The sequence below is a fragment of the Triticum aestivum genome, chromosome 3D (genome assembly GCF_018294505.1).
Source record: "Triticum aestivum cultivar Chinese Spring chromosome 3D, IWGSC CS RefSeq v2.1, whole genome shotgun sequence".
NCBI classification, from domain to species: Eukaryota; Viridiplantae; Streptophyta; class Magnoliopsida; order Poales; family Poaceae; genus Triticum; species Triticum aestivum.
In genome coordinates this window covers 263,763,648-263,907,826 of record NC_057802.1, presented here as the reverse complement: position 1 = coordinate 263,907,826, position 144,179 = coordinate 263,763,648, and positions in this window count along the sequence as shown.

Here is a 144,179-nt window from a genome sequence, read left to right as displayed (position 1 = left end):
CGTATGTCGTTTCGCACACGGAGGTGACACATTCCCTCTCGGAACCACGAGCCTTCTTCAGGGAAGCTTCGGTTTGCAAGAAGCTTACACCAAAGATTGTCCCAATTCGGCCAAAAAAATTACCGCCGCATCTTTGTGCCATGTCAGGACACCATGCCAAGTTTTGATGATTTTCAGGCGTGTTTTGGATTTACACGAATTCAAAAACCAAGTTTCTCAATCTTACCGGCCGAGCCACGATGCCCAGATGTTTGAATTTCATTCCCATTTGTTTCAAGGGACCTAGAAATTCACCCAAGGACACACATGTGATTTTTCAACCAACTTTGGTGCACTTGAGCAAGTGCTTGTTGTTCAAATTTGAATTATGCAAATTAAATTCCTAGAAAACCAGTTAATGTATAAAAAAGGCCAAACGAACCTGGAATAATTCCAAAATTTAGCACTATACTTCTATTTGGTCTAATATGCCTGTGTAAAAAAATTAAAGCGGGAGAAGGCAGTGTACGTATGTCGTTTCGCACACGGAGGTGCCACGTTCCCTCTCGGAACTATGAGCCTTCCTTAGGGAAGCTCCGGTTTTGCAAGAAGCTTACACCAAAGCTTGTCCCAATTCGGCCAAAAAAATTATCGCAGCATCTTGGTGCCATGTCTAACACCATGCCAAGTTTCATGATTTTCAGGCGTCTTTTGGATTTACAGGAATTAAAAAACCAAGTTTCTCAATCTTTCCGGCCGAGCCACGACGCCCAGATGTTTGAATTTCATTCCCATTTCTTGCATGGGACGTAGAACTTCACCCAAGGACACACATGTGATTTTCGAACCAACTTTGGTGCACTGGAGTATGTGCTTGTAGTTCAAATTTGAATTATGCACATAAAATGCCCATAAACTAAATTAATGTAGAAAAAAGGCCAAAGGAACGCGGAATAATTCCAAAATTTAGCACTATACTTCTATTTGGTCTAATCTACCTGTGTAAAAAATTAAGGCGGGAGAAGGTAGTGTACGTATGTCGTTTCGCACATGGAGGTGACACATTCCCTCTCGGAACCACGAGCCTTCTTCAGGGAAGCTTCGGTTTGCAAAAAGCTTACACCAAAGCTTGTCCCAATTCGGCCAAAAAAATTACCGCCGCATGTTGGTGCCATGTCATGACACCATGCCAAGTTTTGATGATTTTCAGGCGTGTTTTGGGTTTACAGGAATTTAAAAACCAAGTTTCTCAATCTTTCCGGCCGAGCCACGACGCCCAGATGTTTGAATTTCATTCCCATTTGTTTCATGGGACCTATAAATTCACCCAAGGACACACATGTGATTTTTCAACCAACTTTGGTGCACTTGAGCATGTGCTTGTTGTTCAAATTTGAATTATGCAAATTAAATTCCTAGAAAACCAATTAATGTATAAAAAAGGCCAAACGAACCCGGAATAATTCCAAAATTTAGCACGAAACTTCAATTTGGTCTAATATGCCTGTGTAAAAAAATTAAAGCGGGAGAAGGCAGTGTACGTATGTCGTTTCGCACACGGAGGTGAGACGTTTCCTCTCGGAACCACGAGTCTTCTTGAGGGAAGCTCCGATTTGCAAGAAGTTTACACCAAACCTTGTCCCAATTCGGCCAAACAATTACCGCAGCATGTTGGTGCCATGTCATGAAACCATGCCGAGTTTCATGATTTTCAGGCAACTTTTGGATTTACAGGAATTAAAAAACCATGTTTCTCAATCTTTCTGGCCGAGCCACGACGCCCAGATGTTCGAATTTCATTCTCATTTCTTGCATGGGAGCTAGAAATTCATGCAAGGACACACATGTGATTATTCAACCAACTGTGGTGCACTGGAGCATTTGCTTGTAGTTGAAATTCTAATTATGTACATTAAATGCCCAGAAAATCAATTAATGTATAAAAAAACCAAACGAACCCGAAAAAATTCCAAAATTTAGCACGATACTTCTATTTGGTCTAATCTACCTGTGTAAAAATTAAGGCGGGAGAAGGCAGAGTACGTATGTCGTTTCACACACGGAGGTGACTCGTTCCTTCTCGGAACCACGAGCCTTCTTGAAGGAAGCTCCGGTTTGCAAGAAGCTTACACCAAAGCTTGTCCCAATTCGGCAAAAAAATTACCGCAGCATGTTGGTGCCATGTCATGACACCATGCCAAGTTTCATGATTTTCAGGCAACTTTTGGATTTACAGGAATTAAAAAACCAAGTTTCTCAATCTTTGCGGCCGAGCCATGACGCCCAAATGTTTGAATTTCATTCTCATTTCTTGCATGGGACGTAGAAATTCACCCAAGGACACACATGTGATTTTTCAACCAACTTTGGTGCACTGGAGCAAGTGCTTGTAGTTCAAATTTGAATTATGCACATTAAATGCCCAGAAACTCAATTAATGCAGAAAGAAGGCAAACAAAGCCGGAATAATTCCAGAATTTAGCACTATACTTCTATTTGGTCTATTCTGCCCGTGTAATAAAATTAAGGCGGGAGAAGGCAGCGTACGTATGTCGTTTCACACACGGAGGTGCCACGTTCCCTCTCGGAACCACGAGCCTTCTTTAGGGAAGCTTCGGTTTGCAAGAAGCTTACACCAAAGTTTGTCCCAATTCGGCCAAAAAAATTACCGCAACATGTTGGTGCCATGTCTGACACCATGCCAAGTTTCATGATTTTCAGGCGTCTTTTGGATTTACAGGATTAAAAAACAAGTTTCTCAATCTTTCCGGCCGAGCCACGACGCCCAGATGTTTGAATTTCATTCCCATTTCTTGCATGGGACGTAGAAATTCACCCAAGGACACACATGTGATTTTTGAACCAACTTTGGTGCACTGGAGTATGTGCTTGTAGTTCAGATTTGAATTATGCACATTAAATGCCCACAAACTAAATTAATGTAGAAAAAAGGCCAAAGGAAACCGGAATAATTCCAAAATTTAGCACTATACTTCTATTTGGTCTAATCTACCTGTGTAAAAAATTAAGGCTGGAGAAGGCAGTGTACGTATGTCGTTTCGCACACGGAGGTGACACATTCCCTTTCGGAACCACGAGCCTTCTTCAGGGAAGCTTCGGTTTGCAAGAAGCTTACACCAAAGCTTGTCCCAATTCGACCAAAAAAATTATCGCCGCATCTTGGTGCCATGTCATGACACCATGCCAAGTTTTGATGATTTTCAGGCGTGTTTTGGATTTACACGAATTCAAAAACCAAGTTTCTCAATCTTACCGGCCGAGCCACGATGCCCAGATGTTTGAATTTCATTCCCATTTGTTTCATGGGACCTAGAAATTCACCCAAGGACACACATGTGATTTTTGAACCAACTTTGGTGCACTGGAGTATGTGCTTGTAGTTCAGATTTGAATTAAGCACATTAATTGCCCACAAACTAAATTAATGTAGAAAAAGGCCAAAGGAAACCGGAATAATTCCAAAATTTATCACTATACTTCTATTTGGTCTAATATGCCTGTGTAAAAAACCAAGTTTCTCAATCTTTTCGGCCGAGCCACGACGCCCGGATGTTCGAATTTCATTCCGATTTCTTGCATGGGACCTATAAATTCACCCAAAGACACACATGTGATTTTTCAACCAACTTGGGTGCATTAGAGCATGTGCTTGTAGTTCAAATTTGTATTATGCATATTAAATTAACAGAAACTTGATTAATGCATAAAAAGGCCAAATGAACCCGGAATAATTCCAAGTTTCGCACAAGGAGTTGAAACGTTCCCACTCGGAACCACGAGGCTTCTTGACGGAAGTTCCGGGTTGCAAGAGGCTTACACCAAAGCTTGTCCCAATTCGGCCAAAAAATTACCGTAACATGTTGGTTTCATGTCATGACACCATGCCAAGTTTCATGATTTTCAGGCGTCTTTTGGATTTACAGGAATTAAAAAACCTAGTTTCTCAATCTTTTCGGCCGAGCCACGATGCCCAGATGTTTGAATTTCATTCCCATTTATTGCATGTGACGTAGAAATTCACCCAAGGACACACATGTGATTTTCGAACCAACTTTGGTGCACTGGAGTATGTGCTTGTAGCTCAAATTTGATTTATGCATGTTAAATGCCCATAAACTAAATTAATGTAGAAAAAAGGCCAAAGGAACCCGCAATAATTCCAAAATTTAGCACTATACTTCTATTTGGTCTAATCTACCTGTGTAAAAAATTAGGGTGGGAGAAGGCTATGTACGTATGTCGTTTCACACATGGAGGTGACACGTTCCCTCTCGGAACCACGAGCCTTCTTCAGGGAAGCTTCGGTTTGCAAGAAGCTTACACCAAAACTTGTCCCAATTCGGCCAAAAAAATTACCGCAACATGTTGGTGCCATGTCATGGCACCATGCCAAGTTTCATGATTTTCAGGCGTCTTTTGGATTTACAGGAATTAAAAAACCAAGTTTCTCAATCTTTGCGGCCGAGCCATGACGCCCAAATGTTTGAATTTCATTCTCATTTCTTGCATGGGACGTAGAAATTCACCCAAGGACACACATGTGATTTTTCGACCAACTTTGGTGCACTGGAGCAAGTGCTTGTAGTTCAAATTTGAATTATGCACATTAAATGCCCAGAAACTCAATTAATGCAGAAAGAAGGCAAACGAAGCCGGAATAATTCCAGAATTTAGCACTATACTTCTATTTTGTCTATTCTGCCCGTGTAATAAAATTAAGGCGGGAGAAGGCAGTGTACGTATGTCGTTTCACACACGGAGGTGCCACGTTCCCTCTCGGAACCACGAGCCTTCTTTAGGAAAGCTTCGGTTTGCAAGAAGCTTACACCAAAGTTTGTCCCAATTCGGCCAAAAAAATTACCGCAACATGTTGGTGCCATGTCTGACACCATGCCAAGTTTCATGATTTTCAGGCGTCTTTTGGATTTACAGGAATTAAAAAACCAAGTTTCTCAATCTTTCCGGCCGAGCCACGACGCCCAGATGTTTGAATTTCATTCCCATTTCTTGCATGGGACGTAGAAATTCACCCAAGGACACACATGTGATTTTTGAACCAACTTTGGTGCACTGGAGTATGTGCTTGTAGTTCAGATTTGAATTATGCACATTAAATGCCCACAAACTAAATTAATGTAGAAAAAAGGCCAAAGGAAACCGGAATAATTCCAAAATTTAGCACTATACTTCTATTTGGTCTAATCTACCTGTGTAAAAAATTAAGGCTGGAGAAGGCAGTGTACGTATGTCGTTTCGCACACGGAGGTGACACATTCCCTCTCGGAACCACGAGCCTTCTTCAGGGAAGCTTCGGTTTGCAAGAAGCTTACACCAAAGATTGTCCCAATTCGGCCAAAAAAATTACCGCCGCATCTTTGTGCCATGTCAGGACACCATGCCAAGTTTTGATGATTTTCAGGCGTGTTTTGGATTTACACGAATTCAAAAACCAAGTTTCTCAATCTTACCGGCCGAGCCACGATGCCCAGATGTTTGAATTTCATTCCCATTTGTTTCATGGGACCTAGAAATTCACCCAAGGACACACATGTGATTTTTCAACCAACTTTGGTGCACTTGAGCAAGTGCTTGTTGTTCAAATTTGAATTATGCAAATTAAATTCCTAGAAACCAGTTAATGTATAAAAAAGGCCAAACGAACCTGGAATAATTCCAAAATTTAGCACTATACTTCTATTTGGTCTAATATGCCTGTGTAAAAAAATTAAAGCGGGAGAAGGCATTGTACGTATGTCGTTCCGCACACGGAGGTGCCACGTTCCCTATCGGAACTATGAGCCTTCCTTAGGGAAGCTCCGGTTTTGCAAGAAGCTTACACCAAAGCTTGTCCCAATTCGGCCAAAAAAATTATCGCAGCATCCTGGTGCCATGTCTAACACCATGCCAAGTTTCATGATTTTCAGGCGTCTTTTGGATTTACAGGAATTAAAAAACCAAGTTTCTCAATCTTTCCGGCCGAGCCACGACGCCCAGATGTTTGAATTTCATTCCCATTTCTTGCATGGGACGTAGAAGTTCACCCAAGGACACACATGTGATTTTCGAACCAACTTTGGTGCACTGGAGTATGTGCTTGTAGTTCAAATTTGAATTATGCACATAAAATGCCCATAAACTAAATTAATGTAGAAAAAAGGCCAAAGGAACGCGGAATAATTCCAAAATTTAGCACTATACTTCTATTTGGTCTAATCTACCTGTGTAAAAAATTAAGGCGGGAGAAGGTAGTGTACGTATGTCGTTTCGCACATGGAGGTGACACATTCCCTCTCGGAACCACGAGCCTTCTTCAGGGAAGCTTCGGTTTGCAAGAAGCTTACACCAAAGCTTGTCCCAATTCGGCCAAAAAAATTACCGCCGCATGTTGGTGCCATGTCATGACACCATGCCAAGTTTTGATGATTTTCAGGCGTGTTTTGGGTTTACAGGAATTTAAAAACCAAGTTTCTCAATCTTTCCGGCCGAGCCACGACGCCCAGATGTTTGAATTTCATTCCCATTTGTTTCATGGGACCTATAAATTCACCCAAGGACACACATGTGATTTTTCAACCAACTTTGGTGCACTTGAGCATGTGCTTGTTGTTCAAATTTGAATTATGCAAATTAAATTCCTAGAAAACCAATTAATGTATAAAAAAGGCCAAACGAACCCGGAATAATTCCAAAATTTAGCACGAAACTTCAATTTGGTCTAATATGCCTGTGTAAAAAAATTAAAGCGGGAGAAGGCAGTGTACGTATGTCGTTTCGCACACGGAGGTGAGACGTTTCCTCTCGGAACCACGAGTCTTCTTGAGGGAAGCTCCGATTTGCAAGAAGTTTACACCAAACCTTGTCCCAATTCGGCCAAACAATTACCGCAGCATGTTGGTGCCATGTCATGAAACCATGCCGAGTTTCATGATTTTCAGGCAACTTTTGGATTTACAGGAATTAAAAAACCATGTTTCTCAATCTTTCTGGCCGAGCCACGACGCCCAGATGTTCGAATTTCATTCTCATTTCTTGCATGGGAGCTAGAAATTCATGCAAGGACACACATGTGATTATTCAACCAACTGTGGTGCACTGGAGCATTTGCTTGTAGTTGAAATTCTAATTATGTACATTAAATGCCCAGAAAATCAATTAATGTATAAAAAAACCAAACGAACCCGAAAAAATTCCAAAATTTAGCACGATACTTCTATTTGGTCTAATCTACCTGTGTAAAAATTAAGGCGGGAGAAGGCAGAGTACGTATGTCGTTTCACACACGGAGGTGACTCGTTCCTTCTCGGAACCACGAGCCTTCTTGAAGGAAGCTCCGGTTTGCAAGAAGCTTACACCAAAGCTTGTCCCAATTCGGCAAAAAAATTACCACAGCATGTTGGTGCCATGTCATGACACCATGCCAAGTTTCATGATTTTCAGGCAACTTTTGGATTTACAGGAATTAAAAAACCAAGTTTCTCAATCTTTGCGGCCGAGCCATGACGCCCAAATGTTTGAATTTCATTCTCATTTCTTGCATGGGACGTAGAAATTCACCCAAGGACACACATGTGATTTTTCAACCAACTTTGGTGCACTGGAGCAAGTGCTTGTAGTTCAAATTTGAATTATGCACATTAAATGCCCAGAAACTCAATTAATGCAGAAAGAAGGCAAACGAAGCCGGAATAATTCCAGAATTTAGCACTATACTTCTATTTGGTCTATTCTGCCCGTGTAATAAAATTAAGGCGGGAGAAGGCAGCGTACGTATGTCGTTTCACACACGGAGGTGCCACGTTCCCTCTCGGAACCACGAGCCTTCTTTAGGGAAGCTTCGGTTTGCAAGAAGCTTACACCAAAGTTTGTCCCAATTCGGCCAAAAAAATTACCGCAACATGTTGGTGCCATGTCTGACACCATGCCAAGTTTCATGATTTTCAGGCGTCTTTTGGATTTACAGGAATTAAAAAACCAAGTTTCTCAATCTTTCCGGCCGAGCCACGACGCCCAGATGTTTGAATTTCATTCCCATTTCTTGCATGGGACGTAGAAATTCACCCAAGGACACACATGTGATTTTTGAACCAACTTTGGTGCACTGGAGTATGTGCTTGTAGTTCAGATTTGAATTATGCACATTAAATGCCCACAAACTAAATTAATGTAGAAAAAAGGCCAAAGGAAACCGGAATAATTCCAAAATTTAGCACTATACTTCTATTTGGTCTAATCTACCTGTGTAAAAAATTAAGGCTGGAGAAGGCAGTGTACGTATGTCATTTCGCACACGGAGGTGACACATTCCCTTTCGGAACCACGAGCCTTCTTCAGGGAAGCTTCGGTTTGTAAGAAGCTTACACCAAAGCTTGTCCCAATTCGGCCAAAAAAATTACCGCCGCATGTTGGTGCCATGTCATGACACCATGCCAAGTTTTGATGATTTTCAGGCGTGTTTTGGATTTACACGAATTCAAAAACCAAGTTTCTCAATCTTACCGGCCGAGCCACGATGCCCAGATGTTTGAATTTCATTCCCATTTGTTTCATGGGACCTAGAAATTCACCCAAGGACACACATGTGATTTTTGAACCAACTTTGGTGCACTGGAGTATGTGCTTGTAGTTCAGATTTGAATTATGCACATTAAATGCCAACAAACTAAATTAATGTAGAAAAAAGGCCAAAGGAAACCGGAATAATTCCAAAATTTAGCACTATACTTCTATTTGGTCTAATATGCCTGTGTAAAAAAATTAAAGCGGGAGAAGGCAGTGTACGTATGTCGTTTCGCACACGGAGGTGCCACGTTCCCTCTCGGAACTATGAGCCTTCTTTAGGGAAGCTCCGGTTTTGCAAAAGCTTACACCAAAGCTTGTCCCAATTCGGCCAAAAAAATTATCGCAGCATCTTGGTGCCATGTCTAACACCATGCCAAGTTTCATGATTTTCAGGCGTCTTTTGGATTTACAGGAATTAAAAAACCAAGTTTCTCAATCTTTCCGGCCGAGCCACGACGCCCAGATGTTTGAATTTCATTCCCATTTCTTGCATGGGACGTAGAAGTTCACCCAAGGACACACATGTGATTTTTCAACCAACTTTGGTGCACTGGAGTATGTGCTTGTAGTTCAGATTTGAATTATGCACATTAAATGCCCACAAACTAAATTAATGTAGAAAAAAGGCCAAAGGAAACCGGAATAATTCCAAAATTTAGCTCTATACTTCTATTTGGTCTAATCTACCTGTGTAAAAAATTAAGGCTGGAGAAGGCAGTGTACGTATGTCGTTTCGCACACGGAGGTGACACATTCCCTCTCGGAACCACGAGCCTTCTTCAGGGAAGCTTCGGTTTGCAAGAAGCTTACACCAATGCTTGTCCCAATTCGGCCAAAAAAAATTACCGCCGCATGTTGGTGCCATGTCATGACACCATGCCAAGTTTTGATGATTTTCAGGCGTGTTTTGGATTTACAGGAATTTAAAAACCAAGTTTCTCAATCTTTCCGGCCGAGCCACGACGCCCAGATGTTTGAATTTCATTCCCATTTGTTTCATGGGACCTATAAATTCACCCAAGGACACATGTGATTTTTCAACCAACTTTGGTGCACTTGAGCATGTGCTTGTTGTTCAAATTTGAATTATGCAAATTAAATTCCTAGAAAACCAATTAATGTATAAAAAAGGCCAAACGAACCCGGAATAATTCCAAAATTTAGCACGAAACTTCAATTTGGTCTAATATGCCTGTGTAAAAAAATTAAAGTGGGAGAAGGCAGTGTACGTATGTCGTCTCGCACACGGAGGTGAGACGTTTCCTCTCGGAACCACGAGTCTTCTTGAGGGAAGCTCCGATTTGCAAGAAGTTTACACCAAACCTTGTTCCAATTCAGCCAAAAAATTACCGCAGCATGTTGGTGCCATGTCATGAAACCATGCCGAGTTTCATGATTTTCAGGCAACTTTTGGATTTACAGGAATTAAAAAACCATGTTTCTCAATCTTTCTGGCCGAGCCACGACGCCCAGATGTTCGAATTTCATTCTCATTTCTTGCATGGGAGCTAGAAATTCATGCAAGGACACACATGTGATTATTCAACCAACTGTGGTGCACTGGAGCATTTGCTTGTAGTTGAAATTCTAATTATGTACATTAAATGCCCAGAAAATCAATTAATGTATAAAAAAACCAAACGAACCCGGAAAAATTCCAAAGTTTAGCACGATACTTCTATTTGGTCTAATCTACCTGTGTAAAAATTAAGGCGGGAGAAGGCAGAGTACGTATGTCATTTCACACACGGAGGTGACTCGTTCCTTCTCGGAACCACGAGCCTTCTTGAAGGAAGCTCCGGTTTGCAAGAAGCTTACACCAAATCTTGTCCCAATTCGGCAAAAAAAAATTACCGCAGCATGTTGGTGCCATGTCATGACACCATGCCAAGTTTCATGATTTTCAGGCAACTTTTGGATTTACAGGAATTAAAAAACCAAGTTTCTCAATCTTTGCGGCCGAGCCATGACGCCCAAATGTTTGAATTTCATTCTCATTTCTTGCATGGGACGTAGAAATTCACTCAAGGACACACATGTGATTTTTCAACCAACTTTGGTGCACTGGAGCAAGTGCTTGTAGTTCAAATTTGAATTATGCACATTAAATGCCCAGAAACACAATTAATGCAGAAAGAAGGCAAACGAAGCCGGAATAATTCCAGAATTTAGCACTATACTTCTATTTGGTCTATTCTGCTCGTGTATTAAAATTAAGGCGGGAGAAGGCAGTGTACGTATGTCGTTTCACACACGGAGGTGCCACGTTCCCTCTCGGAACCACGAGCCTTCTTTAGGGAAGCTTCGGTTTGTAAGAAGCTTACACCAAAGTTTGTCCCAATTCGGCCAAAAACATTACCGGAACATGTTGGTGCCATGTCTGACACCATGCCAAGTTTCATGATTTTCAGGCGTCTTTTGGATTTACAGGAATTAAAAAACCAAGTTTCTCAATCTTTCCGGCCGAGCCACGACGCCCAGATGTTTGAATTTCATTCCCATTTCTTGCATGGGACGTAGAAATTCACCCAAGGACACACATGTGATTTTTGAACCAACTTTGGTGCACTGGAGTATGTGCTTGTAGTTCAGATTTGAATTATGCACATTAAATGCCCACAAACTAAATTAATGTAGAAAAAAGGCCAAAGGAAACCGGAATAATTCCAAAATTTAGCACTATACTTCTATTTGGTCTAATCTACCTGTGTAAAAAATTAAGGCTGGAGAAGGCAGTGTACGTATGTCGTTTCGCACACGGAGGTGACACATTCCCTCTCGGAACCACGAGCCTTCTTCAGGGAAGCTTCGGTTTGCAAAAAGCTTACACCAAAGCTTGTCCCAATTCGGCCAAAAAAATTACCGCCGCATGTTGGTGCCATGTCATGACACCATGCCATGTTTTGATGATTTTCAGGCGTGTTTTGGGTTTACAGGAATTTAAAAACCAAGTTTCTCAATCTTTCCGGCCGAGCCACGACGCCCAGATGTTTGAATTTCATTCCCATTTGTTTCATGGGACCTATAAATTCACCCAAGGACACACATGTGATTTTTCAACCAACTTTGGTGCACTTGAGCATGTGCTTGTTGTTCAAATTTGAATTATGCAAATTAAATTCCTAGAAAACAAATTAATGTATAAAAAATGCCAAACGAACCCGGAATAATTCCAAAATTTAGCACGAAACTTCAATTTGGTCTAATATGCCTGTGTAAAAAAATAAAGCGGGAGAAGGCAGTGTACGTATGTCGTTTCGCACACGGAGGTGAGACGTTTCCTCTCGGAACCACGAGTCTTCTTGAGGGAAGCTCCGATTTGCAAGAAGTTTACACCAAACCTTGTCCCAATTCGGCCAAAAAATTACCGCAGCATGTTGGTGCCATGTCATGAAACCATGCCGAGTTTCATGATTTTCAGGCAACTTTTGGATTTACAGGAATTAAAAAACCATGTTTCTCAATCTTTCTGGCCGAGCCACGACGCCCAGATGTTCGAATTTCATTCTCATTTCTTGCATGGGAGCTAGAAATTCATGCAAGGACACACATGTGATTATTCAACCAACTGTGGTGCACTGGAGCATTTGCTTGTAGTTGAAATTCTAATTATGTATATTAAATGCCCAGAAAATCAATTAATGTATAAAAAAACCAAACGAACCCGGAAAAATTCCAAAATTTAGCACGATACTTCTATTTGGTCTAATCTACCTGTGTAAAAATTAAGGCGGGAGAAGGCAGAGTACGTATGTCGTTTCACACACGGAGGTGACTCGTTCCTTCTCGGAACCACGAGCCTTCTTGAAGGAAGCTCCGGTTTGCAAGAAGCTTACACCAAAGCTTGTCCCAATTCGGCAAAAAAAATTACCGCAGCATGTTGGTGCCATGTCATGACACCATGCCAAGTTTCATGATTTTCAGGCAACTTTTGGATTTACAGGAATTAAAAAACCAACTTTCTCAATCTTTGCGGCCGAGCCATGACGCCCAAATGTTTGAATTTCATTCTCATTTCTTGCATGGGACGTAGAAATTCACCCAAGGACACACATGTGATTTTTCAACCAACTTTGGTGCACTGGAGCAAGTGCTTGTAGTTCAAATTTGAATTATGCACATTAAATGCCCAGAAACTCAATTAATGCAGAAAGAAGGCAAACGAAGCCGGAATAATTCCAGAATTTAGCACTATACTTCTATTTGGTCTATTCTGCCCGTGTAATAAAATTAAGGCGGGAGAAGGCAGTGTACGTATGTCGTTTCACACACGGAGGTGCCACGTTCCCTCTCGGAACCACGAGCCTTCTTTAGGGAAGCTTCGGTTTGCAAGAAGCTTACACCAAAGTTTGTCCCAATTCGGCCAAAAAAATTACCGCAACATGTTGGTGCCATGTCTGACACCATGCCAAGTTTCATGATTTTCAGGCGTCTTTTGGATTTACAGGAATTAAAAAACCAAGTTTCTCAATCTTTCCGGCCGAGCCACGACGCCCAGATGTTTGAATTTCATTCCCATTTCTTGCATGGGACGTAGAAATTCACCCAAGGACACACATGTGATTTTTGAACCAACTTTGGTGCACTGGAGTATGTGCTTGTAGTTCAGATTTGAATTATGCACATTAAATGCCCACAAACTAAATTAATGTTGAAAAAAGGCCAAAGGAAACCGGAATAATTCCAAAATTTAGCACTATACTTCTATTTGGTCTAATCTACCTGTGTAAAAAATTAAGGCTGGAGAAGGCAGTGTACGTATGTCGTTTCGCACACGGAGATGACACATTCCCTCTCGGAACCACGAGCCTTCTTCAGGGAAGCTTCGGTTTGCAAGAAGCTTACACCAAAGCTTGTGCCAATTCGGCCAAAAAAATTACCGCCGCATGTTGGTGCCATGTCATGACACCATGCCAAGTTTTGATGATTTTCAGGCGTGTTTTGGATTTACACGAATTCAAAAACCAAGTTTCTCAATCTTACCGGCCGAGCCACGATGCCCAGATGTTTGAATTTCATTCCCATTTGTTTCATGGGACCTAGAAATTCACCCAAGGACACACATGTGATTTTTCAACCAACTTTGGTGCACTTGAGCAAGTCCTTGTTGTCAAATTTGAATTATGCAAATTAAATTCCTAGAAAACCAGTTAATGTATAAAAAAGGCCAAACGAACCTGGAATAATTCCAAAATTTAGCACGAAACTTCAATTTGGTCTAATATGCCTGTGTAAAAAAATTAAAGCGGGAGAAGGCAGTGTACGTATGTCGTTTCGCACACGGAGGTGCCACGTTCCCTCTCGGAACTATGAGCCTTCTTTAGGGAAGCTCCTGTTTTGCAAGAAGCTTACACCAAAGATTGTCCCAATTCGGCCAAAAAAATTACCGCAACATGTTGGTTTCATGTCATGACACCATGCCAAGTTTCATGATTTTCAGGCGTCTTTTGGATTTACAGGATATTTAAAAACCTAGTTTCTCAATCTTTTCGGCCGAGCCACGACGCCCAGATGTTTGAATTTCATTCCCATTGATTGCATGGATCGTAGAAATTCACCCAAGGACACACATGTGATTTTCGAACCAACTTTGGTGCGCTGGAGTATGTGCTTGTAGTTCAGATTTGAATTATGCACATTAAATGCCCATAAACTAAATTAATGTAGAAAAAGGCCAAAGGAAACCGGAATAATTCCAAAATTTAGCACTATACTTCTATTTGGTCTAATCTACCTGTGTAAAAAATTAAGGCGGGAGAATGCAGTGTACGTATGTCGTTTCACACACGGAGGTGGCACATTCCCTCTCGGAACCACGAGCCTTCTTCAGGGAAGATTCGGTTTGCAAGAAGCTTACACCAAAGCTTGTCCCAATTCGGCCAAAAAAATTACCGCCGCATGTTGGTGCCATGTCATGACACCATGCCGAGTTTTGATGATTTTCAGGCGTGTTTTGGATTTACAGGAATTAAAAAACCAAGTTTCTCAATCTTTCCGGCCGAGCCACGACGCCCAGATGTTTGAATTTCATTCCCATTTGTTTCATGGGACCTATAAATTCACCCAAGGACACACATGTGATTTTTCAACCAACTTTGGTGCACTTGAGCATGTGCTTGTTGTTCAAATTTGAATTATGCAAATTAAATTCCTAGAAAACAAATTAATGTATAAAAAAGGCCAAACGAACCCGGAATAATTCCAAAATTTAGCACGAAACTTCAATTTGGTCTAATATGCCTGTGTAAAAAAATTAAAGCGGGAGAAGGCAGTGTACGTATGTCGTTTCGCACACGGAGGTGAGACGTTTCCTCTCGGACCCACGAGTCTTCTTGAGGGAAGCTCCGATTTGCAAGAAGTTTACACCAAACCTTGTCCCAATTCGGCCAAAAAATTACCGCAGCATGTTGGTGCCATGTCATGAAACCATGCCGAGTTTCATGATTTTCAGGCAACTTTTGGATTTACAGGAATTAAAAAACCATGTTTCTCAATCTTTCTGGCCGAGCCACGACGCCCAGATGTTCGAATTTCATTCTCATTTCTTGCATGGGAGCTAGAAATTCATGCAAGGACACACATGTGATTATTCAACCAACTGTGGTGCACTGGAGCATTTGCTTGTAGTTGAAATTCTAATTATGTACATTAAATGCCCAGAAAATCAATTAATGTATAAAAAACCAAACGAACCCGGAAAAATTCCAAAATTTAGCACGATACTTCTATTTGGTCTAATCTACCTGGGTAAAAATTAAGGCGGGAGAAGGCAGAGTACGTATGTCGTTTCACACACGGAGGTGACTCGTTCCTTCTCGGAACCACGAGCCTTCTTGAAGGAAGCTCCGGTTTGCAAGAAGCTTACACCAAATCTTGTCCCAATTCGGCAAAAAAAATTACCGCAGCATGTTGGTGCCATGTCATGACACCATGCCAAGTTTCATGATTTTCAGGCAACTTTTGGATTTACAGGAATTAAAAAACAATGTTTCTCAATCTTTTCGGCCGAGCCACGACGCCCGGATGTTCGAATTTCATTCCCATTTCTTGCATGGGACCTAGAAACTCATGCAAGGACACACACATGTGATTATTCAACCAACTGTGGTGCACTGGAGCTTGTGCTTGTAGTTCAATTTCGAATTATGTACATTAAATGCCCAGAAAATCAATTAATGTATAAAAAAGCCAAACGAACCTGGAATAATTCCAAAATTTAGCACGATACTTTTATTTGGTCCAATCTACCTGTGTAAAAATTAAGGCGGGAGAAGGCAGAGTACGAATGTCGTTTCGCACACGGAGGTGACACATTCCCTCTCGGAACCACGAGCCTTCTTTAGGGAAGCTTCGGTTTGCAAGAAGCTTACATCAAAGCTTGTCCCAATTCGGCCAAAAAATTACCGCAGCATCTTGGTGCCATGTCTGACACCATGCCAAGTTTCATGATTTTCAGGCATCTTTTGGATTTACAGGAATTAAAAACCAAGTTTCTCAATCTATTCGGCCGAGCCACGACGCCCGGATGTTCGAATTTCATTCCGATTTCTTGCATGGGACCTATAAATTCACCCAAAGACACACATGTGATTTTTCAACCAACTTGGGTGCACTAGAGCATGTGCTTGTAGTTCAAATTTGTATTATGAATATTAAATTACCAGAAACTCGATTAATGCATAAAAAGGCCAAATGAACCCGGAATAATTCCAAGTTTCGCACACGGAGTTGAAACGTTCCCACTCGGAACCACGAGGCTTCTTGACTTTAGTTCTGGTTTGCAAGAGGCTTACACCAAAGATTGTCCCAATTCGGCCAAAAAAATTACCGCAACATGTTGGTTTCATGTCATGACACCATGCCAAGTTCCATGATTTTCAGGCGTCTTTTGGATTTACAGGATATTTAAAAACCTAGTTTCTCAATCTTTTCGGCCGAGCCACGACGCCCAGATGTTTGAATTTCATTCCCATTGATTGCATGGATCGTAGAAATTCACCCAAGGACACACATGTGATTTTCGAACCAACTTTGGTGCGCTGGAGTATGTGCTTGTAGTTCAGATTTGAATTATGCACATTAAATGCCCATAAACTAAATTAATGTAGAAAAAGGCCAAAGGAAACCGGAATAATTCCAAAATTTAGCACTATACTTCTATTTGGTCTAATCTACCTGTGTAAAAAATTAAGGCGGGAGAAGGCAGTGTACGTATGTCGTTTCACACACGGAGGTGACACATTCCCTCTCGGAACCACGAGCCTTCTTCAGGGAAGATTCGGTTTGCAAGAAGCTTACACCAAAGCTTGTCCCAATTCGGCCAAAAAAATTACCGCCGCATGTTGGTGCCATGTCATGACACCATGCCAAGTTTTGATGATTTTCAGGCGTGTTTTGGATTTACAGGAATTAAAAAACCAAGTTTCTCAATCTTTCCGGCCGAGCCACGACGCCCAGATGTTTGAATTTCATTCCCATTTCTTGCATGGGACGTAGAAATTCACCCAAGGACACACATGTGATTTTTGAACCAAGTTTGGTGCACTGGAGTATGTGCTTGTAGTTCAGATTGGAATTATGCACATTAAATGCCCATAAACTAAATTAATGTAGAAAAAAGGCCAAAGGAAACCGGAATAATTCCAAAATTTAGCACTATACTTCTATTTGGTCTAATCTACCTGTGTAAAAAATTAAGGCTGGAGAAGGCAGTGTACGTATGTCGTTTCGCACACGGAGGTGACACATTCCCTCTCGGAACCACGAGCCTTCTTTAGGGAAGCTTCGGTTTGCAAGAAGCTTACACCAAAGCTTGTCCCAATTCGGCCAAAAAAATTACCGCAACATGTTGGTTTCATGTCATGACACCATGCCAAGTTTCATGATTTTCAGGCGTCTTTTGGATTTACAGGAATTAAAAAACCAAGTTTCTCAATCTTTGCGGCCGAGCCACGACGCCCGGATGTTTGAATTTCATTCCCATTTCTTGCATGGGACGTAGAAATTCACCCAAGGACACACATGTGATTTTTGAACCAACTTTGGTGAACTGGAGTATGTGCTTGTAGTTCAGATTTGAATTATGCCCATTAAATGTCCACAAACTAAATTAATGTAGAAAAAAGGCCAAAGGAAACCGGAATAATTCCAAAATTTAGCACTATACTTCTATTTGGTCTAATCTACCTTTGTAAAAAGAAGGCAGTGTACGTATGTCATTTCGCACACGGAGGTGACACATTCCCTCTCGGAACCACGAGCCTTCTTTAGGGAAGCTTCGGTTTGCAAGAAGCTTACACCAAAGCTTGTCCCAATTCGGCCAAAAAAATTACCGCAACATGTTGGTTTCATGTCATGACACCATGCCAAGTTTCATCATTTTCAGGTGTCTTTTCGATTTACGGGAATTAAAAAACCAAGTTTCTCAATCTTTCCGGCCGAGCCACGACGCCCAGATGTTTGTATTTCATTCCCATTTCTTGAATGGGACGTAGAAATTCACCCAAGGACACACATGTGATTTTTCAACCAACTTTGGTGCACTGGAGTATGTGTTTGTAGTTCAGATTTGAATTATGCATATTAAATGCCCACAAACTAAATTAATGTAGAAAAAAGGCCAAAGGAAACCGGAATAATTCCAAAATTTAGCACTATACTTCTATTTGTTCTAATCTACCTGTGTAAAAAATTAAGACTGGAGAAGGCAGTGTACGTATGTCGTTTCGCACACGGAGGTGACACATTCCCTCTCGGAACCACGAGCCTTCTTCAGGGAATCTTCGGTTTGCAAGAAGCTTACACCAAAGCTTGTCCCAATTCGGCCAAAAAAATTACCGCAACATGTTGGTTTCATGTCATGACACCATGCCAAGTTTCATCATTTTCAGGCGTCTTTTGGATTTACGGGAATTAAAAAACCAAGTTTCTCAATCTTTCCGGCCGAGCCACGACGCCCAGATGTTTGAATTTCATTCCCATTTGTTTCTTGGGACGTAGAAATTCACCCAAGGACACACATGTGATTTTTCAACCAACTTTGGTGCACTTGAGCAACTGCTTGTTGTTCAAATTTGAATTATGCAAATTAAATTCCTAGAAAACCAGTTAATGTATAAAAAAGGCCAAACGAACCTGGAATAATTCTAAAATTTAGCACTATACTTCTATTTGGTCTAATATGCCTGTGTAAAAAAATTAAAGCGGGAGAAGGCATTGTACGTATGTCGTTTCGCACACGGAGGTGCCACGTTCCCTCTCGGAACCATGAGCCTTCTTTAGGGAAGCTCCGGTTTGCAAGAAGCTTACACCAAAGCTTGTCACAATTCGGCCAAAAAAATTACCGCAGCATCTTAGTGCCATTTCTGACACCATGCCAAGTTTCATGATTTTCAGGCGTCTTTTGGATTTACAGGAATTAAAAAACCAAGTTTCTCAATCTTTCCGGCCGAGCCACGACGCCCAGATGTTTGAATTTCATTCCCATTTCTTGCATGGGACGTAGAAATTCACCCAAGGACACACATGTGATTTTCGAACCAACTTTGGTGCACTAGAGTATGTGCTTGTAGTTCAAATTTGAATTATGCACATTAAATGCCCATAAACTAAATTAATGTAGAAAAAGGCCAAAGGAAACCGGAATAATTCCAAAATTTAGCACTATACTTCTATTTGGTCTAATCTACCTGTGTAAAAAATTAAGGCGGGCGAAGGCAGTGTACGTATGTCGTTCCACACACGGAGGTGACACATTCCCTCTCGGAACCACGAGCCTTCTTCAGGGAAGCTACGGTTTGCAAGAAGCTTACACCAAAGCTTGTCCCAATTCGGCCAAAAAAATTAACGCCGCATGTTGGTGCCATGTCATGACACCATGCCAAGTTTTGATGATTTTCAGGCGTGTTTTGGATTTACAGGAATTCAAAAACCAAGTTTCTCCATCTTTCTAGCCGAGCCACGACGTCCAGATGTTTCAATTTCATTCCCATTTGTTTCATGGGACCTAGAAATTCACCCAACGACACACATGTGATTTTTCAACCAACATTGGTGCACTTGAGCATGTGCTTGTTGTTCAAATTTGAATTACGCAAATTAAATTCCTAGAAAACCAATTAATGTATAAAAAAGGCCAAACGAACCCGGAATAATTCCAAAATTTAGCACGATACTACAATTTGGTCTAATATGCCTGTGTAAAAAAATTAAAGCGGGAGAAGGCAGTGTACGTATGTCGTTTCACACACGGAGGTGACACGTTTCGTCTCGGAACCACGAGTCTTCTTGAGGGAAGCTCCGATTTGCAAGAAGTTTACACCAAAGCTTGTTGGTGCCATGTCATGACACCATGCCAAGTTTCATGATTTTCAGGCGACTTTTGGATTTACAGGAATTAAGAAACCAAGTTTCTCAGCCTTTCTGGCCGAGCCACGACGCCCAGATGTTCGAATTTCATTCCCATTTCTTGCATGGGACCTAGAAATTCACGCGAGGACGCACATGTGATTTTTCAACCAAGTTTGATGCACTGGAGCATGTGTTTGTAGTTCAAATTTGAATTATGCACATTAAATTCCCATAAACTCAATTAATGTATGAAAAAGGCTAAACGAACCCGGTATAATTCCAAAATTTAGCACGATACTTTTATTTGGTCTAATCTACCTATGTAAAAAATTAAGGCTGGAGAAGGCAGTGTACGTATGTCGTTTCGCACACGGAGGTGACACATTCCCTCTCGGAACTATGAGCCTTCTTTAGGGAAGCTTCGGTTTGCAAGAAGCTTACACCAAAGGTTGTCCCAATTCGGCCAAAAAAATTACCGCAACGTGTTAGTGCCATATCATGACACCATGCCAAGTTTCATGATTTTCAGGCGTCTTTTGGATTTACAGGAATTAAAAAACCAAGTTTCTCAATCTTTGCGGCCGAGCCACGACGCCCAGATGTTTGAATTTCGTTCCCATTTCTTGCATGGGACGTAGAAATTCACCCAAGGACACACATTTGATTTTTCAACCAACTTTGGTGCACTGGAGCAAGTGCTTGTAGTTCAAATTTGAATTATGCACATTAAATGCCCAGAAACTCAATTAATGCAGAAAGAAGGCAAACGAAGCCGGAATAATTCTAAAATTGAGCACTATACTTCTATTTGGTCTATTCTACCCGTGTAAAAAAATTAAGGCGGGAGAAGGCAATGTACGTATGTCGTTTCGCACACGGAGGTACCATGTTCCCTCTCGGAACCATGAGCCTTCTTTAGGGAAGCTCCGGTTTGCAAGAAGATTACACCAAAGCTTGTCCCAATTCGGCCAAAAAAATTACCGCAGCATCTTGGTGCCATGTCTGACACCATGCCAAGTTTAATGATTTTCAGGCGTCTTTTGGATTTACAGGAATTAAAAAACCAAGTTTCTCAATCTTTGCGGCCGAGCGAGGACGCCCAGATGTTTGAATTTCATTCCCATTTCTTGCATGGGACGTAGAAATTCACCCAAGGACACACATGTGATTTTTCAACCAACTTTGGTGCACTGGAGCAAGTGCTTGTAGTTCAAATTTGAATTATGCACATTAAATGCCCATAAACTCAATTAATGCAGATAGAAGGCCAAAGGAAGCCGGAATAATTCCAAAATTTAGCACTATACTTCTATTTGGTCTATTCTACCCGTGTAAAAAAATTAAGGCGGGAGAAGGCAATGTACGTATGTCGTTTCGCACACGGAGGTGCCACGTTCCCACTTGGAACCACGAGCCTTCTTTAGGGAAGCTCCGGTTTGCAAGAAGCTTACACCAAAGCTTCTCCCAATTCGGCCAAAAAATTTACCGCAGCATCTTGTTGTCATGTCTGACACCATGCCAAGTTTCATGATTTTCAGGCATCTTTTGGATTTACAGGAATTAAAAAACCAAGTTTCTCAATCTTTCCGGCCGAGCCACGACGCCCAGATGTTTGAATTTCATTCCCATTTCTTGCATGGGACGTAGAAATTCACCCAAGGACACACATGTGATTTTCGAACCAACTTTGGTGCACTAGAGTATGTGCTTGTAGTTCAGATTTGAATTATGCACATTAAATTACCAGAAACTCGATTAATGCAGAAAGAAGGCAAACAAAGCTGGAATAATTCCAAAATTTAGCACTATACTTCTATTTGGTCTATACTGCCCGTGTAATAAAATTAAGGCGGGAGAAGGCAATGTACGTATGTCGTTTCGCACACGGAGGTGCCACGTTCCCACTCGGAACGATGAGCCTTCTTCAGGGAAGCTTCGGTTTGCAAGAAGCTTAAAACAAAGCTTGTCCCAATTCGGCCAAAAAAATTACCGCCGCATGTTGGTGCCATGTCATGACACCATGCCAAGTTTTGATGATTTGCAGGCGTGTTTTGGATTTACAAGAATTCAAAAACCAGGTTTCTCAATCTTTCTGGCCGAGGCACGACGCCCAGATGTTTGAATTTCATTCCCATTTCTTGCATGGGACGTAGAAATTCACCCAAGGACACAAATGTGATTTTTGAACCAACTTTGGTGCACTCGAGTATGTGCTTGTAGTTCAAATTTGAATTATGCACATTAAATGCCCACAAACTAAATTAATGTAGAAAAAAGGCCAAAGGAAACCGGAATAATTCCAAAATTTAGCACTATACTTCTATTTGGTCTAATCTACCTGTGTAAAAAATCGAGGCTGGAGAAGGCAGTGTACGTATGTCGTTTCGCACACGGAGGTGACACATTCCCTCTCGGAACCACGAGCCTTCTTCAGGGAAGCTTCGGTTTGCAAGAAGCTTACACCAATGCTTGTCCCAATTCGGCCAAAAAATTTACCGCAACATGTTGGTGCCATGTCATGGCACCATGCCAACTTTCATGATTTTCAGGCGTCTTTTGGATTTACAGGAATTAAATAACCAAGTTTCTCAATCTTTGCGGCCGAGCCATGACGCCCAGATGTTTCAATTTCATTCCCATTTCTTGCATGGGACGTAGAAATTCACCCAAGGACACACATGTGATTTTTCAACCAACTTTGGTGCACTGGAGCAAATGCTTGTAGTTCAAATTTTAATTATGCACATTAAATGCCCAGAAACTCAATTAATGCAGAAAGAAGGCAAACGAAGCCGAAATAATTCCAAAATTTAGCACTATAGTTCTATTTGGTCTATTTTGCCCGTGTAAAAAAATTAAGGCGGGAGAAGGCAATTTACGTAGGTCGTTTCGCACACGGAGGTGCCACATTCCCTCTGGGAACCATGAGCCTTCTTTAGGGAAGCTCCGGTTTGCAAGAAGCTTACACCAAAGCTTTTCCCAATTCGGCCAAAAAAATTACCGCAGCACCTTGGTGCCATGTCTGACACCATGCCAAGTTTAATGATTTTCAGGCGTCTTTTTGATTTACAGGAATTAAAAAACCAAGTTTCTCAATCTTTCCGGCCAAGCCACGACGCCCAGCTGTTTGAATTTCATTCCCATTTCTTGCATGGGACGTAGAAATTCACCCAAGGACACACATGTGATTTTCGAACCAACTTTGGTGCACTGGAGTATGTGCTTATAGTTCAAATTTGAATTATGCACATTAAATGCCCACAAACTAAATTAATGTAGAAAAAAGGCCAAAGGAAACCGGAATAATTCCAAAATTTAGCACTATACTTCTATTTGGTCTAATCTACCTGTGTAAAAAATTAAGGCTGGAGAAGGCAGTGTACGTATTTCGTTTCGCACACGGAGGTGACACATTCCCTCTCGGAACCACGAGCCTTCTTCAGGGAAGCTTCGGTTTGCAAGAAGCTTACACCAAAGCTTGTCCCAATTCGGCCAAAAAAATTACGGCAACATGTTGGTGCCATGTCATGACACCATGCCAAGTTTCATGATTTTCAGGCGTCTTTTGGATTTACAGGAATTAAAAAACCAAGTTTCTCAATCTTTGCAGCCGAGCCACGATGCCCAGATGTTTGAATTTCGTTCCCATTTCTTGCATGGGATGTAGAAATTCATCCAAGGACACACATGTGATTTTTGAACCAACTTTGGTGCACTGGAGCAAGTGCTTGTAGTTCAAATTTGAAGTATGCACATTAAATGCCCAAAGACTCAATTAATGCAGAAAGAAGGCAAACGAAGCCGGAATAATTCCAAAATTTAGCACTATACTTCTATTTGGTCTATTCTACCCGTGTAAAAAAATTAAGGCGGGAGAAGGCAATGTACGTATGTCGTTTCGCACACTGAGGTACCATGTTCAATCTCGGAAGCATGAGCCTTCTTTAGGGAAGCTCCGGTTTGCAAGAAGATTACACCAAAGCATATCCCAATTCGGCCAAAAAAATTACCGCAGCATCTTGGTGCAATGTCTGACACCATGCCAAGTTTAATGATTTTCAGGCGTCTTTTGGATTTACAGGAATTAAAAAAACCAAGTTTCTCAATCTTTGCGGCCGAGCCATGACGCCCAGATGTTTCAATTTCATTCCCATTTCTTGCATGGGACGTAGAAATTCACCCAAGGACACACATGTGATTTTTCAACCAACTTTAGTGCACTGGAGCAAGTGCTTGTAGTTCAAATTTGAATTATGCACATTAAATGCCCAGAAAATCAATTAATGCAGAAAGAAGGCAAACAAAGCCGGAATAATTCCAAAATTTAGCACTATACTTCTATTTGGTATATTCTGCCCGTGTAATAAAATTAAGGTGGGAGAAGGCAATGTACGTATGTCGTTTCGCACACGGAGGTGCCACGTTCCCACTTGGAACTATGAGCCTTCTTTAGGGAAGCTCCGGTTTGCAAGAAGCTTTCACAAAAGCTTGTCCCAATTCGGCCAAAAAAATTACCGCAGCATCTTGCTGCCATGTCTGACACCATGCCAAGTTTCATGATTTTCAGGCGTTTTTTTGGATTTACAGGAATTAAAAAACCAAGTTTCTCAATCTTTCCGGCCGACCCACGACGCCCAGATGTTTGAATTTCATTCCCATTTCTTGCATGGGACTTAGAAATTCACCCAACGACACACATGTGATTTTCGAACCAACTTTGGTGCACTGGAGTATGTGCTTGTAGTTCAGATTTGAATTATGCACATTAAATGCCCACAAACTAAATGAATGTAGAAAAAAGGCCAAAGGAAACCGGAATAATTCCAAAATTTAGCACTATACTTCTATTTGGTCCAATCTACCTGTGTAAAAAATTAAGGCTGGAGAAGGCAGTGTATGTATGTCGTTTCGCACACGGAGGTGACACCTTCCCTCTCGGAACCACGAGCCTTCTTCAGGGAAGCTTCGGTTTGCAAGAAGCTTACACCAAAGCTAGTCCCAATTCGGCAAAAAAAATTACCGCCGCATGTTGGTGCCATGTCATGACACCATGCCAAGTTTTGATGATTTTCAGGCGTGTTTTGGATTTACAGGAATTCAAAAACCAGGTTTCTCAATCTTTCTGGCCGAGCCACGACGCCCGGATATTTGAATTTCATTCCCATTTCTTGCATGGGACGTAGAAATTCACCCAAGGACACAAATGTGATTTTTGAACCAACTTTGGTGCACTCGAGTATGTGCTTGTAGTTCAAATTTGAATTATGCACATTAAATGCCCACAAACTAAATTAATGTAGAAAAAAGGCCAAAGGAAACCGGAATAATTCCAAATTTTAGCACTATACTTCTATTTGGTCTAATCTACCTGTGTAAAAAATTGAGGCTGGAGAAGGCAGTGTACGTATGTCGTTTCGCACACGGAGGTGACACATTCCCTCTCGGAACCACGAGCCTTCTTCAGGGAAGCTTCGGTTTGCAAGAAGCTTACACCAAAGCTTGTCCCAATTCGGCCAAAAAAATTACCGCAACATGTTGGTGCCATGTCATGGCACCATGCCAAGTTTCATGATTTTCAGGCAACTTTTGGATTTACAGGAATTAAAAAACCAAGTTTCTCAATCTTTGTGGCCGAGCCATGACGCCCAGATGTTTGAATCTCATTCCCATTTCTTGCATGGGACGTAGAAATTCACCCAAGGACACACATGTGATTTTTCAACCAACTTTGGTGCACTGGAGCAAATGCTTGTAGTTCAAATTTGAATTATGCACATTAAATGCCTAGAAACTCAATTAATGCAGAAAGAAGGCAAACGAAGCCGGAATAATTCCAAAATTTAGCACTATACTTCTATTTGGTCTATTCTGCCTGTGTAATAAAATTAAGGCGGGAGAAGGCAATGTACGTATGTTGTTTCGCACACGGAGGTGCCACGTTCCCTCTCGAAACAAGGAGCTTTCTTTAGGGAAGCTCCGGTTTGCAAGAAGCTTACACCAAAGCTTGTCCCAATTCGGCCAAAAAAATTACCGCAACATCTTGGTGCCATGTCTGACACCATGCCAAGTTTCATGATTTTCACGCGTCTTTTGGATTTACAGGAATTAAAAAACCAAGTTTCTCAATCTTTCCGGCCAAGCCACGACGCCCAGATGTTTGAATATCATTCCCATTTGTTGCATGGCACGTAGAAATTCACCCAAGGACACACATGTGATTTTCGAACCAACTTTGGTGCACTGGAGTATGTGCTTGTAGTTCAGATTTGAATTATGCACATTAAATGCCCACAAACTAAATTAATGTAGAAAAAAGGCCAAAGGAAACCGGAATAATTCCAAAATTTAGCACTATACTTCTATTTGGTCTAATCTACCTGTGTAAAAAATTAAGGCTGGAGAAAACAGTGTACGTATGTCGTTTCGCACACGGAGGTGACACATTCCCTCTCGGAACCACGAGCCTTCTTCAGGGAAGCTTCGGTTTGCAAGAATCTTACAGCAAAGCTTGTCCCAATTCGGCCAAAAAAAATTACCGACACATGTTGGTGCCATATCATGACACCATGCCAAGTTTTGATGATTTTCAGGCGTGTTTTGGATTTACAGGAATTCAAAAACCAAGTTTCTCAATCTTTCCGGCCGAGCCACGATGCACAGATGTTTGAATTTCATTCCCATTTGTTTCATGGGACCTAGAAATTCACCCAAGGACACACATGTGATTTTTCAACTAAGTTTGGTGCACTTGAACAAGTGCTTGTTGTTCAAATTTGAATTATGCAAATTAAATTCCTAGAAAACCAGTAAATGTATAAAAAAGGCCAAACGAACCCGGAATAATTCCAAAATTTAGCACTATACTTCTATTTGGTCTAATATGCCTGTGTAAAAAAATTAAAGCGGGAGAAGGCAGTGTACGTATGTCGTTTCGCACACGGAGGTGCCACGTTCCCTCTCGGAACCACGAGGCTTCTTCAGGGAAGCTTCGGTTTGCAAGAAGCTTACACCAAAGCTTGTCCCAATTGGGCCAAAAAATTACCGCAGCATCTTGGTGCCATGTCTAACACCATGCCAAGTTTCATGATTTTCAGGCGTGTTTTGGATTTACAGGAATTCAAAAACCAAGTTTCTCAATCTTTCCGGCCAAGCCACGACGCCTAGATGTTTGAATTTCATTCCCATTTCTTGCATGGGACGTAGAAATTCACTCAAGGAGACAGATGTGATTTTCGAACCAACTTTTGTGCACTGGAGTATGTGCTTGTAGTTCAAATTTGAATTATGCACATTAAATGCCCATAAATTAAATTAATGTAGAAAAAAGGCCAAAGGAACGCGGAATAATTCCAAAATTTAGCACTATACTTCTATTTGGTCTAATCTACCTGTGTAAAAAATTAAGGCGGGAGAAGGCAGTGTACGTATGTCGTTTCGCACACGGGGGTGACACATTCCCTCTCGGAACCACGAGCCTTCTTTAGGGAAGCTTCGGTTTGCAAGAAGCTTACACCAAAGCTTGTCCCAATTCGGCCAAAAAATTACCGCAACATGTTGGTTTCACGTCATGACACCATGCCAAGTTTCATCATTTTCAGGCGTCTTTTGGATTTACGGGAATTAAAAAACCAAGTTTCTCAATCTTTTCGGCCGAGCCACGACGCCCAGATGTTTGAATTTCATTCCCATTTCTTGCATGGGACGTAGAAATTCACCCAAGGACACACATGTGTTTTTGAACCAACTTTGGTGCACTCGAGTATGTGCTTGTAGTTCAGATTTGAATTATGCACATTAAATGCCCACAAACTAAATTAATGTAGAAAAAAGGCCAAAGCAAACCGGAATAATTCCAAAATTTAGCACTATACTTCTATTTGGTCTATCTACCTGTGTAAAAAATTAAGGCTGGAGAAGGCAGTGTACGTATGTCGTTTCGCACACGGAGGTGACACATTTCCTCTCGGAACCACGAGCCTTCTTTAGGGAAGCATCGGTTTGCAAGAAGCTTACACCAGAGCTTGTCCCAATTCGGCCAAAAAAATTACCGCAACATGTTGGTTTCATGTCATGACACCATGCCAAGTTTCATGATTTTCAGGCGACTTTTGGATTTACAGGAATTAAAAAACCAAGTTTCTCAATCTTTGCGGCCGAGCCACGACGCCCGGATGTTTGAATTTCATTCCCATTTCTTGCATGGGACGTAGAAATTCACCCAAGGACACACATGTGATTTTTGAACCAACTTTGGTGCACTGGAGTATATGCTTGTAGTTCAGATTTGAATTATGCACATTAACTGCCCACAACCTAATTAATGTAGAAAAAAGGCCAAAGGAAACCGGAATAATTCCAAAATTTAGCACTATACTTCTATTTGGTCTAATCTACCTTTGTAAAAAATTAAGGCTGGAGAAGGCAGTGTACGTATGTCGTTTCGCACACGGAGGTGACACATTCCCTCTCGGAACCACGAAGCTTCTTTAGGGAAGCTTCGGTTTGCAAGAAGCTTACACCAAAGCTTGTCCCAATTCGGCCATAAAAATTACCGCAACATGTTGGTTTCATGTCATGACACCATGCCAAGTTTCATCATTTTCAGGCGCCTTTTGGATTTACGGGAATTAAAAAACCAAGTTTCTCAATCTTTCCGGCCGAGCCATGACGCCCAGATGTTTGAATTTCATTCCCATTTCTTGCATAGGACGTAGAAATTCACCCAAGGACACACATGTGATTTTCGAACCAACTTTGGTGCACTGGAGTATGTGCTTGTAGGTCAAATTTGAATTATGCACATTAAATGCCCATAAACTAAATTAATGTAGAAAAAAGGCCAAAGGAACCCGGAATAATTCCAAAATTTAGCACTATACTTCTATTTGGTCTAATCTACCTGTGTAAAAAATTAAGGCGGGAGAAGGCAGTGTACGTATGTCGTTTCGCACACGGAGGTGACACATTCCCTCTCGGAACCACGAGCCTTTTTCAGGGAAACTTCGGTTTGCAAGAAGCTTACACCAAAGCTTGTCCCAATTCGGCCAAAAAAAATTACCGACACATGTTGGTGCCATATCATGACACCATGCCAAGTTTTGATGACTTTCAGGCGTGTTTTGGATTTACAGGAATTCAAAAACCAAGTTTCTCAATCTTTCCGGCCGAGCCACGATGCACAGATGTTTGAATTTCATTCCCATTTGTTTCATGGAACCTAGAAATTCACCCAAGGACACACATGTGATTTTTCAACCAACTTTGGTGCACTTGAGCATGTGCTTGTTGTTCAAATTTGAATTATGCAAATTAAATTCCTAGAAAACCAATTAATGTTTAAAAAAGGCCAAACGAAAACGGAATAATTCCAAAATTTAGCACGATACTACAATTTGGTCTAATACGCCTGTGTAAAAAAATTAAAGCGGGAGAAGGCAGTGTACGTATGTCGTTTCGCACACGGAGGTGACACGTTTCCTCTCGGAACCACGAGTCTTCTTGAGGGAAGCTCCGATTTGCAAGAAGTTTAAACCAAAGCTTGTTGGTGCCATGTCATGACACCATGCCAAGTTTCATGATTTTCAAGCGACTTTTCGATTTAAAGGAATTAAGAAACAAAGTTTCTCAGTCTTTCCGGCTGAGCCACGACGCCCAGATGTTCGAATTTCATTCCCATTTCTTGCATGGGACCTAAAAATTCACGCGAGGACGCACATGTGATTTTTCAACCAAGTTTGATGCACTGGAGCATTTGCTTGTAGTTCAAATTTGAATTATGCACATTAAATGCCCATAAACTCAATTAATGTATGAAAAAGGCTAAACGAACCCGGTATAATTCCAAAATTTAGCACGATACTTTTATTTGGTCTAATCTACCTGTGTAAAAATTAAGGCGGGAGAAGGCAGAGTATGTATGTCATTTCGCACATGGAGGTGACACGTTCCCTCTCGGAACCACGAGCCTTCTTTAGGGAAGCTTCGGTTTGCAAGAAGCTTACACCAAAGCTTGTCCCAATTCGGCCAAAAAAATTACCGCAACATGTTGGTGCCATGTCATGACACCATGCCAAGTTTCATGATTTTCAGGCGTCTTTTGGATTTACAGGAATTAAAAAACCAAGTTTCTCAATCTTTGTGGCCGAGCCATGACGCCCAGATGTTTGAATCTCATTCCCATTTCTTGCATGGGACGTAGAAATTCACCCAAGGACACACATGTGATTTTTCAACCAACTTTGTGCACTGGAGCAAGTGCTTGTAGTTCAAATTTGAATTATGCACATTAAATGCCTAGAAACTTAATTAATGCAGAAAGAAGGCAAACGAAGCCGGAATAATTCCAAAATTTAGCACTATACTTCTATTTGGTCTATTCTGCCCGTGTAATAAAATTAAGGCGGGAGAAGGCAATGTACGTATGTTGTTTCGCACACGGAGGTGCCACGTTCCCTCTCGAAACAAGGAGCTTTCTTTAGGGAAGCTCCGGTTTGCAAGAAGCTTACACCAAAGCTTGTCCCAATTCGGCCAAAAAAATTACCGCAACATCTTGGTGCCATGTCTGACACCATGCCAAGTTTCATGATTTTCAGGCGTCTTTTGGATTTACAGGAATTAAAAAACCAAGTTTCTCAATCTTTCCGGCCAAGCCACGACGCCCAGATGTTTGAATATCATTCCCATTTCTTGCATGGGACGTAGAAATTCACCCAAGGACACACATGTGATTTTCGAACCAACTTTGGTGCACTGGAGTATGTGCTTGTAGTTCAGATTTGAATTATGCACATTAAATGCCCACAAACAAAATTAATGTAGAAAAAAGGCCAAAGGAAACCGGAATAATTCCAAAATTTAGCACTATACTTCTATTTGGTCTAATCTACCTGTGTAAAAAATTAAGGCTGGAGAAGGCAGTGTATGTATGTCGTTTCGCACACAGAGGTGACACCTTCCCTCTCGGAACCACGAGCCTTCTTCAGGGAAGCTTCGGTTTGCAAGAAGCTTACACCAAAGCTTGTCCCAATTCGGCCAAAAAAATTACCGCCGCATGTTGGTGCCATGTCATGACACCATGCCAAGTTTTGATGATTTTCAGGCGTGTTTTGGATTTACAGGAATTCAAAAACCAGGTATCTCAATCTTTCTGGCCGAGCCACGATGCCCGGATATTTGAATTTAATTCCCATTTCTTGCATGGGACGTAGAAATTCACCCAAGGATTTTTGAACCAACTTTGGTGCACTCGAGTATGTGCTTGTAGTTCAAATTTGAATTATGCACATTAAATGCCCACAAACTAAATTAATGTAGAAAAAAGGCCAAAGGAAACCGGAATAATTCCAAATTTTAGCACTATATTTCTATTTGGTCTAATCTACCTGTGTAAAAATTGAGGCTGGAGAAGGCAGTGTACGTATGTCGTTTCGCACACGGAGGTGACACATTCCCTCTCGGAACCACGAGCCTTTTTCAGGGAAGCTTCGGTTTGCAAGAAGCTTACACCAAAGCTTGTCCCAATTCGGCCAAAAAAATTACCGCAACATGTTGGTGCCATGTCATGGCACCATGCCAAGTTTCATGATTTTCAGGCGTCTTTTGGATTTACAGGAATTAAAAAACCAAGTTTCTCAATCTTTGTGGCCGAGCCATGACGCCCAGATGTTTGAATCTCATTCCCATTTCTTGCATGGGACGTAGAAATTCACCCAAGGACACACATGTGATTTTTCAATCAACTTTGGTGCACTGGAGCAAGTGCTTGTAGTTCAAATTTGAATTATGCACATTAAATCCCCAGAAACTCACTTAATGCAGAAAGAAGGCAAACGAAGCCGGAATAATTCCAAAATTTAGCACTATAGTTCTATTTGGTCTATTCTGCCCGTGTAAAAAAATTAAGGCGGGAGAAGGCAATGTACGTATCTCGTTTCACACACGGAGGTGCCACGTTCCCTCTCGGAACCATGAGCCTTCTTTAGGGAAGCTCCGGTTTGCAAGAAGCTTACACCAAAGCTTGTCCCAATTCGGCAAAAAAAATTACCGCAGCACCTTGGTGCCATGTCTGACACCATGCCAAGTTTAATGATTTTCAGGCGTCTTTTGGATTTACAGGAATTAAAAAACCAAGTTTTTCAATCTTTCCGGCCAAGCCACGACGCCCAGTTGTTTGAATTTAATTCCCATTTCTTGCATGGGACGTAGAAATTCACCCAAGGACACACATGTGATTTTCGAACCAACTATGGTGCACTAGAGTATGTGCTTGTAGTTCAAATTTGAATTATGCACATTAAATGCCCACAAACTAAATTAATGTAGAGAAAAGGCCAAAGGAACCCGGAATAATTCCAAATTTTAGCACTATACTTCTATTTGGTCTAATCTACCTATGTAAAAAATTAAGGCTGGAGAAAGCAGTGTACGTATGTCGTTTCGCACACGGAGGTGACACATTCCCTCTCGGAACTATGAGCCTTCTTTAGGGAAGCTTCGGTTTGAAAGAAGCTTACACCAAAGGTTGTCCCAATTCGGCCAAAAAAATTACCGCAACGTGTTGGTGCCATGTCATGACACCATGCCAAGTTTCATGATTTTCAGGCGTCTTTTGGATTTACAGGAATTAAAAAACCAAGTTTCTCAATCTTTGCGGCCGAGCCACGACGCCCAGATGTTTGAATTTCGTTCCCATTTCTTGCATGGGACGTAGAAATTCACCCAAGGACACACATTTGATTTTTCAACCAACTTTGGTGCACTGGAGCAAGTGCTTGTAGTTCCAATTTGAATTATGCACATTAAATGCCCAGAAACTCAATTAATGCAGAAAGAAGGCAAACGAAGCCGGAATAATTCCAAAATTTAGCACTATACTTCTATTTGGTCTATTCTACCCATGTAAAAAAATTAAGGCGGGAGAAGGCAATGTACGTATGTCATTTCGCACATGGAGGTACCATGTTACCTCTCGGAACCATGAGCCTTCTTTAGGGAAGCTCCGGTTTGCAAGAAGATTACACCGAAGCTTGTCCCAATTCGGCCAAAAAAATTACCGCAGCATCTTGGTGCCATGTCTGACACCATGCCAAGTTTAATGATTTTCAGGCGTCTTTCGGATTTACAGGAAATAAAAAACCAAGTTTCTCAATCTTTGCGGCCGAGCCATGACGCCCAGATGTTTGAATTTCATTCCCATTTCTTGCATGGGACGTAGAAATTCACCCAAGGACACACATGTGATTTTTCAACCAACTTTAGTGCACTGCAGCAAGTGCTTGTAGTTCAAATTTGAATTATGCACATTAAATGCCCAGAAACTCAATTAATGCAGAAAGAAGGCAAACAAAGCCGGAATAATTCCAAAATTTAGCACTATACTTCTATTTGGTCTATTTTGCCCGTGTAATAAAATTAAGGCGGGAGAAGGCAATGTACGTATGTCGTTTCGCACACGGAGGTGCCACGTTCCCACTTGGAACTATGAGCCTTCTTTAGGGAAGCTCCGGTTTGCAAGAAGCTTACACAAAAGCTTGTCCCAATTCGGCCAAAAAAATTACCGCAGCATCTTGGTGCCATGTCTGACACCATGCCAAGTTTCATGATTTTCAGGCATTTTTTGGATTTACAGAATTAAAAAACCAAGTTTCTCAATCTTTCCGGCCGAGCCACGACGCCCAGATGTTGGAATTTCATTCCCATTTCTTGCATGGGACGTAGAAATTCACCCAATGACACACATGTGATTTTCGAACTAACTTTGGTGCACTGGAGTATGTGCTTGTAGTTCAGATTTGAATTATGCACATTAAATGCCCACAAACTAAATTAATGTAGAAAAAAGGCCAAAGGAAACCGGAATAATTCCAAAATTTAGCACTATACTTCTATTTGGTCTAATCTACCTGTGTAAAAAATTAAGGCTGGAGAAGGCAGTGTATGTATGTCGTTTCGCACACGGAGGTGACACCTTCCCTCTCGGAACCACGAGCCTTTTAAGGGAAGCTTCGGTTTGCAAGAAGCTTACACCAAAGCTTGTCCCAATTCGGCCAAAAAAATTACAGCAACATGTTGGTGCCATGTCATGACTCCATGCCAAGTTTCATGATTTTCAGGCGTCTTTTGGTTTTACAGGAATTAAAAAACCAAGTTTCTCAATCTTTGCGGCCGAGCCATGACGCCCAGATGTTTCAATTTCATTCCCATTTCTTGCATGGGACGTAGAAATTCACCCAAGGACACACATGTGATTTTTCAACCAACTTTGGTGCACTGGAGCAAGTCCTTGTAGTTCAAATTTGAATTGTGCACATTAAATGCCCAGAATCTCAATTAATGCAGAAAGAAGGCAAACGAAGCCGGAATAATTCCAAAATTTGGCACTATAGTTCTATTTGGTCTATTCTGCCCGTGTAAAAAAATTAAGGCGGGAGAAGGCAATGTACGTAGGTCGTTTCGCACACGGAGGTGCCACATTCCCTCTCGGAACCTTGAAGCTTCTTTAGGGAAGCTCCGGTTTGCAAGAAGCTTACACCAAAGCTTGTCCCAATTCGGCCAAAAAAATTACCGCAGCACCTTCGTGCCATGTCTGACACCATGCCAAGTTTAATGATTTTCAGGCGTCTTTTGGATTTACAGGAATTAAAAAACCAAGTTTCTCAATCTTTCTGGCCAAGCCACGACGCCCAGCTGTTTGAATTTCATTCCCATTTCTTGCATGGGACGTAGAAATTCACCCAAGGACACACATGTGATTTTCGAACCAACTTTGGTGCACTGGAGCAAGTGCGTGTAGTTCAAATTTGAATTATGCACATTAAATGCCTAGAAACTCAATAAATGCAGAAAGAAGGCAAACGAAGCCGGAATAATTCCAAAATTTAGCACTATACTTCTATTTGGTCTATTCTGGCCGTGTAATAAAATTAAGGCGGGAGAAGGCAATGTACGTATGGCGTTTCGCACACGGAGGTGCCACGTTCCCTCTCGAAACTATGAGCTTTCTTTAGGTAAGCTCCGGTTTGCAAGAAGCTTGCACCAAAGCTTGTCCCAATTCGGCCAAAAAAATTACCGCAACATCTTGGTGCCATGTCTGACACCATGCCAAGTTTCATGATTTTCAGGCGTCTTTTGGATTTACAGGAATTAAAAAACCAAGTTTCTCAATCTTTCCGGCCAAGCCACGACGCCCAGATGTTTGAATTTCATTCCCATTTGTTGCATGGCACGTAGAAATTCACCCAAGGACACACATGTGATTTTCGAACCAACTTTGGTGCACTGGAGTATGTGCTTGTAGTTCAGATTTGAATTATGCACATTAAATGCCCACAAACTAAATTAATGTAGAAAAAAGGCCAAAGGAAACCGGAATAATTCCAAAATTTAGCACTATACTTCTATTTGGTCTAATCTACCTGTGTAAAAAATTAAGGCTGGAGAAGGCAGTGTACGTATGTCGTTTCGCACACGGAGGTGACACATTCCCTCTCGGAACCACGAGCCTTCTTCAGGTAAGCTTCGGTTTGCAAGAAGCTTACGCCAAAGCTTGTCCCAATTCGGCCAAAAAAATTACCAACACATGTTGGTGCCATATCATGACACCATGCCAAGTTTTGATGATTTTCAGGTGTGTTTTGGATTTACAGGAATTCAAAAACCAAGTTTCTCAATCTTTCCGGCCGAGCCACGATGCACAGATGTTTGAATTTCATTCTCATTTGTTTCATGGGACCTAGAAATTCACCCAAAGACACACATGTGATTTTTCAACCAAGTTTGGTGCACTTGAGCAAGTGCTTGTTGTTCAAATTTGAATTATGCAAATTAAATTCCTAGAAAACCAGTTAATGTATAAAAAAGACCAAATGAACCCGGAATAATTCCAAAATTTAGCACTATACTTCTATTTGGTCTAATATGCATGTGTAAAAAAATTAAAGCGGGAGAAGGCAGTGTACGTATGTCGTTTCGCACACGGAGGTGCCACAATCCCTCTCGGAACCACGAGCCTTCTTCTGGGAAGCTTTGGTTTGCAAGAAGCTTACACCAAAGCTTGTCCCAATTGGGCCAAAAAATTACCGCAGCATCTTGGTGCCATGTCTAACACCATGCCAAGTTTCATGATTTTCAGGCGTGTTTTGGATTTACAGGAATTCAAAAACCAAGTTTCTCAATCTTTCCGGCCGAGCCACGACGCCTAGATGTTTGAATTTCATTCCCATTTCTTGCATGGGACGTAGAAATTCACCCAAGGAGACACATGTGATTTTCGAACCAACTTTGGTGCACTGGAGTATGTGCTTGTAGTTCAAATTTGAATTATGCACATTAAATTCCCATAAAATAAATTAATGTAGAAAAAAGGGCAAAGGAACGCGGAATAATTCCAAAATTTAGCACTACACTTCTATTTGGTCTAATCTACCTGTGTAAAAAATTAAGGCGGGAGAAGACAGAGTACGTATGTCGTTTCGCACACGAAGGTGACACATTCCCTCTCGGAACCACGAGCCTTCTTCAGGGAAGCTTCGATTTGCAAGAAGCTTACACCAAAGCTTGTCCCAATTCGGCGAAAAAAATTACCGCCGCATGTTCGTGCCATGTCATGACACCATGCCAAGTTTTGATGATTTTCAGGCGTGTTTTGAATTTACAGGAATTCAAAAACCAAGTTTCTCAATCTTTCCAGCCGAGCCACGACGCCCAGATGTTTGAATTTCATTCCCATTTGTTTCATGGGACCTAGAAATTCACCCAAGGACACATATGTGATTTTTCAACCAACTTTGGTGCACTTGAGCGTGTGCTTGTTGTTCAAATTTGAATTATGCAAATTAAATTCCTAGAAAACCAATTAATGTATAAAAAAGGCCAAACGAACCCGGAATAATTCCAAAATTTAGCACGATACTTCAATTTGGTCTAATATGCTTGTGTAAAAAAATTAAAGCGGGAGAAGGCAGTGTACGTATGTCGTTTCGCACACGGAGGTGACACGTTCCCTCTCGGAACCACGAGTCTTCTTGAGGGAAGCTCCGATTTGCAAGAGGTTTACACCAAAGCTTGTCCCAATTCGGCCAAAAAATTACCGCAGCAAGTTGGTGCCATGTCATGAAACCATGCCAAGTTTCATGATTTTCAGGCGACTTTTGGATTTACAGGAATTAGAAAACCATGTTTCTCAGTCTTTCCGGCCGAGCCACGACGCCCAGATGTTCGAATTTCATTCCCATTTCTTGCATGGGACCTAGAAATTCACACGAGGACGCACATGTGATTTTTCAACCAAGTTTGATGCACTGGAGCATGTGCTTGTAGTTCAAATTTGAATTATGCACATTAAATGCCGAGAAAATTAATTAATGTATAAAAAAGGCTAAACGAACCCGGTATAATTCAAATTTAGCACGATACTTTTATTTGGTCTAATCTACCTGTGTAAAAATTAAGGCGGGAGAAGGCAGAGTATGTATGTCATTTCGCACACGGAGGTGACACGTTCCCTCTCGGAACCACGAGCCTTCTTTAGGGAAGCTTCGGTTTGCAAGAAGCTTACACCAAAGCTTGTCCCAATTCGGCCAAAAAAATTACCGCAACATGTTGGTGCCATGTCATGACACCATGCCAAGTTTCATGATTTTCAGGCGTCTTTTGGATTTACAGGAATTAAAAAACCAAGTTTCTCAATCTTTGCGGCCGAGCCATGATGCCCAGATGTTTGAATTTCATTCCCATTCCTTGCATGGGACGTAGAAATTCACCCAAGGACACACATGTGATTTTTCAACCAACTTTGGTGCACTGGAGCAAGTGCTTGTAGTTCAAATTTGAATTATGCACATTAAATGCCCAGAAACTCAATTAATGCAGAAAGAAGGCAAACGAAGCCGGAATAATTCCAAAATTTAGCACTATACTTCTATTTGGTCTATTCTACCCATGTAAAAAAATTAAGGCGGGAGAAGGCAATGTACGTATGTCATTTCGCACACGGAGGTACCATGTTACCTCTCGGAACCATGAGCCTTCTTTAGGGAAGCTCCGGTTTGCAAGAAGATTACACCGAAGCTTGTCCCAATTCGGCCAAAAAAATTACCGCAGCATCTTGGTGCCATGTCTGACACCATGCCAAGTTTAATGATTTTCAGGCGTCTTTCGGATTTACAGGAAATAAAAAACCAAGTTTCTCAATCTTTGCGGCCGAGCCATGACGCCCAGATGTTTGAATTTCATTCCCATTTCTTGCATGGGACGTAGAAATTCACCCAAGGACACACATGTGATTTTTCAACCAACTTTAGTGCACTGCAGCAAGTGCTTGTAGTTCAAATTTGAATTATGCACATTAAATGCCCAGAAACTCAATTAATGCAGAAAGAAGGCAAACAAAGCCGGAATAATTCCAAAATTTAGCACTATACTTCTATTTGGTCTATTTTGCCCGTGTAATAAAATTAAGGCGGGAGAAGGCAATGTACGTATGTCGTTTCGCACACGGAGGTGCCACGTTCCCACTTGGAACTATGAGCCTTCTTTAGGGAAGCTCCGGTTTGCAAGAAGCTTACACAAAAGCTTGTCCCAATTCGGCCAAAAAAATTACCGCAGCATCTTGGTGCCATGTCTGACACCATGCCAAGTTTCATGATTTTCAGGCATTTTTTGGATTTACAGAATTAAAAAACCAAGTTTCTCAATCTTTCCGGCCGAGCCACGACGCCCAGATGTTTGAATTTCATTCCCATTTCTTGCATGGGACGTAGAAATTCACCCAATGACACACATGTGATTTTCGAACTAACTTTGGTGCACTGGAGTATGTGCTTGTAGTTCAGATTTGAATTATGCACATTAAATGCCCACAAACTAAATTAATGTAGAAAAAAGGCCAAAGGAAACCGGAATAATTCCAAAATTTAGCACTATACTTCTATTTGGTCTAATCTACCTGTGTAAAAAATTAAGGCTGGAGAAGGCAGTGTATGTATGTCGTTTCGCACACGGAGGTGACACCTTCCCTCTCGGAACCACCAGCCTTTTAAGGGAAGCTTCGGTTTGCAAGAAGCTTACACCAAAGCTTGTCCCAATTCGGCCAAAAAAATTACAGCAACATGTTGGTGCCATGTCATGACTCCATGCCAAGTTTCATGATTTTCAGGCGTCTTTTGGATTTACAGGAATTAAAAAACCAAGTTTCTCAATCTTTGCGGCCGAGCCATGACGCCCAGATGTTTCAATTTCATTCCCATTTCTTGCATGGGACGTAGAAATTCACCCAAGGACACACATGTGATTTTTCAACCAACTTTGGTGCACTGGAGCAAGTCCTTGTAGTTCAAATTTGAATTGTGCACATTAAATGCCCAGAAACTCAATTAATGCAGAAAGAAGGCAAACGAAGCCGGAATAATTCCAAAATTTGGCACTATAGTTCTATTTGGTCTATTCTGCCCGTGTAAAAAAATTAAGGCGGGAGAAGGCAATGTACGTAGGTCGTTTCGCACACGGAGGTGCCACATTCCCTCTCGAAACCTTGAAGCTTCTTTAGGGAAGCTCCGGTTTGCAAGAAGCTTACACCAAAGCTTGTCCCAATTCGGCCAAAAAAATTACCGCAGCACCTTCGTGCCATGTCTGACACCATGCCAAGTTTAATGATTTTCAGGCGTCTTTTGGATTTACAGGAATTAAAAAACCAAGTTTCTCAATCTTTCTGGCCAAGCCACGACGCCCAGCTGTTTGAATTTCATTCCCATTTCTTGCATGGGACGTAGAAATTCACCCAAGGACACACATGTGATTTTCGAACCAACTTTGGTGCACTGGAGCAAGTGCGTGTAGTTCAAATTTGAATTATGCACATTAAATGCCTAGAAACTCAATAAATGCAGAAAGAAGGCAAACGAAGCCGGAATAATTCCAAAATTTAGCACTATACTTCTATTTGGTCTATTCTGCCCGTGTAATAAAATTAAGGCGGGAGAAGGCAATGTACGTATGGCGTTTCGCACACGGAGGTGCCACGTTCCCTCTCGAAACTATGAGCTTTCTTTAGGTAAGCTCCGGTTTGCAAGAAGCTTGCACCAAAGCTTGTCCCAATTCGGCCAAAAAAATTACCGCAACATCTTGGTGCCATGTCTGACACCATGCCAAGTTTCATGATTTTCAGGCGTCTTTTGGATTTACAGGAATTAAAAAACCAAGTTTCTCAATCTTTCCGGCCAAGCCACGACGCCCAGATGTTTGAATTTCATTCCCATTTCTTGCATGGGACGTAGAAATTCACCCAAGGACACACATGTGATTTTCGAACCAACTTTGGTGCACTGGAGTATGTGCTTGTAGTTCAGATTTGAATTATGCACATTAAATGCCCACAAACAAAATTAATGTAGAAAAAAGGCCAAAGGAAACCGGAATAATTCCAAAATTTAGCACTATACTTCTATTTGGTCTAATCTACCTGTGTAAAAAATTAAGGCTGGAGAAGGCAGTGTACGTATGTCGTTTCGCACACGGAGGTGACACATTCCCTCTCGGAACCACGAGCCTTCTTCAGGGAAGCTTCGGTTTGCAAGAAGCTTACGCCAAAGCTTGTCCCAACTCGGCCAAAAAAATTACCAACACATGTTGGTGCCATATCATGACACCATGCCAAGTTTTGATGATTTTCAGGTGTGTTTTGGATTTACAGGAATTCAAAAACCAAGTTTCTCAATCTTTCCGGCCGAGCCACGATGCACAGATGTTTGAATTTCATTCCCATTTGTTTCATGGGACCTAGAAATTCACCCAAGGACACACATGTGATTTTTCAACCAAGTTTGGTGCACTTGAGCAAGTGCTTGTTGTTCAAATTTGAATTATGCAAATTAAATTCCTAGAAAACCAGTTAATGTATAAAAAAGGCCAAATGAACCCGGAATAATTCCAAAATTTAGCACTATACTTCTATTTGGTCTAATATGCATGTGTAAAAAAATTAAAGCGGGAGAAGGCAGTGTACGTATGTCGTTTCGCACACGGAGGTGCCACAATCCCTCTCGGAACCACGAGCCTTCTTCTGGGAAGCTTTGGTTTGCAAGAAGCTTACACCAAAGCTTGTCCCAATTGGGCCAAAAAATTACCGCAGCATCTTCGTGCCATGTCTAACACCATGCCAAGTTTCATGATTTTCAGGCGTGTTTTGGATTTACAGGAATTCAAAAACCAAGTTTCTCAATCTTTCCGGCCGAGCCACGACGCCTAGATGTTTGAATTTCATTCCCATTTCTTGCATGGGACGTAGAAATTCACCCAAGGAGACACATGTGATTTTCGAACCAACTTTGGTGCACTGGAGTATGTGCTTGTAGTTCAAATTTGAATTATGCACATTAAATTCCCATAAAATAAATTAATGTAGAAAAAAGGGCAAAGGAAAGCGGAATAATTCCAAAATTTAGCACTACACTTCTATTTGGTCTAATCTACCTGTGTAAAAAATTAAGGCGGGAGAAGACAGTGTACGTATGTCGTTTCGCACACGAAGGTGACACATTCCCTCTCGGAACCACGAGCCTTCTTAAGGGAAGCTTCGATTTGCAAGAAGCTTACACCAAAGCTTGTCCCAATTCGGCGAAAAAAATTACCGCCGCATGTTCGTGCCATGTCATGACACCATGCCAAGTTTTGATGATTTTCAGGCGTGTTTTGGATTTACAGGAATTCAAAAACCAAGTTTCTCAATCTTTCCAGCCGAGCCACGACGCCCAGATGTTTGAATTTCATTCCCATTTGTTTCATGGGACCTAGAAATTCACCCAAGGACACATATGTGATTTTTCAACCAACTTTGGTGCACTTGAGCGTGTGCTTGTTGTTCAAATTTGAATTATGCAAATTAAATTCCTAGAAAACCAATTAATGTATAAAAAAGGCCAAACGAACCCGGAATAATTCCAAAATTTAGCACGATACTTCAATTTGGTCTAATATGCCTGTGTAAAAAAATTAAAGCGGGAGAAGGCAGTGTACGTATGTCGTTTCGCACACGGAGGTGACACGTTCCCTCTCGGAACCACGAGTCTTCTTGAGGGAAGCTCCGATTTGCAAGAGGTTTACACCAAAGCTTGTCCCAATTCGGCCAAAAAATTACCGCAGCAAGTTGGTGCCATGTCATGAAACCATGCCAAGTTTCATGATTTTCAGGCGACTTTTGGATTTACAGGAATTAGAAAACCATGTTTCTCAATCTTTCCGGCCGAGCCACGACACCCAGATGTTCGAATTTCATTCCCATTTCTTGCATTGGACCTAGAAATTCATGCAAGGACACACATGTGATTATTCAACCAACTGTGGTGCACTGGAGCATGTGCTTGTAGTTGAAATTGTAATTATGTACATTAAATGCCCAGAAAATCAATTAATGTATAAAAAAACCAAACGAACCCAGAAAAATTCCAAAATTTAGCACGATACTTCTATTTGGTCTAATCTACCTGTGTAAAAATTAAGGCGGGAGAAGGCAGAGTACGTATGTCGTTTCGCACACGGAGGTGACTCGTTCCTTCTCGGAACCACGAGCCTTCTTGAGGGAAGCTCCGGTTTGCAAGAAAAGCTTACACCAAAGCTTGTCCCAATTCGGCCAAAAAAATTACCGCAGCATGTTGGTGCCATGTCATGACACCATGCCAAGTTTCATGATTTTCAGGCAACTTTTGGATTTACAGGAATTAAAAAACCATGTTTCTCAATCTTTCCGGCCGAGCCACGACGCCCGGATGTTCGAATTTCATTCCCATTTCTTGCATGGGACCTAGAAACTCATGCAAGGACATACATGTGATTATTCAACCAACTATGGTGCACTGGAGCTTGTGCTTGTAGTTCAAATTCGAATTATGTACATTAAATGCCCAGAAAACCAATTAATGTATAAAAAAGCCAAACGAACCCGGAATAATTCCAAAATTTAGCACGATTCTTCTATTTGGTCTAATCTACCTGTGTAAGAATTAAGGCGGGAGAAGGCAGAGTACGTATGTCGTTTCGCACACGGAGGTGACACATTCCCTCTCGGAACCACGAGCCTTCTTTAGGGAAGCTTCGGTTTGCAAGAAGCTTACACCAAAGCTTGTCCCAATTCGGCCAAAATATTACCACAGCATCTTGGTGGCATGTCTGACACCATGCCAAGTTTCATGATTTTCAGGCGTCTTTTGGATTTACAGGAATTAAAAAAACCAAGTTTCTCAATCTTTTCGGCCGAGCCACGACGCCCGGATGTTCGAATTTCATTCCGATTTCTTGCATGGGACCTATAAATTCACCCAAAGACACACATGTGATTTTTCAACCAACTTGGGTGCACTAGAGCATGTGCTTGTAGTTCAAATTTGTATTATGCATATTAAATTACCAGAACCTCGATTAATGCACAAAAAGGCCAAATGAACCCGGAATAATTCCAAGTTTTGCACACGGAGTTGAAACGTTCCCACTCGGAACCACGAGGCTTCTTGACGGAAGTTCCGGTTTGCAAGAGGCTTACAGCAAAGCTTGTCCCAATTCGGCCAAAAAAATTACCGCAACATGTTGGTTTCATGTCATGACACCATGCCAAGTTTCATGATTTTCAGGCGTCTTTTGGATTTACAGGAATTGAAAAACCTAGTTTCTCAATCTTTTCGGCCGAGCCACGACGCCCAGATGTTTGAATTTCATTCCCATTTATTGCATGGGACGTAGAAATTCACCCAAGGACACACATGTGATTTTCAAACCAACTTTGATGCACTGGAGTATGTGCTTGTAGCTCAAATTTGATTTATGCACATTAAAAGCCCATAAACTAAATTAATGTAGAAAAAAGGCCAAAGGAACCCGGAATAATTCCAAAATTTAGCACTATACTTCTATTTGGCCTAATCTACCTGTGTAAAAAATTAGGGCGGGAGAAGGCTATGTACGTATGTCGTTTCACACACGGAGGTGACACGTTCCCTCTCGGAACCACGAGCCTTCTTCAGGGAAGCTTCGGTTTGCAAGAAGCTTACACCAAATCTTGTCCCAATTCGGCCAAAAAAATACCGCAACATGTTGGTGCCATGTCATGGCACCATGCCAAGTTTCATGATTTTCAGGCGTCTTTTGGATTTACAGGAATTAAAAAACCAAGTTTCTCAATCTTTGCGGCCGAGACAGGACGCCCAGATGTTTGAATTTCATTCTCATTTCTTGCATGGGACGTAGAAATTCACCCAAGGACACACATGTGATTTTTCAACCAACTTTGGTGCACTGGAGCAATTGCTTGTAGTTCAAATTTGAATTATGCACATTAAATGCCCAGAAACTCAATTAATGCAGAAAGAAGGCAAACGAAGCCGGAATAATTCCAAAATTTAGCACTATACTTCTATTTGGTCTATTCTGCCCGTGTAATAAAATTAAGGCGGGAGAAGGCAATGTACGTATGTCGTTTCGCACACGGAGGTGCCACGTTCCCTCTCGGAACTATGAGCCTTCTTTAGGGAAGCTCCGGTTTGCAAGAAGCTTACACCAAAGCTTGTCCTAATTCGGCTAAAAAAATTACCGCAGCATCTTGGTGCCATGTCTGACACCATGCCAAGTTTCATGATTTTCAGGCGTCTTTTGGATTTACAGGAATTAAAAAACCAAGTTTCTCAATCTTTCCGGCCAAGCCACGACGCCCAGATGTTTGAATTTCATTCCCATTTCTTGCATGGGACGTAGAAATTCACCCAAGGACACACATGTGATTTTCGAACCAACTTTGGTGCACTGGAGTATGTGCTTGTAGTTCAGATTTGAATTATGCACATTAAATGCCCACAAACTAAATTAATGTAGAAAAAAGGCCAAAGGAAACCGTAATAATTCCAAAATTTAGCACTATACTTCTATTTGGTTTAATCTACCTGTGAAAAAAATTAAGGCTCGAGAAGGCAGTGTACGTATGTCGTTTCGCACACGAAGGTGACACATTCCCTCTCGGAACCACGAGCCTTCTTCAGGGTAGCTTCGGTTTGCAAGAAGCTTACACCAAAGCTTGTCCCAATTCGGCCAAAAAATTTACCGCCGCATGTTGGTGCCATGTCATGACACCATGCCAAGTTTTGATGATTTTCAGGCGTGTTTTGGATTTACAGGAATTCAAAAACCAAGTTTCTCAATCTTTCCGGCCGAGCCACGACGCCCAGATGTTTGAATTTCATTCCCATTTGATTCATGGGACCTAGAAATTCACCCAAGGACACACATGTGATTTTTCAACCAACTTTGGTGCACTTGAGCAAGTGCTTGTTGTTCAAATTTGAATTATGCAAATTAAATTCCTAGAAAACCAGTTAATGTATAAAAAAGGCCAAACGAACCTGGAATAATTCCAAAATTTAGCACTATACTTCTATTTGGTCTAATATGCCTGTGTAAAAAAATTAAAGCGGGAGAAGGCGGTGTACGTATGTCGTTTCGCACACGGAGGTGCCACGTTCCCTCTCGGAACTATGAGCCTTCTTTAGGGAAGCTCCGGTTTGCAAGAAGCTTACACCAAAGCTTGTCCCAATTCGGCCAAAAAAATTACCGCAGCATCTTGGTGCCATGTCTAACACCATGCCAAGTTTCATGAATTTCAGGCGTCTTTTGGATTTACAGGAATTAAAAAACCAAGTTTCTCAATCTTTCCGGCCGAGCCACGACGCCCAGATGTTTGAATTTCATTCCCATTTCTTGCATGGGACGTAGAAATTCACCCAAGGACACACATGTGATTTTCGAACCAACTTTGGTGCACTGGAGTATGTGCTTGTAGTTCAAATTTGAATTATGCACATTAAATGCCCATAAACAAAATTAATGTAGAAAAAAGGCCAAAGGAACGCGGAATAATTCCAAAATTTAGCACTATACTTCTATTTGGTCTAATCTACCTGTGTAAAAAATTAAGGCGGGAGAAGGCAGTGTACGTATGTCGTTTCGCACACGGATGTGACACGTTCCCTCTCGGAACCACGAGTCTTCTTGAGGAAGCTCCGATTTGCAAGAAGTTTACACCAAAGCTTGTCCCAATTCGGCCAAAAAATTACCGCAGCATGTTGGTTCCTTGTCATGAAACCATGCCGAGTTTCATGATTTTCAAGCGCCTTTTGGATTTACAAGAATTAAAAAACCAAGTTTCTCAATCTTTTCGGCCGAGCCACGACGCCCGGATGTTCGAATTTCATTCCGATTTCTTGCATGGGACCTATAAATTCACCCAAAGACACACATGTGATTTTTCAACCAACTTGGATGCACTAGAGCATGTGCTTGTAGTTCAAATTTGTATTATGCATATTAAATTACCAGAAACTCGATTAATGCATAAAAAGGCCAAATGAACCCGGAATAATTCTAAGTTTTGCACACGGAGTTGAAACATTCCCACTCGGAACCACGAGGCTTCTTGACGGAAGTTCTGGTTTGCAAGAGGCTTACAGCAAAGCTTGTCCCAATTCGGCCAAAAAAATTACCGCAACATGTTGGTTTCATGTCATGACACCATGCCAAGTTTCATGATTTTCAGGCGTCTTTTGGATTTACAGGAATTAAAAAACCTAGTTTCTCAATCTTTTCGGCCGAGCCACGACGCCCAGATGTTTGAATTTCATTCCCATTTATTGCATGGGACGTAGAAATTCACCCAAGGACACACATGTGATTTTTCAACCAACTTTGGTGCACTTGAGCAAGTGCTTGTTGTTCAAATTTGAATTATGCAAATTAAATTCCTAGAAAACCAGTTAATGTATAAAAAAGGCCAAACGAACCTGGAATAATTCCAAAATTTAGCACTATACTTCTATTTGGTCTAATATGCCTGTGTAAAAAAATTAAAGCGGGAGAAGGCGGTGTACGTATGTCGTTTCGCACACGGAGGTGCCACGTTCCCTCTCGGAACTATGAGCCTTCTTTAGGGAAGCTCCGGTTTGCAAGAAGCTTACACCAAAGCTTGTCCCAATTCGGCCAAAAAAATTACCGCAGCATCTTGGTGCCATGTCTAACACCATGCCAAGTTTCATGAATTTCAGGCGTCTTTTGGATTTACAGGAATTAAAAAACCAAGTTTCTCAATCTTTCCGGCCGAGCCACGACGCCCAGATGTTTGAATTTCATTCCCATTTCTTGCATGGGACGTAGAAATTCACCCAAGGACACACATGTGATTTTCGAACCAACTTTGGTGCACTGGAGTATGTGCTTGTAGTTCAAATTTGAATTATGCACATTAAATGCCCATAAACAAAATTAATGTAGAAAAAAGGCCAAAGGAACGCGGAATAATTCCAAAATTTAGCACTATACTTCTATTTGGTCTAATCTACCTGTGTAAAAAATTAAGGCGGGAGAAGGCAGTGTACGTATGTCGTTTCGCACACGGATGTGACACGTTCCCTCTCGGAACCACGAGTCTTCTTGAGGAAGCTCCGATTTGCAAGAAGTTTACACCAAAGCTTGTCCCAATTCGGCCAAAAAATTACCGCAGCATGTTGGTTCCTTGTCATGAAACCATGCCGAGTTTCATGATTTTCAAGCGCCTTTTGGATTTACAAGAATTAAAAAACCAAGTTTCTCAATCTTTTCGGCCGAGCCACGACGCCCGGATGTTCGAATTTCATTCCGATTTCTTGCGTGGGACCTATAAATTCACCCAAAGACACACATGTGATTTTTCAACCAACTTGGATGCACTAGAGCATGTGCTTGTAGTTCAAATTTGTATTATGCATATTAAATTACCAGAAACTCGATTAATGCATAAAAAGGCCAAATGAACCCGGAATAATTCTAAGTTTTGCACACGGAGTTGAAACATTCCCACTCGGAACCACGAGGCTTCTTGACGGAAGTTCCGGTTTGCAAGAGGCTTACAGCAAAGCTTGTCCCAATTCGGCCAAAAAAATTACCGCAACATGTTGGTTTCATGTCATGACACCATGCCATGTTTCATGATTTTCAGGCGTCTTTTGGATTTACAGGAATTAAAAAACCTAGTTTCTCAATCTTTTCGGCCGAGCCACGACGCCCAGATGTTTGAATTTCATTCCCATTTATTGCATGGGACGTAGAAATTCACCCAAGGACACACATGTGATTTTCGAACCAACTTTGGTGCACTGGAGTATGTGCTTGTAGCTCAAATTTGATTTATGCACATTAAATGCCCATAAACTAAATTAATGTAGAAAAAAGGCCAAAGGAACCCGGAATAATTCCAAAATTTAGCACTATACTTCTATTTGGTCTAATCTACCTGTGTGAAAAATTAGGGCGGGAGAAGGCTATGTACGTATGTCGTTTCACACACGGAGGTGACACGTTCCCTCTCGGAACCACGAGCCTTCTTCAGGGAAGCTTCGGTTTGCAAGAAGCTTACACCAAATCTTGTCCCAATTCGGCCAAAAAAAATACCGCAACATGTTGGTGCCATGTCATGGCACCATGCCAAGTTTCATGATTTTCAGGCGTCTTTTGGATTCACAGGAATTAAAAAACCAAGTTTCTCAATCTTTGCGGCCGAGCCATGACGCCCAGATGTTTGAATTTCATTCTCATTTCTTGCATGGGACGTAGAAATTCACCCAAGGACACACATGTGATTTTTCAACCAACTTTGGTGCACTAGAGCAAGTGCTTGTAGTTCAAATTTGAATTATGCACATTAAATGCCCAGAAACTCAATTAATGCAGACAGAAGGCAAACGAAGCCGGAATACTTCCAAAATTTAGCACTATACTTCTATTTGGTCTATTATGCCCGTGTAATAAAATTAAGGCGGGAGAAGGCAATGTACGTATGTCGTTTCGCACACGGCGGTGCCACGTTCACTCTCGGAACTATGAGCCTTCTTTAGGGAAGCTCCGGTTTGCAAGAAGCTTACACCAAAGCTTGTCCTAATTCGGCCTAAAAAATTACCACAGCATCTTGGTGCCATGTCTGACAACATGCCAAGTTTCATGATTTTCAGGCGTCTTTTGGATTTACAGGAATTAAAAAACGAATTTTCTCAATCTTTCCGGCCGAGCCACGACGCCCAGATGTTTGAATTTCATTCCCATTTCTTGCATGGGACGTAGAAATTCACCCAAGCACACACATGTGATTTTCGAACCAACTTTGGTGCACTGGAGTATGTGCTTGTAGTTCAGATTTGAATTATGCACATTAAATGCCCATAAACTAAATTAATGTAGAAAAAAGGCCAAAGGAACCAGGAATAATTCCAAAATTTAGCACTATACTTCTATTTGGTCTAATCTACCTGTGTAAAAAATTAAGGCGGGAGAAGGCAGTGTACGTATGTCGTTTCGCACATGGAGGTGACACATTCCCTCTCGGAACCACGAGCCTTCTTCAGGGAAGCTTCGGTTTGCAAGATGCTTACACCAAAGCTTGTCCCAATTCAGGCCAAAAATTTACCGCCGCATGTTGGTGCCATGTCATGACACCATGCCAAGTTTTGATGATTTTCAGGCGTGTTTTGGATTTACAGGAATTCAAAAACCAAGTTTCTCAATCTTTCCGGCCGAGCCACGACGCCCAGATGTTTGAATTTCATTCCCATTTGTTTCATGGGACCTAGAAATTCACCCAAGGACACACATGTGATTTTTCAACCAACTTTGGTGCACTTGAGCATGTGCTTGTTGTTCAAATTTGAATTTTTCAAATTAAATTCCTAGAAAACCAGTTAATGTATAAAAAAGGCCAAACGAACCCGGAATAATTCCAAAATTTAGCACGATACTTCAATTTGGTCTAATATGCCTGTGTAAAAAAATTAAAGCGGGAGAAGGCAGTGTACGTATGTCGTTTCGCACACGGAGGTGACACGTTCCCTCTCGGAACCACGAGTCTTCTTGAGGAAGCTCCGATTTGCAAGAAGTTTACACCAAAGCTTGTCCCAATTCGGCCAAAAAATTACCGCAACATGTTGGTGCCTTGTCATGAAACCATGCCGAGTTTCATGATTTTCAGGCAACTTTTGGATTTACAGGAATTAAAAAACCATGTTTCTCAATCTTTCCGGCCGAGCCACGACGCCCAGATGTTCGAATTTCATTCCCATTTCTTGCATGGGAGCTAGAAATTCATGCAAGGACACACATGTGATTATTCAACCAACTGTGGTGCACTGGAGCATGTGCTTGTAGTTGAAATTCTAATTATGTACATTAAATTCCCAGAAAATCAATTAATGTATAAAAAACCAAACGAACCCGGAAAAATTTCAAAATTTAGTACGATACTTCTATTTGGTCTAATTTACCTGTGTAAAAATTAAGGCGGGAGAAGGCAGAGTACGTATGTCGTTTCGCACACGGATATGACACGTTCCTTCTCGGAACCACGAGCCTTCTTGAAGGAAGCTCCGGTTTGAAAGAAGCTTACACCAAAGCTTGTCCCAATTCGGCCAAAAAAATTACCGCAGCATGTTGGTGCCATGTCATGACACCATGCCAAGTTTCATGATTTTCAGGCAACTTTTGGATTTACAGGAATTAAAAAACCATGTTTCTCAATCTTTCCGGCCGAGCGACGACGCCCGGATGTTCGAATTTCATTCCCATTTCTTGCATGGGACCTAGAAACTCATGCAAGGACACACATGTGATTATTCAACCAACTGTGGTGCACTGGAGCTTGTGCTTGTAGTTCAATTTCGAATTATGTACATTAAATGCCCAGAACATTAATTAATGTATAAAAAAAGCCAAACGAACCTGGAATAATTCCAAAATTTAGCACGATACTTTTATTTGGTCTAATCTACCTGTGTAAAAATTAAGGCAGGAGAAGGCAGAGTACGTATGTCGTTTCGCACACGGAGGTGACACATTCCCTCTCGAAACCACGAGCCTTCTTTAGGGAAGCTTCGGTTTGCAAGAAGCTTACCCCAAAGCTTGTCCCCATTCGGCCAAAAAATTACCGCAGCATCTGGGTGCCATGTCTGACACCATGCCAAGTTTCATGATTTTCAGGCGTCTTCTGGATTTACAGGAATTAAAAAACCAAGTTTATCAATCTTTTCGGCCGAGCCACAACGCCCGGATGTTCGAATTTCATTCTGATTTCTTGCATTGGACCTATAAATTCACCCAAAGACACACATGTGATTTTTCAACCAACTTGGGTGCACTAGAGCATGTGCTTGTAGTTCAAATTTGTATTATGAATATTAAATTACCAGAAACTCGATTAATGCATAAAAAGGCCAAATGAACCCGGAATAATTCCAAGTCTCGCACACGGAGTTGAAACGTTCCCACTCGGAACCACGAGGCTTCTTGACTGAAGTTCCGGTTTGCAAGAGGCTTACAGCAAAGCTTGTCCCAATTCGGCCAAAAAAATTACCGCAACATGTTGGTTTCATGTCATGACACCATGCCAAGTTTCATGATTTTCAGGCGTCTTTTGGATTTACAGGAATTAAAAAACCTAGTTTCTCAATCTTTTCGGCCGAGCCACGACGCCCAGATGTTTGAATTTCATTCCAATTTATTGCATGGGACGTAGAAATTCAGCCAAGGACACACATGTGATTTTCGAACCAACTTTGGTGCACTGGAGTATGTGCTTGTAGCTCAAATTTTATTTATGCACATTAAATGCCCATAAACTAAATTAATGTAGAAAAAAGGCCAAAGGAACCCGGAATAATTCCAAAATTTTAGCACTATACTTCTATTTGGTCTAATCTACCTGTGTAAAAAATTAGGGCGGGAGAAGGCTATGTATGTATGTCGTTTCACACACGGAGGTGACACGTTCCCTCTCGGAACTATGAGCCTTCTTTAGGGAAGCTCCGGTTTGCAAGAAGCTTACACCAAACCTTGTCCCAATTCGGCCAAAAAAATTACCGTAGCATCTTGGTGCCATGTCTAACACCATGCCAAGTTTCATGAATTTCAGGCGTCTTTTGGATTTACAGGAATTAAAAAACCAAGTTTCTCAATCTTTCCGGCCGAGCCACGACGCCCAGATGTTTGAATTTCATTCCAATTTCTTGCATGGGACGTAGAAATTCACCCAAGGACACACATGTGATTTTCGAACCAACTTTGGTGCACTGGAGTATGTGCTTGTAGTTCAAATTCGAATTATGCACATTAAATGCCCATAAACTATATTAATGTAGAAAAAAGGCCAAAGGAACGCGGAATAATTCCAAAATTTAGCACTATACTTCTGTTTGGTCTAATCTACCTGTGTAAAAAATTAAGGCGGGAGAAGGCAGTGTACATATGTCGTTTCGCACATGGAGGTGACACATTCCCTCTCGGAACCACGAGCCTTCTTCAGGGAAGCTTCGGTTTGCAAGAAGCTTACACCAAAGCTTGTCCCAATTCGGCCAAAAAATTTACCGCCGCATGTTGGTGCCATGTCATGACACCATGCCAAGTTTTGATGATTTTCAGGCGTGTTTTGGATTTACAGGAATTCAAAAACCAAGTTTCTCAATCTTTCCGGCCGAGCCACGACGCCCAGATGTTTGAATTTCATTCCCATTTGTTTCATGGGACCTAGAAATTCACCCAAGGACACACATGTGATTTTTCAACCAACTTTGGTGCACTTGAGCATGTGCTTGTTGTTCAAATTTGAATTTTTCAAATTAAATTCCTAGAAAACCAATTAATGTATAAAAAAGGCCAAACGAACCCGGAATAATTCCAAAATTTAGCACGATACTACAATTTGGTCTAATATGCCTGTGTAAAAAAATTAAAGCGGGAGAAGGCAGTGTACGTATGTCGTTTCGCACACGGAGGTGACACGTTCCCTCTCGGAACCACGAGTCTTCTTGAGGGAAGCTCTAGTTTGCAAGAAGCTTACACCAAAGCTTGTCCCAATTCGGCCAAAAAATTACCGCGGCATGTTTGTGCCATGTCATGACACCATGCCGAGTTTCATGATTTTCAGGCGACTTTTGGATTTACAGGAATTAAGAAACCAAGTTTCTCAATCTTTCCGGCCGAGCCACGACGCCCAGATGTTCGAATTTCATTCCCATTTCTTGCATGGGACCAAGAAATTCACGCGAGGACGCACATGTGATTTTTCAACCAAGTTTGATGCACTGGAGCATGTGCTTGTAGTTCAAATTTGAATTATGTACATTAAATGCCCAGAAAATTAATTAATGTATAAAAAAGGCTAAACGAACCCGGTATAATTCCAAAATTTAGCACGATACTTTTATTTGGTCTAATCTACCTGTGTAAAAATTAAGGCGGGAGAAGGCAGATTATGTATGTCATTTCGCACACGGAGGTGACACGTTCCCTCTCGGAACCAAGAGCCTTCTTGAGGGAAGCTCCGGTTTGTAAGAAGCTTACACCAAAGCTTGTCCCAATTCGGCCAAAAAATTACAGCAGCATGTTGGTTCCATGTCATGACACCATGCCAAGTTTCATGGTTTTCATGCGTCTTTTGGATTTACAGGAATTAAAAAACCAAAGTTCTCAATCTTTACGGCCGAGCCACGACGCCCAAATGTTTGTATTTCATTCCCATTTCTTGCATGAAACCTATAAATTCACCAAAAGACACACATGTGATTTTTCAACCAACTTTGGTGCACTGGAGCATGTGCTTGTAGTTCAAATTTGAATTATGCACATTAAATGCCCAGAAACTCAATTAATGTAGAAAGAAGGCCAAACGAACCCGAAATAATTCCAAAATTTAGCACTATACTTTTATTTGGTCTAATCTGCCTGTGTAAAAAAATTAAGGCGCGAGAAGGCAGTGTACGTATGTCGTTTCGCACACGGACGTGACACGTTCCCTCTCGGAACCACGAGCCTTCTTGAGGGAAGCTCTAGTTTGCAAGCAGCTTACACCAAAGCTTGGCCCAATTCGGCCAAAAAATTACAGCAGCATGTTGGTTCCATGTCATGACACCATGTCAAGTTTCATGGTTTTCATGCGTCTTTTGGATTTACCGGAATTAAAAAAACAAGTTTCTCAATCTTTACGGCCGAGCCACGACACCCAGATGTTTGAATTTCATTCCCAGTTCTTGCATGGAACCTATAAATTCACCAAAAAACACACATGTGATTTTTCAACAAACTTTGGTGCACTGGAGCATGTGCTTGTAGTTCAAATTTGAATTATGCACATTAAATGCCCAGAAACTCAATTAATGTAGAAAGAAGACCAAACGAACCCGGAATAATTCCAAAATTTAGCACTATACTTTTATTTGGTCTAATCTGCCTGTGTAAAAAAATTAAGGCGGGAGAAGGCAATGTACGTATGTCGTGTCGCACACGGAGGTGCCACGTTCCCTCTCGAAACCATGAGCCTTCTTTAGGGAAGCTCCGGTTTGCAAGAAGCTTACACCAAAACTTGTCCCAATTCGGCCAAAAAATTACCGCAGCATCTTGGTGCCATTTCTGACACCATGCCAAGTTTCATGATTTTCAGGCGTCTTTTGGATATACAGGAATTAAAAAACCAAGTTTCTCAATCTTTACGGCCGAGCCACGACGCCCAAATGTTTGAATTTCATTCCCATTTCTTGCATGAAACCTATAAATTCACCAAAAGACACACATGTGATTTTTCAACCAACTTTGGTGCACTGGAGCATGTGCTTGTAGTTCAAATTCGAATTATGCACATTAAATGCCCAGAAACTCAATTAATGTAGAAAGAAGGCCAAACGAACCCGAAATAATTCCAAAATTTAGCACTATACTTTTATTTGGTCTAATCTGCCTGTGTAAAAAAATTAAGGCGCGAGAAGGCAGTGTACGTATGTCGTTTCGCACACGGACGTGACACGTTCCCTCTCGGAACCACGAGCCTTCTTGAGGGAAGCTCTAGTTTGCAAGAAGCTTACACCAAAGCTTGGCCCAATTCGGCCAAAAAATTACAGCAGCATGTTGGTTCCATGTCATGACACCATGCCAAGTTTCATGGTTTTCATGCGTCTTTTGGATTTACCGGAATTAAAAAAACAAGTTTCTCAATCTTTACGGCCGAGCCACGACACCCAGATGTTTGAATTTCATTCCCAGTTCTTGCATGGAACCTATAAATTCACCAAAAGACACACATGTGATTTTTCAACAAACTTTGGTGCACTGGAGCATGTGCTTGTAGTTCAAATTTGAATTATGCACATTAAATGCCCAGAAACTCAATTAATGTAGAAAGAAGACCAAACGAACCCGGAATAATTCCAAAATTTAGCACTATACTTTTATTTGGTCTAATCTGCCTGTGTAAAAAAATTAAGGCGGGAGAAGGCAATGTACGTATGTCGTGTCGCACAGGGAGGTGCCACGTTCCCTCTCGAAACCATGAGCCTTCTTTAGGGAAGCTCCGGTTTGCAAGAAGCTTACACCAAAACTTGTCCCAATTCGGCCAAAAAATTACCGCAGCATCTTGGTGCCATGTCTGACACCATGCCAAGTTTCATGATTTTCAGGCGTCTTTTGGATTTACAGGAATTAAAAAACCAAGTTTCTCAATCTTTCCGGCCGAGCCACGACGCCCAGATGTTTGAATTTCATTCCCATTTCTTGCATGGGACGTAGAAATTCACCCAAGGACACACATGTGATTTTCGAACCAACTTTGGTGCACTGGAGTATGTGCTTGTAGTTCAGATTTGAATTATGCACATTAAATGCCCATAAACTAAATTAATGTAGAAAAAAGGCCAAAGGAACCAGGAATAATTCCAAAATTTAGCACTATACTTCTATTTGGTCTAATCTACCTGTTTAAAAAATTAAGTCGGGAGAAGGCAGTGTACGTATGTCGTTTCGCACACAGAGGTGACACATTCCCTCTTGGAACCACGAGCCTTCTTCAGGGAAGCTTTGGTTTGCCAGAAGCTTACACCAAAGCTTGTCCCAATTCGGCGAAAAAATGAACGCCCCATGTTGGTGCCATGTCATGACACGATGCCGAGTTTTGATGATTTTCAGGCGTGTTTTGGATTTACAGGAATTCAAAAACCAAGTTTTGCAATCTTTCCGGCCGAGCCATGACGCCCAGATGTTTAAATTTCATTCCCATTTGTTTCATTGGACCTAGAAATTCACCCAAGGACACACATGTGATTTTTCAACCAACTTTGGTGCACTTGAGCATGTGCTTGTTGTTCAAATTTGAATTATGCAAATTAAATTCCTAGAAAACCAATTAATGTATAAAAAAGGCCAAACGAACCCGGAATAATTCCAAAATTTAGCACGATACTACAATTTGGTCTAATATGCCTGTGTAAAAAAATTAAAGCGGGAGAAGGCAGTGTACGTATGTCCTTTCGCACACGGAGGTGACACGTTCCCTCTCGGAACCACGAGTCTTCTTGAGGGAAGCTCCGATTTGCTAGAAGTTTACACCAAAGCTTGTCCCAATTCGGCAAAAAATTACCGCGGCATGTTGGTGCCATGTCATGACACCATGCCAATTTCATGATTTTCAGGCGACTTTGGGATTTACAGGAATTAAGAAACCAAGTTTCTCAATCTTTCCGACCGAGCCACGACGCCCAGATGTTCGAATTTCATTCCCATTTTTGCATGGGACCAAGAAATTCATGCGAGGACGCACATGTGATTTTTCAACCAAGTTTGATGCACTGGAGCATGTGCTTGTAGTTCAAATTTGAATTATGTACATTAAATGCCCAGAAAATTAATTAATGTATAAAAAAGGCTAAACAAACCCGGTATAATTCCAAAATTTAGCACGATACTTTTATTTGGTCTAATCTACCTGTGTAAAAATTAAGGCGGGAGAAGGCAGTGTACGTATGTCGTTTCGCACATGGAGGTGTTCCGTCTCGGAACCATGAACCTTCTTGAGGGAAGCTCCGGTTTGCAAGAAGCTTACACCAAACCTTGTCCCAATTCGGCCAAAAAAAATTACCGCAGCATCTAGGTGCCATGTCATGACACCATGCCAAGTTTCATGATTTTCAGGTGTCTTTTGGATTTACAGGAATTAAAAAACCAAGTTGCTCAATCTTACGGCCAAGCCACGACGCCCGGTTGTTTGAATTTCATTCACATTTCTTGCATGGGACGTAGAAATTCACCCATGGACACACATGCGATTTTCGAACCAACTTTGGTGCACTGGAGCATGTGCTTGTAGTTCGAATTTTAATTATGCATATTAAATGCCCAGAAACTCAATTAATGTAGAAAAAAGGCCAAACGAACCCAGAATAATTCCAGAATTTAGCACTATACTTCTATTTGGTCTAATCTACCTGTGTAAAAAATTAGGGCGGGAGAAGGCTATGTACGTATGTCATTTCACACACGGAGGTGACACGTTCCCTCTCGGAACCACGAGCCTTCTTTAGGGAAGCTTCGGTTTCCAAGAAGCTTACACCAAAGCTTGTCCCAATTCGGCCAAAAAAATTACCGCAACATGTTGGTGCCATGTCATGGCACCATGCCAAGTTTCATGATTTTCAGGCGTCTTTTGGATTTACAAGAATTAAAAAACCAAGTCTCTCAATCTTTGCGGCCGAGCCATGACGCCCAGATGTTTGAATTTCATTCCCATTTCTTGCATGGGACGTAGAAATTCACCCAAGGACACACATGTGATTTTTCAACCAACTTTGGTGCACAGGAGCAAGTGCTTGTAGTTCAAATTTGAATTATGCACATTAAATGCCCAGAAACTCAATTAATGTATAAAAAAACCAAACGAACCCGGAAAAATTCCAAAATTTAGCACGATACTTCTATTTGGTCTAATCTACCTGCGTAAAAATTAAGGCGGGAGAAGGCAGAGTATGTATGTCGTTTCGCACACGGAGGTGACTCGTTCCTTCTCGGAACCACGAGCCTTCTTGAGGGAAGCTTCGGTTTGCAAGAAGCTTACACCAAAGCTTGTCCCAATTCGGCCAAAAAAAATACCGCAGCATGTTGGTGCCATGTCATGACACCATGCCAAGTTTCATGATTTTCAGGCAACTTTTGGATTTACAGGAATTAAAAAACCATGTTTATCAATCTTTCCGGCCGAGCCACGACGCCCAGATGTTCGAATTTCATTCCCATTTCTTGCATGGGACCTAGAAATTCATGCAAGGACACACATGTGATTATTCAACCAACTGTGGTGCACTAGAGCATGTGCTTGTAGTTCAAATTTGAATTATGTACATTAAATGCCCAGAAAATCAATTAATGTATAAAAAGCTAAACGAACCCGGAGTAAGTCCAAAATTTAGCACGATACTTCTATTTGGTCTAATCTACCTGTGTAAAAATTAAGGCGGGAGAAGGCAGAGTACGTATGTCGTTTCGCACACGGAGGTGACACGTTCCTTCTCGGAACCACGAGCCTTCTTGAGGGAAGCTCCGGTTTGCAAGAAGCTTACACCAAAGCTTGTCCCAATTCGGCCAAAAAATTTACCGCATCATGTTGGTGCCATGTCAAGTTTCATGATTTTCATGCGTGTTTTGGATTTACATGAATTAAAAAACCAAGTTTCTCAATCTTTACGGCCGAGCCACGACACCACATGTTTGAATTTCATTCCGATTTCTTGCATGGGACCTATAAATTCACCCAAAGACACACATGTGATTTTTCAACCAACATGGGTGCACTAGAGCATGTGCTTGTAGTTCAAATTTGTATTATGCATATTAAATTACCAGAAACTCGATTAATCAATAAAAAGGCCAAATGAACCCGGAATAATTCCTAGTTTAAACACGATACTTCTATTTGGTCTAATCTGGATGTGTACAAAATTAAGGCGGGAGAAGGCAGTGTGCGTATGTCGTTTCGCACACGGAGGTAACACGTTCCCCCTCGGAACCACGAGCCTTCTTAACGGAAGCTCCGGTTTGAAAGAATCTTACACCAAAGCTTGTCCCAATTCGGCCAAATAAGTACCGCAACATCTTGGTGCCATCTCATGCCACCATGCCAAGTTTCATGATTTCCAGGCGTCTTTTGGATTTACAGGAATTAAAAAACCAAGTTTCTCAATCTTTCCGGTGGAGCCACGACGCCCAGAAGTTTGAATATCATTCCCATTTCTTGCATGGGACGTAGAAATTCACCCAAAGACACACATGTGATTTTTGAACCAACTTTGGTGCACTAGTGCACGTGCTTGTAGTTCAAATTTGAATTATGCAAATTAAATGCCCAGAATCTCAATTAATGTAGAAAAAAAGCCAAACAAACCTGGAATAATTCCAAAATTTAGCACTATACTTCTATTTGGTGTAATCTACCTATGTAAAAAATTAAGGCGGGAGAAGGCAGTGTACGTATGTCGTTTCGCACACGAAGATGGCACGTTCCCTCTCGGAACCACGAGCCTTCTTGAGGGAAGCTCCGGTTTGCAAGAAGTTTACACCAAAGCTTGTCCCAATTCGGCCAAAAAAATTACCGCCGCATGTTGGTTCCATGTCACGACACCATGCCAAGTTTTGATGATTTTCAGGCGTGTTTTGGATTTACAGGAATTAAAAACCAAGTTTCTCAATCTTTACGGCCGAGCCACGACGCTCAGATGTTTGAATTTAATTCCCATGTGTTGCATGGGACCTAGAAATTCACCCAAGAACACGCATGTGATTTTTCAACCAACTTTGGTGCACTTAAGCAAGTGCCTGTAGTTCAAATTGGAATTATGCAAATTAAATTCTCAGAAAATGAATTAAAGTATAAAATAGGCCATACGAACCCAGAATAATTCCAAAATTTAGCACGATACTTCAATTTGGTCTAATCTGCCTGTGTAAAAAATTAAGGCGGGAGAAGGCAGTGTACGTATGTCGTTTCGCACACGAAGGTGACATGTTCCCTCTCGGAACCATGAGCCTTCTTGAGGGAAGCTCCGGTTTGCAAGAAGCTTACACCAAATCTTGTTCCAATTGGGCCAAAAAAATTACCGCAACATCTTGGTGCCATGCCATGACACCATGCCAAGTTTCATGATTTTCAGGCCTCTTTTGGATTTACAGGAATTAAAAAAACAAATTTCTCAATCTTACGGCCGAGCCACGACGCCCAGATGTTTGAATTTCATTCCCATTTCTTTCATGAGACGTAGAAATTCACCCAAGGACACACATGTGATTTTCGAACCAACTCTGGTGCACTGGAGCATGTGCTTGTAGTTCAAATTTGAATTATGCACATTAAATGCCCAGGAACTCAATTAATGTAGAAAAAAGGCCAAACGAACCCAGAATAATTCCAAAATTTAGCACTATACTTCTATTTGGTCTAATCTACCAATGTAAAAAATTAAGGTGGGAGAAGGCAGTGTACGTATGTCGTTTCGCACACGGAGGTGACACGTTCCCTCTCGGAACCACGAGCCTTCTTGAGGGAAGCTCCGGTTTGCAAGAAGCTTACACCAAAGCTTGTCCCAATTCGGCCAAAAAAATTACCGCAGCATGTTGGTGCCATGTCATGACACCATGCCAAGTTTCATGATTTTCAGGCGTCCTTTGGATTTACAGGAATTTAAAAACCAAGTTTCTCAATCTTTCCAGCCGGGCCACGAGGCACAGATGTTTTAATTTCATTCCCATTTCTTGCATGGGACCTACTAATTCACCCAAGGACACACATGCGATTTTTCAACCAACTTTAGTGCACTGGAGCATGTGCTTGTAGTTCAAATTTGTATTATGTACATTAAATGCCCAGAAAATCAATTAATGTATAAAAAGGCTAAACGAACCTGGAATGATTCCAAAATTTAGCACGATACTTCTACTTGGTCTAATCTACCTGTGTAAAAAATTAAGGCGGGAGAAGGCAGTGTACGTATGTCATTTCGCACATGGAGGTGACACGTTCCCTCTCAGAAGGACGAGCCTTCTTGAGGGAAGCTCCGGTTTGCAAGAAGCTTAGACCAAAGCTTATCCCAATTCGGCGAAAAAAATTACCGCAGCATGTTGGTGCCATGTCATGACATCATGCTAAGTTTCATGATTTCCATGCATGTTTTCGATTTACAAGAATTGAAAAACCAAGTTTCTCAATCTTTACGGCCGAGCCACGACGCCCAGATGTTTGAATTTCATTCCCATTTCTTGCATGGGACCTATACTTTCACCTAAAGACACACATGTGATTTTTCAACCAACTTTGGTGCACTAGAGCATAATTATGCACATTAAATTACCAGAAAGTCAATTAATGTATAAAAACGCCAAATGAACCCGGAATAATTCCAAATTTAAACATGCTACTTCTATTTGGTCTAATCTGGATGTGTAAAAAATTAAGGCGGGAGAAGGCAGTGTGCGTATGTCGTTTCACACGGAGGTGACACGTTCCCTCTCGGAACCACGAGTCTTCTTGATGGAAGCTCCGGTTTGCAAGAAGGTTTCACCAAAGCTTGTCCCAATTCGGCCAAAAAAATTACCGCAGCATGTTGGTGCCATGTCATGACAGCATGCCAAGTTTGATGATTTTCAGACGTCTTTTGGAATTACCGGAATTAAAAGATGAAGTTTCTCAATATTTCCGGCCGAGCCACGACGCCCAGATGTTCGAATTTCATTCCCATTTCTTGCATGGGACGTAGAAATTCGCCCAAGGACACACATGTGATTTTCAAACCAACTTTGGTGCACTGGAGCATGTGCTTGTAGTTCAAATTTGAATTATGCACATTAAATGCCTAGAAACTCAATTAATGTAGAAAAAAGGCCAAACGAACCCGGAATAATTCCAAAATTTAGCACTATACTTCTATTTGGTGTAATCTACCTGTGTAAAAAATTAAGGCGGGAGAAGGCAGTGTACGTATGTCGTTTCGCACACGGAGGTGACACATTCCCTCTCGGAACCACGAGCCTTCTTTAGGGAAGCTTCGGTTTGCAAGAAGCTTACACCAAAGCTTGTCCCAATTCGGCCAAAAAATTACCGCAACATGTTGGTTTCACGTCATGACACCATGCCAAGTTTCATCATTTTCAGGCTTCTTTTGGATTTACGGGAATTAAAAAACCAAGTTTCTCAATATTTCCGGCCGAGCCACGACGCCCAGATGTTCGAATTTCATTCCCATTTCTTGCATGGGACGTAGAAATTCGCCCAAGGACACACATGTGATTTTCAAACCAACTTTGGTGCACTGGAGCATGTGCTTGTAGTTCAAATTTGAATTCTGCACATTAAATGCCTAGAAACTCAATTAATGTAGAAAAAAGGCCAAACGAACCCGGAATAATTCCAAAATTTAGCACTATACTTCTATTTGGTGTAATCTACCTGTGTAAAAAATTAAGGCGGGAGAAGGTAGTGTACGAATGTCGTTTCGCACACGGAGGTGACACGTTCCCTCTCGGAACCATGAGCCTTCTTGAGGGAAGCTCTGGTTTGCAAGAAGCTTACACCAAAGTTTGTCCCAATTCGGCCAAAAAAATAACAGCCGCATGTTGGTGCCATGTCATGACACCAAGCCAAGTTCTGACGATTTTCAGGCGTGTTTTGGATTTATAGGATTTAAAAACCAAGTTTCTCAATCTTTCCGGCCGGGCCACGACGCCCAGATGTTTTAATTTCATTCCCATTTCTTGCATGGGACTTGGTAATTCACCCAAGGACACACATGTGATTTTTCAACCAACTTTGGTGCACTGTAGCATGTGCTTGTAGTTCAAATTTGAATTATGTACATTAAATGCCCAGAAAATCAATTAATGTATAAAAAAACCAAACGAACCCGGAATAATTCCAAAATTTAGCACGATACTTCTATTTGGTCTAATCTACCTGTGTAAAAAATTAAGGCGGGAGAAGGCAGTGTACGTATGTCGTTTCGCACACGGAGGTGACACGTTCTTTCTCGGAACCACGAGCCTTCTTGAAGGAAGCTCCGGTTTGCAAGAAGCTTACCCCAAAGCCTGTCCCAATTCGGCCAAAAAAATTACCGCCGCATGTTGGTGCCATGTCATGACACCATGCCAAGTTTTGATGATTTTCAGGCATGTTTTGGATTTACAGGAATTAAAGAACCAAGTTTCTCAATCTTTCCGGCCGAGCCACGACGCCCAGATGTTCGATTTTCATTCCCATTTCTTGCATGGGACCTAGAAATTCACGCAAGGACACACATGTGATTTTTCAACCAACTTTGGTGCACTGGAGCATGTGCTTGTTGTTCAAATTCGAATTATGTACATTAAATGCTCGAAAAATTAATTAATGTATAAAAAAGGCCAAACGAACCCGGAATAATTTCAAAATTTGGCACGATACTTTTATTTGGTCTAATCTACCTATGTAAAAATTATGGCGGGAGAAGGCAGAGTACGTATGTCGTTTCGCACACGGAGGTGACACGTTTCCTCTCGGAACCACGGGCCTTCTTCAGGGAAGCTCCAGTTTGCAAGAAGCTTACACCAAAGCTTGTCCCAATTCGGCCAAAAAATTACCGCAGCATGTTGGTGCCATGTCATGAAACCATGCCAAGTTTCATGATTTTCAGACGACTTTTAGATTTACAGGAATTAAAAAACCATGTTTCTCAATCTTTCCGGGCGAGCCATGACGCCCAGATGTTCGAATTTCATTCCCATTTCTTGCATGGGACCTAGAAATTCATGCAAGGACACACATGTGATTATTCAACCAACTGTGGTTCAGTAGAGCTTGTGCTTGTAGTTCAAATTCGAATTATGTACATTAAATGCCCAGAAAATCAATTAATGTATAAAAAAACCAAACGAACCCGGAAAAATTCCAAAATTTAGCACGATACTTCTATTTGGTCTAATCTACCTATGTAAAAATTATGGCGGGAGAAGGCAGAGTACGTATGTTGTTTCGCACACGGAGGTGACACGTTTCCTCTCGGAACCACGGGCCTTCTTCAGGGAAGCTCCGGTTTGCAAGAAGCTTACACCAAAGCTTGTCCCAATTCGGCCAAAAAAGTTACCGCAGCATGTTGGTGCCATGTCATGACACCATGCCAAGTTTCATGATTTTCAGGCAACTTTTGGATTTACAGGAACTAAAAAACCATGTTTCTCAATCTTTTCGGCCGATCCACGACGCCCGGATTTTCGAATTTCATTCCCATTTCTTTCATGGGACCTAGAAATTCATGCAAGGACACACATGTGATTATTCAACCAACTGTGGTGCACTGGAGCATGTGCTTGTAGTTCAAATTCGAATTATGTACATTAAATGCCCAGAAAATCAATTAATATATAAAAAAAGCCAAACGAACCCGGAATAATTCCAAAATTTAGCATGATACTTCTATTTAGTCTAATCTACCTGTGTAAAAATTAAGGCGGGAGAAGGCAGAGTATGTATGTCGTTTCGCACACGGAGGTGACACGTTCCTTCTCAGAACCACGAGCCTTCTTGAGGGAAGCTCCGGTTTGCAAGAAGCTTACACCAAAGCTTGTCCCAATTCGGCCAAAAAAATTACCGCAGCATGTTGGTGCCATGTCAAGTTTCATATTTTCATGCGTGTTTTGGATTTACATGAATTAAAAAACCAAGTTTCTCAATCTTTACGGCCGAGCCACGACACCAGATGTTTTAATTTCATTCCGATTTCTTGCATGGGACCTATAAATTCACCCAAAGACACACATGTGATTTTTCAACAAACTTGGGTGCACTAGAGCATGTGCTTGTAGTTCAAATTTGTATTATGCATATTAAATTACCAGAAACTCGATTAATGCATAAAAAGGCCAAATGAACCCGGAATAATTCCAAGTTTAAACACGATACTTCTATTTGGTCTAATCTGGAGAAGGCGGGAGAAGGCAGTGTGCGTATGTCGTTTCGCACACGGAGGTAACACGTTCCGCCTCGGAACCACGAGCCATCTTAACGGAAGCTCCGGTTTGAAAGAATCTTACACCAAAGCTTGTCCCAATTCGGCCAAAAAAGTACCGCAACATGTTGGTGCCATCTCATGCCACCATCCCAAGTTTCATGATTTTCAGGCGTCTTTTGGATTTACAGAAATTATAAAACCAAGTTTCTCAATCTTTCCGGTGGAGCCACGATGCCCTGATGTTTGAATATCATTCCCATTTCTTGAATGGGACGTAGAAATTCACCCAAGGACACACATGTGATTTTTGAACCAACTTTGGTGCACTAGTGCATGTGCTTGTAGTTCAAATTCGAATTATTCACATTAAATGCCCAGAAACTCAATTAATGTAGAAAAAGGCCAAACAAACCCGGAATAATTCCAAAATTTAGCACTATAGTTCTATTTGGTCTAATCTACCTGTGTAAAAAATTAAGGCGGGAGAAGGTAGTGTACGTATGTCGTTTCGCACACGGAGGTGACACGTTCCCTCTCGGAACCACGAGTCTACTTGAGGGAAGCTCCGATTTGCAAGAAGCTTCCACGAAAGCTTGTCCCACTTCGGCCAAAAAAATTACGGCCGCGTTTTGGTGCCATGTCATGACACCATGCCTAGTTTCATGATTTTCAGGCGACTTTTGGATTTACAGGAATTAAAAACCCGAGTTTCTCAATCTTTCGTACGAGCCATGACGCCTAGATGTTCGAATTTCATTCCCATTTCTTGCATGGGACCTCGAAATTCACGCAAGGACACACATGTGATTTTTCAACCAACTTTGGTGCACTGGAGCATGTGCTTGTAGTTCAAATTTGAATTATGTACATTAAATGCCCAGGAAATCAATTAATGTCTAAAAAAGGCCAAACGTACCCGGAATAATTCCAAAATTTAACACTATACTTCTGTTTGGTCTAATCTATCTGTGGAAAAAATTAAGGCGGGAGAAGGTAGTGTGCGTATGTCGTTTCGCACACGGAGGTTGACACGTTCCACTCGGAACCACGAGCCTTCTTGAGGGAAGCTCCGGTTTGCAAGAGGCTTACACCAAAGCTTGTCCCAATTCGGCCAAAAAAATTACCGCAACATGTTGGTTTCATGTCATGACACCATCCCAAGTTTCATGATTTTCAGGCGTCTTTTGGATTTAGTGGAATTGAAGAACCAAGTTTCTCAATCTTTCCGGCCGAGCCACGATGCCTAGATGTTTGAATTTCATTCCCGTTTCTTGCATGGGACGTAGATATTCACCCAAGGACACACATGTGATTTTGCGACCAACGTTGGTGCACTGAAGCATTTGCTTGTAGTTGAAATTTGAATTATGCATATTAATTGCCCAGAAACTCAATTAATGTAGAAAGAAGGCCAAACGGACTTGGAATAATTCCAAAATTTAGCATTATACTTCTATTTGGTCTAGTCTGCCTGTGTCAAAAATTAAAATGGGAGATGGCAGTGTACGTATGTCGTTACGCACACGGAGCTGACACATTCCCTCTCGGAACCACGAGCCTTCTTGAGGGAAGCTCCAGTTTGCAAGAAGCTTACACCAAAGCTTGTCCAAATTCGGCCAAAAAAAATTACCGCAACATGTTGGTGCCATGTCATGACACCATGCCAAGTTTCATGATTTTCAGGCGTCTTTTGGATTTACAGGAATTAAGAAACCAAGTTTCTCAATCTTTGCGGCCGAGCCACGACGCCCAGATGTTTGAATTTCATTCCCATTTCTTGAATGGGACGTAGAAATTCACCCAAGGACACACATGTGATTTTTCAACCAACTTTAGTGCACTGGAGCAAGTGCTTGTAGTTCAAATTTGAATTATGCACATTAAATGCCCAGAAACTCAATTAATGCAGATAGAAGGCAAACGAAGCCGGAATAATTTCAAAATTTAGCACTATACTTCTATTCGGTCTATTCTGCCCGTGTAAAAAAATTAAGGCGGGAAAAGGCAATGTACGTATGTCGTTTCGCACACGGAGGTCCCAAGTTCCCTCTCGGAACCATGAGCCTTCTTTAGGGAAGCTCCGGTTTGCAAGAAGATTACACCAAAGCTTGTCCCAATTCGGCCAAAAAAATTACCGCAGCATCTTGGTGCCATGACTGACACCATGCCAAGTTTCATGATTTTCAGGCGTCTTTTGGATTTACAGGAATTAAAAAACCTAGTTTCTCAATCTTTTCGACCGAGCCACGACGCCCAGATGTTTGAATTTCATTCCCATTTCTTGCATGGGACGTAGAAATTCACCCATGGACACAGATGTGATTTTTGAACCAACTTTGGTGCAATGGAGCAAGTGCTTGTAGTTCAAATTTGATTTATGCACATGAAATGCCCATAAACTAAATTAATGTAGAAAAAGGCCAAAGGAACCCGGAATAATTTCAAAATTTAGCACTATACTTCTATTTGGTCTAATCTACCTGTGTGAAAAATTAAGGCTGGAGAAGGCAGTGTACGTATGTCGTTTCGCACACGGAGGTGACACATTCCCTCTCGGAACCACGAGCCTTCTTTAGGGAAGCTTCGGTTTGCAAGAAGCTTACACCAAAGCTTGTCCCAATTCGGCCAAAAAAATTACCGCAACATGTTGGTGCCATGTCATGACACCATGCCAAGTTTCATCATTTTCAGGCATCTTTTGGATTTACAGGAATTAAAAAACCAAGTTTCTCAATCTTTGCGGCCGAGCCACGACGCCCAGATGTTTGAATTTCATTCCCATTTCTTGCATGGGACGTAGAAATTCACCCAAGGACACACATGTGATTTTTCAACCAACTTTGGTGCACTGGAGCAAGTGCTTGTAGTTCAAATTCAAATTATGCACATTAAATGCCCAGAAACTCAATTGATGAAGAAAGAAGGCAAACGAAGCAGGAATAATTCCAAAATTTAGCACTATACTTCTATTAGGTCTATTCTGCCTGTGTAAAACAATTAAGGCAGGAGAAGGCAATGTACGTATGTCGTTTCGCACACGGAGGTGCCACGTTCCCTCTCGGAACCATGAGCCTTCTTTAGGGAAGCTCCGGTTTGCAAGAAGCTTACACCAAAGCTTGTCCCAATTCGGCCAAAAAAATTACCGCAGCATCTTGGTGCCATGTCTGACACCATGCCAAGTTTCATGATTTTCAGGCGTCTTTTGGATTTACAGGAATTAAAAAAACAAGTTTCTCAATCTTTCCGGCCGAGCCACGACGCCCAGATGTTTGAATTTCATTCCCATTTCTTGCATGGGACGTAGAAATTCACCCAAGGACACACATGTGATTTTTGAACCAACTTTGGTGCACTCGAGTATGTGCTTGTAGTTCAAATTTGAATTATGCACATTAAATGCCCATAAACTAAATTAATGTAGAAAAAAGGCCAAAGGAACCCGGAATAATTGCAAAATTTAGCACTATACTTCTATTTGGTCTAATCTACCTGTGTAAAAAATTAAGGCGGGAGAAGGCAGTGTACGTATGTCGTTTCGCACACGGAGGTGACACATTCCCTCTCGGAACCACGAGCCTTCTTCAGGGAAGCTTCGGTTTGCAAGAAGCTTACACCAAATCTTGTCCCAATTCGGCCAAAAAAATTACCGCCGCATGTTGGTGCCATGTCATGACACCATGCCAAGTTTTGATGATTTTCAGGCGTGTTTTCGATTTACAGGAATTCAAAAACCAAGTTTCGCAATCTTTCCGGCCGAGCCACGACGCCGAGATGTTTGAATTTCATTCCCATCTGTTTCATGCGACCTAGAAATTCACCCAAGGAGACACATGTGATTTTTCAACCAACTTTGGTGCACTTGAGCATGTGCTTGTTGTTCAAGTTTGAATTATGCAAATTAAATTCCTAGAAAACCAACTAATGTATAAAAAAGGCCAAACAAACCCGGAATAATTCCAAAACTTAGCACGATACTTCAATTTGGTCTAATATGCCTGTGTAAAAAAATTGAAGCGGGAGAAGGCAGTGTACGTATGTCGTTTCGCACACGGAGGTGACACGTTCCGTCTCGGAACCACGAGTCTTCCTGAGGGAAGCTCCGATTTGCAAGAAGTTTACACCAAAGCTTGTCCCAATTCGGCCAAAAAATTACCGCAGCATGTTGGTGCCATGTCATGACACCATGCCAAGTTTCATGATTTTCAGGCGACTTTTGGATTTACAGGAATTAAAAAACCAAGTTTCTCAATCTTTCCAGCCGAGCCACGACGCCCAGATATTTGAATTTCATTCCCATTTCTTGCATGGGACCAAGAAATTCACGCGAGGATGCACATGTGATTTTTCAACCAAGTTTGAAGCACTGGAGCATGTGCTTGTAGTTCAAATTTGAATTATGTACATTAAATGCCCAGAAAATCAATTAATGTACAAAAAAGGCTAAACGAACCCGGTATAATTCCAAAATTTAGCACGATACTTTTATTTGGTCTAATCTACCTGTGTAAAAATTAAGGCGGGAGAAGGCAGAGTATGTATGTCATTTCGCACACGGAGGTGACACGATCCCTCTCGGAACCACGAGCCTTCTTGAGGGAAGCTCCGGTTTGTAAGAAGGTTACACCAAAGCTTGTCCCAATTCGGCCAAAAAATTACAGCAGCATGTTGGTTCCATGTCATGACACCATGCCAAGTTTCATGGTTTTCATGCGTCTTTTGGATTTACAGGAATTAAAAAACCAAGTTTCTCAATCTTTACGGCCGAGCCACGACGCCCAGATGTTTGAATTTCATTCCCATTTCTTGCATGAAACCAATAAATTCACCAAAAGACACACATGTGATTTTTCAACCAACTTTGGTGCACTGGAGCATGTGCTTGTAGTTCAAATTTGAATTATGCACATTAAATGCCCAGAAACTCAATTAATGTAGAAAGAAGGCCAAACGAACCCGAAATCATTCCAAAAATTTAGCACTATACTTTTATTTGGTCTAATCTGCCTGTGTAAAAAAATTAAGGCGGGAGAAGGCAGTGTACGTATGTCGTTTCGCACACGGAGGTGACACGTTCCGTCTCGGAAACACGAGCCTTCTTGACGGAAGCTCCGGTTTGCAAGCAGCTTACACCAAAGCTTGTCCCAATTCGGCCAAAAATATACAGCAGCATGTTGGTTCCATGTCATGACACCATGCCAAGTTTCATGGTTTTCATGCGTCTTTTGGATTTACAAGAATTAAAAAAGCAAGTTTCTCTATCTTTACGGCCGAGCCACGATGCCCAGATGTTTGAATTTCACTCCCATTTCTTGCATGGAACCTATAAATTCACCAAAAGACACACATGTGATTTTTCAACCAACTTTGGTGCACTGGAGCATGTGCTTGTAGTTCAAATTTGAATTATGCACATTAAATGCCCAAAAACTCAATTAATGTTGAAAGAAGGACAAACGAACCCGGAGTAATTCCAAAATTTAGCACTATACTTCAATTTGGTCTAATCTACCTGTGTAAAAAATTAAGGCGGGAGAAGGCAGTGTACGTATGTCGTTTCGCACACGGAGGTGACACGTTCCCTCTCGGAACCACGAGCCTTTTTGAGGGAAGCTCCGGTTTGCAAGAAGCTTACACCAAAGCTTGTCCCAATTCGACCAAAAAAATTACCGCCGCATGTTGGTGCCATGTCATGACACCATGCCAAGTTTTGATGATTTTCAGGCGTGTTTTGTATTTACAGATTTAAAAAACCAAGTTGCTCAATCTTTCCGGCCGAGCCACGACGCCCAGATGTTCGATTTTCATTACCATTTCTTGCATGGGACCTACAAATTCACGCAAGGACACACATGTGATTTTTCAACCAACTTTGGTGCACTGGAGCATGTGCTTGTTGTTCAAATTCGAATTATGTACATTAAATGCTCAAAAAATTAATTAATGTATAAAAAAGGCCAAACGAACCCGGAATAATTCCAAAATTTGGCATGATACTTTTATTTGGTCTAATCTACCTATGTAAAAATTAAGGCGGGAGAAGGCTGAGTACGTATGTCGTTTCGCACACGGAGGTGACACGTTCCCTCTCGGAACCACGAGCCTTCTTGAGGGAAGCTCCGGCTTGCAAGAAGCTTACACTAAAGCTTGTCCCAATTCGGCCAAAAAAATTACCGCAGCATGTTGGTGCCATGTCATGACACCCTGCCAACTTTCATGATTTTCAGGCAACTTTTGGATTTACAGGAATTAAAAAACCATGTTTCTCAATCTTTCCGGCCGAGCCACGACGCCCGGATGTTCGAATTTCATTCCCATTTCTTGCATGGGACCTAGAAATTCATGCAAGGACACACATGTGATTATTCAACAACCTGTGGTGCACTGGAGCATGTGCTTGTAGTTCATATTCGAATTATGTACATTAAATGCCCAGAAAATCAATTAATGTATAAAAAAGCTAAATGAACCAGGAATAACTCCAAAATTTAGCACGATACTTCTATTTGGTCTAATCTACCTGTGTAAAAATTAAGGCGGGAGAAGGCAGAGTACGTCTGTTGTTTCCCACACTGAGGTGACACGTTCCTTCTCGGAACCATGAGCCTTCTTGAGGGAAGCTCCGGTTTGCAAGAAGCTTACACCAAAGCTTGTCCCAATTCGGCCAAAAAAATTACCGCAGCATGTTGGTGCCATGTCAAGTTTCATGATTTTCATGCGTGTTTTGGATTTACATGAATTAAAAAACCAAGTTTCTCAATCTTTATGGCCGAGCCACGACACCAGATGTTTGAATTTCATTCCGGTTTCTTGCATGGGACCTACAAATTCACCCAAAGACACACATGTCATTTTTCAACCAACTTAGGTGCACTAGAGCATGTGATTTCTTGTATCATGCATATTAAATTACCAGAAACTCGATTAATCAATAAAAAGGCCAAATGAACCCGGAATAATTCCAAGTTTAAACACGATACTTCTATTTGGTCTAATCTGGATGTGTAAAAAATTAAGGCGGGAGAAGGCAGTGTGCGTATGTCGTTTCGCACACGGAGGTAACACGTTCCCCCTCGGAACAACGAGCCTTCTGAACGGAAGCTCCGATTTGAAAGAATCTTACACCAAAGCTTGTCCCAATTCGGCCAAAAAAATACCGCAACATGTTGGTGCCATCTCATGCCACCATGCCAAGTTTCATGATTTTCAGGCGTCTTTTGGATTTACTGGAATTAAGAAATCAAGTTTCTCAATCTTTCCGGTGGAGCCACGACACCCAGATGTTTGAATATCATTCCCATTTCTTGCATGTGATTTTTCAACCAACTTGGGTGCACTAGAGCATGTGCTTGTAGTTCAAATTTGTATTATGCATATTAAATTACCAGAAACTCGATTAATGCATAAAAAGGCCAAATGAACACGGAATAATTCCAAGTTTCGCACACGGAGTTGAAGTTCCCACTCGGAACACGAGTCTTCTTGACAGGAAGTTCCGGTTTGCAAGAAGCTTACACCAAAGCTTGTCCCAATTTCGGCCAAAAATTTACCGCAACATGTTGGTTTCATGTCATGACACCATGCCAAGTTTCATGATTTTCAGGCGTCTTTTGGATTTACAGGAATTAAAAAACCTAGTTTCTCAATCTTTCAGGCCGAGCCACGACGCCCAGATGTTTGAATTACATTCCCATTAATTGCATGGGACATAGATATTCACCCAAGGACACACATGTGATTTTGCGACCAACGTTGGTGCACTGAAGCATTTGCTTGTAGTTGAAATTTGAATTATGCATATTAATTGCCCAGAAACTCAATTAATGTAGAAAAAAGGCCAAAGGAACCCGGAATAATTCCAAAATTTAGCACTATACTTCTATTTGGTCTAATCTACCTGTGTAAAAAATTAGGGCGGGAGAAGGCTATGTACGTATGTCGTTTCACACACGGAGGTGGCACGTTCCCTCTCGGAACCACGAGCCTTCTTCAGGGAATGTTCGGTTTGCAAGAAGCTTACACCAAAGCTTGTCCCAATTCGGCCAAAAAAATTACCGCAACATGTTGGTGCCATGTCATGGCACCATGCCAAGTTTCATGTTTTTCAGGCGTCTTTTGGATTTACAGGAATTAAAAAACCAAGTTTCTCAATCTTTGCGGCCGAGCCATGACGCCCAGATGTTTGAATTTCATTCTCATTTCTTGTATGGGACGTAGAAATTCACCCAAAGACACACATGTGATTTTTCAACCAACTTTGGTGCACTGGAGCAAGTGCTTGTAGTTCAAATTTGAATTATGCACATTAAATGCCCAGAAACTCAATTAATGCAGAAAGAAGGCAAACGAAGCCGGAATAATTCCAAAATTTAGCACTATACTTCTATTTGGTCTATTCTGCCCGTGTAATAAAATTAAGGCGGGAGAAGGCAGTGTACGTATGTCGTTTCGCACACGGAGGTGCCACGTTCCCTCTCGGAACCACGAGCCTTCTTTAGGGAAGCTTCGGTTTGCAAGAAGCTTACACCAAAGTTTGTCCCAATTCGGCCAAAAAAATTACCGCAACATGTTGGTGCCATGTCTGACACCATGCCAAGTTTCATGATTTTCAGGCGTCTTTTGGATTTACAGGAATTCAAAAACCAAGTTTCTCAATCTTTCCGGCCGAGCCACGATGCCTAGATGTTTGAATTTCTTTCCCATTTCTTGCATGGGACGTAGAAATTCACCCAAGGACACACATGTGATTTTTGAACCAACTTTGGTGCACTGGAGTATGTGCTTGTAGTTCAGATTTGAATTATGCACATTAAATGCCCACAAACTAAATTAATGTAGAAAAAAGGCCAAAGGAAACCGGAATAATTCCAAAATTTAGCACTATACTTCTATTTGGTCTAATCTACCTGTGTAAAAAATTAAGGCTGGAGAAGGCAGTGTACGTATGTCGTTTCGCACACGGAGGTGACACGTTCCCTCTCGGAACCACGAGCCTTCTTAAGGGAAGCTCCGGTTTGCAACAAGCTTACACCAAAGCTTGTCCCAATTCGGCCAAAAAAATTACCGCCGCATGTTGGTGCCATGTCATGACACCATGCCAAGTTTCATGATTTCAGGCGTGTTTTGGATTTAAAGGAATTCAAAAACCAAGTTTCTCAATCTTTCCGGCCTAGCGACGATGCCCAGATGTTTGAATTTCATTCCCATTTGTTTCATGGGACCTAGAAATTCACCCAAGGACACACATGTGATTTTTCAACCAACTTTGGTGCACTTGAGCAAGTGCTTGTTGTTCAAATTTGAATTATGCAAATTAAATTCCTAGAAAACCAGTTAATGTATAAAAAAGGCCAAACGAACCTGGAATAATTCCAAAATTTAGCACTATACTTCTATTTGGTCTAATATGCCTTTGTAAAAAAATTAAAGCGGGGGAAGGCAGTGTACGTATGTCATTTCGCACACGGAGGTGCCACGTTCCCTCTCGGAACGATGAGCCTTCTTTAGGGAAGCTCCGGTTTGCAAGAAGCTTACACCAAAGCTTGTCCCAATTCGGCCAAAAAAATTACCGCAGCATCTTGGTGCCATGTCTAACACCATGCCAAGTTTCATGATTTTCAGGCGTCTTTTGGATTTACAGGAATTAAAAAACCAAGTTTCTCAATCTTTCCGGCCGAGCCACAACGCCCAGATGTTTGAATTTCATTCCCATTTCTTGCATGGGACGTAGAAATTCACCCAAGGACACACATGTGATTTTCGAACCAACTTTGGTGCGCTGGAGTATGTGCTTCTAGTTCAGATTTGAATTATGCACATTAAATGCCCACAAACTAAATTAATGTCGAAAAAAGGCCAAAGTAAACCGGAATAATTCCAAAATTTAGCGCTATACTTCTATTTGGTCTAATCTACCTGTGTAAAAAATTAAGGCCGGAGAAGGCAGTGTACGTATGTCGTTTCGCACACGGAGGTGACACATTCCCTATCGGAACCACGAGCCTTCTTTAGGGAAGCTTCGGTTTGCAAGAAGCTTACACCAAAGCTTGTCCCAATTCGGCCAAAAAAATTACCGCAACATGTTGGTTTCATGTCATGACACCATGCCAAGTTTCATGATTTTCAGGCGTCTTTTGGATTTACAGGAATTAAAAAACCAAGTTTCTCAATCTTTCCGACCGAGCCACGACGCCCAGATGTTTGAATTTCATTCCCATTTCTTGCATGGGACGTAGAAATTCACCCAAGGACACACATGTGATTTTTGAACCAACTTTGGTGCACTGGAGTATGTGCTTGTAGTTTAGATTTGAATTATGCACATTAAATGCCCACAAACTAAATTAATGTAGAAAAAAGGCCAAAGGAAACCGGAATAATTCCAAAATTTAGCACTATACTTCTATTTGGTCTAATCTACCTGTGTAAAAAATTAAGGCTGGAGAAGGCAGTGTACGTATGTCGTTTCGCACACGGAGGTGACACATTCCCTCTCGGAACCACGAGCCTTCTTCAGGGAAGCTTCGGTTTGCAAGAAGCTTACACCAAAGCTTGTCCCAATTCGGCCAAAAAAATTACCGCCGCATGTTGGTGCCATGTCATGACACCATGCCAAGTTTTGATGATTTTCAGGCGTGTTTTGGATTTACAGGAATTCAAAAACCAAGTTTCTCAATCTTTCCGGCCGACCCACGACGCCCAGATGTTTGAATTTCATTCCCATTTTTTCGTGGGACCTAGAATTTCACCCAAGGACACACATGTGATTTTTCAACCAACTTTGGTGCACTTGAGCAAGTACTTGTTGTTCAAATTTGAATTATGCAAATTAAATTCCTAGAAAACCAGTTAATGTATAAAAAAGGCCGAACGAACCTGGAATAAGTCCAAAATTTAGCACTATACTTCTATTTGGTCTAATATGCCTGTGTAAAAAAATTAAAGCGGGAGAAGGCATTGTACGTATGTCGTTTCGCACACGGAGGTGCCACGTTCCCTGTCGGAACCATGAGCCTTCTTTTGGGAAGCTCCGGTTTGCAAAAAGCTTACACCAAAGCTTGTCCCAATTCGGCCAAAAAAATTACCGCAGCATCTTGGTGCCATGTCTGACACCATGCAAAGTTTCATGATTTTCAGGCGTCTTTTGGATTTACAGGAATTAAAAAACCAAGTTTCTCAATCTTTCCGGCCGAGCCACGACGCCCAGATGTTTGAATTTCATTCCCATATCTTGCATGGGACGTAGAAATTCAACCAAGGACACACATGTGATTTTCGAACCAACTTTGGTGCACTGGAGTATGTGCATGAAGTTCAATTTTGAATTATGCACATTAAATGCCTATAAACTAAATTAATGTAGAAAAAAGGCCAAAGGAACCCGGAATAATTCCAAAATTTAGCACTATACTTCTATTTGGTCTAATCTAACTGTGTAAAAAATTAAGGCGGGAGAAGGCAGTGTACGTATGTCGTTTCGCACACGGAGGTGACACATTCCCTCTCGGAACCACGAGCCTTCTTCAGGGAAGCTTCGGTTTGCAAGAAGCTTACACCAAAGTTTGTCCCAATTCGGCCAAAAAAATTACCGCAGCATGTTGGTGCCATGTCATGACACCATGCCAAGTTTCATGATTTTCAGGCAACTTTTGGATATACAGGAATTAAAAAACCATGTTTCTCAATCTTTCCGGCCGAGCAACGACGCCCGGATGTTCGAATTTCATTCCCATTTCTTGCATGGGACCTAGAAACTCATGCAAGGACACACACATGTGATTATTCAACCAACTGTGGTGCACTGGAGCTTGTGCTTGTAGTTCAATTTCGGATTATGTACATTAAATGCCCAGAAAATCAATTAATGTATAAAAAAAAGCCAAACGAACCTGCAATAATTCCAAAATTTAGCACGATACTTTTATTTGGTCTAATCTACCTATGTAAAAATTAAGGCGGGAGAAGGCAGAGTACGTATGTCGTTTCGCACACGGAGGTGACACATTCCCTCTCGGAACCACGAGCCTTCTTTAGGGAAGCTTCGGTATGCAAGAAGCTTACACCAAAGCTTGTCCCAATTCGGCCAAAAAATTACCGCAGCATCTTGGTGCCATGTCTGACACCATGCCAAGTTTCATGATTTTCAGGCGTCTTTTGGATTTACAGGAATTACAAAACCAAGTTTCTCAATCTTTTCGGCCGAGCCACTACGCCCGGATGTTCGAGTTTCATTCCGATTTCTTGCATGGGACCTATAAATTCACCCAAAGAAACACATGTGATTTTTCAACCAACTTGGGTGCACGAGAGCATGTGCTTGTAGTTCAAATTTGTAGTATGAATATTAAATTACCAGAAACTCGATTAATGCATAAAAAGGCCAAATGAACCCGGAATAATTCCAAGTTTCGCACACGGAGGTGCCACGTTCCCTCTCGGAACCACGAGCCTTCTTTAGGGAAGCTTCGGTTTGCAAGAAGCTTACACCAAAGTTTGTCCCAATTCGGCCAAAAAAATTACCGCAACATGTTGGTGCCATGTCTGACACCATGCCAAGTTTCATGATTTTCAGGCGTCTTTTGGATTTACAGGAATTCAAAAACCAAGTTTCTCAATCTTTTCGGCCGAGCCTCGACGCCCGGATGTTTGAATTTCATTCCCATTTCTTGGATGGGACGTAGAAATTCACCGAAGGACACACATGTGATTTTTGAACCAACTTTGGTGCACTTGAGTATGTGCTTGTAGTTCAGATTTGAATTATGCACATTAAATGCCCACAAACTAAATTAATGTAGAAAAAAGGCCAAAGGAAACCGGAATAATTCCAAAATTTAGCACTATACTTCTATTTGGTCTAATCTACCTGTGTAAAAAATTAAGGCTGGAGAAGGCAGTGTACGTATGTCGTTTCGCACACGGAGGTGACACGTTCCCTCTCGGAACCACGAGCCTTCTTGAAGGAAGCTCCGGTTTGCAAGAAGCTTACACCAAAGCTTGTCCCAATTCGGCCAAAAAAATTACCGCCGCATGTTGATGCCATGTCATGACACCATGCCAAGTTTTCATGATTTTCAGGCGTGTTTTGGATTTACAGGAATTCAAAAACCAAGTTTCTCAATCTTTCCGGCCGAGCGACGACGCCCAGATGTTTGAATTTCATTCCCATTTGTTTCATGGGACCTAGAAATTCACCCAAGGACACACATGTGATTTTTCAACCAACTTTGGTGCACTTGAGCAAGTGCTTGTTGTTCAAATTTGAATTATGCAAATTAAATTCCTAGAAAACCAGTGAATGTATAAAAAAGGCCAAACGAACCTGGAATAATTCCAAAATTTACCACTATACTTCTATTTGCTCTAATATGCCTGTGTAAAAAAATTAAAGCGGGGGAAGGCAGTGTACGTATGTCGTTTCGCACACGGAGGTGCCACGTTCCCTCTCGGAACTATGAGCCTTCTTTAGGGAAGCTCCGGTTTGCAAGAAGCTTACACCAAAGCTTGTCCCAATTCGGCCAAAAAAATTACCGCAGCATCTTGGTGCCATGTCTAACACCATGCCAAGTTTCATGATTTTCAGGCGTCTTTTGGATTTACAGGAATTAAAAAACCAAGTTTCTCAATCTTTCCGGCCGAGCCACGACGCCCAGATGTTTGAATTTCATTCCCATTTCTTGCATGGGACGTAGAAATTCACCCAAGGACACACATGTGATTTTTGAACCAACTTTGGTGCACTGAAGTATGTGCTTGTAGTTCAAATTTGAATTATGCACATTAAATGCCCATAAACTAAATTAATGTAGAAAAAAGGCCAAAGGAACGCGGAATAATTCCAAAATTTAGCACTATACTTCTATTTGGTCTAATCTACCTGTGTAAAAAATTAAGGCGGGAGAAGGCAGTGTACGTATGTCGTTTCGCACATGGAGGTGACACATTCCCTCTCGGAACCACGAGCCTTATTCAGGGAAGCTTCGGTTTGCAAGAAGCTTACACCAAAGCTTGTCCCAATTTGGCCAAAAAAATTACCGCCGCATGTTGGTGCCATGTCATGACACCATGCCAAGTTTTGATGATTTTCAGACGTGTTTTGGATTTACAGGAATTCAAAAACCAAGTTTCTCAATCTTTCCGGCCGATCCACGACGCCCAGATGTTTGAATTTCATTCCCATTTGTTTATGGGACCTAGAAATTCACCCAAGGACACACATGTGATTTTTCAACCAACTTTGGTGCACTTGAGCATGTGCTTGTTGTTCAAATTTGAATTATGCAAATTAAATTCCTAGAAAACCAATTAATGTATAAAAAGGCCAAACGAACCCGGAATAATTCCAAAATTTGGCACGATACTTCAATTTGGTCTAATATGCCTGTGTAAAAAAATTAAAGGAGGAGAAGGCAGTGTACGTATGTCGTTTCGCACACCGAGGTGACACGTTTCCTCTTGGAACCACGAGTCTTCTTGAGGGAAGCTCCGATTTGCAAGAAGTTTACAGCAAAGTTTGTCCCAATTCGGCGAAAAAATTACCGCAGCATGTTGGTGCCATGTCATGAAACCATGCCGAGTTTCATGATTTTCAGGCAACTTTTGGATTTGCAGGAATTAAAAAACCATGTTTCTCAATCTTTCTGGCTGAGCCACGACGCCCAGATGTTCGAATTTCATTCCCATTTTTTGCATGGGAGCTAGAAATTCATGCAAGGACACACATGTGATTATTCAACCAACTGTGGTGCACTAGAGCAAGTGCTTGTAGTTGAAATTCTAATTATGTACATTAATTGCCCAGAAAATCAATTAATGTATAAAAAACAAAACGAACCCGGAAAAATTCCAAAATTTAGCATGATACTTCTATTTGGTCTAATCTACCTGTGTAAAAATTAAGGCGGGAGAAGGCAGAGTACGTATGTCGTTTCACACACGGAGGTGACTCGTTCCTTCTCGGAACCACGAGCCTTCTTGAAGGAAGCTCCGGTTTGCAAGAAGCTTACACCAAAGATTGTCCCAATTCGGCCAAAAAAATTACCGCAGCATGTTGGTGCCATGTCATGACACCATGCCAAGTTTCATGATTTTCAGGCAACTTTTGGATTTACAGGAATTAAAGAACCATGTTTCTCAATCTTTCCGGCCGAGCCACGACGCCCGGATGTTCGAATTTCATTCCCATTTCTTGCATGGGACCTAGAAACTCATGCAAGGACACACACATGTGATTATTCAACCAACTGTGGTGCACGGGAGCTTGTGTTTGTAGTTCAATTTCGAATTATGTACATTAAATGCCTAGGAAATCAATTAATGTATAAAAAAAGCCAAACGAACCTGGAATAATTCCAAAATTTAGCACGATACTTTTATTTGGTCTAATCTATATGTGTAAAAATTAAGGCGGGAGAAGGCAGAGTACGTATGTCGTTTCGCACACGGAGGTGACACATTCCCTCTCGGAACCATGAGCCTTCTTTAGGGAAGCTTCGGTTTGCAAGAAGCTTACACCAAAGCTTGTACCAATTCGGCCAAAAAATTACCGCAGCATCTTGGTGCCATGTCTGACACCATGCCAAGTTTCATGATTTTCAGGCGTCTTTTGGATTTACAGGAATTAAAAAACCAAGTTTCTCAATCTTTTCGGCCGAGCCACGACGCCCGGATGTTCGAATTTCATTCCGATTTCTTGCATGGGACCTATAAATTCACCCAAAGAAACACATGTGATTTTTCAACCAACTTGGATGCACTAGAGCATGTGCTTGTAGTTCAAATTTGTATTATGAATATTAAATTACCAGAAACTCGATTAATGCATAAAAAGGCCGAATGAACCCGGAATAATTCCAAGTTTCGCACACGGAGTTGAAACGTTCCCACTCGGAACCACGAGGCTTCTTGACTGAAGTTCCGGTTTGCAAGAGGCTTACACCAAAGCTTGTCCCAATTCGGCCAAAAAAATTACCGCAACATGTTGGTTTCATGTCATGACACCATGCCAAGTTTCATGATTTTCACGCGTCTTTTGGATTTACAGGAATTAAAAAACCTAGTTTCTCAATCTTTTCGGCCGAGCCACGACGCCCGGATGTTTGAATTTCATTCCCATTTATTGCATGGGACGTAGAAATTCACCCAAGGACACACATGTGATTTTCGAACCAACTTTGGTGCGCTGGAGTATGTGCTTGTAGTTCAGATTTGAATTATGCACATTAAAAGCCCACAAACTAAATTAATGTAGAAAAAAGGCCAAAGGAAACCGGAATAATTCCAAAATTTAGCACTATACTTCTATTTGGTCTAATCTACCTGTGTAAAAAATTAAGGCTGGAGAAGACAGTGTACGTATGTCATTTCGCACACGGAGGTGACACATTCCCTATCGGAACCACGAGCCTTCTTTAGGGAAGCTTCGGTTTGCAAGAAGCTTACACCAAAGCTTGTCCCAATTCGGCCAAAAAAAATTCCGCAACATGTTGGTTTCATGTCATGACACCATGCCAAGTTTCATGATTTTCAAGCGTCTTTTGGATTTACAGGAATTAAAAAACCAAGTTTCTCATTCTTTCCGACCGAGCCACGACGCCCAGATGTTTGAATTTCATTCCCATTTCTTGCATGGGACGTAGAAATTCACCCAAGGACACACATGTGATTTTTGAACCAACTTTGGTGCACTGGAGTATGTGCTTGTAGTTCAGATTTGAATTATGCACATTAAATGCCCACAAACTAAATTAATGTAGAAAAAAGGCCAAAGGAAACCGGAATAATTCCAAAATTTAGCACTATACTTCTATTTGGTCTAATCTACCTGTGTAAAAAATTAAGGCTGGAGAAGGCAGTGTACGTATGTCGTTTCGCACACGGAGGTGACACATTCCCTCTCGGAACCACGAGCCTTCTTAAGGGAAGCTTCGGTTTGCAAGAAGCTTGCGCCAAAGCTTGTCCCAATACGGCCAAAAAAATTACCGCCGCATGTTGGTGCCATGTCATGACACCATGCCAAGTTTTGATGATTTTCAGGCGTGTTTTGGATTTACAGGAATTCAAAAACCAAGTTTCTCAATCTTTCCGGCCGACCCACGACGCCCAGATGTTTGAATTTCATTCCCATTTTTTTGTGGGACCTAGAAATTCACCCAAGGACACACATGTGATTTTTCAACCAACTTTGGTGCACTTGAGCAAGTACTTGTTGTTCAAATTTGAATTATGCAAATTAAATTCCTAGAAAACCAGTTAATGTATAAAAAAGGCCGAACGAACCTGGAATAATTCCAAAATTTAGCACTATACTTCTATTTGGTCTAATATGCCTGTGTATAAAAATTAAAGCGGGAGAAGGCATTGTACGTATGTCGTTTCGCACACGGAGGTGCCACGTTCCCTCTCGGAACCATGAGCCTTCTTTTGGGAAGCTCCGGTTTGCAAAAAGCTTACACCAAAGCTTGTCCCAATTCGGCCAAAAAAATTACCGCAGCATCTTGGTGCCATGTCTGACACCATGCCAAGTTTCATGATTTTCAGGCGTCTTTTGGATTTACAGGAATTAAAAAACCAAGTTTCTCAATCTTTCCGGCCGAGCCACGACGCCCAGATGTTTGAATTTCATTTCCATTTCTTGCATGGGACGTAGAAATTCACCCAAGGACACACATGTGATTTTCGAACCAACTTTGGTGCACTGGAGTATGTGCTTGTAGTTCAAATTTGAATTATGCACATTAAATGCCCATAAACTAAATTAATGTAGAAAAAAGGCCAAAGGAACCCGGAATAATTCCAAAATTTAGCACCATACTTCTATTTGGTCTAATCTACCTGTGTAAAAAATTAAGGCGGGAGAAGGCAGTGTACGTATGTCGTTTCGCACACGGAGGTGACACATTCCCTCTCGTAACCACGAGCCTTCTTCAGGGAAGCTTCGGTTTGCAAGAAGCTTACACCAAAGCTAGTCCCAATTCGGCCAAAAAAATTACCGCAGCATGTTGGTGCCATGTCATGACACCATGCCAAGTTTCATGATTTTCAGGCAACTTTTGGATTTACAGGAATTAAAAAACCATGTTTCTCAATCTTTCCGGCCGAGCCACGACGCCCGGATGTTCGAATTTCATTCCCATTTCTTGCATGGGACCTAGAAACTCATGCAAGGACACACACATGTGATTATTCAACCAACTGTGGTGCACTGGAGCTTGTGCTTGTAGTTCAATTTCGAATTATGTACATTAAATGCCCAGAAAATCAATTAATGTATAAAAAAAGCCAAACGAACCTGGAATAATTCCAAAATTTAGCACGATACTTTTATTTGGTCTAATCTACCTGTGTAAAAATTAAGGCGGGAGAAGGCAGAGTACGTATGTCGTTTCGCACACGGAGGTGACACATTCCCTCTCGGAACCACGAGCCTTCTTTAGGGAAGCTTCGGTTTGCAAGAAGCTTACACCAAATTTGTCCCAATTCGGCCAAAAAATTACCGCAGCATCTTGGTGCCATGTCTGACACCATGCCAAGTTTCATGATTTTCAGGCGTCTTTTGGATTTACAGGAATTAAAAAACCAAGTTTCTCAATCTTTTCGGCCGTGCCACGACGCCCGGATGTTCGAGTTTCATTCCGATTTCTTGCATGGGACCTATAAATTCACCCAAAGAAACACATGTGATTTTTCAACCAACTTGGGTGCACTAGAGCATGTGCTTGTAGTTCAAATTTGTATTATGAATATTAAATTACCAGAAACTCGATTAATGCATAAAAAGCCAAATGAACCCGGAATAATTCCAAGTTTCGCACACGGAGTTGAAACGTTCCCACTCGGAACCACGAGGCTTCTTGACTGAAGTTCCGGTTCGCAAGAGGCTTACACCAAAGCTTGTCCCAATTCGGCCAAAAAAATTACCGCAACATGTTGGTTTCATGTCACGACACCATGCCAAGTTTCATGATTTTCACGCGTCTTTTGGATTTACAGGAATTAAAAAACCTAGTTTCTCAATCTTTTCGGCCGAGCCACGACGCCCGGATGTTTGAATTTCATTCCCATTTATTGCATGGGACGTAGAAATTCACCCAAGGACACACATGTGATTTTCGAACCAACTTTGGTGCGCTGGAGTATGTGCTTGTAGTTCAGATTTGAATTATGCACATTAAATGCCCACAAACTAAATTAATGTAGAAAAAAGGCCAAAGGAACCCGGAATAATTCCAAAATTTAGCACTATACTTCTATTTGGTCTAATCTACCTGTGTAAAAAATTAAGGCTGGAGAAGGCAGTGTACGTATGTCGTTTCGCACATGGAGGTGACACATTCCCTATCGGAACCACGAGCCTTCTTTAGGGAAGCTTCGGTTTGCAAGAAGCTTACACCAAAGCTTGTCCCAATTCGGCCAAAAAAATTACCGCAACATGTTGGTTTCATGTCATGACGCCATGCCAAGTTTCATGATTTTCAGGCGTCTTTTGGATTTACAGGAATTAAAAAACCAAGTTTCTCAATCTTTCCGACCGAGCCACGACGCCCAGATGTTTGAATTTCATTCCCATTTCTTGCATGGGACGTAGAAATTCACCCAAGGACACACATGTGATTTTTGAACCAACTTTGGTGCACTGGAGTATGTGCTTGTAGTTCAGATTTGAATTATGCACATTAAATGCCCACAAACTAAATTAATGTAGAAAAAAGTCCAAAGGAAACCGGAATAATTCCAAAATTTAGCACTATACTTCTATTTGGTCTAATCTACCTGTGTAAAAAATTAAGGCTGGAGAAGGCAGTGTACGTATGTCGTTTCGCACACGGAGGTGACACATTCCCTCTCGGAACCACGAGCCTTCTTCAGGGAAGCTTCGGTTTGCAACAAGCTTACACCAAAGCTTGTCCCAATTCGTCCAAAAAAATTACCGCCGCATGTTGGTGCCATGTCATGACACCATGCCAAGTTTTGATGATTTTCAGGCGTGTTTTGGATTTACAGGAATTCAAAAACCAAGTTTCTCAATCTTTCCGGCCGACCCACGACGCCCAGATGTTTGAATTTCATTCCCATTTTTTCGCGGGACCTAGAAATTCACCCAAGGACACACATGTGATTTTTCAACCAACTTTGGTGCACTTGAGCAAGTACTTGTTGTTCAAATTTGAATTATGCAAATTAAATTCCTAGAAAACCAGTTAATGTATAAAAAAGGCCGAACGAACCTGGAATAATTCCAAAATTTAGCACTATACTTCTATTTGGTCTAATATGCCTGTGTAAAAAAATTAAAGCGGGAGAAGGCATTGTACGTATGTCGTTTCGCACACGGAGGTGCCACGTTCCCTCTCGGAACCATGAGCCTTCTTTTGGGAAGCTCCGGTTTGCAAAAAGCTTACACCAAAGCTTGTCCCAATTCGGCCAAAAAAATTACCGCAGCATCTTGGTGCCATGTCTGACACCATGCCAAGTTTCATGATTTTCAGGCGTCTTTTGGATTTACAGGAATTAAAAACCAAGTTTCTCAATCTTTCCGGCCGAGCCACGACGCCCAGATGTTTGAATTTCATTCCCATTTCTTGCATGAGACGTAGAAATTCACCCAAGGACACACATGTGATTTTCGAACCAACTTTGGTGCAATGGAGTATGTGCTTGTAGTTCAAATTTGAATTATGCACATTAAATGCCCATAAACTAAATTAATGTAGAAAAAAGGCCAAAGGAACCCGGAATAATTCCAAAATTTAGCACTATACTTCTATTTGGTCTAATCTACCTGTGTAAAAAATTAAGGCGGGAGAAGGCAGTGTACGTATGTCGTTTCGCACACGGAGGTGACACATTCCCTCTCGGAACCACGAGCCTTCTTCAGGGAAGCTTCGGTTTGCAAGAATCTTACACCAAAGCTTGTCCCAATTCGGCCAAAAAAATTACCGCAACATGTTGGTGCCATGTCATGACACCATGCCAAGTTTCATGATTTTTAGGCGTCTTTTGGATTTACAGGAATTAAAAAACCAAGTTTCTCAATCTTTGCGGCCGAGCCATGACGCCCAAATGTTTGAATTTCATTCCCATTCCTTGCATGGGACGTAGAAATTCACCCAAGGACAGACATGTGATTTTTGAACCAACTTTGGTGCTCTGGAGTATGTGCTTGTAGTTTAAATTTGAATTATGCACATTAAATGCCCACAAACTAAATTAATGTAGAAAAAAGGCCAAAGGAACCCGGAATAATTCCAAATTTTAGCACTATACTTCTATTTGGTCTAATCTACCTGTGTAAAAAATTAAGGCTGGAGAAGGCAGTGTACGTATGTCGTTTCGCACACGGAGGTGACACATTCCCTCTCGAAACCATGAGCCTTCTTCAGGGAAGCTTCGGTTTGCAAGAAGCTTACACCAAAGCTTGTCCCAATTCGGCCAAAAAAATTACCGCCGCATGTTGGTGCCATGTCATGCCACCATGCCAAATTTTGATGATTTTCAGGCGTGTTTTGGATTTACAGGAATTCAAAAACCAAGTTTCTCAATCTTTCCGGCCGAGGCACGACGCCCAGATGTTTGAATTTCATTCCCATTTGTTTCATGGAACCTAGAAATTCACCCAAGGACACACATGTGATTTTTCAACCAACTTTGGTGCACTTGAGCATGTGCTTGTTGTTCAAATTTGAATTATGCAAATTAAATACCTAGAAAACCAATTAATGTATAAAAAAGGCCAAACGAACCCGGAATAATTCCAAAATTTAGCACGATACTACAATTTGGTCTAATATGCCTGTGTAAAAAAATTAAAGCGGGAGAAGGCAGTGTACGTATGACGTTTCGCACACGGAGGTGACACGTTTCCTCTCGGAACCACGAGTCTTCTTGAGGGAAGCTCCGATTTGCAAGAAGTTTACACCAAAGCTTGTTGGTGCCATGTCATGACACCATGCCAAGTTTCATGATTTTTAGGCGACTTTTGGATTTACAGGAATTAAGAAACCAAGTTTCTCAGTCTTTCCGGCCGAGCCACGACGCCCAGATGTTCGAATTTCATTCCCATTTCTTGCATGGGACCTAGAAATTCACACGAGGACGCACATGTGATTTTTCAACCAAGTTTGATGCACTGGAGCATGTGCTTGTAGTTCAAATTTGAATTATGTACATTAAATGCCAAGAAAATTATTTAATTTATAAAAAAGGCTAAACGAACCCGGTATAATTCAAATTTAGCACGATACTTTTATTTGGTCTAATCTACCTGTGTAAAAATTAAGGCGGGAGAAGGCAGAGTATGTATGTCATTTCGCACACGGAGGTGACACGTTCCCTCTCGGAACCACGAGCCTTCTTTAGGGAAGCTTCGGTTTGCAAGAAGCTTACACCAAAGCTTGTCCCAATTCGGCCAAAAAAATTACCGCAACATGTTGGTGCCATGTCATGACACCATGCCAAGTTTCATGATTTTCAGGCGTCTTTTGGATTTACAGGAATTAAAAAACCAAGTTTCTCAATCTTTGCGGCCGAGCCATGATGCCCAGATGTTTGAATTTCATTCCCATTCCTTGCATGGGACGTAGAAATTCACCCAAGGACACACATGTGATTTTTCAACCAACTTTGGTGCACTGGAGCAAGTGCTTGTAGTTCAAATTTGAATTATGCACATTAAATGCCCAGAAACTCAATTAATGCAGAATGAAGGCAAACGAAGCCGGAATAATTCCAAAATTTAGCACTATAGTTCTATTTGGTCTATTCTGCCCGTGTAAAAAAATTAAGGCGGGAGAAGGCAATGTACGTATGTCGTTTCGCACACGGAGGTGCCACGTTCCCTCTCGGAACCATGAGCCTTCTTTAGGGAAGCTCTGGTTTGCAAGAAGCTTACACCAAAGCTTGTCCCAATTCGGCCAAAAAAATTACCGCAGCACCTTGGTGCCATGTCTGACACCATGCCAAGTTTAGTGATTTTCAGGCGTCTTTTGGATTTAAAGGAATTAAAAAACCAAGTTTCTCAATCTTTCCGGCCAAACCACGACGCCCAACTGTTTGAATTTCATTCCCATTTCATTCACCCAAGGACACACATGTGATTTTCGAACCAACTTTGGTGCACTGGAGTATGTGCTTGTAGTTCAAATTTGAATTATGCACATTAAATGCCCACAAACCAAATTAATGTAGAAAAAAGGCCAAAGGAACCCGGAATAATTCCAAATTTAGCACTATACTTCTATTTGGTCTAATCTACCTGTGTAAAAAATTAAGGCTGGAGAAGGCAGTGTACATATGTCGTTTCGCACACGAAGGTGACACATTCCCTCTCGGAACCACGAGCCTTCTTCAGGGAAGCTTCGGTTTGCAAGAAGCTTACACCAAAGCTTGTCCCAATTCGGCCAAAAAAATTAACCGCAACATGTTGGTGCCATGTCATGACACCATGCCAAGTTTCATGATTTTCAGGCGGCTTTTGGATTTACAGGAATTAAAAAACCAAGTTTCTCAATCTTTGCGGCCGAGCCACGATGCCCAGATGTTTGAATTTCATTCCCATTTCTTGCATGGGACGTAGAAATTCACCCAAGGACACACATGTGATTTTTCAACCAACTTTGGTGCACTGGAGCAAGTGCTTGTAGTTCAAATTTAAATTATGCACATTAAATGCCCAGAAACTCAATTAATGCAGAAAGAAGGCAAACGAAGCCGGAATAATTCCAAAATTTAGCACTATACTTCTATTTGGTCTATTCTACCCGTGTAAAAAATTAAGGAGGGAGAAGGCAATGTACGTATGTCGTTTCGCACATGGAGGTACCATGTTCCCTCTCGGAACCATGAGCCTTCTTTAGGGAACCTCAGGTTTGCAAGAAGATTACACCAAAGCTTGTCCCAATTCGGCCAAAAAAATTACCGCAGCATCTTGGTGCCATGTCTAACACCATGCCTAGTTTAATGATTTTCAGGCGTCTTTTGGATTTACAAGAATTAAAAAACCGAGTTTCTCAATCTTTGCGGCCGAGCCATGACGCCCAGATGTTTGAATTTCATTCCCATTTCTTGCATGGGACGTAGAAATTCACCCAAGGACACACATGTGATTTTTCAACCAACTTTGGTGCACTGGAGCAAGTGCGTGTAGTTCAAATTTGAATTATGCACATTAAATGCCCAGAAACTCAATTAATGTAGAAAGAAGGCAAACGAAGACGGAATAATTCCAAAATTTAGCACTATACTTCTATTTGGTCTATTCTACCCGTGTAAAAAATTAAGGCGGTAGAAGGCAATGTACGTATGTCGTTTCGCACACGGAGGTGCCACGTTCCCACTCGGAACTATGAGCCTTCTTTAGGGAAGCTCCGGTTTGCAAGAAGCTTACACCAAAGCTTGTCCCAATTCGGCCAAAAAAATTACCACGGCATCTTGGTGCCATGTCTGACACCATGCCAAGTTTCATGATTTTCAGGCGTCTTTTGGATTTACAGGAATTAAAAAACCAAGTTTCTCAATCTTTCCGGCCGAGCCACGACGCCCAGATGTTCGAATTTCATTCCCATTTCTTGCATGGGACGTAGAAATTCCACCAAGGACACACATGTGATTTTCAAACCAACTTTGGTGCACTCGAGTATGTGCTTGTAGTTCAAATTTTAATTATGCACATTAAATGCCCGCAAACTAAATTAATGTAGAAAAAAGGCCAAAGGAAACCGGAATAATTCCAAAATTTAGCACTATACTTCTATTTGGTCTAATATACCTGTATAAAAAATTAAGGCTGGAGAAGGCAGTGTATGTATGTCGTTTCGCACACGGAGGTGACACCTTCCCTCTCGGAACCACGAGCCTTTTTCAGGGAAGCTTCGGTTTGCAAGAAGCTTACACCAAAGCTTGTTCCAATTCGGCCAAAAAAATTACCGCCGCATGTTGGTGCCATGTCATGACACCATGCCAAGTTTTGATGATTTTCAGGCGTGTTTTGGATTTACAGGAATTAAAAAACCAGGTTTCTCAATCTTTCTGGCCGAGCCACGACGCCCAGATGTTTGAATTTCATTCCCATTTCTTGCATGGGACGTAGAAATTCACCCAAGGACACAAATGTGATTTTTGAACCAACTTTGGTGCACTCGAGTATGTGCTTGTAGTTCAAATTTGAATTATGCACATTAAATGCCCACAAACTAAACTAATGTAGAAAAAAGGCCAAAGGAAACCGGAATAATTCAAATATTTAGCACGATACTTCTATTTTGTATAATCAACCTGTGTAAAAAATTGAGGCTGGAAAAGGCAGTGTACGTATGTCGTTTCGCACACGGAGGTGACACATTCCCTCTCGGAGCCACGAGCCTTCTTCAGGGAAGCTTCGGTTTGCAAGAAGCTTACACCAAAGCTTGTCCCAATTCGGCCAAAAAAATTACCGCAACATGTTGGTGCCATGTCATGGCACCATGCCAAGTTTCATGATTTTCAGGCGTCTTTTGGATTTACAGGAATTGAAAAACCAAGTTTCTCAATCTTTGCGGCCGAGCCATGACGCCGAGATGTTTGAATTTCATTCCCATTTCTTGCATGGGACGTACAAATTCACCCAAGGACACACATGTGATTTTTCAACCAACTGTGGTGCACTGGAGCAAGTGCTTGTAGTTCAAATTGGAATTATGCACATAAAATGCCCAGAAACTCAATTAATGCAGAGAGAAGGCAAACGAAGCCGGAATAATTCCAAAATTTAGCACTATAGTTCTCTTTGGTCTATTCTGCTCGTGTAAAAAAATTAAGGCGGGAGAAGGCAATGTACGTATGTCGTTTCGCACACGGAGGTGCCACGTTCCCTCTAGGAACCATGAGCCTTCTTTAGGGAAGCTCCAGTTTGCAAGAAGCTTACACCAAAGCTTGTCCCAATTCGGCCAAAAAAATTACCGCAGCACCTTGGTGCCATGTCTGACACCATGCCAAGTTTAATGATTTTCAGGCGTCTTTTGGATTTACAGGAATTAAAAAACCAAGTTTCTCAATCTTTCCGGCCAAGCCAGGACGCCCAGCTGTTTGAATTTCTTTCCCATTTCTTGCATGGGACGTAGAAATTCACCCAAGGACACACATGTGATTTTCTAACTAACTTTGGTGCACTGGAGAATGTGCTTGTAGTTCAAATTTGAATTATGCACATTAAATGCCCACAAACTAAATTAATGTAGAAAAAAGGCCAAAGGAACCGGAATAATTCCAAATTTTAGCACTATACTTCTATTTGGTCTAATCTACCTGTGTAAAAAATTAAGGCTGGAGAAGGCAGTGTACGTATGTCGTTTCGCACACGGAGGTGACACATTCCCTCTCGGAACCACGAGCGTTCTTCAGGGAAGCTTCGGTTTGCAAGAAGCTTACACCAAAGCTTATCCCAATTCGGCCAAAAAAATTACCGCAACATGTTGGTGCCATGTCATGACACCATGCCAAGTTTAATGATTTTCAGGCGTCTTTTGGATTTACAGGAATTAAAAAACCAAGTTTCTCAATCTTTCCGGCCAAGCCAGGACGCCCAGCTGTTTGAATTTCTTTCCCATTTCTTGCATGGGACGTAGAAATTCACCCAAGGACACACATGTGATTTTCTAACTAACTTTGGTGCACTGGAGAATGTGCTTGTAGTTCAAATTTGAATTATGCACATGAAATGCCCACAAACTAAATTAATGTAGAAAAAAGGCCAAAGGAACCCGGAATAATTCCAAATTTTAGCACTATACTTCTATTTGGTCTAATCTACCTGTGTAAAAAATTAAGGCTGGAGAAGGCAGTGTCCGTATGTCCTTTCGCACACGGAGGTGACACATTCCCTCTCGGAACCACGAGCCTTCTTTAGGGAAGCTTCGGTTTGCAAGAAGCTTACACCAAAGCTTGTCCCAATTCGGCCAAAAAAATTACAGCAGCATCTTGGTGCCATGTCTGACACCATGCCAAGTTTAATGATTTTCAGGCGTCTTTTGGATTTACAGGAATTAAAAAACCAAGTTTCTTAATCTTTGCGGCCGAGCCATGACACCCAGATGTTTGAATTTCATTCCCATTTCTTGCATGGGACGTAGAAATTCACCCAAGGACACACATGTGATTTTTTCAACCAACTTTGGTGCACTGGAGCAAGTGCTTGTACTTCAAATTTGAATTATGCACATTAAATGCCTAGAAACTCAATTAATGCAGAAAAAAGGCAAACGAAGCCGGAATAATTCCAAAATTTAGCACTATACCTCTATTTGGTCTATTCTACCCGTGTAAAAAAATTAAGGCGGGAGAAGGCAATGTACGTATGTCGTTTCGCACACAGAGGTACCATGTTCCCTCTCGGAACCATGAGCCTTCTTTAGGGAAGCTCCGGTTTGCAAGAAGATTACACCAAAGCTTGTCCCAATTCGGCCGAAAAAATTACAGCAGCATCTTGGTGCCATGTCTGACACCATGCCAAGTTTAATGATTTTCAGGCGTCTTTTGGATTTACAGGAATTAAAAAACCAAGTTTCTTAATCTTTGCGGCCGAGCCATGACACCCAGATGTTTGAATTTCATTCCCATTTCTTGCATGGGACGTAGAAATTCACCCAAGGACACACATGTGATTTTTCAACCAACTTTGGTGCACTGGAGTATGTGCTTGTAGTTCAAATTTGAATTATGCACATTAAATGCCCACAAACCAAATTAATGTAGAAAAAAGGCCAAAGGAACCCGGAATAATTCCAAATTTTAGCACTATACTTCTATTTGATCTAATCTACCTGTGTAAAAAATTAAGGCTGGAGAAGGCAGTGTATGTATGTCGTTTCGCACATGGAGGTGACACCTTCCCTCTCGGAACCACGATCCTTCTTCAGGGAAGCTTCGGTTTGCAAGAAGCTTACACCAAAGTTTGTCCCAATTCGGCCAAAAAAATTACCGCCGCATGTTGGTGCCATGTCATGACACCATGCCAAGTTTTGATGATTTTCAGGCGTGTTTTGGATTTACAGGAATTCAAAAACCAGGTTTCTCAATCTTTCCGGCCGAGCCACGACGCCTAGATGTTTGAATTTCATTCCCATTTCTTGCATGGGACGTAGAAATTCACCCAAGGACACAAATGTGATTTTTGAACCAACTTTGGTGCACTCGAGTATGTGCTTGTAGTTCAAATTTGAATTATGCACATTAAATGCCCACAAACTAAATTAATGTAGAAAAAAGGCCAAAGGAAACCGGAATAATTCCAAAATTTAACACTATACTTCTATTTGGTCTAATCTACCTGTGTAAAAAATTGAGGCTGGAGAAGGCAGTGTACGTATGTCGTTTCGCACACGGAGGTGACACATTCCCTCTCGGAACCACGAGCCTTCTTCAGGGAAGCTTCGGTTTGCAAGAAGCTTACACCAAAGCTTGTCCCAATTCGGCCAAAAAAATTACCGCAACATGTTGGTGCCATGTCATGGCACCATGCCAAGTTTCATGATTCTCAGGCGTCTTTTGGATTTGCAGGAATTAAAAAACCAAGTTTCTCAATCTTTGCGGCCGAGCAAGGACGCCCAGATGTTTGAATTTCATTCCCATTTCTTGCATGGGACGTAGAAATTCACCCAAGGACACACATGTGATTTTTCAACCAACTTTGGTGCACTGGAGCAAGTGCGTGTAGTTCAAATTTGAATTATGCACATTAAATGCCCAGAAACTCAATTAATGCAGAAAGAAGGCAAACGAAGCCGGAATAATTCCAAAATTTAGCACTATACTTCTATTTGGTCTATTCTGCCCGTGTAATAAAGTTAAGGCGGGAGAAGGCAATGTACGTATGTCGTTTCGCACACGGAGGTGCCACGTTCCCTTTGGAACTATGAGCCTTCTTTAGGGAAGCTCCGGTTTGCAAGAAGATTACACCAAAGCTTGTCCCAATTCGGCCAAAAAAATTACCGTAGCATCTTGGTGCCATGTCTGACACCATGCCAAGTTTCATGATTTTCAGGCGTCTTTTGGATTTACAGGAATTAAAAAACCAAGTTTCTCAATCTTTCCGGCCGAGCCACGACGCCCAGATGTTTGAATATCATTCCCATTTCTTGCATGGGACGTAGAAATTCACCCAAGGACACACATGTGATTTTCGAACCAACTTTGGTGCACTGGAGTATGTGCTTGTAGTTCAGATTTGAATTATGCACATTAAATGCCCACAAACTAAATTAATGTAGAAAAAAGGCCAAACGAACCCGGAATAATTCCAAAATTTAGCACTGTACTTCTATTTGGTCTAATATGCCTGTGTAAAAAAATTAAAGCGGGAGAAGCCAGTGTACGTATGTCGTTTCGCACACGGAGGTGCCACGTTCCCTCTCGGAACCACGAGCCTTCTTCAGGGAAGCTTTGGTTTGCAAGAAGCTTACACCAAAGCTTGTCCCAATTGGGCCAAAAAAATTAACGCAGCATCTTGGTGCCATGTCTAACACCATGCCAAGTTTAATGATTTTCAGGCGTGTTTTGGATTTACAGGAATTTAAGAACCAAGTTTCTCAATCTTTCCGGCCGAGCCACGACGCCCAGATGTTTGAATTTCATTCCCATTTGTTTCATGGGACCTAGAAATTCACCCAAGGACACACATGTGATTTTTCAACCAAGTTTGGTGCACTTGAGCGTGTGCTTGTTGTTCAAATTTGAATTATGCAAATTAAATTCCTAGAAAACCAATTAATGTATAAAAAAGGCCAAACGAACCCGGAATAATTCCAAAATTTAGCACGATACTTCAATTTGGTCTAATATGCTTGTGTAAAAAAATTAAAGCGGGAGAAGGCAGTGTACGTATGTCGTTTCGCACACGGAGGTGACACGTTCCCTCTCGGAACCACGAGTCTTCTTGAGGGAAGCTCCGATTTGCAAGAAGTTTACACCAAAGCTTGTCCCAATTCGGCCAAAAAATTACCGCAGCATGTTGGTGCCATGTCATGAAACCATGCCAAGTTTCATGATTTTCAGGCGACTTTTGGATTTACAGGAATTAGAAAACCATGTTTCTCAATCTTTCCGGCCGAGCCACGACGCCCAGATGTTCGAATTTCATTCCCATTTCTTGCATGGGACCTAGAAATTCATGCAAGGACACACATGTGATTATTCAACCAACTGTGGTGCACTGGAGCATGTGCTTGTAGTTGAAATTCTAATTATGTACAATAAATGCCCAGAAAATCAATTAATGTATAAAAAAACCAAACGAACCCAGAAAAATTCCAAAATTTAGCACGATACTTCTATTTGGTCTAATCTACCTGTGTAAAAATTAAGGCGGGAGAAGGCAGAGTACGTATGTCATTTCGCACACGGAGGTGACTCGTTCCTTCTAGGAACCACGAGCCTTCTTGAGGGAAGCTCCGGTTTGCAAGAAGCTTACACCAAAGCTTGTCCCAATTCGGCCAAAAAAATTACCGTAGCATGTTGGTGCCATGTCATGACACCATGCCAAGTTTCATGATTTTCAGGCAACTTTTGGATTTACAGGAATTAAAAAACCTTGTTTCTCAATCTTTCCGGCCGAGCCACGACGCCCGGATGTTCGAATTTCATTCCCATTTCTTGCATGGGACCTAGAAACTCATGCAAGGACACACATTTGATTATTCAACCAACTATGGTGCACTGGAGCTTGTGCTTGTAGTTCAAATTCGAATTATGTACATTAAATGCCCAGAAAACCAATTAATGTATAAAAAAGCTAAACGAACCCGGAATAATTCCAAAATTTAGCACGATTCTTCTATTTGGTCTAATCTACCTGTGTAAAAATTAAGGCGGGAGAAGGCAGAGTACGTATGTCGTTTCGCACACGGAGGTGACACATTCCCTCTCGGAACCACGAGCCTTCTTTAGGGAAGCTTCGGTTTGCAAGAAGCTTACACCAAAGCTTGTCCCAATTCGGCCAAAAAATTACCGCAGCATCTTGGTGCCATGTCTGACACCATGCCAAGTTTCATGATTTTCAGGCGTCTTTTGGATTTACAGGAATTAAAAAACCAAGTTTCTCAATCTTTTCGGCCGAGCCACGACGCCCGGATGTTCGAATTTCATTCCGATTTCTTGCATGGGACCTATAAATTCATCCAAAGACACACATGTGATTTTTCAACCAACTTGGGTGCACTAGAGCATGTGCTTGTAGTTCAAATTTGTATTATGCATATTAAATTACCAGAAAGTCGATTAATGCATAAAAAGGCCAAATGAACCCGGAATAATTCCAAGTTTCGCACACGGAGTTGAAACGTTCCCACTCGGAACCACGAGACTTCTTGACGGAAGGTCCGGTTTGCAAGAGGCTTACACCAAAGCTTGTCCCAATTCGGCCAAAAAAATTACCGCAACATGTTGGTTTCATGTCATGACACCATGCAAAGTTTCATGATTTTCACGCGTCTTTTGGATTTACAGGAATTAAAAAACCATGTTTCTCAATCTTTCCGGCCGAGCCACGACGCCCGGATGTTCGAATTTCATTCCCATTTCTTGCATGGGACCTAGAAACTCATGCAAGGACACAAATGTGATTATTCAACCAACTATGGTGCACTGGAGCTTGTGCTTGTAGTTCAAATTCGAATTATGTACATTAAATGCCCAGAAAACCAATTAGTGTATAAAAAAGCCAAACGAACCTGGAATAATTCCAAAATTTAGCACGATTCTTCTATTTGGTCTAATCTACCTGTGTAAAAATTAAGGCGGGAGAAGGCAGAGTACGTATGTCGTTTCGCACACGGAGGTGACACATTCCCTCTCGGAACCACGAGCCTTCTTTAGGGAAGCTTCGGTTTGCAAGAAGCTTACACCAAAGCTTGTTCCAATTCGGCGAAAAAATTACCGCAGCATCTTGGTGCCATGTCTGACACCATGCCAAGTTTCATGATTTTCAGGCATCTTCTGGATTTGCAGGAATTAAAAAACCAAGTTTCTCAATTTTTCAGCCGAGCCACGACGCCCGGATGTTCGAATTTCATTCCGATTTCTTGCATGGGACCTATAAATTCACCCAAAGACACACATGTGATGTTTCAACCAACTTGGGTGCACTAGAGCATGTGCTTGTAGTTCAAATTTGTATTATGAACATTAAATGCCCAGAAACTGGATTAATGCAGAATGAAGGCAAACGAAGCCGGAATAATTCCAAAATTTAGCACTATAGTTCTATTTGGTCTATTCTGCCCGTGTAAAAAAATTAAGGCGGGAGAAGGCAATGTACGTATGTCGTTTCGCACACGGAGGTGCCACGTTCCCTCTCGGAACCATGAGCCTTCTTTAGGGAAGCTCTGGTTTGCAAGAAGCTTACACCAAAGCTTGTCCCAATTCGGCCAAAAAAATTACCGCAGCACCTTGGTGCCATGTCTGACACCATCCCAAGTTTAGTGATTTTCAGGCGTCTTTTGGATTTAAAGGAATTAAAAAACCAAGTTTCTCAATCTTTCCGGCCAAACCACGACGCCCAACTGTTTGAATTTCATTCCCATTTTCATGGACTAATCACCCAAGGACACACATGTGATTTTCGAACCAACTTTGGTGCACTGGAGTATGTGCTTGTAGTTCAAATTTGAATTATGCACATTAAATGCCCACAAACCAAATTAATGTAGAAAAAAGGCCAAAGGAACCCGGAATAATTCCAAATTTTAGCACTATACTTCTATTTGGTCTAATCTACCTGTGTAAAAAATTAAGGCTGGAGAAGGCAGTGTACGTATGTCGTTTCGCACACGAAGGTGACACATTCCCTCTCGGAACCACGAGCCTTCTTCAGGGAAGCTTCGGTTTGCAAGAAGCTTACACCAAAGCTTGTCCCAATTCGGCCAAAAAAATTAACGCAACATGTTGGTGCCATGTCATGACTCCATGCCAAGTTTCATGATTTTCAGGCGTCTTTTGGATTTACAGGAATTAAAAAACCAAGTTTCTCAATCTTTGCGGCCGAGCCACGATGCCCAGATGTTTGAATTTCGTTCCCATTTCTTGCATGGGACGTAGAAATTCACCCAAGGACACACATGTGATTTTTCAACCAACTTTGGTGCACTGGAGCAAGTGCGTGTAGTTCAAATTTTAATTATGCACATTAAATGCCCAGAAACTCAATTAATGCAGAAAGAAGGCAAACGAAGCTGGAATAATTCCAAAATTTAGCACTATACTTCTATTTGGTCTATTCTACCCGTGTAAAAAAATTAAGGCGGGAGAAGGCAATGTACGTATGTCGTTTCGCACACGGAGGTACCATGTTCCCTCTCGGAACCATGAGCCTTCTTTAGGGAACCTCAGGTTTGCAAGAAGATTACACCAAAGCTTGTCCCAATTCGGCCAAAAAAATTACCGCAGCATCTTGGTGCCATGTCTAACACCATGCCTAGTTTAATGATTTTCAGGCGTCTTTTGGATTTACAAGAATTAAAAAACCGAGTTTCTCAATCTTTGCGGCCGAGCCATGACGCCCAGATGTTTGAATTTCATTCCCATTTCTTGCATGGGACGTAGAAATTCACCCAAGGACACACATGTGATTTTTCAACCAACTTTGGTGCACTGGAGCAAGTGCGTGTAGTTCAAATTTGAATTATGCACATTAAATGCCCAGAAACTCAATTAATGCAGAAAGAAGGCAAACGAAGACGGAGTAATTCCAAAATTTAGCACTATACTTCTATTTGGTCTATTCTACCCGTGTAAAAATTAAGGCGGTAGAAGGCAATGTACGTATGTCGTTTCGCACACGGAGGTGCCACGTTCCCACTCGGAACTATGAGCCTTCTTTAGGGAAGCTCCGGTTTGCAAGAAGCTTACACCAAAGCTTGTCCCAATTCGGCCAAAAAAATTACCACGGCATCTTGGTGCCATGTCTGACACCATGCCAAGTTTCATGATTTTCAGGCGTCTTTTGGATTTACAGGAATTAAAAAACCAAGTTTCTCAATCTTTCCGGCCGAGCCACGACGCCCAGATGTTCGAATTTCATTCCCATTTCTTGCATGGGACGTAGAAATTCCACCAAGGACACACATGTGATTTTCAAACCAACTTTGGTGCACTCGAGTATGTGCTTGTAGTTCAAATTTTAATTATGCACATTAAATGCCCGCAAACTAAATTAATGTAGAAAAAAGGCCAAAGGAAACCGGAATAATTCCAAAATTTAGCACTATACTTCTATTTGGTCTAATCTACCTGTGTAAAAAATTAAGGCTGGAGAAGGCAGTGTATGTATGTCGTTTCGCACACGGAGGTGACACCTTCCCTCTCGGAACCACGAGCCTTCTTCAGGGAAGCTTCGGTTTGCAAGAAGCTTACACCAAAGCTTGTTCCAATTCGGCCAAAAAAATTACCGCCGCATGTTGGTGCCATGTCATGACACCATGCCAAGTTTTGATGATTTTCAGGCGTGTTTTGGATTTACAGGAATTCAAAAACCAGGTTTCTCAATCTTTCTGGCCGAGCCACGACGCCCAGATGTTTGAATTTCATTCCCATTTCTTGCATGGGACGTAGAAATTCACCCAAGGACACAAATGTGATTTTTGAACCAACTTTGGTGCACTCGAGTATGTGCTTGTAGTTCAAATTTGAATTATGCACATTAAATGCCCACAAACTAAACTAATGTAGAAAAAAGGCCAAAGGAAACCGGAATAATTCAAATATTTAGCACGATACTTCTATTTTGTATAATCAACCTGTGTAAAAAATTGAGGCTGGAAAAGGCAGTGTACGTATGTCGTTTCGCACACGGAGGTGACACATTCCCTCTCGGAGCCACGAGCCTTCTTCAGGGAAGCTTCGGTTTGCAAGAAGCTTACACCAAAGCTTGTCCCAATTCGGCCAAAAAAATTACCGCAACATGTTGGTGCCATGTCATGGCACCATGCCAAGTTTCATGATTTTCAGGCGTCTTTTGGATTTACAGGAATTGAAAAACCAAGTTTCTCAATCTTTGCGGCCGAGCCATGACGCCGAGATGTTTGAATTTCATTCCCATTTCTTGCATGGGACGTACAAATTCACCCAAGGACACACATGTGATTTTTCAACCAACTGTGGTGCACTGGAGCAAGTGCTTGTAGTTCAAATTGGAATTATGCACATAAAATGCCCAGAAACTCAATTAATGCAGAGAGAAGGCAAACGAAGCCGGAATAATTCCAAAATTTAGCACTATAGTTCTCTTTGGTCTATTCTGCTCGTGTAAAAAAATTAAGGCGGGAGAAGGCAATGTACGTATGTCGTTTCGCACACGGAGGTGCCACGTTCCCTCTAGGAACCATGAGCCTTCTTTAGGGAAGCTCCAGTTTGCAAAGAGCTTACACCAAAGCTTGTCCCAATTCGGCCAAAAAAATTACCGCAGCACCTTGGTGCCATGTCTGACACCATGCCAAGTTTAATGATTTTCAGGCGTCTTTTGGATTTACAGGAATTAAAAAACCAAGTTTCTCAATCTTTCCGGCCAAGCCAGGACGCCCAGCTGTTTGAATTTCTTTCCCATTTCTTGCATGGGACGTAGAAATTCACCCAAGGACACACATGTGATTTTCTAACTAACTTTGGTGCACTGGAGAATGTGCTTGTAGTTCAAATTTGAATTATGCACATTAAATGCCCACAAACTAAATTAATGTAGAAAAAAGGCCAAAGGAACCGGAATAATTCCAAATTTTAGCACTATACTTCTATTTGGTCTAATCTACCTGTGTAAAAAATTAAGGCTGGAGAAGGCAGTGTACGTATGTCGTTTCGCACACGGAGGTGACACATTCCCTCTCGGAACCACGAGCGTTCTTCAGGGAAGCTTCGGTTTGCAAGAAGCTTACACCAAAGCTTATCCCAATTCGGCCAAAAAATTACCGCAACATGTTGGTGCCATGTCATGACACCATGCCAAGTTTAATGATTTTCAGGCGTCTTTTGGATTTACAGGAATTAAAAAACCAAGTTTCTCAATCTTTCCGGCCAAGCCAGGACGCCCAGCTGTTTGAATTTCTTTCCCATTTCTTGCATGGGACGTAGAAATTCACCCAAGGACACACATGTGATTTTCTAACTAACTTTGGTGCACTGGAGAATGTGCTTGTAGTTCAAATTTGAATTATGCACATGAAATGCCCACAAACTAAATTAATGTAGAAAAAAGGCCAAAGGAACCCGGAATAATTCCAAATTTTAGCACTATACTTCTATTTGGTCTAATCTACCTGTGTAAAAAATTAAGGCTGGAGAAGGCAGTGTCCGTATGTCCTTTCGCACACGGAGGTGACACATTCCCTCTCGGAACCACGAGCCTTCTTTAGGGAAGCTTCGGTTTGCAAGAAGCTTACACCAAAGCTTGTCCCAATTCGGCCAAAAAAATTACAGCAGCATCTTGGTGCCATGTCTGACACCATGCCAAGTTTAATGATTTTCAGGCGTCTTTTGGATTTACAGGAATTAAAAAACCAAGTTTCTTAATCTTTGCGGCCGAGCCATGACACCCAGATGTTTGAATTTCATTCCCATTTCTTGCATGGGACGTAGAAATTCACCCAAGGACACACATGTGATTTTTTCAACCAACTTTGGTGCACTGGAGCAAGTGCTTGTACTTCAAATTTGAATTATGCACATTAAATGCCTAGAAACTCAATTAATGCAGAAAGAAGGCAAACGAAGCCGGAATAATTCCAAAATTTAGCACTATACCTCTATTTGGTCTATTCTACCCGTGTAAAAAATTAAGGCGGGAGAAGGCAATGTACGTATGTCGTTTCGCACACAGAGGTACCATGTTCCCTCTCGGAACCATGAGCCTTCTTTAGGGAAGCTCCGGTTTGCAAGAAGATTACACCAAAGCTTGTCCCAATTCGGCCGAAAAAATTACAGCAGCATCTTGGTGCCATGTCTGACACCATGCCAAGTTTAATGATTTTCAGGCGTCTTTTGGATTTACAGGAATTAAAAAACCAAGTTTCTTAATCTTTGCGGCCGAGCCATGACACCCAGATGTTTGAATTTCATTCCCATTTCTTGCATGGGACGTAGAAATTCACCCAAGGACACACATGTGATTTTTCAACCAACTTTGGTGCACTGGAGTATGTGCTTGTAGTTCAAATTTGAATTATGCACATTAAATGCCCACAAACCAAATTAATGTAGAAAAAAGGCCAAAGGAACCCGGAATAATTCCAAATTTTAGCACTATACTTCTATTTGATCTAATCTACCTGTGTAAAAAATTAAGGCTGGAGAAGGCAGTGTATGTATGTCGTTTCGCACATGGAGGTGACACCTTCCCTCTCGGAACCACGATCCTTCTTCAGGGAAGCTTCGGTTTGCAAGAAGCTTACACCAAAGTTTGTCCCAATTCGGCCAAAAAAATTACCGCCGCATGTTGGTGCCATGTCATGACACCATGCCAAGTTTGGATGATTTTCAGGCGTGTTTTGGATTTACAGGAATTCAAAAACCAGGTTTCTCAATCTTTCCGGCCGAGCCACGACGCCTAGATGTTTGAATTTCATTCCCATTTCTTGCATGGGACGTAGAAATTCACCCAAGGACACAAATGTGATTTTTGAACCAACTTTGGTGCACTCGAGTATGTTCTTGTAGTTCAAATTTGAATTATGCACATTAAATGCCCACAAACTAAATTAATGTAGAAAAAAGGCCAAAGGAAACCGGAATAATTCCAAAATTTAACACTATACTTCTATTTGGTCTAATCTACCTGTGTAAAAAATTGAGGCTGGAGAAGGCAGTGTACGTATGTCGTTTCGCACACGGAGGTGACACATTCCCTCTCGGAACCACGAGCCTTCTTCAGGGAAGCTTCGGTTTGCAAGAAGCTTACACCAAAGCTTGTCCCAATTCGGCCAAAAAAATTACCGCAACATGTTGGTGCCATGTCATGGCACCATGCCAAGTTTCATGATTCTCAGGCGTCTTTTGGATTTGCAGGAATTAAAAAACCAAGTTTCTCAATCTTTGCGGCCGAGCAAGGACGCCCAGATGTTTGAATTTCATTCCCATTTCTTGCATGGGACGTAGAAATTCACCCAAGGACACACATGTGATTTTTCAACCAACTTTGGTGCACTGGAGCAAGTGCGTGTAGTTCAAATTTGAATTATGCACATTAAATGCCCAGAAACTCAATTAATGCAGAAAGAAGGCAAACGAAGCCGGAATAATTCCAAAATTTAGCACTATACTTCTATTTGGTCTATTCTGCCCGTGTAATAAAGTTAAGGCGGGAGAAGGCAATGTACGTATGTCGTTTCGCACACGGAGGTGCCACGTTCCCTTTGGAACTATGAGCCTTCTTTAGGGAAGCTCCGGTTTGCAAGAAGATTACACCAAAGCTTGTCCCAATTCGGCCAAAAAAATTACCGTAGCATCTTGGTGCCATGTCTGACACCATGCCAAGTTTCATGATTTTCAGGCGTCTTTTGGATTTACAGGAATTAAAAAACCAAGTTTCTCAATCTTTCCGGCCGAGCCACGACGCCCAGATGTTTGAATATCATTCCCATTTCTTGCATGGGACGTAGAAATTCACCCAAGGACACACATGTGATTTTCGAACCAACTTTGGTGCACTGGAGTATGTGCTTGTAGTTCAGATTTGAATTATGCACATTAAATGCCCACAAACTAAATTAATGTAGAAAAAAGGCCAAACGAACCCGGAATAATTCCAAAATTTAGCACTGTACTTCTATTTGGTCTAATATGCCTGTGTAAAAAAAATTAAAGCGGGAGAAGCCAGTGTACGTATGTCGTTTCGCACACGGAGGTGCCACGTTCCCTCTCGGAACCACGAGCCTTCTTCAGGGAAGCTTTGGTTTGCAAGAAGCTTACACCAAAGCTTGTCCCAATTGGGCCAAAAAATTAACGCAGCATCTTGGTGCCATGTCTAACACCATGCCAAGTTTAATGATTTTCAGGCGTGTTTTGGATTTACAGGAATTTAAGAACCAAGTTTCTCAATCTTTCCGGCCGAGCCACGACGCCCAGATGTTTGAATTTCATTCCCATTTGTTTCATGGGACCTAGAAATTCACCCAAGGACACACATGTGATTTTTCAACCAAGTTTGGTGCACTTGAGCGTGTGCTTGTTGTTCAAATTTGAATTATGCAAAATAAATTCCTAGAAAACCAATTAATGTATAAAAAAGGCCAAACGAACCCGGAATAATTCCAAAATTTAGCACGATACTTCAATTTGGTCTAATATGCTTGTGTAAAAAAATTAAAGCGGGAGAAGGCAGTGTACGTATGTCGTTTCGCACACGGAGGTGACACGTTCCCTCTCGGAACCACGAGTCTTCTTGAGGGAAGCTCCGATTTGCAAGAAGTTTACACCAAAGCTTGTCCCAATTCGGCCAAAAAATTACCGCAGCATGTTGGTGCCATGTCATGAAACCATGCCAAGTTTCATGATTTTCAGCCGACTTTTGGATTTACAGGAATTAGAAAACCATGTTTCTCAATCTTTCCGGCCGAGCCACGACGCCCAGATGTTCGAATTTCATTCCCATTTCTTGCATGGGACCTAGAAATTCATGCAAGGACACACATGTGATTATTCAACCAACTGTGGTGCACTGGAGCATGTGCTTGTAGTTGAAATTCTAATTATGTACAATAAATGCCCAGAAAATCAATTAATGTATAAAAAAACCAAACGAACCCAGAAAAATTCCAAAATTTAGCACGATACTTCTATTTGGTCTAATCTACCTGTGTAAAAATTAAGGCGGGAGAAGGCAGAGTACGTATGTCATTTCGCACACGGAGGTGACTCGTTCCTTCTAGGAACCACGAGCCTTCTTGAGGGAAGCTCCGGTTTGCAAGAAGCTTACACCAAAGCTTGTCCCAATTCGGCCAAAAAAATTACCGTAGCATGTTGGTGCCATGTCATGACACCATGCCAAGTTTCATGATTTTCAGGCAACTTTTGGATTTACAGGAATTAAAAAACCTTGTTTCTCAATCTTTCCGGCCGAGCCACGACGCCCGGATGTTCGAATTTCATTCCCATTTCTTGCATGGGACCTAGAAACTCATGCAAGGACACACATTTGATTATTCAACCAACTATGGTGCACTGGAGCTTGTGCTTGTAGTTCAAATTCGAATTATGTACATTAAATGCCCAGAAAACCAATTAATGTATAAAAAAAGCCAAACGAACCCGGAATAATTCCAAAATTTAGCACGATTCTTCTATTTGGTCTAATCTACCTGTGTAAAAATTAAGGCGGGAGAAGGCAGAGTACGTATGTCGTTTCGCACACGGAGGTGACACATTCCCTCTCGGAACCACGAGCCTTCTTTAGGGAAGCTTCGGTTTGCAAGAAGCTTACACCAAAGCTTGTCCCAATTCGGCCAAAAAATTACCGCAGCATCTTGGTGCCATGTCTGACACCATGCCAAGTTTCATGATTTTCAGGCGTCTTTTGGATTTACAGGAATTAAAAAACCAAGTTTCTCAATCTTTTCGGCCGAGCCACGACGCCCGGATGTTCGAATTTCATTCCGATTTCTTGCATGGGACCTATAAATTCACCCAAAGACACACATGTGATTTTTCAACCAACTTGGGTGCACTAGAGCATGTGCTTGTAGTTCAAATTTGTATTATGCACATTAAATTACCAGAAACTCGATTAATGCATAAAAAGGCCAAATGAACCCGGAATAATTCCAAGTTTCGCACACGGAGTTGAAACGTTCCCACTCGGAACCACGAGGCTTCTTGACGGAAGTTCCGGTTTGCAAGAGGCTTACACCAAAGCTTGTCCCAATTCGGCCAAAAAATTACCGCAACATGTTGGTTTCATGTCATGACACCATGCAAAGTTTCATGATTTTCACGCGTCTTTTGGATTTACAGGAATTAAAAAACCATGTTTCTCAATCTTTCCGGCCGAGCCACGACGCCCGGATGTTCGAATTTCATTCCCATTTCTTGCATGGGACCTAGAAACTCATGCAAGGACACACATGTGATTATTCAACCAACGATGGTGCACTGGAGCTTGTGCTTGTAGTTCAAATTCGAATTATGTACATTAAATGCCCAGAAAACCAATTAGTGTATAAAAAAAGCCAAACGAACCTGGAATAATTCCAAAATTTAGCACGATTCTTCTATTTGGTCTAATCTACCTGTGTAAAAATTAAGGCGGGAGAAGGCAGAGTACGTATGTCGTTTCGCACACGGAGGTGACACATTCCCTCTCGGAACCACGAGCCTTCTTTAGGGAAGCTTCGGTTTGCAAGAAGCTTACACCAAAGCTTGTTCCAATTCGGCGAAAAAATTACCGCAGCATCTTGGTGCCATGTCTGACACCATGCCAAGTTTCATGATTTTCAGGCATCTTCTGGATTTGCAGGAATTAAAAAACCAAGTTTCTCAATTTTTCAGCCGAGCCACGACGCCCGGATGTTCGAATTTCATTCCGATTTCTTGCATGGGACCTATAAATTCACCCAAAGACACACATGTGATGTTTCAACCAACTTGGGTGCACTAGAGCATGTGCTTGTAGTTCAAATTTGTATTATGAATATTAAATTACCAGAAACTGGATTAATGCATAAAAAGGCCAAATGCACCCGGAATAATTCCAAGTTTCGCACACGGAGTTGAAACGTTCCCACTCGGAACCATGAGGCTTCTTGACTGAAGTTCCGGTTTGCAAGAGGCTTTCACCAAAGCTTGTCCCAATTTGGCCAAAAACATTACCGCAACATGTTGGTTTCATGTCATGACACCATGCCAAGTTTCATGATTTTCAGGCGTCTTTTGGATTTACAGGAATTAAAAAACCTAGTTTCTCAATCTTTTCGGCCGAGCCACGACGCCCAGATGTTTGAATTTCATTCCCATTTATTGCATGTGATTTACGAACCAACTTTGGTGCACTGGAGTATGTGCCTGTAGCTCAAATTTGATTTATGCACATTAAATGCCCATAAACTAAATTAATGTAGAAAACAGGCCAAAGGAACCCGGAATAATTCCAAATTTTAGCACTATACTTCTATTTGGTCTAATCTACCTGTGTAAAAAATTAAGGCTGGAGAAGGGAGTGTACGTATGTCGTTTCGCACACGGAGGTGACACGTTCCCTCACGGAACCACGAGCCTTCTTTAGGGAAGCTTCGGTTTGCAAGAAGCTTACACCAAAGCTTGTCCCAATTCGGCCAAAAAATTACCGCAACATGTTGGTGCCATGTCATGACACCATGCCAAGTTTCATGATTTTCAGGCGTCTTTTGGATTTACAGGAATTAAAAAACCAAGTTTCTCAATGTTTGCGGCCGAGCCACGACGCCCAGATGTTTGAATTTCATTCCCATTTCTTGCATGGGACGTAGAAATTCACCCAAGGACACACATGTGATTTTTCAACCAACTTTGGTGCACTGGAGCAAGTGCTTGTAGTTCAAATTTGAATTATGCACATTAAATGCCCAGAAACTCAATTAATGCAGAAAGAAGGCAAACGAAGCCGGAATAATTGCAAAATTTAGCACTATAGTTCTATTTGGTATATTCTGCCCGTGTAAAAAAATTAAGGCGGGAGAAGGCAATGTATGTATGTCGTTTCGCACACGGAGGTGCCACGTTCCCTCTAGGAACCATGAGCCTTCTTTAGGGAAGCTCCGGTTTGCAAGAAGCTTACACCAAAGCTTGTCCCAATTCGGCCAAAAAAATTACCGCGGCACCTTGGTGCCATGTCTGACACCATGCCAAGTTTAATGATTTTCAGGCGTCTTTTGGATTTACAGGAATTAAAAAACCAAGTTTCTCAATCTTTCCGGCCGAGCCACGACGCCCAGCTGTTTGAATTTCATTCCCATTTCTTGCATGGGACGTAGAAATTCACCTAAGGACACACATGTGATTTTCGAACCAACTTTGGTGCACTGTAGTATGTGCTTGTAGTTCAAATTTGAATTTTGCACATTAAATGCCCACAAACTATATTAATGTAGAAAAAAGGCCAAAGGAACCCGGAATAATTCCAAATTTTAGCACTATACTTCTATTTTGTCTAATCTACCTGTGTAAAAAATTAAGGCTGGAGAAGGCAGTGTACGTATGTCGTTTCGCACACGCAGGTGACACATTCCCTCTCGAAACCACGAGCCTTCTTCAGGGAAGCTTCGGTTTGCAAGAAGCTTACACCAAAGCTTGTCCCAATTCGGCCAAAAAAATTACCACAACATGTTGGTGCCATGTCATGACACCATGCCAAGTTTCATGATTTTCAGGCATCTTTTGGATTTACAGGAATTAAAAAACCAAGTTTCTCAATCTTTGCGGCCGAGCCACGATGCCCAGATGTTTGAATTTCGTTCCCATTTCTTGCATGGGACGTAGATATTCACCCAAGGACACACATGTGATTTTTCAACCAACTTTGGTGCACTGGAGCAAGTGCTTGTAGTTCAAATTTGAATTATGCACATTAAATGCCCAGAAACTCAATTAATGCAGAAAGAAGGCAAACGAAGCCGGAATAATTCCAAAATTTAGCACGATACCTCTATTTGGTCTATTCTACCCGTGTAAAAAATTAAGGCGGGAGAAGGCAATGTGCGTATGTCGTTTCGCACACGGAGGTATCATGTTCCCTCTCGGAACCATGAGCCTTCTTTAGGGAAGCTCCGGTTTGCAAGAAGATTACACCAAAGCTTGTCCCAATTCGGCCAAAAAAATTACCGCAGCATCTTGGTTCCATGTATGACACCATGCCAAGTTTAATGATTTTCAGGCGTCTTTTGGATTTACAGGAATTAAAAAACCTAGTTTCTCAATCTTTTCGGCCGAGCCACGACGCCAGATGTTTGAATTTCATTGCCATTTATTGCATGGGACGTAGAAATTCACCCAAGGACACACATGTGATTTTCGAACCAACTTTGGTGCACTGGAGTATGTGCTTGTAGCTCAAATTTGATTTATGCACATTAAATGCCCATAAACTAAATTAATGTATAAAAAAACCAAACGAACCCGGAAAAATTCCAAAATTTAGGATCATACTTCTATTTGGTCTAATCTACCTGCGTAAAAATTAAGGCGGGAGAAGGCAGAGTACGTATGTCGTTTCGCACATGGAGGTGACTCGTTCCTTCTCGGAACCACGAGCCTTCTTGAGGGAAGCTCTGGGTTTGCAAGAAGCTTACACCAAAGCTTGTCCCAATTCGGCCAAAAAAATTACCGCAGCATGTTGGTGCCATGTCATGACACCATGCCAAGTTTCATGATTTTCTGGCAACTTTTGGATTACAGGAATTAAAAAACCATATTTATCAATCTTTTCGGCCGAGCCACGACGCCCAGATGTTCGAATTTCATTCCCATTTCTTGCATGGGACGTAGAAATTCATGCAAGGACACACATGTGATTATTCAACCAACTGTGGTGCACTAGAGCTTGTGCTTGTAGTTCAAATTTGAATTATGTACATTAAATGTCCAGAAAATCACTTAATGTATAAAAAAGCTAAACGAACCCGGAATAAGTCCAAAATTTAGCACGATACTTCTATTTGGTCTAATCTACCTGTGTAAAAATTAAGGCGGGAGAAGGCAGAGTACGTATGTCGTTTCGCACACGGAGGTGACACGTTCCTTCTTGTAACCACGAGCCTTCTTGAGGGAAGCTCCGGTTTGCAAGAAGCTTACACAAAGCTTGTCCCAATTCGGCCAAAAAAATTACCGCATCATGTTGGTGCCATGTCAAGTTTCATGATTTTCATGCGTGTTTTGGATTTACATGAATTAAAAAACCAAGTTTTTCAATCTTTACGGCCGAGCCACGACACCAGATGTTTGAATTTCATTCCGATTTCTTGCATGGGACCTATAAATTCACCCAAAGACACACATGTGATTTTTCAACCAACTTGGGTGCACTAGAGCATGTGCTTGTAATTCAAATTTGTACTATGCATATTAAACTACCAGAAACTCGATTAATCAATAAAAAGGCCAAGTGAACCCGGAATAATTCCAAGTTTAAACACGATACTTCTATTTGGTCTAATCTGGATGTGTAAAAAATTAAGGCGAGAGAAGGCAGTGTGCGTATGTCGTTTCGCGCACGGAGGTAACACGTTCCCCCTCGGAACCACGAGCCTTCTTAACGGAAGCTCCGGTTTGAAAGAATCTTACACCAAAGCTTGTCCCAATTCGGCCAAATAAGTACCGCAACATCTTGGTGCCATCTCATGCCACCATTCCAAGTGTCATGATTTCCAGGCGTCTTTTGGATTTACAGGAATTAAAAAACCAAGTTTCTCAATCTTTCCGGTGGAGCCATGACGCCCAGATGTCTGAATATCACTCCCATTTCTTGCATGGGACGTAGAAATTCACCCAAAGACACACATGTGATTTTTGAACCAACTTTGGTGCACTAGTGCACGTGCTTGTAGTTCAAATTTGAATTATGCACATTAAATGCCCAGAAACTCAATTAATGTAGAAAAAAGGCCAAACAAACCCGGAATAATTCCAAAATTTAGCACTATACTTCTATTTGGTGTAATCTACCTATGTAAAAAATTAAGGCGGGAGAAGGCAGTGTACGTATGTCGTTTCGCACACGAAGGTGACACGTTCCCTCTCGGAACCACGAGCCTTCTTGAGGGAAGCTCCGGTTTGCAAGAAGCTTACACCAAAGCTTGTCCCAATTCGGCCAAAAAAATTACCGCGGCATGTTGGTTCCATGTCACGACACCATGCCAAGTTTTGATGATTTTCGATTTACAGGAATTAAAAAACCAAGTTTCTCAATCTTTACGGCCGAGCCACGACGCCCAGATGTTTGAATTTAATTCCCATGTGTTGCATGGGACCTAGAAATTCATCCAAGGACACGCATGTGATTTTTCAACCAACTTTGGTGCACTTAAGCAAGTGCTTGTAGTTCAAATTGGAATTATGCAAATTAAATTCTCAGAAAATGAATTAAAGTATAAAATAGGCCAAACGAACCCGGAATAATTCCAAAATTTAGCACGATACTTCAATTTGGTCTAATCTGCCTGTGTAACAAATTAAGGTGGGAGAAGGCAGTGTACGTATGTCGTTTCGCACACGAAGGTGACATGTTCCCTCTCGGAACCATGAGCCTTCTTGAGGGAAGCTCCTGTTTCCAAGAAGCTTACACCAAAGCTTGTCCCAATTGGGCCAAAAAAATTACCGCAGCATCTTGGTGCCATGTCATGACACCATGCCAAGTTTCATGATTTTCAGGCGTCTTTTGGATTTACAGGAATTAAAAAAACAAGTTTCTCAATCTTACGGCCGAGCCACGACGCCCAGATGTTTGAATTTCATTCCCATTTCTTTCATGAGATGTAGAAATTCACCCAAGGACACACATGTGATTTTCGAACCAACTTTGGTGCACTAGAGCATGTGCTTGTAGTTCAAATTTGAATTATGCACATTAAATGCCTAGGAACTCAATTAATGTAGAAAAAAGGCCAAACGAACCCGGAATAATTCCAAAATTTAGCACTATACTTCTATTTGGTCTAATCTACCAATGTAAAAAATTAAGGCGGGAGAAGGCAGTGTACGTATGTCATTTCGCACACGAAGGTGCCACGTTCCCTCTCGGAACCATGAGCCTTCTTTTGGGAAGCTCCGGTTTGCAACAAGCTTACACCAAAGCTTGTCCCAATTCGGCCAAAAAAATTACCGCAGCATGTTGGTGCCATGTCATGACACCATGCCAAGTTTCATGATTTTCAGGCGTCCTTTGGATTACAGGAATTTAAAAACCAAGTTTCTCAATCTTTCCAGCCGGGCCACGACGCCCAGATGTTTTAATTTCATTCCCATTTCTTGCATGGGACCTATTAATTCACCGAAGGACACACATGCGATTTTTCAACCAACTTTAGTGCACTGGAGCATGTGCTTGTAGTTCAAATTTGTATTATGTACATTAAATGCCCAGAAAATCAATTAATGTATAAAAAAGGCTAAACGAACCTGGAATGATTCCAAAATTTAGCACGATACTTCTACTTGGTCTAATCTACCTGTGTAAAAAATTAAGGCGGGAGAAGGCAGTGTACGTATGTCATTTCGCACACGGAGGTGACACGTTCCCTCTCAGAAGGACGAGCCTTCTTGAGGGAAGCTCCGGTTTGCAAGAAGCTTAGACCAAAGCTTATCCCAATTCGGCGAAAAAAATTACCGCAGCATGTTGATGCCATGTCATGACATCATGCTAAGTTTCATGATTTCCATGCATGTTTTCGATTTACAAGAATTAGAAAACCAAGTTTCTCAATCTTTACGGCCGAGCCACGACGCCCAGATATTTGAATTTCATTCCCATTTCTTGCATGGGACCTATAAATTCACCCAAAGACACACATGTGATTTTTCAACCAACTTTGGTGCACTAGAGCATGTGCTTGTAGTTCAAATTTGAATTATGCACATTAAATTACCGGAAAGTCAATTAATGTATAAAAACGCCAAATGAACCCGGAATAATTCCAAATTTAAACACGCTACTTCTATTTGGTCTAATCTGGATGTGTAAAATAGTAAGACGGGAGAAGGCAGTGTGCGTATGTCGTTTCGCACACGGAGGTGACACGTTCCCTCTCGGAACCACGAGTCTTCTTGACGGAAGCTCCTGTTTGCAAGAAGGTTTCACCAAAGCTTGTCCCAATTCGGCCAAAAAAATTACCGCAGCATGTTGGTGCCATGTCATGACAGCATGCCAAGTTTCATGATTTTCAGGCGTCTTTTGGAATTACAGGAATTAGAAGACGAAGTTTCTCAATATTTCCGGCCGAGCCACGACGCCCAGATGTTCGAATTTCATTCCCATTTCTTGCATGGGACGTAGAAATTCACCAAAGGACACACATGTGATTTTCAAACCAACATTGGTGCACTGGAGCATGTGCTTGTAGTTCAAATTTGAATTATGCACATTAAATGCCTAGAAACTCAATTAATGTAGAAAAAAGGCCAAACGAAGCCGGAATAATTCCAAAATTTAGCACTATACTTCTATTTGGTCTAATATACCTGTGTAAAAAATTAAGGCGGGAGAAGGTAGTGTACGAATGTCGTTTCGCACACGGAGGTGACACGTTCCCTCTCGGAACCATGAGCCTTCTTGAGGGAAGCTTTGGTTTGCAAGAAGCTTACACCAAAGCTTGTCCCAATTCGGCCAAAAAAATAACAGCCTCATGTTGGTGCCATGTCATGGCACCAAGCCATGTTTTGACGATTTTCAGGCGTGTTTTGGATTTATAGGATTTAAAAACCAAGTTTCTCAATCTTTCCGGCCGGGCCACGACGCCCAGATGTTTTAATTTCATTCCCATTTCTTGCATGGGACTTGGTAATTCACCCAAGGACACACATGTGATTTTTCAACCAACTTTGGTGCACTGTAGCATGTGCTTGTAGTTCAAATTTGAATTATGTACATTAAATGCCCAGAAAATCAATTAATGTATAAAAAAGGCTAAACGAACCCGGAATAATTCCAAAATTTAGCACGATACTTCTATTTGGTCTAATCTACCTGTGTAAAAAATTAAGGCGGGAGAAGGCAGTGTACGTATGTCGTTTCGCACACGGAGGTGACACGTTCCTTCTCGGAACCACGAGCCTTCTTGAGGGAAGCTCCGGTTTGCAAGAAGCTTACACAAAAGCTTGTCCCAATTCGGCCAAAAAAATTACCGCCGCATGTTGGTGCCATGTCATGACACCATGCAAAGTTTTGATGATTTTCAGGCATGTTTTGGATTTACAGGAATTAAAGAACCAAGTTTCTCAATCTTTCCGGCCGAGCCACGATGCCCAGATGTTCGATTTTCATTCCCATTTCTTGCATGGGACCTAGAAATTCACGCAAGGACACACATGTGATTTTTCAACCAACTTTGGTGCACTGGAGCATGTGCTTGTTGTTCAAATTCGAATTATGTACATTAAATGCTCAAAAAATTAATTAATGTATAAAAAAGGCCAAACGAACCCGGAATAAATCCAAAATTTGGCACGATACTTTTATTTGGTCTAATCTACCTATGTAAAAATTATGGCGGGAGAAGGCAGAGTACGTATGTCGTTTCGCACACGGAGGTGACACGTTCCCTTTCGGAACCACGAGCCTTCTTGAGGGAAGCTCCAGTTTGCTAGAAGCTTACACCAAAGCTTGTCCCAATTCGGCCAAAAAATTACCGCAGCATGTTGGTGCCATGTCATTAAACCATGCCAAGTTTCATGATTTTCAGGCGACTTTTGGATTTACAGGAATTAAAAACCCATGTTTCTCAATCTTTCCGGGCGAGCCTCGACGCCCAGATGTTCGAATTTCATTCTCATTTCTTGCATGCGACCTAGAAATTCATGCAAGGACACACATGTGATTATTCAACCAACTGTGGTTCAGTGGAGCTTGTGCTTGTAGTTCAAATTCGAATTATGTACATTAAATGCCCAGAAAATCAATTAATGTATAAAAAAACCAAACGAACCCGGAAAAATTCCCAATTTTAGCACGATACTTCTATTTGGTCTAATCTACCTGTGTAAAAATTAAGGCGGGAGAACGCAGAGTACGTATGTCGTTTCACACACGGAGGTGACACGTTCCTTCTCGGAACCACGAGCCTTCTTGAGGGAAGCTCCGGTTTGCAAGAAGCTTACACGAAAGCTTGTCCCAATTCGGCCAAAAAAATTATCGCAGCATGTTGGTGCCATGTCAAGTTTCATGATTTTCATGCGTGTTTTGGATTTACATGAACTAAAAAACCAAGTTTCTCAATCTTTACGGCCGAGCCACGACACCAGATGTTTGAATTTCATTCCGATTTCTTGCATGGGACTTATAAATTCACCCAAAGACACACATGTGATTTTTCAACAAACTTGGGTGCACTAGAGCATGTGCTTGTAGTTCAAATTTGTATTATGCATATTAAATTACCAGAAACTCGATTAATGCATAAAAAGGCCAAATGAACCCGGAATAATTCCATGTTTAAACACGATACTTCTATTTGGTCTAATCTGGATGTGTAAAAAATTAAGGCGGGAGAAGGCAGTGTGCGTATGTCGTTTCGCACACGGAGGTAACACGTCCCCCCTCGGAACCACGAGCCTTCTTAACGGAAGCTCTGGTTTGAAAGAATCTTACACCAAAGCTTGTCCCAATTCGGCCAAAAAAGTACCGCAACATGTTGGTGCCATCTCATGCCACCATCCCAAGTTTCATGATTTTCAGGCGTCTTTTGGATTTACAGAAATTAAAAAACGAAGTTTCTCAATCTTTCCGGTGGAGCCACGACGCCCAGATGTTTGAATATCATTCCCATGTCTTGAATGGGACGTAGAAATTCACCAAAGGACACACATTTGATTTTTGAACCAACTTTGGTGCACTAGTGCATGTGGTTGTAGTTCAAATTCGAATTATGCACATTAAATGCCCAGAAACTCAATTAATGTAGAAAAAAGGCCAAACAAACCCGGAATAATTCCAAGATTTAGCACTATACTTCTATTTGGTCTAATCTACCTGTGTAAAAAATTAAGGCGGGAGAAGGCAGTGTACGTATGTCGTTGCGCACACGGAGGTGACACGTTCCCTCTCGGAACCACGAGTCTTCTTGAGGGAAGCTCCAGTTTGCAAGAAGCTTACACCAAAGCTTGTCCCAATTCGGCCAAAAAAATTACCGCAACATGTTGGTGCCATGTCATGACACCATGCCAAGTTTCATGATTTTCACGCGTCTTTTGGATTTACAGGAATTAAAAAACTAAGTTTCTCAATCCTTGCGGCCGAGCCACGACGCCCAGATGTTTGAATTTCATTCCCATTTCTTGCATGGGACGTAGAAATTCACCCAAGGACACACATGTGATTTTTCAACCAACTTTGGTGCACTGGAGCATGTGCTTGTAGTTCAAATTTGAATTATGCACATTAAATGCCCAGAAACTCAATTAATGCAGAAAGAAGGCAAACGAAGCCGGAATAATTCCAAAATTTAGCACTATACTTCTATTTGGTCTATTCTGCCCGTGTAAAAAAATTAAGGCGGGAGAAGGCAATGTACGTATGTCGTTTCGCACACGGAGGTGCCACGTTCCCTTTCGGAACCATGAGCCTTCTTTAGGGAAGCTCCGGTTTGCAAGAAGCTTTGACCAAAGCTTGTCCCAATTCGGCCAAAAAAATTACCGCAGCATCTTGGTGCCATGTCTGACACCATGCCAAGTTTCATGATTTTCAGGCGTCTTTTGGATTTAGAGGAATTAAAAAACCAAGTTTCTCAATCTTTTCGGCCGAGCCACGACGCCCAGATGTTTGAATTTCATTCCCATTTCTTTCATGGGACGTAGAAATTCCACCAAGGACACACATGTGATTTTGGAACCAACTTTGGTGCACTGGAGCATGTGCTTGTAGTTCAAATTTGAATTATGCGCATTAAATGCCCAGAAACTCAATTAATGTAGAAAAAAGGCCAAACGAACCCGGAATAATTCCAAAATTTAGCACTATACTTCTATTTGGTCTAATCTACCTGTGTAAAAAATTAAGGCGGGAGAAGGCAGTTTACGTATGTCGTTTCGCACACGGACGTGACACGTTCCCTCTCGGAACCACGAGCCTTCTTGAGGGAAGCTCCGGTTTGCAAGAAGCTTACACCAAAGCTTATCCCAATTCGGCCAAAAAAATTACCGCAGCATGTTGGTGCCATGTCATGACACCATGCCAAGTTTCATGATTTTCAGGCGTCCTTTGGATTTACAGGAATTTAAAAACCAAGTTTCTCAATCTTTCCGGCCGGGCCACGACGCCCAGATGTTTGAATTTCATTGCCATTTCTTGCATGGGACCTATAAATTCACCCAAAGACACACCTGTGATTTTTCAACCAACTTTGGTGCACTAGAGCATGTGCTTGTAGTTCAAATTTGAATTATGCACATTAAATTACCAGAAAGTCAATTAATGTATAAAAACGCCCAGATGTTTTAATTTCATTCCCATTTCTTGCATGGGACCTAGTAATTCACCCAAGGACACACATGCGATTTTTCAACCAACTTTAGTGCACTGGAGCATGTGCTTGTAGTTCAAATTTGTATTATGTACATTAAATGCCCAGAAAATCAATTAATGTATAAAAAAGTCTAAACGAACCCGGAATGTTTCCAAAATTTACCACTATACTTCTATTTGGTCTAATCTACCTGTGTAAAAAATTAAGGCGGGAGAAGGCAGTGTACGTATGTCATTTCGCACACGGAGGTGACACGTTCCCTCTCGGAACCACGAGCCTTCTTTTGGATTTACAGGAATTAAAAAAACAAGTTTCTCAGTATTTCCGGCCAAGCCACGATGTCCAGATGTTTGAATTTCATTCCCATTTCTTGCATGGGACGTAGAAATTCACCCAAGGACACACATGTGATTTGCGAACCCACTTTGGTCCACTGGAGCATGTGCTTGTAGTTCAAATTTGAATTATGCACATTAAATGCCCAAAAACTCAATTAATGTAGAAAAAAGGCCAAAACGAACCCGGAATAATTCCAAAATTTACCACTATACTTCTATTTGGTCTAATCTACCTGTGTAAAAAATTAAGGCGGGAGAAGGCAGTGTACGAATGTCGTTTCGCACACGGAGGTGAGACATTCCCTCTCGGAACCATGAGCCTTCTTGAGGGAAGCTCCGGTTTGCAAGAAGCTTACACCAAAGCTTGTCCCAATTCGGCCAAAAAAATTACCGCCGCATGATGGTGCCATCTCATGACACCAAGCCAAGTTTTGACGATTTTCAGGCGTGTTTTGGATTTATAGGATTTAAAAACCAAGTTCCTCAATCTTTCCGGTCGGGCCACGACGCCCAGATGTTTTAATTTCATTCCCATTTCTTGCATGGGACCTAGTAATTCACCCAAGGACACACATGTGATTTTTGAACCAACTTTGGTGCACTGTAGCATGTGCTTGTAGTTCAAATGTGAATTATGTACATTAAATGCCCAGAAAATTAATTAATGTAGAAAAAAGGCTAAACGAACCCGGAATAATTCCAAAATTTAGCACGATACTTCTATTTGGTCTAATCTACCTGTGTAAAAAATTAAGCCGGAGAAGCAGTGTACGTATGTCGTTTCGCACACGGAGGTGACACGTTCCCTCTCAGAACCACGAGCCTTCTTGAGGGAAGCTCCGGTTTGCAAGAAGCTTACACCAAAGCTTATCCCAATTCGCCAAAAAAATTACCGCAGCATGTTGGTGCCATGTCATGACACCATGCTAAGTTTCATGATTTCCATGCGTGTTTTCGATTTACAGGAATTAAAAACCAAGTTTCTCAATCTTTACGGCCGAGCCACGACGCCCAGATGTTTGAGTTTCATTCCCATTTGTTGCATGGGACCTATAAATTCACCCAAAGACACACATGTGATTTTTCAACCAACTTTGGTGCACTAGAGCATGTGCTTGTAGTTCAAATTTGAATTATGCACATTAAATTACCAGAAACTCAATTAATGTATAAAAACGCCAAATGAACCCGGAATAATTCCAAATTTAAACACGCTACTTCTATTTGGTCTAATCTGGATGTGTATAAAATTAAGGCGGGAGAAGGCAGTGTGCGTATGTCGTTTCGCACATGGAGGTGAAACGTTCCCTCTCGGAACCACGAGTCTTCTTGGCGGAAGCTCCGGTTTGCAAGAAGGTTACACCAAAGCTTGTCCCAATTCGGCCAAAAAAATTACCGCAGCACGTTGGTGCCATGTCATGACACCACGCCAAGTTTCATGATTTTCAGGCGTCTTTTGGAATTACAGGAATTAAAAGACGAAGTTTCTCAATATTTCCGGCCGAGCCACGACGCCGAGATGTTTGAATTTCATTCCTATTTCTCTCATGGGATGTCGAAATCCACCCAAGGACACACATGTGATTTTCGAACCAACTTTGGTGCACTGGAGCATGTGCTTGTAGTTCAAATTTGAATTATGCACATTAAATGCCCAGAAACTCAATTAATGTAGAAAAAAGGCCAAACGAACCCGGAATAATTCCAAAATTTACCACTATACTTCTATTTGGTCTAATCTACCTGTGTAAAAAATTAAGGTGGGAGAAGGTAGTGTACGAATGTCGTTTCGCACACGGAGGTGACACGTTCCCTCTCGGAACCATGAGCCTTCTTGAGGGAAGATCCGGTTTGCAAAAAGCTTACACCAAAGCTTGTCCCAATTCTGCCAAAAATATTACCGCCGCATGTTGGTGCCATGTCATGATACCAAGCCAAGTTTTGACGATTTTCAGGCGTGTTTTGGATTTATAGGATTTAAAAACCAAGTTTCTCAATCTTTCCGGCCGGGCCACGACGCCCAGATGTTTTAATTTCATTCCCATTTCTTGCATGGGACCTAGTAATTCACCGTAGGACACACATGTGATTCTTTAACCAACTTTGGTGCACTTTAGCATGTGCTTGTAGTTCAAATTTGAATTATGTACATTAAATGTCCAGAAAATCAATTAATGTATAAAAAAGGCTAAACGAACCCGGAATAATTCCAAAATTTAGCACGATACTTCTATTTGGTCTAATCTACCTGTGTAAAAAATTAAGGCGGGAGAAGCAGTGTACGTATGTCGTTTCGCACACGGAGGTGACACGTTCCCTCTCAGAACCACGAGCCTTCTTGAGGGAAGCTCCGGTTTGCAAGAAGCTTACACCAAAGCTTATCCCAATTCGGCCAAAAAAATTACCGCAGCATGTTGGTGCCATGTCATGACACCATGCTAAGTTTCATGATTTCCATGCGTGTTTTCGATTTACAGGAATTAAAAACCAAGTTTCTCAATCTTTACGACCGAGCCACGACGCCCAGATGTTTGAGTTTCATTCCCATTTGTTGCATGGGACCTATAAATTCACCCAAAGACACACATGTGATTTTTCAACCAACTTTGGTGCACTAGAGCATGTGCTTGTAGTTCAAATTTGAATTATGCACATTAAATTACCAGAAACTCAATTAATGTATAAAAACGCCAAATGAACCCGGAATAATTCCAAATTTAAACACGCTACTTCTATTTGGTCTAATCTAGATGTGTATAAAATTAAGGCGGGAGAAGGCAGTGTGCGTATGTCGTTTCGCACATGGAGGTGACACGTTCCCTCTCGGAACCACGAGTCTTCTTGATGGAAGCTCCAGTTTGCAAGAAGATTACACCAAAGCTTGTCCCAAATCGGCCAAAGAAATTACCGCAGCATGTTGGTGCCATGTCATGACACCACGCCAAGTTGCTCAATATCTCCGGCCGAGCCACGACGCCCAGATGTTTGAATTTCATTCCCATATCTTGCATGGGACGTAGAAATTCACCCAAGGACACACATGTGATTTTCAAACCAACTTTGGTGCACTGGAGCATGTGCTTGTAGTTCAAATTTGAATTATGCACATTAAATGCCTAGAAACTCAATTAATGTAGAAAAAAGCCAAACGAACCCGGAATAATTCCAAAATTTACCACTATACTTCTATTTGGTCTAATGTACCTGTGTAAAAAATTAAGGCGGGAGAAGGTAGTGTACGAATGTCGTTTCACAAACGGAGGTGACACGTTCCCTCTCGGAACCATGTGCCTTCTTGAGGGAAGCTCCGGTTTGCAAGAAGCTTACACCAAAGCTTGTCCCAATTCGGCCAAAAAAATACCACAGCATGTTGGTGCCATGTCATGACACCATGCTAAGTTTCATGATTTCCATGCGTGTTTTCGATTTACAGGAATTAAAAAACCAAGTTACTCAATCTTTACGACCGAGCCACGTCGCCCAGATGTTTGAATTTCATTCCCATTTGTTGCATGGGACCTATAAATTCACCCAAAGACACACTTGTGATTTTTCAACCAACTTTGGTGCACTAGAGCATGTGCTTGTAGTTCAAATTTGAATTATGCATGTTAAATTACCAGAAAGTCAATTAATGTATAAAAACACCAAATGAACCGGAATAATTCCAAATTTAAACACACTACTTCTATTTGGTCTAATCTGGATGTGTATAAAATTAAGGCGGGAGAAGGCAGTGTGCGTATGTCGTTTCGCACACGGAGGTGACACGTTCCCTGTCGGAACCACGAGTCTTCTTGACGGAAGCTCCGGTTTGCAAGAAGGTTACACCAAAGCTTGTCCCAATTCGGCCAAAAAATTACCGCAGCATGTCGGTGCCTTGGCATGACACCATGGCAAGTTTCATGATTTTCAGGCGTCTTTTGGAATTACATGAATTAAAAGAAGAAGTTTCTCAATATTTCCGGTCGAGCCACGACGCCCAGATGTTTGAATTTCATTCCCATTTCTTGCATGGGACATAGAAATTCACCCAAGGACACACCTGTGATTTTTGAACCAACTTTGGCGCACTGGAGCATGTGCTTGTAGTTCAAACTTGAATTATGCACATTAAATGCCCAGAAACTCAATTAATGTAGAAAAAAGGCCAAACGAACCCGGAATAATTCCAAAATTTAGCACTATACTTCTATTTGGTCTAATCTACCTGTGTAAAAAATTAAGGCGGGAGAAGGCAGTGTACGAATGTCGTTTCGCACACGGAGGTGACACGTTCCCTCTCGGAACCATGAGCCTTCTTAAGGGAAGCTCGGGTTTGCAAGAAGCTTACACCAAAGCTTGTCCCAATTCGGCCAAAAAAATTACCGCAACATGTTGGTGCCATGTCATGACACCATGCCAAGTTTCATCATTTTCAGGCGTCTTTTGGATTAACAAGAATTAAAAAACCAAGTTTCTCAATCTTTGCGGCCGAGCCACGACGCCCAGATGTTTGAATTTCATTCCCATTTCTTGCATTGGGACGTAGAAATTCACCCAAGGACACACATGTGATTTTTCAACCAACTTTGGTGCACTAGAGCATGTGCTTGTAGTTCAAATTTGAATTATGCACATTAAATGCCCAGAAACTCAATTAATGTATAAAGAGGCCAAATGAACCCGAAATAACTCCAAATTTAAACATGATACTTCAATTTGGTCTAATCTGCCTGTGTAAAAAATTAAGGCGGGAGAAGGCAGTGTGCGGATGTCGTTTCGCAAACAAAGGTGACACGTTCCCTCTCGGAACCACGAGCCTTCTTTAGGGAAGCTCCGGTTTGCAAGAAGCTTACACCAAAGCTCGTCCCAATTCGGCCAAAAAATTATCGCAGCATGTTGGTGCCATGTCATGACACCATGCCATGTTTCATGATTTTCAGGCGTCTTTTGGAATTACAGGAATTCAAAAATGAAGTTTCTCAATATTTCCGGCTGAGCCACGACGCCCAGATGTTTGAATTTCTTTCCCATTTCTTGCATGGGAGCTATAAATTCACCCAAAGACACACATGTGATTTTTCAACCAACTTTGGTGCACTGGAGCATGTGGTTGTAGTTCAAATTTGAATTATGCACATTAAATGCCCAGAAACTCAATTAATGTATAAAGAGGCCAAATGAACCCGAAATAACTCCAAATTTAAACATGATACTTCAATTTGGTTTAATCTGCCTGTGTAAAAAATTAAGGCGGGAGAAGGCAGTGTGCGGATGTCGTTTCGCAAACGAAGGTGGCACGTTCCCTCTCGGAACCACGAGCCTTCTTGAGGGAAGCTCCGGTTTGCAAGAAGCTTACACCAAAGCTCGTCCCACTTCGGCCAAAAAAATTATCGCAGCATCTTTTGGATTTACAGGATTCAAAAAACCAATTTTCTCAATCTTTCCGGCCGAGCCACGACGCCCAGATGTTTAAATTTCATTCCCATTTCTTGCATGGGATGTAGAAATTCACTCAAGGACACAAATGTGATTTTTAAACCAACTTTGGTGCACTAGAGCTTGTGCTTGTAGTTCAAATTTGAATTATGTACATTAAATGCCCAAAAAATCAATTAATGTATAAAAAAGGCCAAATGAACCCGGAATAATTCCAAAATTGAGCATTATACTTCTATTTGATCTAATCTACCTGTGTAAACAATTAAGGCGGGAGAAGGCAGTGTACGTGTGTCATTTCGCACAAAGAGCTGACACATTCCCTCTCGGAGCCACGAGCCTTCTTGAGGGAAGCTCCGGTTTTCAAGAAGGTTAGACCAAAGCTTGGCCTAATTCAGACAAAAAAATTACCGCAGCATGTGGGTGCGATGTCATGACACCATGCCAAGTTGCATCATTTTCAAGCATGTTTTGGATTTACGGGAATTCAAAAAACAATTTTCTCAATCTTTACGGCCGAGCCACAACGCCCAGATGTTTTAATTTCATTCCCATTTCTTGCATGGGACCTATAAATTCACCCAAAGACACACATGTGATTTTTCAACCAACTTTGGTGCACTAGAGCATGTGCTTGTAGTTCAAATTTGAATTATGCACATTAAATGCTCAGAAACTCAATTAATGTATATAAAGGCCAAATGAACCGGAATAATTGCAAATTTAAACACGATACTTCTATTTTGTCTAATCTGGATGTGTAAAAAATTAAGGCGGGAGAAGGCAGTGTGCGTATGTCGTTTCGCACACGGAGGTGACACGCGCCCTCTCGGAACCACGAGTATTCTTCACGGAAACTCCGGTTTGCAAGAAGATTACACTAAAGCTTGTCCCAATTCGGCCAAAAAAATTACCGCAACATGTTGGTGCCATGTCATGACACCATGCCAAGTTTCATGATTTTCAGGCGTCTTTTGGATTTACAGGAATTAAAAAACCAAGTTTCTCAATCTTTCCGGCCGAGCCACGATGCCCAGATGTTTGAATTTGATTCCCATTTCTTGCATGGGACGTACAAATTGTTGGGGAACGTAGTAATTTCAAAAAAATTCCTACGCACACGCAAGATCATGGTGATGCATAGCAACGAGAGGGGTGAGTGTTGTCCACGTACCCTCGTAGACCGACAGCGGAAGCGTTATCACAACGCGGTTGATGTAGTCGTACGTTTTCACGATCCGACCGATCAAGTACAGAATGCACGGCACCTCCGAGTTCTACACACGTTCAGCTCGATGACGTCCCTCGAACTCCGATCCAGCCGAGTGTTGAGGGAGAGTTTCGTTAGCACGACGGCGTGGTGACGATGATGATGTTCCACCGGCGCAGGGCTTCACCTAAGCTCCGCAACGGTATTATCGAGGTGTAATATGGTGGAGGGGGGCACCGCACACGGCTAAGAGATCTCAAGGATCAATTGTTGTGTCTATGGGGTGCCCCTGCCCCCGTATATAAAGGAGCAAGGGAGGAGGAGGCCGGCCCTAGGAGGGGGCGCACCAAGTGTGGAGTCCTACTAGGACTCCCTAGTCCTAGTAGGATTCCACCTCCCATATGGAATAGGAAAAGAGGAAGGGAAAAAGAGAAGGAAGGAAGGGGGCGCCCCCCTTCCCTAGTCCAATTCGGACCAGGCCAAGGGGAGGGATGCGGCCACCCTTGAGGCCCTTTTCCTTCTTTCCCGTATGGCCCAATAAGGCCCAATACGTATTCCCGTAACTCTCCGGTACTCCGAAAAATACCCGAATCACTCGGAACCTTTCCGAAGTCCGAATATAGTCGTCCAATATATCGATCTTTACGTCTCGGCCATTTCGAGACTCCTCGTCATATCCCCGATCTCATCCGGGACTCCGAACTCCTTCGGTACATCAAAAATCAATAAAACTGTCATCGTAACGTTAAGCCTGCGAACCTACGGGTTCGAGAACTATGTAGACATGACCGAGACACGTCTCCGGTCAATAACCAATAGCGGGACCTGGATGCCCATATTGGCTCCCACATATTCTACGAAGATCTTTATCGGTCAGACCGCATAACAACATACGTTGTTCCCTTTGTCAGCGGTATGTTACTTGCCCGAGATTTGATCGTCGGTATCTCGATACCTAGTTCAATCTCGTTACCGGCAAGTCTCTTTACTCGTTCCGTAACACATCATCCCGCAACTAACTCATTAGTCACAATGCTTGCAAGGCTTATAGTGATGTGCATTACCGAGTGGGCCCAGAGATACCTCTCCGACAATTGGAGTGACAAATCCTAATCTCGAAATACGCCAACCCAACAAGTACCTTTGGAGACACCTGTAGAGCACCTTTATAATCACCCATTTACGTTATGACGTTTGGTAGCACACAAAGTGTTCCTCCGGTAAACGGGAGTTGCATAATCTCATAGTCATAGGAACATGTATAAGTCATGAAGAAAGCAATAGCAACATACTAAACGATCGGGTGCTAAGCTAACGGAATGGGTCAAGTCAATCACGTCATTCTCCTAATGAGGTGATCCCGTTAATCAAATGAAAACTCATGTCTATGGCTAGGAAACATAACCATCTTTGATTAACGAGCTAGTCAAGTAGAGGCATACTAGTGACACTCTGTTTGTCTATGTATTCACACATGTATTATGTTTCCGGTTAATACAATTCTAGCATGAATAATAAACATTTATCATGATATAAGGAAATATATAATACTTTATTATTGCCTCTAGGGCATATTTCCTTCAGTCTCCCACTTGCACTAGAGTCAATAATCTAGTTCACATCGCCATGTGATTTAACATCAATAGTTCACATCACCATGTGATTAACACCCATAGTTCACATCGTCATGTGACCAACACCCAAAGGGTTTACTAGTGTCAGTAATCTAGTTCACATCGCTATGTGATTAACACCCAAAGAGTACTAAGGTGTGATCATGTTCTGCTTGTGAGATAATTTTAGTCACCGGGTCTGTCACATTCAGATCCGTAAGTATTTTGCAAATTTCTATGTCTACAATGCTCTGCACGGAGCTACTCTAGCTAATTGCTCCCACTTTCAATATGTATCTAGACCGAGACTTAGAGTCATCTAGATTTAGTGTCAAAACTTGCATCGACGTAACCCTTTACGACGAACCTTTTGTCACTTCCATAATCGAGAAACATATCCTTATTCCACTAAGGATAATTTTGACCGTTGTCCAGTGATCTACTCCTAGATCACTATTGTACTCCCTTGCCAAAATCAGTGTAGGGTATACAATAGATCTGGTACACAGCATGGCATACTTTATAGAACCTATGGCCGAGGCATAGGGAATGACTTTCATTCTTTTTCTATCTTCTGCCGTGGTCGGGTTTTGAGTCTTACTCAATTTCACACCTTGTAACACAGGCAAGAACTCTTTCTTTGACTGTTCTATTTTGAACTATTTCAAAATCTTATTAAGGTATGTACTCATTGAAAAACTTATCAAGCGTCTTCATCTATCTCTATAGATCTTGATGCTCAATATGTAAGCAGCTTCACCGAGGTCTTTCTTTGAAAAACTCATTTCAAAACACTCCTTTATGCTTTACAGAATAATTCTACATTATTTCCGATCAACAATATGTCATTCACATATACTTATCAGAAATGATGTAGTGCTCCCACTCACTTTCTTGTAAATACAAGCTTCACCGCAAGTCTGTATACAACTATATGCTTTGATCAACTTATCAAAGCGTATATTCCAACTCCGAGATGCTTGCACCAGTCCATTGATGGATCGCTGGAGCTTGCATATTTTGTTAGCACCTTTAGGATTGACAAAACCTTCTGGTTGTATCATATACAACTCTTCTTTAATAAATCCATCAAGGAATGCAGTTTTGTTTATCCCTTTGCCAGATTTCATAAAATGCGGCAATTGCTAACATGATTCGGACAGACTTAAGCATAGATACGAGTGAGAAACTCTCATCGTAGTCAACATTTTGAACTTGTCGAAAACCTTTTTGCGACAATTCAAGCTTTGTAGACAGTGATACTACTATCAGCGTCCGTCTTCCTCTTGACAATCCATTTATTCTCAATTGCTTGCCGATCATCGGGCAAGTCAACCAAAGTCCACACTTTGTTCTCATACATGGATCTCATCTCAGATTTCATGGCCTCAAGCCATTTTGCGGAATCTGGGCTCACCATCGCTTCTTCATAGTTCGTAGGTTCATCATGGTCTAGTAACATAACCTCCAGAACAGGATTACCGTACCACTCTGGTGCGGATCTTACTCTGGTTTACCTACGAGGTTTGGTAGTAACTTGATCTGAAGTTACATGATCATCATTAACTTCCTCACTAATTGGTGTAGAAGTCACAGGAACAGATTTCTGTGATCCAATAAGGGAGCAGGTACAGTTACCTCATCAAGTTCTACTTTCCTCCCACTCACATCTTTCGAGAGAAACTCCTTCTCTAGAAAGGATCCATACTTAGCAACGAATGTCTTGCCTTCGGATCTGTGATAGAAGGTGTACCCAACTGTCTCCTTTGGGTATCCTATGAAGACACATTTCTCCGATTTGGGTTTGAGCTTATCAGGATGAAACTTTTTCACATAAGCATCGCAATCCCAAACTTTTAAGAAACGACAACTTTGGTTTCTTGCTAAACCACAGTTCATAAGGCGTCGTCTTAACGGATTTTGATGGTGCCCTATTTAACGTGAATGCAGCTGTCTCTAATGCATAACCCCAAAAACGATAGTGGTAGATCGGTAAGAGACATCATATATCGCACCATATCTAATAAAGTACGGTTATGACGTTCGGACACACCATTATGCTGTGGTGTTCTAGGTGGCGTGAGTAGTGAAACTATTTCACATTGTTTTAACTGAAGGCCAAACTCGTAACTCAAATATTTTACCTCTGCGATCATATCGTAGAAACTTTTATTTTCTTGTTACGATGATTCTCCACTTCACTCTGAAATTCTTTGAACTTTTCAAATGTTTCAGACTTTGTGTTTCATCAAGTAGATATACCCATATCTGCTCAAATCATCTGTGAAGGTCAGAAAATAATGATACCTGCTACGAGCCTCAATATTCATCGGACCACATGTATGTATGATTTCCAACAAATCTGTTGCTCTCTCCATAGTTCCGGAGAACGGCGTTTTAGTCATCTTGCCCATGAGGCACGGTTCGCAAGCATCAAGTGATTCATAATCAAGTGATTCCAAAATCCCATCAGTATGGAGTTTCTTCATGCGCTTTACACCAATATGACCTAAACGGCAGTACCACAAATAAGTTGCACTATCATTATTAACTTTGCATCTTTTGGCTTCAATATTATGAATATGTGTATCACTACGATCGAGATCCAACAAACCATTTTCGTTGGTGTGTATGACCATAAAGGTTTTATTCATGTAAACAGAACAACAATTGTTCTCTAACTTAAATGAATAACCGTATTGCAATAAACATGATCAGATCATATTCATGCTCAACGCAAACACCAAATAACACTTATTTAGTTTCAACACTAATCCCGAAAGTATAGGGAGTGTGCGATGATGATCATATCAATCTTGGAACTACTTCCAACACACATCGTCACCTCGCCTTTTACTAGTCGCTGTTTATTCTGCAACTCCCGTTTTCGAGTTACTACTCTTTAGCAACTGAACCAGTATCAATTACCGAGGGGTTGCTATAAACACTAGTAAAGTACACATCAATAATCTGTATATCAAATATACCTTTGTTCACTTTTACTAGTCTCTGTTTATTCTGCAACTCCCGTTTCGAGTTACTACTCTTAGCAACTGAACCAGTATCAATTACCGAGGGATTGCTATAGACACTAGTAAAGTACACATCAATAATCTGTATATCAAATATACCTTTGTTCACTTTGCCATCCTTCTTATCCACCAAATAGTTGGGGTAGTTCCTCTTCCAGTGACCAATCCCTTTGCGGTAGAAGCACTTAGTCTCAGGCTTAGGACCAGATTAAGGTTCTTCACTTGAGCAGCAACTTGCTTGCCGTTCTTTTTGAAGTTCCCTTTTTTTCCTTTGCCCTTTTCTTGAAACTAGCGGTCTCGTCAACCATCAACACTTGAAGTGGTCTCGTCAACCATCAACACTTGATGTTTTTCTTGATTTCTACCTTCGTCGATTTCAGCATGACGAAGAGCTCGGGAATTACTTTCGTCATCCCTTGCATACCATAGTTCATCACGAAGTTCTACTAACTTGGTGATGGTGACTAGAGAATTCTGTCAATCACTATTTTATCTGGAAGATAAACTCCCACTTGATTCAAGCGATTGTAGTACCCAGACAATCTGAGCACGTGCTCACTAGTTGAGCGATTCTCCTCCATCTTTTTGCTATAGAACTTGTTGGAGATTTCATATCTCTCAACTCGGGTATTTGCTTGAAATATTAACTTCAACTCCTGGAACATCTCATATGGTCCATGATGTTCAAAACGTCTTTGAAGTCCCGATTCTAAGCCGTTAAGCATGGTGCACTAAACTATCAAGTAGTCATCATATTGAGCTAGCCAAACGTTCATAACGTCTGCATCTGCTCCTGCAATAGGTCTGTCACCTAGCGGTGCATCAAGGACATAATTTTTCTGTGGAGCAATGAGGATAATCCTCAGATCACGGATCCAATCCGCATATTTTCTACTAACATCTTTCAACATAATTTTTCTCTAGGAGCAAAAATAAACACAGGGAAGCAACAACGCGAGCTATTGATCTACAACATAATTTGCAAAATACTATCAGGACTAAGTTCATGATAAATTTAAGTTCAATTAATCATATTACTTAAGAACTCCCACTTAGATAGACATCTCTCTAATCATCTAAGTGATTACGTGATCCAAAGCAACTAAACCATGTCCGATTAACACGTGAGATGGAGTAGTTTCAATGGTGAACATCACTATGTTGATCATATCTACTATATGATTCACGCTCGACCTTTCGGTCTGTGTGTTCCGAGGCCATATCTATATATGCTAGGCTCGTCAAGTTTAACCTGAGTATTCCGCGTGTGCAACTGTTTTGCACCCGTTGTATTTGAACGTAGAGCCTATCACACCCGATTAACACGTGGTGTCTCAGCACGAAGAACTTTTGCAACGGTGCATACTCAGGGAGAACACTTTTATCTTGAAATTTTAGTGAGAGATCATCTTATAATGCTACCGTCAATCAAAGCAAGATAAGATGCATAAAGGATTAACATCACATGCAATCAATATAAGTGATATGATATGGCCATCATCATCTTGTGCTTGTGATCTCCATCTCCGAAGCACCGTCATGATCACCATCGTCACCGGCGCGACACCTTGATCTCCATCGTAGCATCGTTGTCGTCTCGCCAAATTATTGCTTTTACGACTATCGCTACCGCTTAGTGATAAAGTAAAACTATTACATGGCGATTGCATCTCATACAATAAAGCGACAACCATATGGCTCCTGCCAGTTGCCGATAACTCGGTTACAAAACATGATCATCTCATACAACACATTATATCACATCATGTCTTGACCATATCACATCACAACATGCCCTGCAAAAACAAGTTAGACGTCCTCTACTTTGTTGTTGCATGTTTTTACGTGGCTGCTACGGGCTTAGCAAGAACCGTTCTTACCTACGCATCAAAACCACAACGATAGTATGTCAAGTTGGTGCTGTTTTAACCTTCGCAAGGACCGGGCGTAGCCACACTCGGTTCAACTAAAGTGAGAGAGACAGACACCCGGCGGTCACCTTTAAGCAACGAGTGCTCCGAACGGTGAAACCAGTCTCGCGTAAGCGTACGCGTAATGTCGGTCCGGGCCGCTTCATCTCACAATACCGCTGAACCAAAGTATGACATGCTGGTAAGCAGTATGACTTATATCGCCCACAACTCACTTGTGTTCTACTCGTGCATAGCATCAACGCATAAAACCAGGCTCGGATGCCACTGTTGGGGAACGTAGTAATTTCAACAAAATTCCTACGCACACGCAAGATCATGGTGATGCATAGCAACGAGAGGGTAGAGTGTTGTCCACGTACCCTCGTAGACCGACAGCGGAAGCGTTATCACAACGCGGTTGATGTAGTCGTACGTCTTCACGATCCGACCGAACAAGTACCGAATGCACGGCACCTCCGAGTTCTACACACGTTCAGCTCGATGACGTCCCTCGAACTCCGATCCAGCCGAGTGTTGAGGGAGAGTTTCGTCAGCACGACGGCGTGGTGACGATGATGATGTTCCACCGGCGCAGGGCTTCACCTAAGCTCCGCAACGATATTATCGAGGTGTAATATGGTGGAGGGGGGCACCGCACACGGCTAAGAGATCTCAAGGATCAATTGTTGTGTCTATGGGGTGCCCCCTGCCCCCGTATATAAAGGAGCAAGGGAGGAGGAGGCCGGCCCTAGGAGGGGGCGCACCAAGTGTGGAGTCCTACTAGGACTCCCTAGTCCTAGTAGGATTCCACCTCCCATATGGAATAGGAAAAGAGGAAGGGAAAAAGAGAAGGAAGGAAGGGGGCGCCCCCCTTCCCTAGTCCAATTCGGACCAGGCCAAGGGGAGGGATGCGGCCACCCTTGAGGCCCTTTTCCTTCTTTCCCGTATGGCCCAATAAGGCCCAATACGTATTCCCGTAACTCTCCGGTACTCCGAAAAATACCCGAATCACTCGGAACCTTTCCGAAGTCCGAATATAGTCGTCCAATATATCGATCTTTACGTCTCGGCCATTTCGAGACTCCTCGTCATATCCCCGATCTCATCCGGGACTCCGAACTCCTTCGGTACATCAAAAATCAATAAAACTGTCATCGTAACGTTAAGCGTGCGAACCCTACGGGTTCGAGAACTATGTAGACATGACCGAGACACGTCTCCGGTCAATAACCAATAGCGGGACCTGGATGCCCATATTGGCTCCCACATATTCTACGAAGATCTTTATCGGTCAGACCGCATAACAACATACGTTGTTCCCTTTGTCAGCGGTATGTTACTTGCCCGAGATTTGATCGTCGGTATCTCGATACCTAGTTCAATCTCGTTACCGGCAAGTCTCTTTACTCGTTCCGTAACACATCATCCCGCAACTAACTCATTAGTCACAATGCTTGCAAGGCTTATAGTGATGTGCATTACCGAGTGGGCCCAGAGATACCTCTCCGACAATTGGAGTGACAAATCCTAATCTCGAAATACGCCAACCCAACAAGTACCTTTGGAGACACCTGTAGAGCACCTTTATAATCACCCATTTACGTTATGACGTTTGGTAGCACACAAAGTGTTCCTCCGGTAAACGGGAGTTGCATAATCTCATAGTCATAGGAACATGTATAAGTCATGAAGAAAGCAATAGCAACATACTAAACGATCGGGTGCTAAGCTAACGGAATGGGTCAAGTCAATCACGTCATTCTCCTAATGAGGTCATCCCGTTAATCAAATGAAAACTCATGTCTATGGCTAGGAAACATAACCATCTTTGATTAACGAGCTAGTCAAGTAGAGGCATACTAGTGACACTCTGTTTGTCTATGTATTCACACATGTATTATGTTTCCGGTTAATACAATTCTAGCATGAATAATAAACATTTATCATGATATAAGGAAATATATAATACTTTATTATTGCCTCTAGGGCATATTTCCTTCACAAATTCACCCAAGGACACACATGTGATTTTCCAACCAACTTTGGTGCACTGGAGCATGTGCTTGTAGTTCAAATTTGAATTATGCACATTAAATGCCTAGAAACTCAATTAATGTAGAAAAAGTCTAAACGAACCCGGAATAATTCCAAAATTTAGCACTATACTTAAATTTTGTCTAATCTGCCTGTGTAAAAAAATTAAGGTGGGAGAAGGCAGTGTACGTATGTCATTTCGCACATGGAGGTGACACGTTCCCTCTCGGAACCATGAGCCTTCTTGAGGGAAGCTCCGGTTTGCAAGAAGCTTAGACCAAAGCTTGTCCCAATTCGGCAAAAAAAATTACCGCAGCATCTTGGAGCCATGTCATGACACCATGCCAAGTATCATGATTTTCAGGAGTCTTTTGGATTTACAGGAATTAAAAAACCAAGTTTCTGAATCTTTTCAGCCGAGCCACGACGCCCAGATGTTTGAATTTCATCCCATTGCTTGCATGGGACGTAGAAATTCACCCAAGGACACACATGTGATTTTTCAACCAACTTTGGTGCTCTGGAGCATGTGCTTGTAGTTAAAATTTGTATTACGTACCTTAAACGAACCCGGAATAATTCCAAATTTTAGCATTATACTTCTATTTGGTCTAATCTACCTGTGTAAAAAATTAAGGCGGGAGAAGGCAGTGTACGTATGTCGTTTCGCACACGGAGGTGACACGTTACCTCTCGGAACCACGAGCCTCCTTGAGGGAAGCTCCGGTTTGCAACAAGCTTACACCAAAGCTTGTTCCAATTCGGCCACAAAAATTACAGCAGCATGTTGGTGCCATGTCATGACACCATGCAAAGTTTCAGGATTTTCAGGCGTGCTTTGGATTTACAGGATTAAAAAACCAAGTTTCTCCATCTTTACGGCCAAGCACGACGCCCAGATGTTTGAATTTCATTCCCATTTCTTGCATGGGACCTATAAATTCACCCAAAGACACAAATGTGATTTTTCAACCAACTTTGGTGCACTGGAGCATGTGCTTCTAGTTCAAATTTGAATTATGCACATTAAATTACCAGAAACTAAATTAATGTATAAAAAGGCCAAATGAACCTGGAATAATTCCAAATTTAAACACGATAATTCTATTTGGTCTAATCTGGATGTGTAAAAAATAAAGGCGGGAGAAGGCAGTGTGCGTATGTCATTTCGCACACGGAGGTGACACGTTCCCTCTCTGAACCACGAGCCTTCTCGAGGGAAACTCTGGTTTGCAAGAAGCTTACACCAAAGCTTGTCCCAATTCAGCCAAAAAAATTACCGCAGCATGTTGGTGCCATGTCATGACACCATGCCAAGTTGCATGATTTTCATGCGTGTTTTGGATTTACAGGAATTAAAAAACCAAGTTTCTCAATCTTTACGGCCGAGCAACGACGCCCAGATGTTTGAATTTCATTCCCATTTCTTGCACGGGACCTATAAATTCACCCAAAGGCACACATGTGATTTTTCAACCAACTTAGGTGCACTAGAGCATGTGCTTGTAGTTCAAATTTGAATTATGCACATTAAATTACCAGAAACTCAATTAATGTATAAAAAGGCCAAATGAACCCGGAATAATTCCAAATTTAAACACGATACTTCTATTTGGTCTAATCTGGATGTGTAAAAAATTAAGGCGAAAGAAGGCAGTGTGCGTATGTCGTTTCGCACACGGAGGATACACGTTCCCTCTCGGAATCATGAGCCTTCTTGACGGAAGCTCTGGTTTACAAGAAGCTTACACCAAAGCTTGTCCCAATTCGGCCAAAAAAATTACCGCAACATGTTGGTGCCATGTCATGACACCATGCCAAGTTTCACGATTTTCAGGCGTCTTTTGGATTTAGAGGAATTAAAAAACCAAGTTTCTCAATCATTCCGGCCGAGCCACGACGCCCAGATGTTTGAATTTCATTCCCATTTCTTCCGTGGGACGTAGAAATTCACCCAACATGTGATTTTTCAACCAACTTTGCTGCACTAGAGCATGTGCTTGTAGTTCAAATTTGAATTATTGACATTAAATGCCCAGAAACTCAATTAATGTAGAAAAAAGTTTAAACGAACCCGGAATAATTCCAAAATTTAGCACTATACTTCAATTTGGTCTAATCTTCCTGTGTAAAAAAATTAAGGCAGGAGAAGGCAGTGTATATATGTCGTTTCGCACATGGAGGTGACACGTTCCCTCTCGGAACCATGAGCCTTCTTGAGGGAAGCTCCGATTTGCAAGAAGCTTACACCAAAGCTTGTCCCACTTCGGCCAAAAAAATTACCGCAGCATCTTGGTGCCATGTCATGACACCATGCCAAGTTTCATGATTTTCCGGCGTCTTTTGGATTTACAGGAATTAAAAAACCAAGTTTCTCAATCTTTCCGGCCAAGCAACGATGCCTAGAAGTTTGAATTTCATTCCCATTTCTTGCATGGGACCTAGAAATTCACCCAAGGACACACATGTGATTTTTCAACCAACTTTGGTGCACTAGAGTATGTGCTTGTAGTTCAAATTTGAATTATGTACATTAAATGCCCAGAAAATCAATGTATAAAAAAGGCCAAACGAACCCGAAATCATTCCAAAATTTAGCACTATACTCTATTTGGTCTAATGTACCTGTGTAGAAAATTAAGGTGGGAGAAGGCAGTGTACGTATGTCGTTTCACACACGGAGGTGACACGTTCCTTCTCGGAACCACGAGCCTTCTTGAGGGAAGCTCCGGTTTGCAAGAAGCTTACACTAAAGCTTGTCCCAATTCGGCCAAAAAAATTACTGCAGCATGTTGGTGCCATGTCATGACACCATGCCAAGTTTCGTGATTTTCAAGCGTCTTTTGGATTTACAGGAATTAAAAAACCAAGTTTCTCAATCTTTCCGGCCGAGCCACGACGCCCAGATGTTTGAATTTCATTGCATTTGTTGCATGGGACCTAGAAATTCACCCAAGGACACACATGTGAATTTTCAACCAACTTTGGTGCACTTGAGCATGTGCTTGTAGTTCAAACTTGAATTATGAAAATTAAATTCCCAGAAACTCAATTAATGTATAAAAATGCCAAACGAACTCGGAATAATTCCAAATTTTAGCACGATACTTCAATTTGGTCTAATTTGTCTGTGTAAAAAAATTAAGGCATGAGAAGGCAGTGTACGTTTGTCATTTCACACACGGAGGTGACACATTCCCTCTCGGAACCACGAGTCTTCTTGACGGAAGCTCCGGTTTGCAAGAAGCTTACACCAAAGCTTCTCCCACTTCGGCCAAAAAAATCACCGCAGTATGTTGGTGCCATGTCATGACACCATGCCAAGTTTCATGAGTTTCAGGCGACTTTTGGATTTACAGGAATTAAAAAACTAAGTTTCTCAATCTTTCCGGCCGAGCCACGACGCCCAGATGTTCGAATTTCATTCCCATTTCTTGCATGGGACCTAGAAATTCACGCAAGGACACACATGTGATCTTTCAACCAACTTTGGTGCACTGGAGCATGTGCTTTCAGTTCAAATTTGAATTGTGTACATTAAATGACAAGAAAATCAATTAATATATTAAAAAGGCCAAACGAACCCGGAATAATTCCAAAATTAAGCACGGTACTTCTATTTGGTCTAATCTACCTGTGAAAAAAATTAAGGCGGGAGAAGGCAGAGTACGTATGTCGTTTCGCACACGGAGGTGACGCGTTCCCTCTCGGAACCACGAGCCTTCTTGAGGGAAGCTCCGGTTTGCAAGAAGCTTACACCAAAGCTTGTCTCAATTCGGCCAAAAAAATTACCGCAGCATGTTGGTGCCATGTCAAGTTTCATGGTTTTCATGCGTGTTTTGGATTTACAGGAATTAAAAAACAAAGTTTCTTAATCTTTACGGCCGAGCCACGACGCCCAGATGTTTTAATTTCATTCCCATTTCTTGCATGGGACCTACAAATTCACCCAAAGACACACATGTGATTTTTCAACCAACTTTGGTGCACTAGAGCATGTGCTTGTAGTTCAAATTTGAATTATGCACATTAAATTACCAGAAACTCAATTAATGTGCGAATCAGTCTGCTCCATCGCCCAGAGGAGATACTTGATGAACTTGAAGGACTGCAGCATGATTGCCGCTGGGGAGGACATCGCCGCCATCTCGCTCTTTCGCATACATTGCCACATGGCCCTCACCGTCCTCGAAATCTCCCACTCATTGTCAAACCAAGTAAAGATCTCCTGCAACCTGGCTAACTTCGCCTGGTCGCCGTCGGCGATCTTCCCGGTTCGTTGCTGCATCCTCTCCATAGATGTCCTTCTGAGATGTCCGGTGCTAGCTTTGGAAGATGGGAGGAGAGAAAGTGGTCTTGCAATGGAGAAGAGGGAGAGGCGAGACGGTGGTTTTGCAATGGAGAAGATGGAGATGTGAGGGGCTGGTTTTGCAATGGAGAAGAGGGAATGGCGAGACAGTGGTTTTGGAATGGAGATGATGGAGAGTAGAAGGGGTGGTTCTGCAATGGAGAAGAGGGAGAGGAGCGTGCGACAGTGATTTAGGATTGGACAAGAGGGCCGGCGCATTGTGACTGGATCAAAATCAAAATCAATTTACCCTTTAATTAAGAAAGTGACCCCACATTAACTAGTCTCCCTTGTACTCTGGGTCATATTTGACCATGATTTTCACAAATAAAATATATGTTATACGTTGCAAAAATAATATAATTTGAAAGTATATTCAGAAATGAACCAAACGATACAATTTTTGATGACATGCATTCACATTTTGCTTGTCAAATATAGTACGTGGTCAAACTGTTACCCAAAATACGCAAAAAAGTACTTCCAAGACCAGCGCCGCACTTCTCCTCTTAAACCATCGCCGCTCCTCTCCTGTTCCAATCCAAATCAAGCACTACTCCTCTCCTCTTCAATTTCAAAACCACCGCCGCTCCTCTCCCATTCTAATCCGAAACCAGCGCCGCTCCGCTCCTCTTCAATTCAAAAACCACCGCCGGCGAGTGAAGTTGCTGTGGAGAAGTAGATCGATGGAGGAGTATAACCGGTACGTGTGTCTCGCAGGTGGCGACCATGTGAAGCTAGCTAGGATGTTCGAGATATAGTCTTGGTTTGACAACCCGGAGCAATTAGCGCCGACGGTGAAAGAGATGGCCAAATATCTGGAAAAAAGCGATAAGGAGGCGATACACCGGGAGGGAGTCGCGCGGGAGTACATAGAGCTGCTCCTCTAGGCCATGGAGCAAACAGATTCACTAGATCCGATCGTGAGGCTGCGGTGGTCGGAGTATCGATCCAAGATGGAGCATCCACCCGAGATTGAAGGATCAAGCATCTACACGATGCCGTTTGTGAGGGAGACGTGGCAGAGTGAGCCAGTGGAGTCTTCGTCGACCGAACCCAACTGCAAGAGGAGAAAAACAGTTGGCACGATGACGCTTCCCAGCCATCCTCTCCCTCGCTGTTCACCTCGTCCCACGGGGCGCCTGTCTGCCGCCGAGGAATAGGAGGAACCCCCCCCCCCCAAATAGTCCGAGGAGGAGCTTAGGGTTGTCAGTATTTGCAGGTTGTGTTTTGTGTTTCAGATTTGAGACTACTTTCTGGTATGAATGTCCTTTGAATTTTAGATTTGCAGTATTGAGCATATGAAGTATTTTATGAATTCTAGAGATCTATTTTTAGCACTTTAAAAAAATATAGTTTCATATAAAAGTGCAGAGAATGTGATTCTCAGAGAAGAAACTGCGAGTTTCAGTTTCAGATAAGAAACTGCAAGTTTCTGAGCCAGAGCAATTATATTAACATGCCCTTTTCAAACAGGAATAACATCATGATGGAAGTTTTATTCATGGTCAAAAATGGAACTACCAGCCAGTTAATATCATGTTGATCAACATTCATGCATAGCCATCTTCATATGATGCACAGTCAAAAAGATATGCTATTTTCAAAATGCCTACACAATGTTGAGTGTGTTGGAGGTAGTGTGCATAGATGACAACGGGCACCCATATGTCAGTGGCAGAGGCAAAAATTTGTTGATATTTTCACCACATCAGGTGGAATCGAACCCGGGTGGAGCAGCGGTTGGGGAGTGGAACATGGCCACTAGGCTACTCCAGTACTTTCGCTAGAAATTAGGCACACCATCTAAACTACTGTAGCACGTCTATGGCCCTACCAAGTCCATGGCCGTACACAAGCAAGTGCCTCATTGAAAAAATACTTCCTCTTAATGCTATACTGACGTTGGGGGCCACGGGTTTGTCAACGAAGTTACTAAAGGAGATAAATTTACAACGAAGCTAGTCATTGCGGAGCTGGCATGTATCATTTATTATCAGTGGGCCAACAAGTATCAGCTTGGTTCTGGGCTGCCCAGTCTAGGCTTATTTTTTAACATGTGCAACTCACGACATGCTGGTTTGTATTTGTTTGAGGGCCGTCATGTATCGACCGGCCTATGGCCCTCCCATCCTTGGTTTTATTTGTTCTTAAACATCCGCAACCCAACTTATGTATTTTTTTGAAGAAAATGCAGAGGTATGTCCTATTTTTCTACATAAGAATAGGAACGCCAGGTCCAACTTATGTATCCCTTCTAACTATATTATATATATTTATATTATTTTATATGTTATTATATATTACTTTTATTATCATCATATATTTAACACATACTTACATATATAAGAAAAAATAACCCATGTATTATGAACTTATAAAAATAAATGTTTAACAATAAAATCCTGGTCAACGAAAATACAAGTGATTGTGTACAAAATCTTGGTAAGATTTAAGGACCAATGTAAATAAAGCACTTATTATTTAAATATATTTAAAACAAAATGCTCAGCCCCTGTTTATTTTTCGATAGCATTGCTGCACCCAACCCAACTTTATAATTAGAACCAGCCCAGCAAAATCGTGTATTTCGAGAAAGTGCAAATGGGATATAATGTTTTAGGAAAAAATAAATGGGCCGCATGGACGCTACATTATTTATCCACCCAGGCCAGCAAATTCAGGAATTTCTAGAAAGTGCAAATGGGCTGTAGTTGTTTTAGAAAAAAATAAATGGGCCGCATGGATGCTACATTATTTGTTCACCCAGCGCAGCGAATGGACTGTAAATTCTAAAAAAATGGGTTGAATATGTGCGACATTTTTGGAGGCTGCAATGTGGGCCAGTAGGTCGAAGACAACGCAAGGCGTTGTCAGCTTAGTCAACAAATGATTTTGATATCGATTGCCGTTGGATTTACATCTAACTGCCGGCATTCATCTTCAATCTCTAGTGTTCTTCCTCCAGCGCCGCCGGGACCACCTGCTCCCACCTCCGGCTTCTAGCAGCTCTGCTTAGCATGCATCGCTGCGAAGCGCTACCCCACTGCCGGCCAAGCCATCCCTCCACACCTCTTGTTCTTCTCAGCCGACTGCAGAACCACGTCGCACCAGAACCAGTTAACCCTCATACACCTCTCCGTCTGCGACTCCACTGCCGTGTCTTCCCATCACCATCTCGTTGCCGTCCGGGTCCTCACCACCGTCCACCGCGTTGGTGTGCTCATCCCGCCATGGTCAACGTGGTCAAAAAATGAGAGTCATCAGAAGAGGACTATGCGTGGAGAGGCTGACAGTGGGGACGCACCAGGTCCATGGACGCACGCATGCAACCGCCTCCTTATTACGCGAAAATAAAATTATTCCTCCCCCTGAAAGCTGGGACCCACCACATATATCTTCGGAAGGAAGGAAGTGCCTCCCTATGCCTGCCCCTGATAGCTGGGACCCACCAACAAGGAAGTGCCTCCTTATTACGGGAAAAAATATATGATTCCGCCCCTGACCGCTGGGACCCGCCAGCTATATATTCGCACGCAAGGAAGTGCCACCTTGCCCTCCTTGATAGCTGGGACCCACCCAGTCGAAGCATACGTAGAGTTGTCTGTGTACATACCAGTTGATTGTTCTGTATGCCACGATGAACTGTGGCCGAGTAAGGAGCGGTAGCAGTTCAGGCAGTCCAGTCAAAACCGTGTACACGTACGCACAACCAGATGCCAAAAAATACGGCCACGTACGTACATACGGGTAGGGTCTCGAACACGTACTCGCACATACGTATGGCCAGGGCTGGTGTACGTGGAGAGGCAACAGACGACAACAACTATGTCCTGTTCATCGGAAGCCAACCGGCTTGGTCGTAACAGAGAAACTGCGTCATGTTTATCAGGAGGCAACGGAATGCTTTGTGTTCATCGTGAGGCAACAAAATATGTCGTGTTCATCGGGAGCCAACTGGCTTGGACGGACCAGCCGAAACAAGGTTTGGCGTACCGCAGAACGGAGGAAACGGGCCTTCCGTTCGACCGCATACGGTCGAAACGGGGTCCTGTTCATCGGGAAGGGTCTGGTGTACTGTAAAACGGAGGAAACAGAGTTGTGTTGGAGAGCCGACGGTCGAAACTGGGTCTTGTTGTTCAGGAGGGGTGTGGCGTACCGCAAAACGGAGGAAACAGACTTGTGTTGGAGCGCCTACGGTCGAGATGGAGTCATGTTCATAGACCGTGCACTGCCTCACTCCAGCCTCCACGGGCTACTGCTCATCCACCGTCGACCTCCTCCAGCCTCCACTGGCTATTGTTCATCCACTGCTACTGTTCATCCCAGCCTCCACCGGCTGCTGTTCATAGAGCCTCCACGGGGTCCTGTTCGTCCACCCCCAATCGGCTGGGGTGTGGCGGCCTCCTGGGGTCCTGTTCATCCAGCGGTAACGGCCTACTACCACGGGGTCCTGTTCATCCAACCCCCGCCGGGAACTGTTCATCCACAGCCAACCAAACGGCTTGACTCACCATGTCTCGACTCATTCTACGTACCGTGCGCACGGTAGCAACGGTCATTGTTCATCGAGAGGCAACCCAACACCAGCTGGCTACGTCTCGCATGGGGGCTCGATCGGCTTCGTTAAGTGGCATCAGTGATCGCCGCTCAGTTCAGTTAGCAGCAGCAGCGAAGGAATTGCTCGAGCAGCCAGCAGCCAAGGGATCGATCGCTCGAGTTCAGTAACGTAGGTAGTACAATCACTCGGGTTTAGTAAGCGAACGACTCTCTCGGGTTTAGTTAGAGCCCAATGCCTCACACACACGCGTGTACGTATACGAGAGAAAACGCACAAACGTATCATCAAGGAGCTGAGAGCCTACCTGGATGCAGGCTGCTTCGCCACCATCGTGGCTTTATAGTTGGCTTGCAGGTCATGCCTGTTTGTGCTAGGCTTGTCACTAGCTCTAAGAGTGCCTTGCCTATTTGGCTTCTAGTGCTCTTGGGTCTTGTTCTCTTTGCGGCATTCGCCATGATGTAATTTTTTTCTTTCCTTATCTTAACAAAGACTGGCTTCGGCCTTTCGAATACAAGCTAGACACCATATGAAATATGTAGCCACAAATGGCACCGCTAAATTAGAGGAAGGACCTGGGATTGTGGTTGATGGCAAATGGCATCATCAACTCCAAAGCTACATTTACTGTCTCCATCTGCTGACATTACACCCTATATAGTGTTCAAATGCTTGATGCGTATCCGCGAATTATACTGGAGCAACTTCTCTCTTTTCTTTTGTGAATTTTTCAATAGTGTGTCAGAGGCTAAAATACCCATGCATAAAAAACAATAGTGAGAGTATGGGTGAAGTATGTGAAGAAGTAGTGGACTATAAAAGTAGCAGATAGCATGTGGGTGAAAAATAAATGACGGGAGACATATGATAGCTCTACAACATGCATGGCCCACGAAATAAGATTCTAGGCTTTTGAAATATGAGAATAGGGATGGATGGGAAATGCAGGTACTCCTCCAGCACACCACCACATGTGGTCCTATCAAAATAATAGTCGACTGAAAATAAATAGGCCAGTCGATTTTTTCTGAATCGTCTGATCTACAAGGAACGGAAAGATGGCCTCCATCTACCTCCCGCCAGCCATTGTTGAAGATATTTCTCGAAGCGCAAGCGATCACGGGCCTAGACCCCGGCCTCCGCCGCCCCGTCCTCCCCTCGACATCACACCACTGTCGTGCTTGGCACTGCCCCTGCCATCCCTTTAAGCCCGACCGACCTCCAGATCGGGCGCTAGCTGCTCCTTCGCCCCACACACCCCTAAGATAAACACCAAGGCGCTGCTTCCTCGGCGAACGGGTGGACTAGCGCCTCCATGGGTACTGCTTCCTTTAATTGGGAATCAACTGACCAGGAAGTGAAATCCAGGTGGGCGACGGGCCTCTAGCTAAGGTCACACAGTATATGAGGAGAAACCTTGTGCATCGCGAGTTACTAGGAACATCTAGTATCCGGAAGAAGGCGAAGTAAGAAGAACACGTAAGATTTGCACGAATAAGGGAAGAGGAGTACCGGTTCCGGCTGCCAGTGTTGTGTCCTCCTGATTTCGCGCTGATCTTCTTAGTTTTACCAACGGGCCTGATGTTGTGGAGGACGGTGAAGCCCTGGATGAACCCATGGCCAAGTTGTTGACTATGTTCTGCTAGCCATCTATCGGCAGAGGGGAAGAAGATCCGAGGCGGCGAATGATGGTGTAACGGGAAAAACTCTGGTGCGGTGGACGGTGGCGACGTTGGAGTGGCAGTGATGAGGTGCAAGACAGCATGGTTGAAGTGGGTTGGGTATGGCGCACGTCGACATCCTGGAGGCAGCTCGGCCTCCGTTTCAACTACTATTCGTGGAGAGCATTGTGGTTACGGTGGACGACGAAATCGGGGTATCGGCTCCAGCGTGATGGAGGAGAGCAGTGGTTGATCAGTGCGATTGGGTGGCGGACAGAGGAAGCTGGGGTTTCGCGGCTGGTGGAGAGGGAGTTTTTGCGCCCATGGAGTATGGATGGGGAATCGAACGGGGGGAGGGGGAACTAAGGAGGAACCATGTCTCGGTCTGGGACGCGCTTCTTTGAAATTTGGGGAAAGTACAAACTTTGCCCCCCTCTTAAATTTCAGACATACTGTGGGTCACAGGTAGGATGGTAATCCCAGGTGTCCCAAATAGTGGGCGAGAGCGATTTCGTCCGAGCGCATGTGTGTTTAGGAGCCCATGCTGTAGGAATGTTTTTCGGAAGCGGTTGCGTGACGTCTAGATGAAGTTACAAACCTACCTCGGTTTAGACCTTTGGACGTCGGGCCAGTAGGTTTCATGGGTCAGAGTTAGAACAGTAATTTTCTTCTACCAAACACTGGTCTCACGCTGTTTCGGGCAAGTAGAGGCTCTTCCGGCATTTTGTTCAAAACTTTGAACCAGAATCATTCAAGTTTAGAGTACTCTTGAACTTTTAGGATTGAAATAAATAGATCTTGTTAAATTTGACCTTGTATGTTTTGAAACCTCATCAAATTATGCGTTTTTTTAATTCTGACTCTTCATAATCCTATAACTACAATTATTTTGGAATGGAGGAGGTAATTTTGAATCTATTTTGTGCACGAATATATATGCTATTATGTACAAAAGCAGAGCCAAGATTGATACCCCCTTAATTTTGGTCTGATTTACAAATGCCATGATCTCGAATTCAAATAATTGAATGGACTTCATGTTAAATTCAAATATTTGAAACCTCCTTAAGTTGAATTCAAATGTATGCTAGTTCCTAGCTAGCTATTTAGAATGTTCACTATGTATCTTTTGTATGTATAATGTGCTTTACACATACAACATAAACTATACTCACGTTTATA